This window comes from Acomys russatus, chromosome 2 (assembly GCF_903995435.1).
Source record: "Acomys russatus chromosome 2, mAcoRus1.1, whole genome shotgun sequence".
NCBI lineage: Eukaryota > Metazoa > Chordata > Mammalia > Rodentia > Muridae > Acomys > Acomys russatus.
In genome coordinates this window covers 12,645,568-12,785,536 of record NC_067138.1, presented here as the reverse complement: position 1 = coordinate 12,785,536, position 139,969 = coordinate 12,645,568, and the positions used below count along the sequence as shown (strand labels likewise).

The 139,969-nt window shown below is 37.5% G+C and overlaps 2 protein-coding genes across 3 annotated transcripts; one reads left to right on the top strand and one right to left on the bottom strand.

Annotated features, from left to right (window-relative positions):
* Window positions 1-45,553: 45,553 nt before the first annotated feature.
* Zc2hc1a (zinc finger C2HC-type containing 1A) lies at window positions 45,554-86,366 on the top strand. 2 transcript variants are annotated; one of them, XM_051158462.1, is made up of 10 exons: window positions 45,554-45,643; window positions 60,199-60,275; window positions 62,511-62,627; window positions 68,503-68,644; window positions 70,432-70,580; window positions 72,095-72,194; window positions 72,652-72,751; window positions 79,654-79,770; window positions 82,578-82,685; window positions 85,953-86,366. In XM_051158462.1, exons 1-10 carry the CDS (start codon window positions 45,628-45,630, stop codon window positions 86,116-86,118), a joined length of 1,092 nt encoding a protein of 363 aa, XP_051014419.1. In that variant the 5' UTR covers window positions 45,554-45,627; the 3' UTR covers window positions 86,119-86,366. The 2 variants fall into 2 exon arrangements, with proteins under 2 accessions (XP_051014419.1, XP_051014411.1); XM_051158454.1 differs by lacking the exon at window positions 79,654-79,770.
* Window positions 86,367-95,342: 8,976 nt separating this feature from the next.
* On the bottom strand, window positions 95,343-133,840 carry Il7 (interleukin 7). Its single transcript, XM_051158443.1, has 5 exons — window positions 133,234-133,840; window positions 127,315-127,448; window positions 101,292-101,372; window positions 100,184-100,315; window positions 95,343-96,476 (listed from the first exon to the last, which is right to left on the bottom strand). The coding sequence occupies exons 1-5, from the start codon at window positions 133,241-133,243 to the stop codon at window positions 96,369-96,371; spliced, it is 465 nt and encodes a 154-aa protein (XP_051014400.1). The 5' UTR covers window positions 133,244-133,840; the 3' UTR covers window positions 95,343-96,368.
* Window positions 133,841-139,969: the final 6,129 nt, after the last annotated feature.

Here is a 139,969-nt window from a genome sequence, read left to right as displayed (position 1 = left end):
CTGAGAGCATTTTACCTTGACATGTTCATCCTACGTTCACAGAAATGCTTTCTACTCTGTGTCAGAAATCATGACCTTCATTTTTCAGGAAATACTAACACAATAGCCCACTACTGATGCCCTACCACTGAGTCTTCCTCAAACATGGCAGCAAGGCACCATTTTAGAAAATGAATGACATTTCTATCTCTTCTCAGAGGCATAAAGGGGGAAATACACCTGTTGGTCAGCAAGCTTCTGAATGAATCCTGCAGTAGCAAGGAGGAAATGTATATTCATTAATGAAAAGAAGAAAGGATCCATATTGATGATGTCTTAGAAGCCGGTACTGTTCTTTAGCTGAAGAGTGGCTACCTTGGAAGTCATCTATGAGCTTCTATGACTTTTGTATTTAGCAATGTTGCATGCTCACATAATTGATATTAAAAACAGCACTTGTTTTCTGAAATGGAGTCTATCAAGAGTATTTATTTGCTGTACACTCTATACTTGGTGCCCAGAAAAAGGCTATAAAGAGGATATGAAAGAGAAACTCAAAGCCTGAGGCATGTTGTTCATGTCCCCAAGCCTCTTGGTTTCACTTCCCTGTCCTTTACCCTAGAAAGTTCTGGTCCATTGTACTCTAGGAGCCCAACCCCCACCCCACCCCCCACCCCATGTTGCCTTCTGCCATAAGCAACTCGTGCTCACATCTGAAATGCCAACATCACACCAATGCATCCGACTTGATTATCTGAGATAGAGAAAGAACACTCAGACATGCTAACAGTTTTTAAGGCATTCTCTGAGGGGGGTTTCATTAAACTGTTTTCCCTGAAATTAGCTTCTTACATGACATTTCATAACTTTTTCCCTCCTACCCATGCTCTCATCAAGAATGTCTCAGTTAGAAGCACAAGGCCTGACACATTCACATTGCCCTTTCCATTGCAAAGATTTCGGATGAATCAGCAATGACAGGCATTGTCACAGACACACCTATTTGCACTGTATTGTGGATGACAGTGGCTGTTAGGAGGTATTTGGAGAGACTTCCTTTATCTCTGTGGTACTCTCTCTTAGTTATATTACTTTCCTCACATGCAGGTAGAAAAAAACAAGAAGAAACCAATGTGGGATTCAAGTGAAACTAGCCATCCACCAGTCAGGATCTGAAGTGATTAGGCCAAAGGGCCTTGTAAATATTCAAATTTATCTTCTTCAAGCCACAAAAACAAAACACACCTGTGAAACACTTCCCTGTAGAGTTATGTCTGTCTAATTTAGGATGTTAGGCATGGAAATCCTGACTATTTCCAGATGTAAAATCAAATTAGCACAACCATTTCACTGTAGCTTAGAAACTCTCTCTGCACCCCGACTCTTCCCACAACAAGATGAACTGCTCCTTAGCCACCTCCTTCTAGGCAGGATTGTGTCATTAGATTTTCTCTTCAGCGTCCTTGAGTTTTGGTTTTTGTTTTTTGTCTTTTTTTTTTCTTTCTTTTTTTAATCATCTATCTTCCATGCCCACCCAATTAAGATCAACCAAAACTTCTCCCCTGGTCTTTCTCCATCTTTTAGATGATGCTGAAAATTTCTAGCAGTGTTCATTCATTGTTAGCAGTGGCCACCTTGAGATGACAGAGGCCCACATAGGTCTCTGATTTCTGAAGGAAAGGAGAAACTAAATAATACTGGTTCAGAATACTAAAATATAAAAAGGTTTGTATCATTTTAATTGATGCCTACATTACTGAGTACAACAGAACATCCTGTCACTTTCAAAGTAGACTCTACATATTCCACAAAATTCATTTTCTTTCCAGCACAACACTTTCTGGACATGCACATGTTGCTACTCCATGACCATGCTCTCCTCTTCCCCCACCAATATGATCTGTGGCTGCATCCTCAGACCCTACAACTCCCGTTTCTTCATATATAGTGTTTGGCACATATAGGGAGCACCAGCCTCAAGCCTAGTCATCCAGAGATGACCTAGGTCATCCTATAGAGTGCTGCAAGCAGTTTTCCTCTGGGTTGACTGATAACAGTATACCATCAGTTCTTTTCAGGAGCATTCATGCTTGCTCAAAGGACGGCCTCATTGTTCTCTGAGTTAGGCTTAATTAAAATGCTTTGTTTGCCTTCATAGTGTGTGTGCGTGCGTGCGTGCATGCGTGCATGTGTGTGTGTGTGTGTCCCCTTCCTAATAACTCATTCTTTTTGACTAATTCAATTATCTACTTCCCTATGAGATATAATTCTTCAATAATAGTCTATCTATTGTGAGTGCACGTGTGTGTTTGGGGGATAGGGTAGCTAAATGAATCCTTGGAATTGAAGCCAGGCAGCTAGCATTCTATCAGCCCCTGCCTGTTTTTTTTTTTTTGTTGTTGTTGTTGTTGTTTGTTTGTTTTTTTATTTCCACTCCAAACCATCATCATCCCACTCACATGGTAAGTCTCATATTTCATCTCCAATGCACAAGTCCCTCTATTCATCTGACCTATTGGACAGTTGGGCAAGTATTTCCTAAAACATGTAAACCAAGCAAAACCATTTATTTATTTATTTTAAAGATATCATATCCTTGGTCTGGGAAAGCATTTTCCTATTCTTAAAATTGTCTTCTTGCTTATTGAGACATTCTCACTAGTTTTTTCAGATAGTACATCGTTACACGTTTTCTCAAAAACGTTAGGGTTCAAAATCTTCTTAATTTGTTTCCCCTTTCCAATATCCCACTGTGAGGAGTCAGCTGCCCCCTGTTCACTGTTGTCTAATATTTTTTCCTTCAACTGGATCTCACTCTTCAAATAAAGTGTGAGTAAAAGAGAGCAGCACCTGCATTGTCTCTTTATTGACCTTTGTATCTTCATTATCCTTTAAACACTTTAAGATTTTGTAAGTAAAATCTGAATTCATGTTATAGTTAAGAGACAGACTTTATTCACAGATTAATTAGGAACAACTGCAATTCAGACATAAAATTGATAGTTGAAACTGCTGACTTCTGTCACATACTTTGCTGCAGAAAACACAAACTTATTTTTAAATTTTAAAACACAATATTGTAAAGTCACCTCAAACTCTGTGCTGCATGTATATCTACATATTTGTTATGCTTTACAGAGATGTCAAAGAACATGATGAAACAAATGAAAATGTTAAGATAAAGGCACTTTGATATACAATGATCCCATTAAAGATACTCATGAGGTTCCTGTAGCCTGTACTTTCCCAAGTATGCTGAATTAAATCCAGCCAAAGACAAATGTATCTTACTTCTTGGTCCTACACAAGTCAGTTAGAGAGACCGCCAGGAAAGATGCTGAAAAACTTAAACAAGGACGTCCTGGACTTTATAGGAATATGATTTACCGAAAAGTTGCCTGATAGGATAAAGAAATAAGATTTCTGATGAGAATAAATTTGATGGTGTGAAAAAGGAAAGAAAGTAATTAAAGGGACTAAGGGAATTATGTTTATAAGCTCAAGGAAGGATATAATGTCAATTAAAATACACATTATGTAATCTTGGAGTCTCTTTTTCCTAAAGACTGAATCTTTTATAAAATACTGGTGATTGAATTAGCACTTGATGTCTAATAGAACAAAAGAAATTATTATGTATGTGAGGATTCTTAGACTTGAGTTGGGCTTGAAATACATCATGCTGAATGTTAAGCTAGCCAGAGCTATTACACATAAAAAAAAATAACTTTTAAAAAAGGAAAAGAGGGAGGCAAGAGGACTGGGAGTAAGTCCTGTGGTGAACATAGAAACTCCTAGACATGTGTGTGCACTTTGGCAGCACAAGAGGAAGGTGGCATGACAACCGTCGCTGTCCTGTTGTGTTTCTTTTCCTCCTGTCCAACATACTCTATAGAATTCTAATGCCAAAACATTATAGCATCAAGTGTAATTCTAACTGGGTACAAAATCAGAATTCAACAGGTATTGAAATGTAAGTCTCCATAATGGGTAAAATTAGGTAAAACAACAAACAAAAAACAACAAAAAAACCCTCAAAAATCAGCAGACAACAGAGTTTGATATTACACAATAAAAATACATAAATAAGAACATTGAAATTATACAACTTGGAAGACATGAGGATTGTCATTTATTACCTTATCAACCTTCCCTTATTCTTTCTCTATCCCTATTTAGATCTTTTTTCTCCCATTCTGTTTTTTCTTTTTGGTATTTAATTCTGTGTGCCTCTGATTCCCATTTTAAATACATAACTTGAGAGAATTAATATGTAGAGCATACTAATTGGAGGAAAAGAAAAAAGATCAATGCCATATTTGTTCTCAATCAGATATAAACAAGGTAGCTCTTGATGTTGGCAGCAGCATTCCTTTGCTAAGGTATTTAAGTCAGCATGTATGATTGAAAGTTAATAAAGGGATTACACAAGCAATGAACTGGTTTCTAAATGAGGTTTCAAAAGACTTAAGTAAATAGATTTTTTAAAGGCTAGAAAAGGGGGGAAAGTGCCTCTTTTATATGTTCTGAGCTAAACATTTTTTAGCACTACTAAATGTACATAAGCAACAATTTTCATGGATCCCTGGGTTCCAGATGAAGTTCTTTAATTAGTGTTGTACAGTCAATGCACCATGGAACCCTTAGGTTTATTAAAATAAAAATCACAACAAATGAGAACAAAAGTGCATTACCTTAAATCATAAATGTGTGACTATAGTAAGCAATAATAGACAAATGTAGAATGTGTCAAGTAGATTCCTGAGGAGAAATATCACTCAAAAGAAAGAAAAAAAGTCCCATGTGCTAGAATTATTTCTTAAGACATCAATGTCATTGAAAGAAAATTAGTTATTTCTATTTCAAGATGACAAAAGATCTACATTAGTGGTCACAGGTAAGACAGTTGAGTCCTGCACTTTGTAAATTAATGGCATTAAGTCAATCACAGTATGTAATTGTTAAGAATGGTGAGGGTAACCGGACAAATGGAGAACTGGAAATATAAGACTCTTGTAGGAAAGCCAAGAAGAACCAAAAGCAGTTGAAGGTGGCAGGCTAGTGTCTGATCTGGTGGCTCCAGGAGACAAGTCAGAGTAGAGAGCATAGAAGTCAGGGCACATGGAAACACAGCAACTCTGGGCCACAGAGGAGCCCATGCCAAGCCCACAACAGCAAGGAAAGAGTGAGTTCTGTGTGGGGGTGTTAAATTTTTTAAGGTATGCTAAATGCCAGAGAAGAAAGTTGTCTTAGGAGTTATTCCAAGGTTAAGAATTCAGCAGTAGAAAAGGCCAAAGGCATTTCAGAAGGACCATGGGAAGCAGCAGAGCTCTTTCCCTCCCACCCACGCTCTGGTCCACACTCCCATGTCTGAAGGGACCTACGCCTCTGCGGACATGATTTCACAGGACTTTCTCTCCCCGTAGAAATGACGTAGAAGTCCTGTGCCTTTCATATGGGTAATAGTCATCTATTCTGACTGTGAACCAAAGGCTCAATTTTATAACCTTTATTTCTCAAAGTTACTCTAATATAAGAATATACATATACATGTAAGGATACTTGGTGCCAAGATTCAACACCAAGAACTCACATGAGGGAGAGGGAGAACCCACCTGCAAGCTGCCTTCTGGTTAGCAAGCACACATGGCCGGCATACAAACAAAAAAAAATTAAACAAATGTGCAAAAATACTTATTTCATTATACATGAAATCTGAGCCTCATGCAAGTCTCACAAGGGCCCAAAGAAATGTAGTTGGAGGATTGAAACCAGAAAGAAAGTTTAAGTCGGTGCTCTCAGCTGACAGTAACTGTTTCCAATTAAGCAAGGAGCAATAATACAGGGCAAAGATAACTTCACATTATCTATAGTTTAAATTAAAAATATAAAGCATTCAAATAACCCAATGTATTTTAAGTTCTCATTTATCAAAATGTATTTTCTCAATACTGATTCCTCAATCTCCAGTATGTATTTTACAGACAATATACCTTAAGCCAGACAACCCAAATGTGATCTAGGTGCCACAGTTTACAGTATATGACTGTACATGCTCTGCTTTGTATGAATTCAAAGAGGAAAATGTTCACTTTGAGGGACATGAGCTATGCATGTTCATAGAGTTCTCAGTGACCCTAAAGTCAAAATCATCTGGAAAATATTTAACTTCGGTCAGTACAGATTTTAGTTCAATAGTAGTGTGAATCCCAGGTTTCAGTACTCTTAAACTTGTATTAAAGCATAGTGAATATTTAAAGCTGAACATATGTTTATAATCAATGTATTTTTCTAGAATAAACATAGTCAGGTAAACACCATTCAGATCAAGAATCCAAATATACCAACACCTAGAATTCTCATCACATTTAATTTTAATCACCAACTCTGGGGAAAGCTATATCCCATGTGACTGGTAAAGTGATTCATACCCATCTGTCCTTCCAAAGCTAAATCCATATATCCCATCAAATAACACAGCAGCGTCCATTTCTGGTGGACTTTCTGTAAAGTCTTACAAATATGATTTCAGGTCAACATGATCCCATTCCCAATCACATGCAACTCCCTGTACTCATATGCTCCAGACAATATAGGCCCTTCAAAGTATTCCATCCCCACACCATCCAGACTTAATTTTTATTCTATCCCAGACTATCAGGTGGTTCCTCCCCTGGCCCAATCTTGTTGATCCCTGGGACTCCATTGCCTGTTTCCTATTAATTATCCATTGATCCCATAGGTGAGAATGCTGTGAAACCAGTAACAGACTTTGATGATTTTAAAATTAATTCTTCTTGTATACAGTACAGGCCAACCACAATTTCCCCTCCCAACATGCCTCCCAGCTCCTCCCACTCCTCTGTCTCCCAGATCCACTCAGTCTCTGTTTCCTCTACAGAAAAGAGCAGACCTCCAAGAGATAGTAACCAAACACGGCAAAACAAGATACAATAAGAAAAGACAAAACCCCTTATAATGGGCAAGCTAACCCAATAGGAGGAGAAGCGTCCTAGGAGCAGGCAAAATTCAGAGAATCCCACTCCCAGTGTTACAAGTCTGCCAAGCTAACAGCTGTAACATATGCAGAGACTCTGGTGCAGATCCATGCATGCCCCGTGATTTTTGTGTCAGTCTCTGTGAGCCTGTATGAGCCCTGCTTAGTTCATTTGGTGAGCTGTATTCTCCTGGTGCCTTCCATCCCTTATGACTTCTACAACTTATATTCCCCTTTCTAGCAAGGGGGGTCTCCCCTGTCTCTATGGGGAGGGACCCAATAGAGACCTCCAATTTTGAGCCTCTCTGCATAATGTCTAGATGTGGGTCTATGCACCCACTTCCATCTGCTGCCAGAGGAAGTCTTTCTAATGATGACTGGACAAGACACAGATCCATGAGCATAGCAGACTATCATTAGAAATAATTTCATTTAATTTATTTTTTATTTTATATTTTGCCGGTTGTGCTTGGTTTTACCCTAGGTCTCTGGGCTATTCACTCACTGGTTCCTGGCTATCCAGGCTGAGTAGGCCATGTGCTCCTGTAGGCTCAATTTTCTTAACCAATATATTTTATTAACAATTTAGTGACCGCGCATACGTCACTTATAACCCAACTAACCAAAACAATAGGAAATGAGGATTAATGGACACAATAACAAAACCTTAAAGATGTCAGTTCCAAGGAACAATTCTCCAGGCATGAGCCGCAGGATTTCTTCTGCTAGAACCTGGAGTAACCAGAACCCAGAACCTCAGCAGGAGCTGGAGCCCTGAAGCCTTCCTTTGGGCGGTTCTCTCTAGATGTGTCTTGAAGTGCAGCGATGAACAGCCAAATCTATCCCCAGTCTCCAAAAAGCCCCTGCCTCCAGTTCTGGCTCATTTATATATCTCCTCCCAGAGTCTGTTCACAGGATCTTTTCAGCTGGCAACAATGAAGCTCCCACATGAGGTGGTTGCTCTTCTAGTGAATTAACCTCACCTGTTCCCTCACAAGACCATTCCAATCCCACACGTGGAATCTTAAAAAACAGGTTTATCTCTCCTTCATGCTCCCTCTTATAGTATAGGCCTCAAGTTAAATTAGACATGTCTTGGCCACTCCCATGGGTTCTGGGATACCACTGCTCCAGCACATCTTGAAAGCAGAACAGATTGTAGGTTGAAGGTTTTGTGGATGAGTTTGGGTGCAGATTTCTCTTTTCATAGGCTGTAGAGTACCTTCCCATGCCAAAGAGACTAGAACAGCTGTTCTCAACCTGTGGGTCATGCCCCCTTTGATGTGTAAAGGACCCTTTCACAAAGGTCACATATGAGATATCATGCACAGTATATATTTACATTATGATTTACAACTGTAGCAAAATTACAGCTATGAAGTAGCAATGAAAATATCTTTATGGTTGCAGTCAGCACAACATGAAGAATTGTGTTAAAGGGTCACAGCATCAGGAAGATGAGAACCACTGGACCAGAGAACATGGGGGGTGAAGTCTCCATGCAGGCACCAGCTTGAATTGTACACATTCAATAACCTGTGTAGATGTCATCATAATGAAGCTCCCAGCTTGCCCTTCATTTTTTTTTTTTAACTGTACAAGAATAAACAGAATTCCTAGGTCTACTTGCTTTGCTTATTACTTTTGCTTATTACCATTGGACTTTTTGGTCTCATCAACTGTGTCCTGAAGATATAACATCTGTTTATCTTGTTGGCTATCTGTCTTCTTAGTGTCTTCAATGGGTGTTTTCCCAGGAGCTGTTGGCTCTGTTTCTTAAACAATTAAACTTTATTATACAACCTTACACAAGAGAGAAAAAAGATTAAAGTGAAACAAGAGTGAACCTTCCGGTATCTGTTCCATGGGACGGGTCCCTAGGTGTCTCTGGCCTGCGTGCTGGTCTGGCCTGTTAGCTGATCCTTTTTCCGATCCATGTGTGCTCAAGCTCGGTCCAACCTACTGCCTCCTCTCATCCTTGCTGCCTGTCTGTCTCTCACATACAAGGGCCAGTCTCCTTCTCCCATCTGGGTGGAGTCCCCAGTCCACTTCCTGAATTCCAGGCCCAGGATGGCTCCACCCAGTCTATCTCAAGGTTAATCTCAGGGAGTGTCCTTGGCGTGTCCAAGGGCAAAGCCCGCCAAGACTGCTTTCACCTGTGACAAAGCTTACACTCCTTCCCACAAGGAGCAAATTTAGAACATAATCATCCATTAAGATGTATCTTAACTGCACTCATCAAGAGAAAAAAATGTCTTGAACTCACAAGCCCCTTGCTATAATAAATCCTGAGCAAATAAAGTTTGCTGGCTACACAGAGATCATGTGCCCTGTCATTTGTTGGAGTTGTATTAAAATGGGGTTTCATTGCTCTGCTCTCAGACAGTACTTTGTGTGTTTCCAGCCCATAAGAGAATGTTTTGAATGAATCTGACTTTGCAAAGACAGCACTTACAGTTGAGAAAGGGAAAACATGGCCATCTGTTCCCTCCCTTCTTGGTTCAATCTGACACTGTCCCGTGGCAGCTGTCTTCCTTCTTGATTTGTCTTCCTCCCACCCACCCACCTGCTGCTTGCCACCCGTTTCTCCCTCAGGCTTCCTCACATACTCTGTGTTTCCACACTCCTTTCCTCCTACTCACGTGTTTCCCCTCATTTGATCTCTTCTTTGTCCTTGCAGTCATAAGCACACAGCTGCTTGCTGGACTCCATCTTCCAAGCCCATTTTGCTTCCCATAGTTTTTCTTTTTTTGTTGTTTGTTTGTTTTTTTCTTACCCACAGTTTTTCTTATTGTGTTGTTCACTGTGACTGCATTCTCCTCAACTACCAATCAACTTATGTCTGAGAAAAGAAGAAAACAGAAAAGAGGCACCCAGCTTAATTTGCAAAGATCTGATTCATTATCAAGTTTGTTCCAGGTTCAGAAATAAACCAAGTCACTGGACAGCAAGTGCTGTCTAATGCAGAGTTTAGAGAAGCAGCAAAGCTGGTCAGAGTGTTTCTCACCTCAGTTATTAAAGAATTCCCCCAGCGTCATCCATTAACTATGACAGCACGGTCAGGGTAATCACCACCAACTGCCACCACAGATCCAAACTAGCTAAGTCCCCCAAAGATTAGAGTCATGCACTAGTTCAATGTATTCATGTCAGCCAGAAGCTGGAAACATACTAGATGGTCCTCGACAGAAGAATAAAGAAAGAAAAGGTTGTGCAATACACAGTGGAATATTTCTCAGGTGCTAAATATAAAAATCATGAAATTTGCAGTAAAAAGGATGTAATTAGAAAAAAAATCATCCTGAGTGAGTTAGCACAGACCCAGAAAAATAAATATGGTATGTACTTATGTGGATATTTGTCATTAAATTAGTAATATCCCATAGACCCAAAGAGTTTAGGTGTAGAAGAAGGGACTGGGGGAATACATTGTTCTCCCTGGGGAGCAAATAGAACAGATTTTATGAGTGGGCCAGGGACAGGAGTGCAGGAATGAGAAAATCAAGTAGGGAGGGGAGATGGGGCTGAGCAAGTGATGGGTGGGGGGGGGGGAGAGAGAGAGAGAGATGGAAAAGAAGTTAAGTAACAAGGAATATCCAAGGGAAGGTGCTTGAATCTCACTCAGAAGGGAAAATAAAATAGACAGTGGAAACGGATGGAGGAATGGAGATGGGGCACTGGGTGGGAGAAAAGATGGTGAGAAGAACAGAGGTGGAGGCTAAATGTGAGGAGATCAGGGAGGGAGAGAGAACAGAAATCAGTAGGAAGGTTATCTCTGGGACTAGCCAGAATCCTGGGATGGGAGAGGCTTCCAGGAATCTACAGGGTGACCCTGACTGAGATTCCTAGCAGTGGAAAATATAGAGCCTGAAGTGGCCACCTTCTGCAGCCAAGCTGGACTCCCAGTGGAGGGAGGGGTACACCAATCCATTCACAAAACCTTCAACCTAACGTTTGTCCTACCTACAGACATACAGGGATAAAGATGGAGCAGAGTTTAAGGGAATGACCCACCAAAGATTAGCCCACCTTGAAACTCACCCCATGGGAGAGAGCCAACGCTTGACACTATTAATGATACTCTTATGCTCGCAGACAGGAGCCTAGCATAACTGTTTTTTGAAAGGCTTCATCGAGCAGTTGATGGAAACAGAAGCAGAGATCACAGCCAAACAATATCCAGAGCACAGGGAGTTTTGTGGAAGAGTAGAGGGAAGGATTAAAGGAGACAGAGGGGTCAAAGACATCACAAGATCTACAAAGTAAAGCAACCTGGGCCCATGGGGCAAGGGGGTGCTCACGGAGACTGAATCACTAACCAAAGAGCATGCATTTGCTAGACCTAGGCCCCCTACACAGATGTAGCCAATGTGCAGCTTGGTCATCATGTGGGTCTCCTAACAATTAGAGTAAGGGCCCTCTCTGACTCTGTTGCCTGCCTTTGGATCCATTTTCCCTAGCTGGTCTGTCTTGTCTGGCCTCACTAGGAGAGGCTTTACTTAGTCCTGCTGAGACTTAGTGTGCTAGGGTGGGTTGGTGCCCATGGGGGGCATCCTTTCTTTGAGGAGAGAGGAAGGAAGAAATCAAGTGAAAGGAGTATAAGGGTAGAAGTTGGAGGAGAGGAGGGACAGGGCCTGAGATCAAGATGTAAAGTCAATAAAAATCAATTAATGGCAAAAAAGGAGATTGGAGGGGTGCATAACACTTCAGGACTGTCTGAGAATCAATGAAAGTTCAGCCTGATCTTTTCTTAACAAATCTTGATGTAAGGGTCTGAAAACCATTGAAAGAAAACACAAGACTCGAATAGTATGTTAAAACAAAGAACATTCATTCTGCAGAAACAGCCTTACTCAATCATCCATACAGAATAGTGGTGACCCCGAGACGGATTTCACAGGCACTTTTAAAGGCTTCCAGGGAATCCTATCTATGGCTATGTGACTATAACTAGTATTGGATGGTGCCAGGGGAGGCTATGTGACTCCAGCTGGGATTGGCCAGTGTAGGTGGGCCAGTCCTCATGGCAGCTACATGACTCCAGCCATTGACCTTTTAGCAATGTCTGGTCCTCTCATTTACTCCTTGAGTATTGTTCCATCTCAAATCCTTGAGTGAGGTTTCAGGGCTGACATTGGGATTTTAACACTGCGAGTTGAACAGTAGAGATCTGATTGGGCTCTTTTTACCCCTTCATACCCCCATGTCTTTATGTACCTGAATGAAATCTTTGATGCTATGACTTCTGTCCAGTATACAAGGGATTGCATTGTGCCCTCAAACCCATAAATTTGAAAGAATTAATGTGGTCTTGGACAAACATTAAATAAAGTCTATTATGTACTAGGTACAAAGCATGACCAGGAGAAACAGAACTAAGGGCCTATTTTAGCATTTCAGCCTGTTAAGTAGAACAATGGATAATGTATTACCTTCTGTAACTACTTTGAGCTGACATTAGGGCATTGTTATCAGGACCCAGGAAGGCTGAAAGGCTAGTCAGAAGCTAGGCAATGGAGCACTTAAGAGAAGCATCTGATTAGCTGATTCAGTTGAAGAGACAGCGAGCAACCACATCGGCTGGATTGGTTTACATCAGATCTCAGCAGCTTGCAACAATACCTGGGTGGAGGCCGTGAGCCAGATGAAAATATCCTGAGACAAATATAGACTAGGGACAGAAGTTAAAATTGTGACTATGACTCTGACATGAATTATGGTGCTCCATGTTTGACCACCTCTCCTTGGTGGAGAGGGCTGATGGCACTCAAAGAAATAATAAACAGGCTACCAAGATGAGATTTGATAGCCTGTGACCATATAGTGGGGGAGGAGGTCCCCTTCAGTCTTCGACCTAGGGGAAGGGAATATGGTGCAAGCGGGAGGGTGGGAGGAACAGGAGGATACAGGTGATGGGATAGCAATTGAGTTTTAATCTGAATAAATTCATAAAATTAAATTAAAAAAATAAAATTGTAAAACTGTAGCTTTGGGTTAAAAAGCATGAACATTCTTTTCCCAGCTCAGAAGGCTATATATACAGGTTTTTAGCATGATGAGAGGCACCCTTAAGTCTATACTCAGAAGATAACTGCCAAATAGGAAATCAAAATATTGAGCTTGTGACTGAATAATAATCAGTGTTCCATTAGCTTATCAGAACTCTATTGATCAGTGTTAAAATTCTGACATTTTGAAGTCTTATAAAAATATGACAATAGTATAGAATGGAGAAAGAAACATTTTTTATTCTCCATATGCCTTAAATAATTTTCTTATAGCTTTATAACTTTCATTTATATACCTTAATACCTCCAATCTTCTTAACTTGCACTTACCAACCTTCAAACACCTTCTTAAATCCTCATAACTTAAACTTTCATAGCCTCAGACCTTACACAAACGTTATATATATATATATATACTATCCAGACATTCATCAGGAGACACAGGCAGTTTATTACGGGGAACATTCATTGAAATGAAGGAATAGGAAAAAGTTACACTGAAATCTGTTTACCTTTTAACATGAAGCCTGTAAACAAGGCAAACCTATTTCCATTTATATTTTTTCATTTAATTTTGCTTTTTTTTAATAGATAAAAGTAAGTTCACTTGTGATGCAGTGTCACAGAGTTCAAATTTTATGGCCGCCCTCGACACATTTCTATGAGGTATTGTACCCATACAACTCACCTATTTTCCTTTTTAGCTAGATAATGAATTGATTAATGAACTAACAGTGGATCTAATCATTCTCTTGCTGTCAAGCTACCATTCGCTCAGCCATCAATGTGATCAGAGACCCGAGAAGGATACTCAATCATAGACACAGTTCAGAGAGAGACTGGCAATCCTCCTGATACTATTACAGTGCATTATTACCAACTGAGCAGCAAAAGCTTAAAAGTTAGAAATTGCATTCAGAGTTTAGTAAGGATTTGAATGGGGCAGGCGTCTCTCAGTAAAGATGGCGGCAGAGCTACAATTTTCCTGCAGTGAAGATATCGGCTAGTCATGTGAATGCCCTTAGTCAAAATGGCAGTGAGGCTATGTCTCCACCCTTTTTATAGCCAAACCAGCATGGCAGCTAGCTGTGTGTTGTTAGAGGCTGAGGCACACAATTTTAAAACACACCCATATTCAGAAAACAAGGCCAAACATATTCCTAAGGCAGTGATTTCTAACCTTTTTGAGAGTGAACTGTGGAGCATAATAGCCAAGTTCTAACACTGTATCCCAACTTAAAAATATCTTTAGAACCATCTATTTTCTCTCATTTCTCCCTTGAGTGTTGTTCCTTCTCAAATCCTAGAGTAGAGTTTAAGGGCTGACATTGGGATTTTAACAGCATGAGCTGAACAGTAGAGATCTGACTGGGCTCACTCTGGCCCTTCCTTAACTTTTCAGGCTCACAATGTCAGTAGTTAGCAGAGGGTACCTATTCTCTCCTGACACTGTGGAGTATAGGGCTGTAGGGTGCTGAAAGGAAAAGGAAAATCAGTGGACAGCGTAGTCACTTGATAACGTTTCCTTTCCTATTGAACCTCAGACACTTTTTCCTTAGCCTTCTGATTCGGCAGCAGGTAGATATCCGTACTCCTGGTCATGCTTAGTAAAACTGAGGTCAGGTCGAGTCTTGTAAGACTTGGGACAAAAATTAGAATGTAAATGACTCTCCAACTAATGAAACTTTCTGTTTTGTTCTAGTTCGCTTCAGCCTAGATCTCCAGAATTCCCCCTTGCCTACAGCATTCTCTAGAGGGAAATGAGAAAAATTTCCTTTGTATTCTGTGCACTGCTCTTGAAATCTAGGCTGGCATCTTCTTTACTAATTACAAATGTCATAAAAAGCTATCCTTAAATTCATATCTACTTTAAAATATAATTTTTGATATAATTAATATAACACACAGTCATCATGTACTCTGAGAAAATGTGTTCTTGGGTGATATTAAAAAAGAGAGAGAGAATTCTAAAGTCTGTTTCTCATCCATCCTATACAGCAATTATGGTGTGTGCTGGCTAGTTTTACACCAACTTGACACAATCTAGAATCATCAGAAAGGAGGGAGCCTCAATTGGGAAAATGCTACCATAACACTGGGCTCTGAGAAAGCCTGTAGTGAATTTTCTTAACTATTGATTGATGGTGGAGGGCCCAGTCCATTGTGTATGTTGCCATCTCTGGGATGGTGGTTCTGGGTTATAGAAGCCATTGGGAACAAGCCGATAAGCAGCACTCCTCCATGGCCTCTGCATCAGCTCCTGCCTTGAGGTTCCTGCCCTGTTGGAACTCCTGACTTGGCTTCCTTTAATAGACTGTGGTATGTAAGACATACCTAGGTTGCGTTGATCAGGATGTTTCTTGGTAGCAATAGACAACTATGAAACGATGTTTTTCAAACTGTTTACTCAACTAAAAAAAATCTAACTTTTACATTTATTTATAGCCATAGTAAAACAAAAAGCATTCTCCTTAGCTGTCAACAAACTTTATATTTCAGGTAATCTGGTTCATCAAATGTCAATTGTAATTTCCCTGTAGTACCCTGTAGTAAATATTTATGTGTTCAGAAAAAAACAGCAAGTTACTTAATAATAACGAAGCCAGTGTTCATCGCAAATAAAAATAAGTAATATACCAATATTTTATGTTTCTATTCTTTCACATTTCTATCTTCAAATCTCTATCAGGATAAACAATTGATAGGTGATAAGTAATGGATGTCTGCCTCCTGGTGGCCATATTTTTAAAAAATGAATATACTTATTTGTTAAAACACAGTGAAGGGATTTTATTCTACAAAACTACTCATTTTGAAGGGTAGTTCAAGGTTGACTTTGTGCCAATAAAGGGAAAAGTCAATAGTGTCAGCCCACAAGATTATATTTGAGGTACAACATGAATTTTAACAAACCCCTTTTGATTTATTTAATGTGTAAGTCATAAACATATGCCTATATATGGCAAAGGGTTCTCAGAGAAACCACGGAGGAATTCAAAGTTTGGCTTTTATTACAAATATCTTCCCTTAAAACTCCCAACCTTGGCCAGTAGTACAGCTAGCCCTGGTTTCCTTTAGCTAAATAGAGCAAGAATCCGCTACTCTCTCTTTACATAAGTCAGCATTGTCAGTCAGGACTGGCCAAATAAGTGCAGGCTTTTTTTGCTAAGTGTCTGCTTTTCAATAGAACAAACCTCCTGACAGGTACCCAGCACAATTTCACAGCAGGGGGAGCAACGGTCTTTAGAAAAACTTCACTTTAGAAATGCTGAAGGTTCATTGGAGCCTGCACGGGTATGCCCTAGGCCCTCTGCATTCTCACTTCCATTGTATAGTTTGCAGTTTTTGTGGGACTCCTAACGGTGGGAGTAAGGTATCTCTGACTCTTTTTATGGCTCTTGGAACCCTTTTCCCCCTACTGGATTGCCTCATTTCAGTCTTGATATGAGCGTTTGTTCCGTTGATGTCATTGAAAGGCTTGTTCTTTTCTAGAGAAAAATGGAGGAGGAGTGGTTCCGAGGGAGAAGAAAAACGGGGGAAAGGGAAATGGGAGTGCAGGGACAAGAGGCTGCGGTCAGGATATATTGTATGAAAGGAGAATAAATTTTAAAAAATAAGTAATTTTTAAAAAGAAATGCTGAAGGCTTTGACAAAATAATAATTTCCTAGGGAGGTTATTTGAAAGTGTGAGATGATGCAGTTTTTTAAAGCATAAAGGCAGGTTTGCTGTGGGGCAGCTCTCAGGTTCACAGGTCCCAAGAAAGGGGCGGAGGGGGGCAATGGCTGGGAAGACAACAGAGGGAGACAGGTGGGAGGGGGAAGAGAAAGAAAAAGTGTGTGGAGAGAGAGAGAGAGAGAGAGAGAGAGAGAGAGAGAGAGAGAGAGAGAGAGAGAGAGAGAGAGAGAGAGAGAGAGAGAGAGAAACAAAAGGCTTGGATTAATAGGGAAGAGCCCCTGGAGGAAAGGAAGCCCAGCCCCTAGGCAGAGAGGTACAGGGCAGGTTATGCCAGCCATGCAGTCATATCCTGTAACAGGCAAGGACTGAGGGATGCTGGGAGAACCTGAAGACCGGGTCTACTTTGTTATGCTAAATGGGTACCTCAATATGTATTAGCATATGGTATGGTAAAAACACATTATAATATACAAAATGCTAAAATTAACTTGAAAGCTTTCAACTTTTAGATTAGCTAATTCAAGATTAAATTTTGAGCTTTTACATCAGTTTGACTAGAATATGAGAATTTCATCGGCAGACACAGACGCTGTTTACATTGTATTCTAATATCTAGTAGTGTTGTCGTAAGTGTCAGTCTGCAGGTGGAGGACAATGGGCTAGCTGTACTTGGTACACATGGTGAACAGCAAACAACTTAACTTAATTGAAATCATTCAACACATCAGTATCGCACACTACTTCTATAGACACTGTTGGAAAGGTTTCATTGCCTATTTTACTTCTCATTTGATAAGCCACCACAATTGTGTTTTTGTAGAAGCGTGTCTGTCTTAGCAATGGAAAATTCAATTCACTGGGATATTAATGCGTTTGACTACTAAGGGCACACTTTCATTTACTTATGGAGGTAATCTAAAATAAATTTAAATTTAGAAATGGCATTAGAAAATTTAAACATTTCCCAAGTAAAAAGTAAAATGACCCTCCAAAAAGCAACTTTCTATCACTTGTGTGATTCATCTCCAGTATTTTTATCGGAACTTTCTCATCTACAGCCACACAACTCCTAGCCTCTGGTTGGTTCTCAGGAAAGACAGATGTGATGGCATTGGAATCTCAAATGTAAGGAACTATCACATATGCCCAGTGATAACAGCTTAATCATAGCTAAAGGAACAAAGTAGTTTCTGACTATGAAAAACTTGTTGGCCAAGTTTTTAATTATTTCACAGACGCACAAACTGTAGCTTTTAATAAACACTTGAAACCGCTTTTTATTTATATTGTTGTTAGTGGTGTTTAGATTTTCAGATTGTAATGAAGGTCTGTTTAATATCTGCCTTCTGGTGGCCACAGGTAGGGCTTTGTTTCTTTGGTTGGTTGGTTTGGGGGGGGGGTTGGTTGGTTGGTTTGGTTTGGTTTTAATTAACAGTGAAAAGCAGAAAACTGAGTTTATTCAATGTGGTCACACTGCAAAGATGGATGAAGGGATCCAGTGACTCCTCCTTCTAGTCCATTTCTCGGGTCCTCAGGTGAGATTAACGTTTAAATCAAAGGATGGGGATATGAATCTAAGCAATCCAGGAGAAGGTGCACCACTGCTGCCCCAGCCGTGGCCTGGTTTAAGTCTCCTCCTGGGTTGTCTCACAAGCTGTTAGAGCTGTGTGAAATAGTGCATATGTTTTCTTCTCCAACTACTTCCAGGTCTTTTCCCTTTCTTTCTCCCACCATGAGATCCTGAGGAAAACTGCCATTGCATAGGATCAATTGTTCGAACATCTTGAGATTGAGGAACACATGTGTCTCCAAAAATGCCTTCATTTCTTAAAGGCTACTTCTGGTTTTAATATTTCAAACTTGAAGTGAAATATTTCTAGGTTTGAAACATATAATAAACGGAATGCAAGTGAAAACTAAGGCAAGAACACAGTTAGTGTCAGGTAGCTATGCATAATAATGATTTTTTTTCATAAGTTTGTTTTTAGTTACTTCTGGAATAGCTGGCACCTTCGACACCATGTTGTTGGCTTGAGAATTCCATCGTGAAGCCTAACCTAGCCTCGAACCTACAGCCCTACGTTATCAGCGTCTGTAGGGTTGGGGTTACAATCAAAAGCAACATGCCAGGTATGGTATCATTTCAATTCTGACAACCTGTTCTCTTGCTGCAGGATAACATTCTCAGAAGACATTGCTAATCAACTGCCTTGTGGTCTGCTGCCCATTTTCCATGGTGCCAGGAGAATATCCATCTTGGTTTGTCTGAATTCCCTTCTGTTTGTCGTGTGGCTTCTCAGAATTGTTGAAGTTCCTCTGTCTAGAGCTATACTTCTTTTTATAGAGGGTGGGCCTGGTCTCTGAAGGCCTGTCAGTATCCATTTCAAGCAGGTGGCAGGTGGTCTAAGGAGTTTGCTGACGATGGAAATTTCTCTGTATCCGCCTGACTCTGCTGTGGGTGATAGCATCAGATGGAAGAGCACCTAGCATGTAGACTCTGTCTTAGGGGCTCTACTTTATTTTACTGCTTTAGTTTTGCTCTCTAAAGATAGACTCAAGAGTGATGATCCCAGAGTCTTTTCCTGGGCATTTTCATTGTAGCTGGAATGGGTAGAATCACAGGATGAGGTCCCTCCCAGATGACTTCTTTTTGTTTGTTTGTTGTTCATTACTTGAGGCAAGGTTTCTCTGTTTAGTCTTGGCTGGCGGTGAACTCACAGTGAACTTCCAGCCTCTGCTTCCTCAAGTGCTGGGACCACAGGCATGTGCCACCATCCCAGGCTCCCAGATGACTTCTTACACAACTTAGTCAGATCCTTATTAATCACCTAGGTCTTCCAGCTTTTTCTCTATTTTTTCCACTTTGGAAAACCTGCAGCCATTTTAGTTTAGAGTAAAGTCTCCTTATGCTATGGAGTACCTGAAGAGAAAAACTCTTGAGAAGCCTGAGTAAGTAGAATGGAGTCTTCACCACCAGGAGAGCTGCCTCAAGCAGAATAGCAGGGCCTGCAGTTTGTCTGGGTTTTTAAAGGCAGAAAACTACAATTGTAAGTACACAGAAAGACAGCTCTGCACATCTACAAGAAGGCTGTTGTTTACAAAACCAGAGAGGTAATGGTTAAAAGGTCAGGCAGTTAATCTTTAGGTCACGGTCACACTGCATAGAAATTTAAGGCTGATCCAGTTTACCTAGGGAATTTATAGCTGATCCAGAGAGCAATTTGACCCTAGATAATTTTACCAGTTAAAGTTTTCCTAGGAATACTTTCATGAGGCGGCATAACTGTAGTTCAGTAGCCCTCTACACTTAGTGTGATATAGGAAATTCGTTGAATTTATTATGCTATATATAGAGCCTGTGGTAGACTCTCATCTGAGTTTACCATGTCCATGGTTCCATTAGGCATCCATGACCTTGAAAATCTAAAAGAAAAAAAAAAATGGGATAAGAGGATTAGGACATGTAATTGAAAGCCTAGACCACAGGAAATTCAAGAGGTACAGTGGTCCAGATTTTCTTGTGTGTATGTTTGTTTGTTATGAGACAGGGTTTTTCTGTGTAGAACTGGCTGTCCTGAAACTTCCTCTATAGACAAGGCTGGCCTCAAACTCGGAGATCCATCTGCCTCTGACTCCCAGTGTTTGGATTCAAGTGTGTGCCACAATGCCTGTCTCCTTGTGCTTTTTTTCTTATGGCATCTGTTTGTTTGTTTGCAATCATGGGATACAAAATTTATATATATATATATATGTATATATATATGAGATGTTGTGTCTTTGTAATCTAATTTTGTCTCTGAAAGTTTTTAGACTTCCTTTGCTTGTAAAGACTTCATAGCTTTGATGGATATTAGCGGTATATTTTTACTGACTTTTAATTAAATAATTTAATAACTTTACAGCCTGTTCCCAGCCCCCTCCCTCCTCTTCTCCCAGTCCAACCCTCCCATCTCCTTCACCATTCCCCCTTCTCTTTCTTATTAGAGAAGGAGAGGCTTTCAATGTGTGTACTGATTTTTCTTATGATTATACTGTGTTTCTGGGCTTTGAGCATAAATATACAATTGCAAAGTACCATTTTTTCTGAATCACATCGAGGACACATACTAATGACTAGCACTGGTGATATTGACTTTGATTACCAGGAAGAAGTCATTTTGTCAAGGTATCCTATGACAACTATTTTCTTCCCTCTTCATATATAGTGCCATTTAGAAAGAAGGTACAGCGTGTATTCCACCCTGACTGTGATGAGTTGCCCAGCCACTTACCAATAATTTCTTTTACTATTATTAAGATCTATCAATGTTTCTATACTGCTTTCAACTGTATATATATATATATATATATATATATATATATATAGTGTATAGTATATATTTATGTTACTATTATTCTCCAACTCTAATCACTATTACAGACATCAGTCTAGCCTCATTCATGATTTGTATAAATTCCCATTCCAAAAATGAGAAACTGACTTACACATCACTTTCCTTTACTCAATAATACTATTCGGATGATGATACAGAGCTATATTAGAATTGTACTGTACCTACATACAACATACATGTATCCACTGGAGTCCAACACCTATGCACTGTTCCTTTCTATTTAGTATTAAGGGCAAACTGATTTTCAGAGTTGCTTAGAGCAGCGCCGCCATCATGAGCTTGGAATTGCATCTGCAATTCAGTTAGGTGTTCTTTTCATGGTCTACTTTCTTTCCATCAGCTCCTCCAACTTCTTAAACAATCTCAACCAGCCACTTATCTTCTCTATCATTTTCTTAGTTTGCCTTCCCCACAATAACATACAGGTAAAATCATGCAGCGTGTACAGCCTTTTCAAAGTTGTTTCTTCTACATATCATTAAGTTTCTGTTCATTTCCAATTTATAGAGAAATTCATTAATCCATTCTCTCTATTTTTTTACCTTTTAGTGCTTTAAATTTATTCCTCTGAAATATTTATAATTTATCACATAGAACTTATGAAATTTTATATCTATATGGGTTCAGTGTGTCTCAATACCATTTGTTTAAATACTTGTATTCATACATTGGGCATGTCAGAGTTATCTATTAAACTCCATATGCAGTGGGCTATTTCTGAAAATTGCTTTTTGTTTCATACTTAGCATGTACAGTCAAACAAGGACAGCCTGCTTTTCAACCGCAGAATTCTTTTAATACTCTTTAACATTTACTAAGGCCAGTAGTCTACCACCTGCACCATTGAGATCCTTCCTCAATCATTTTCCTGATTAGTTTATTTGTCCTTTCACATGATCATTATAAAAAAGTGATGGAGCTCCAGAAAGTTCCTGAGAGTATTTGACTGAGCTTATGTCAAATGGTTATCCTAAGAAGGCAGTGAGGACATTCTCATGGAATTTTTTTTCTTTTCAAAAGCACAGTGCACTTTCCATTTTTCTAATTTTTGCTTTTGTAACTTACATAAACAGTTTATATTATCGGTCAAATATATTTAAGGCATCTCTTGTAAATTTATGTAAAGTTTTGGGATTTATTTATCTATCATTATTTGGTTGGCTTTTGTCTTACCTCGGAAAGTAGAATCTTCCTCTCCAAAATTTTCTAACGGGTTTTGTTTAAATGTATCAAAGCTAATAATAGCAGATACTATATATACCATAATATCTACTACAGTAAATAGTAAATGAAGCCTGCTGAGACTCGGTTTATGTGTGTCATGATGGTTAGAGTTGAGGAACCATACTAATGTACTGATTGTAAGTCTATGAATTTTAGTTCTACTATCTAAATTGATAAATTTTAAAATTCTTTCTGGGGGATGAAGAGATGATTCAGCCAAAGAGCAAGGTCGGGCATAGTGGTGTATGTCTTTAATCCCAGCATTTGGGAGGCAAAGGCAGGTAAATCACTGTGACTTTGAGGGCAGCCTGGTCTACAAAGAGCGTTCCAAGACAGAGAAACCCTGTCTCAAAAACTAAAAGTAAAAAAAAAAAAAAAAAAAAAAAAAAAAAAAAAAAAAAAGAAAAGAAGAAGAAGAAGAAGAAGAAGAAGAAGAAGAAGAAGAAGAAGAAGAAGAAGAAGAAGAAGAAGAAGAACATATACATATCTTGCACAGGACCCAGGTTCAGTTCCTGGAGAGCCGTTGCCCTCTTCTGCCCTTCGTGAACAACAGGCTGTGGGGATCAGGAACCGGAGAAGGAGGATGAGTGCTGACACAGCCCGTGCAGAATCCCGGAAATCCCACTCTGGAGACCAGACTCAAGGTGCAGATCTAACTTTACTGTGCAGTGTAAAAGCCTTTATTTGATTGAAGGGCCAATCCGACCATCCCACACTAGCCTCAAGCACCAATAGAAATTAATCAGGTTGGTGCAGCTATAATGAAATGGGGGGGGTGGGGATAAAGTCACCTCAGGAGACTTCTGTAAAGAAGGGAGAAGCAGTCACTGCCCTAGCCTCGGATCCATATTGAGATTTCACTAGTGTTTTAGGAGTCCCTAGTAGATCAGCACTGTGTGCAGCGGATCAGGATCTCTGCAGGAACCTTAGCAGGCACTGATGCCTCACTTGTGCAGACATTATGTAGGTATATACATGCAGGCACAACACTCATACACACGCAAAAAGTATAAGTGTAATCTTTTATAGAAAATGATGTCTACATCTCTCTCTCTCTCTCTCTCTCTCTCTCTCTCTCTCTCTCTCTCTCTCTGTGTGTGTGTGTGTGTGTGTGTGCACGCACGCGTGTTGCATGCATGTCCTTGGATGTCCTGGAGACCAGGCTGGCTTCAACTCACAGAGATCCACCTGCCTTGGCCTCCCTGAGAGTGCAACCCCATACCCGGCTCTGTATCTGTTTTTGAGTCTCCATTTTACTGGCTAATATTTGCAACCTAATGTGAAATGACACTTAAGGGTGATGGAATTCTTTGCCATTTCAATTTACTACATGTTTGGCTACCTTCATAACTGGCCTATGAATGTGAAAACCATAATGTAAGGGAGGTCTTGTCTACTGCTGTGCATTGAAGCTTTTCTAAAGCAAACTGGATCTTCACACTGTGCTCTAAGCATATGTCACTGTCACTTTCCTACTGTGTCATTTTAATTGATAACTTTCCGTTTATGCTTTTCTGATGTTGACCTTCTCATTAGATCTCAGAGGACAGCTCTGACCAACAATACCCCCTGAATCAAACATGAAACAATGTTTTTCTCATCAAATATGATTCTGTGATATTTGTTCTCAGTGACAGCCCCAGATGAGCACACTACTCTGTCACTTCCACAGTGCTCAGAACTTTTTTCATAGTTGCCAATTGTACCTATTCCTCTTGGTTTCTCATAGGGCATTGTTTGTGATCATGGCAACCAATGTAAGTAAACTAGGTAAACTTTTGGCCTAATCCTCCCAACAGAAATTTATAGAAAACTAGAGACAAATAAATAATTTATTGCAAGGCTCACACATTACCTATGTTCTAGAATTTTAGCATGAAAACCAATATTTTTTTTCTTATGTTCCTCTTCCATTTCTGTTCTTCTTTTCACCTGTTATACTATGCTGATGTCACTCTCAAAGGACAGCACACCTCACATTTCCCATATCATTATATGCTGTCTGTTAACTGAAAAAAACACAACAGTGTTCCCCTAGTACCAAAGTTTCTTCTTTTCAAGTGCCAGGGAGCACTCTCTGATTTCAATAAAAGAAACTACATTTTCAAGCATTGCGCATGTCAGCATCAAGAGCAAGTTCAGGCAGAACTGTTTATCATGGACCAAAAATAATCCGTGGGCTTGAGCTGACTTGTCTTTTGTACTTAAGGAAACCCACAAGGAGCACAACATTGCTGAAGACCAGAGTACCTCTTCCTGTTCTTACCAAGACTTAAATATGTCTCCTTGCTGTCCTACAGTTGTCTTTGTCAATTAAATAAGACACCAAGTGGCAGCTTTATGTCCCAGTCAGAGTATAAGGAAGGTCTTTAAAAAAAATAGATAAACAAACAAATAAATAATAGCTAAATTGAAAGAACAACATTGATTTCATACGAAAATAAGATCAACAAAAACCCATGACTGAAAGTAACATGGGATTAATGACAGAACTTTTGTTATAAATCTCTCTCTCTCTCTCTCTCTCTCTCTCTCTCTCTCTCTCTCTCTCTCTCTCTCTCTCTCTCTCTCTCTCTCTCTCATACAGACACACACACACACACACACACACACACACACACACACACGCATACATCTTTCTTTGGGAGCTGGAAGTAGTGTCCATAGTCTCTTAAAAGATTTTTTTATCTTGAGATCAAATAATATTAAGCCCCTAGAAATTATTTCAGTTTGAATTTTGATTCAACGTATCCTGCCAAGCTTCTCTGAAATTGCCATAGTCTAAATATTTTGTGAGTCTTATAAACTACAAACTCTGACTATAAAAAGCATCACTGACTAAGTTTATTTGATACACCATGGCAAATGTTTTACTTTTTAGTTTACCAAATGATACAGATAACATGAGGCTATATGCAAGTACCAGAGGCGATCTTAACATGGTAAGTATATTACAAATAGGTAATGTAGAAAATATGGAGACATCAGTGTCTTGTGTATTAATGTTCTCTACACTTGACTCTGATAACAGCCTTGAATAGTTCATGCTTTTACCCTCTTCCAAGGGACCACGAGTTAGAGGTAATAAGAAATCAGTTCACTTTTTCCCAAAACTACCAAAAGTGTATTGCATATTCAATTTGCTGAATTAGAAATGTTCTATTATGTGACCCATAGAAAGAATTTCAACATCTCCATCGCTATTGCTCTGCCTGTCTCCTGCATGCGGTATGAACAGAGGCAACTGTGGCACTCATTTCCTCTCTTCATGTTTTCATCTCTCCAGTGTGCCTGGCAACAGATTTAGAATCCAAGAAAGAATCTTAAACATGTAGTAATTGAACAATGATTTTGACAAAAAGATAATATGATATACAATTTATTTTGTGTGTTTTAGTTGTGAAAAATCCAGGCATTTGAGATAGAAGTGGCATGCTTTAGCAATCCAAAGCAATGAGTCCTCTTTCTTATTGGTGGTGTTTGCTTGCCCCTCTATGCATCTGTGTATTTCATCAATCTTTCCATTGCTCCTTTGTGGGTAGCTATGGATTTATCTGATTTTAATTCATTCCGCACAAAAGCAACCTCACAACATATGCTTTGGCATACAATGAAAGTAATTTGTAAATGCCTTATTTTCTTATTGTAATTTATAACATTTTTGCTTCTTTTCTATGAGCCTGGCTAATTTTCCTTCACATAATGATTTCTAGCTCAATTCATGCTATTACAGATGGTAGAATTCTATCCCTTTATGTCAAGATATTCCATTGAATATATTACTGAAATCTTTATTCATGTATCAGTTGACAGGCACCAAGGTTGAATTTGTATCCTGACAATTTCAAATTCTAGTAAAACAAATACTGGAATGCAGATGTTTCTTTCATGTTATTTCATATCCTTTATGTGTATCCCAGGCTGTGGGATTTCTAGATCACAAATTAGTATTATTTCTATTTTATAGAGAAATTACTATAATATTTTATGTAGCTGCTGTATTGATTTATAATCCCAACTAAAGTGTATAAGTTATTCCTTTCCTTTATATTATGTGTAAGATTTGGGTTTTGGGTTTTGATTTTGGGTTTTTCTTAAAAAATTTTAAATTAATGCCTCTTCACAAATTTTACAATTAAAATTCTATACTATTATATATATATGACTTGTAAATGTTTTTTATTTATGTATGCATGTCTTTGTGAGTATATACCATTTATGCAGAAGGGCAGGGATTACAGGAGGTTATGAGCTGCTCAACATATATGTTGGGACCTCAACTTGGGTCCTCTAGAAAAGAAATGACCACTCTTAACTACTGAAGCATCTTTCTGCTGCTAGGATTTGTTATCTTCTGTCTTTCATGATAGCCATCTCTGCCTGGAGTCAAGGGATCACTGTAGTTAAGATTTGCACTTCCCTCATGATTATGAGTGATGTGGTTTGTTTCATATATCTTTGGCCTTTTTTGGGGTGTGGGGAGAAATGTCTATATAAATCTGATGATCATTTTTATTGGATTATTTGGGTTTTAACTATTAGGTTACTTGAATTTTTTATACATCCCAGAAGATTGATTGCTTTACCAGCTGTATAATTTGAAAATGCTTTATCCTGTCTTTACTCTTTTCATTGAGTGTACAGAACATTTTAGTTTGGTGCAATGCTACTTGCCAAATTCTGCTTTAGTTGTCTATGGTTTTATGAATATACAATTTTCTCACCCTGTTTATTGAAAAGGCTATTCTTAAAGAAGTGCATACGCTTAGCAGTTTTGTCAACCATATGTGTGGATTTAGTTCCAGACTCTCTGTTGCATTCAAAGGGCTTCTGGGCTATTGAGTAAGAAGAATGCTATGTTTTTGACTGCTATAACTTTTTAGTATGTTTTGGATTCGTAGAAGGATAAAGTTTCCTCTTTTGCTACTTTGGTCAAAATTTCTTTGTTTTCTCTAGTTTATGATTCATTTTCTTAGTTTGTTCCATGCGAATTTTCAGATTCTGCCCCATTTTTATGAAAAAATGTCACTGGGATTGTGAGAGGCATTCCACCGAATCCATGGATTGCTTTGAGTATTATGGTCACTTCAATAAAACTGATCCTTTCAATTCAAGAAGCCTTTCTTTTTTGTAGGTGTCATCTTCTCTGTTTTTATCAATACCTTATAGTTGTCATTATACAGGTCCTTATGTCTAGGTATTATTGTAGCTATAAGAAATGGGATTGATTTCTAATTCTGATCACTCACTGTTGGTGCATTGGATGATTGCTTTTACCTTGAGTTTGTATCCTTTACCTTTGCTGAAGTTGTTCTTTCTCAAACAATTTTCTAGCTGTTGTGGTGTGAATAAGAATAGCCTCCATCAAACTTCGACCCCGAACTAGAATCTAACCAATGGACAGGACAGTCTCCACAGTTGAGTGGAGAGTGGAGAGTGGGGACTGACTTTTATATGAACTCGGGTGTACCATATTTGACCACGTTCTCTTGCTGGGGAGGCCTGGTGGCACTCAGAGGAAGGATATCAGGCTACCAAGAAGAGACTTGATACCCTATGAGCATATACAAAGGGAGGAGGTCCCCTCAGTCACAGTCATAGGGAAGGAGAGTAGGGGGTAAGCGGCAGGGAGGGAGGAATGGGAGGATACAAGGGATGGGATAACTACTGAGATGTAATATGAATAAATTAAAAGAAAAAGAATGGCCTCCGTAGGGTCATATATTTGAAAGCTTAGTCACTGGGGAGTAGAACCTTTTGATTGGACTAAAAGGATAAGGGAGTGTGTCCTTGTTGAAAGAAGTGTGTCACTGAGATTGGGCATTGAAGTTTTAAAAGTCCTGTCAGGCCTACTCTCTCTCTCTCTCTCTCTCTCTCTCTCTCTCTCTCTCTCTCTCTCTCTCTCTCTCTCTCTGTGTGTGTGTGTGTGTGTGTGTGTGTGTGTGTCTGTTTGTCTGTCTGTCTGTCTTCTTGTAGATCAGGATGTAGCTCTCAGCTAGTGTTCCAGAACTGTACTTGTTGCTCCCCACCATAATGATAATGGCTGACCCTCTGACCCAATAACCACTTTATTTTATGAGTTGCCATGATCATGGTGTCTCTTCACAACAGTAGAACATTCTGATGTAGTCTATAGAGTGTGATGTATGTTAAGTTTGCTATTATATAATATGACAACAGTGACACTTGACCTGTTTGTGTGCCTTACTAATTCAAATAAAAAAACAAACTTACTACATTCTTTCTGACTTATACTCAATCTGCTTTCTGATCAAAAGTAACTTAGTCACAAGGAGGAAAAATGAAGCCCTCAGAAGTATAGTAATTACAGACATCAGTTAAGTAAGCTTAAAAAGGAGAGGGTGATCAAAATCTGATTCATTTAAATTTGAGCATATTTTGTTTAGGATTATATAGTATTCAAGGGAAAACATCAGCACAACTATCAGAAATGGGATTTCCAGAACCCTGTTAAGTTAGCAACTGGATAGGCGTTGTGCTCACTCTCTATGTAATAACTGCACATGCCACTGTAGAAACTTCAGAGACAAAATAAATGCCTCCTACGCTGTAAGATGCCAGGAGTAGATTTCTATATTAATAATAATGTCAGTCTATATCATAGTTAGCCTTAAGTTCCAGTGTTCTTTCATCTAAAAAAATAGCGAAGCAATAGTTAAAAGAACGGTGCTGTGTCACAGCATCTGTGTAGCTTGCCCGTCTTTCTTCATTACAAGTGTTAACAAAGGTTATGAATTATTTCCAACCTTTCCTCAGTATTTCTTCTAATCCTCCACTCTTCCTTTTCTCATTCTTATCAACTCTCTTTTTCATAGAACATTCTTGTGTTTCAGAACAGGATATTGTTACTTTGCCTTCAAAAACATAATCGTGACAGTCAGAGCCATGTGTCTTCTTTACAAGCGCCTGGCATGGCAGTTTTGGAACACAATGTAAGCAAGACTGCTTTGAAAATCAAGACAAAAAAAAAAAAAAAAGAAGAAGAAGAAGAAGAAGAAGAAATTCCAAAGAGCAAAATAGATTTTTCTGAAAAACAAAACACAAAACCCCAAAACACTCAATTGACACTAATATGGATACAAAGTCTTTTGAGGAAAATCAATCCCAATAGTATCTTTTATGAAATTTATTTTCAAAGCTTCTGTACAAACATATATTGCATGTTGAACCTATCTCCTTTATACTTCCTCACCTGCTGTTCTCGCCAAATAAAATTTACTTATATTTTTATGTCATAACTTTGCATGATTTTATGCATCCATATGGAATCTAAGAACAACAACAAATAAAAGAAAATATATGGTATTTGGCTTTCAGTGATTGGTTTAATACACTAAGTAGGATTATTTCCAGGTAGACAATTATTTTCTTTGCTTCTCAGAGATTATTTGTGTTTTAGGTAAGATTTACATATGAAGGTACATTAGTGCGTCTATTTAAATTCAAATCATGTTACTAAGTATCGAAATAGAATTCACAATCAGAATTACAATAGCTTACTTAATTTCCAAATTCTAAAATTGTTGAAAATCAAGTATATTTTAAGTATGGTTGTATTTATTTTGAGTATATGAGAAATGTAAGTATATACAAATAAAATGATATAGTAATTTGTTTATAAAAATCATGAAATACAGATTCAGAAAACACACTGTCAGTATTAGGATGAAAATAGGCTATTTTTAAATGTTTTAATTTATTGTAAGAAAAAATTAATGATAATCTTTTAATGTTCATAAAACCAGAGTCAGACTATTATGTGCCTTACTGTGACATTGCATTTCCTTTATATAATGGAAAAGTAAATTAACTTTTAACAAAATTATCTTTTAAAATTCTAATTCCTATTTGTAGAATAATTTCCTTGCATCCTGTAATCTGATAAGGACTGAAATTTAATAATATAACCCCAATAACTTTAACTATTTTGATAAAAGAAAGTTTCCTTGTAAGCTTTCTTTCCTATATTTGTTACAGAACTGAAATTTCTCCTAGTTAATTCCTAACAAAAACACTAGAGGGCTGCCTAGCATCAGTTACACTTCTCTTGTAGCATATGAATAATATATGATAACCATCTGATTTGTTAAAGATTTCCATTTTTATAAAACTAAATTAAATGCAAATAAATTGCAGAGCTATTCCTAAATATCTCATTTTACTTCATAGTTTATGAAGCATTTTTAATACTTTTAAAATTGGAGTAAAGTTCGAATGTAAGTTATGTATTGATTTCTCCAGAAAAACAGAACCAATAAGACATAGATTTTTGAATAAAATTTATTATACAGAATTGACTTTTCCATATAGAATCTGAACTTTTCCTAATCTGTCCTCTGTAAACTGGTGATCTCCCCAGGAGCACTGCTGGTGTAATTCCGATAAAGTACAAAACACCTGTGAACACTGAGAGCCAGACAGTGCAGATATCTCCTGCTCCGCACTGAGAGCCGGACAGTGCAGACATCTCCTGCTCCACAACCAGGCAGGAGGGAAGAATGGTGGATTTGTCTGTTCCCCGCCTCTCCCATTATTGCTGATTTATGCTGTCTTGTTTGAACTCAGTGATGAAAAAGATGATGATAATCACACAGGTTGGCAGGAATCGAACTTTCAGAAATGTACCACCACAGTGTCATAGTGTTTGATCTGGCATTTCTCAACATAGTGACGTTGATTCAAAATTATCCATCATAAGAAAGACTTTTTGTTCCCCCCGGGATTAGATATTATACAAATTAACCACAATTTAAAAGATAAAACATGACTGTGAAAACAGTGAATCTCAGCATTCCTTAGCATTTTAAAAATTGTAAAATACCTCAAAAACAGAGAAATACACTAAGCTACAGGCAATTTTTTAGAAAAGTGGCTGGCATATAGTTAAATGTTTTGTCAATCAATATTTCCCTGATATTTACTTTGTGAAATCTTAATAATATATACAGAGAAGCACAAATTAAAGGTAGCTCAATTTTGTAGCATAGCAATAAGCATGGGCTTTTAACTCTCAGTGGTCTGAATTTTGTTAGGAAATTTTGTAAAATATAAATTAAAGTATCAATTATCACTCCCAAACACTGAAAACAACTCTGTAAAAATGGGATGAATTATTTGTCAATGACAAGGGAAAGAGTAGTTTAAACAAAAACAACAACAACAACCCACTGAATAGCCTGTCAATTCTCCCAGCCTTTGCCCTACCACCCAGGCGTCAGCATCTCAACAAGCCAATGCTTTGCATTTCAGACACTGCATAGTTCTAGTTAATATACTCACGTTTGAATCTTGGCTTTGTCAAGCGATAATTATGGGACCTTGTGAAAACTTACCTCCATGAACATAATTATGTCAACACCCGAAAGGGGAGAATCTGGAGAGTTCCACCTCTCAAGAGAACTCTGAAGCCTGGCCGTGAGGGTGTGTGCCATGTGTCATACAGCACACCTAACGCAGAGCTCTTACTCAACAACTGTCCAGATGTCACTAGCAGAAGAGTGTGACATCATTTGTGTGTGTTTGTGTATCTATGACATCATTTGTGTGTGTTTGTGTATCTATGTCAACGACATGCCTGCTCCTGTCTATGGAGGCCAGAAGAGGGGAGGTGTTGGTGTCAGAGTACAAGCAATTCCACTAGCCTGCCTCTAGGGTGCACCAGCAACCTCTTATGTTATCGTTAACTGCTTGCCACCTTGTTGGCCAGGTGTGTGCCTGATAAAATGACCCCAACAGCTGCCCTAGCTTGCTCTCTCTCTCTGTGTGTCTCTGTCTCTGTGTCTCTGTCTCTCTCTGTCTCTCTGTCTCCCTCTGTCATGACCTCTCTGCTCTCCCTTTGTCCTCTCCCTAGGTCTCTTTCACTCTTTCTTTCTGTCATGGGCAGCCTCCCCTCTTTCTCTCAGTCCTTGCCCTAACACCTCTCCCCTTCCTTCCCCCAAATAAACTTTCTCATACCAGATGTGTTGCTTGGCCTAGCCATTATTATAACAGCGGGATTCTCTGAACTCAACATACAAGCAGTTGTGAGCCACCAAGTGTGGGTGCTGGAAATCAAATCTCAGCCTCTTGTAGAAGCCTGTTATAAGCAAAGCATCTCACCAGCTCATAAGTTATAAACGATGGAACCCCTTCAGAGTACTCCTAATGTTTCGTCACAGGAAGTTCAGTTGCTTCTACATACTGAGTTCCTGTCTTTGGAATTATTCTTCACAGGTTACTCAAATTGCTTCCTTTGAAAAATTTTCAACAAATACCTTACAATCATAAATAATATTGGAATGATTGTAAACCTACGTTGCAGATCTGTTACTGTGCTAGATCCAATGAGGGATTAAGTTCAAACATAAAGACATAATCTTTGTCCTTAAAAGTGACAACTGGATGAGTCTGAATAAGGGAGGAAAGGTAAAGAGAAGAAGACGAGAGAGACGAGAGCAAACAAGAGGATCAGGGAGGTACAAAGAAGGAAGGTAAAAGAGGAAAGAAAGAGAGAATTATGTTTCATTAGTGTAGCAAGACAAGGAGACCTTGTGATTATAAACACATGAACAAATAGTGTGACAGCATGGCACTCTCTGTTGTATCAGAATGTCTTAAGAATAAATTCACAGAGCCAGGCACCGTGGCACATGCCTATAATCCCAGCAATCAAGAAGGCAGAGGCAGATGGATCTCTGTGAGTTCAAGGCCAGCCTGGTCTACAAAGCCAGGCCAAGACCGCCAAGGCTACACAGAGAAATCCTGTCTTGAAAAACAAACAAACAAACAAACAAAGAGAATAAGTTCACAGCTGGCACAGTGGTGTGCACCTGTAACTCCAGTGCTTAGGGAGGCAGAGATAGGCAGGTCACTGTGAGTTCGAGGCCAACCTGGTCTACAAAGCCAGTTCAGAACAGCCAAGGCTACATAAGAGAAACCCTGTCTCAAAAAACAAACAACCAAACAAAAACAAAGCAAAACAAAACCCCAAATCTATGCTATGTAAAATATTAATGTGAGTGCCTCAAAGGAATGGTTTTGGGTACCACCTTAAGAACTTTGTATGACGTGGGAAAGAAACAGAGTACCATATATACAGACACAGTCCATGGAATATAAAAGCTGCAAAGTGGAGACGTTCTCACCAGATCTGAGTGTTCAGTTTAAGTAAGCCCCCTAAGGACAGATCTGCTTCTGAAAGCTGGGATCTGTATTGTACAAAAGCTACGGCAGGGCAGCAATTTCCTATAAACCTTCACAGAACTGCCTGGTGAAGAAGTCATTACTCAGCTGGAAAGTGAAAGTAATTTTGTTATTTCCTTCTGTTGTTGTTTGTAGAGAACCATGAAGCGGTTCAGAACGGCTTCACTCTGTGTAAAGAAAACCGACACACGCTCTAACAGAAGCATAGCATGCTGCTCTCCAATTTGGCCTTTCTTATGTCCACGTCATGTGATACATCCTTTTAATTGGAAAGAAAAATCTAATTCACATTAAATATCTTGCTACAGAAGAAGAAGTGGGCTAATTCAGAAATAAGAGATGAGTGAAGTGCTTGACGTTGCCAGTGTTATGACTTCACGTGTGCTTTCTACATACCCAAACCTAGATCCACACATCCTGGCTTTTTTTTTTTTTTTTTTTTTTTTTTTTTTTTTTTTGGCGATCTGAAAACAGAAAAGGTTAACACTATACTATTTGAACTCTACTTAAAAATACTTTTGCTGCCAGAATCAACAAGCCTTAGCTAGGAATTTAATGACCAATTCGGAAGGAATGACAGACTATTTACATAGATGTTTAGGAAACAAGGGAGTACAGAGGGATAGAGCCTTGAATTAACACTTGTATCTTGCCAAACTGATAAGGAAAAGCTTATTAAATAAATACCAAAACAAAAGACTGAGATTATAATTGTTTTAATCTGAATCTATTGATCATGACTTCTTACATATTTATTTTTGATAGTTCATATCTGTATAGGTAGATAAAGATATGCACTCATTGATGGTGCCCACATTCGCTTCTTACTTCCCACCAAACACTCCCACGAGAGATTAGCCACCCACCTTCTCGTCTTTCTTCTTTTTTTGTTTGTTTTAGTCTTAACTTGGCGAGCCCAATTAGTGCTGCCCCTAGGAGTACTGCGCGGTTTTATTGGATTGATCTATAAAGATTTTTTTAATACTTCCTTAGTTTTGTTTAACCGACCCTGTAACCACCACTTGCCTCATCCTTGTTGAAGCATCACACCCTGAGCTCAAATGCTCATCTAGGGACTGTTTTGATAAGAAAATGAAGTGGTTTTTATCAAAAAGCCAACAAAGCAAGCTACAGCTTAGAGTTCTAACTAGTTTCCATGGTAACTTGGTAGCAGTGAGGATTTATTTTAGACGATTGTTTTTGTCTTGAATACATCTGCTATAAGTTCTATATTGTCAGATGTAATTAAGTTTACCTACCACTTTCATAATATGGGATGCAGTGTCATTATCTTTATTACGTAATTTCTGATACTTAAGGTTTTGTCTTGTAGTTCAGGAAACAAGAAATTCAGTTCTTCAAATCCTGCTACAAAAATATCTTTTAAAACTCTTGCCTTTAAATTTTTACTTATTTTAATGACTTTATTTTATTTTTGAGATTATAATACAATTTCAACATTTCTCACTTCCCTATCCTTTATCTAAATTTTCTTGTTACTCTCTCACAATAAAAATTTTAAAAATCAGCAAAACAAAGAGTTAGTTCTTTAAGGAAATGAATAAGATTGGCAAACCTTCATCTAAACTGACTAAAAGAGAGACCATACCCAAATTAGTGAAACTAGAAATGAAAAGGGGAGTGTAACAACAGACACCAAGGCAATTAAAAGAATCGTAAGGACATACTTTAAAAAACCTGCATGGGAAAATCTAAATGAAATGAATAAATTTCTCAATACATACCACTTACCAAAGTTAAATTAAGATCAGATAAGTAATTTAAACAAACCTATAACCCCTAATTGAGTAGAAGCAGTCATTACCAATCTCCTAGCCCCCACCCAAAGTGCTAGAGCCAGATCATTTTAGTGACGAATTCTACCTGACTTTGCCAAGTACGTTTTATGAGACCACAATTAATCTGATACGAGAACCATATAAAGACCCAACAAAGCAAGAGAAGTACAAATTCATTTTCTTTATGAACATAGATGCAAAAATTCTCAACACTTGCAATCTAATTCCAAGAACATATAAAAAAGATAATCCATAATAATTAAGAAGGCTTCATCCCAGACACGTGGGGATTATTGAACATACATAAATCCATAAATACAATCACATTATAAACAAACTGAAAGAAAAAATGATCATCTCATTAGATACATAAAAGGCCTTTGACAAAATGTTCTATCCCTTCACGATGATGTCCTATAGAGATTAGAGATACACACCTCAACATATTAAAGGCAGTTTACAGCAAGTTTATAGCCAATGCCAACTTAAGTGGAGAGAAAGCATTTCTACTAAAATCAGGAATAAAACAAGATTTTCTGTTCTCGGCATACCTATTCAATACAGCCCTTCAAGTGTTAGCTAGAGCAATAAGACAAGTGAAAAAGATCAAGTGGATACACATTACAGAAAACTTCTACAGCTGACTAACACTTTTAGCAAAGCAGCTGGAATAAAAATTAAGCCACAAAAATGAGTGACCCTCTTATATTCAAACAACAAACATGCTGAAAAATAAATCAAGGAAATACAGGGCGGTAGGGACATATGCCTTTAATTCCAGCACTTGGGAAGGAGATACAGGCAGATCTCTGAGTTTAAGGCAAGCCTGATCTACAGAGTGAGTTCCAGAACAGCCAAGGCTACAGAGAGAAAACTTGTCTGGGAAAAAAGAATCAGGGAAACAACACCTTTCACAATAGCCTTGAATAATACAAAATATCTTGAGGTAACTTGAATCAAGCAAGCAAAAGACTTGTATGACAAAACCATCGAAGCTTTTGGGGGGTCTTTAAAAGAAGAAATTGAAGAAGATAAGCAGGAAATGAAAATCAAAACTACTTTGTGATTTCATTTTACACCAGTCAGAATGGCTAAGGTCAATAAAACAGTTGCAGCTTACGCTGCTGTGGATACAGAGCAAGGGGAACACTCCTCCGTGGCTGGTGGGAATACAAACTTGTACAGCCACTATGGAAATCAGAGTGGCAGTTCCTCAGGAAGATGGGAATTGATCTACCTCCAGATCCAGCTATACTACTTTTGGCTATATACCCAAAAGATATTTCACCCTCTGCAGCAGTCTCCCAGCTCTCTACCCCAAGCTTGGCTGTGTATCTCAGCATCTACTTGGATCCCCTGTTGGGTGGAGTCTTTCAGAGGACCTCTACAGTAGCCTCCCATCCTGCTCATTCTGCATGCTGCTGAAAGAGAAATGTAAATACAAGCCCAATCAAAAACCCTTTGAATTTCTGTGGTGTCTTCCCTGGAAGTTAAGCTAGGGCAATGGTGGTACAAAGCTTGGGGAGTAACCAACCAATATCTGTTTTGACCCAAGACCCACTCTATGAGATAGAACCCATACTGAACACTGCTCAGGTGACCAAGTACCTTGGATAAAACCGGTCTAAAAAAAGTAGCAATAAAATGACTCCTAATGATACTCTTCTATAATCACAGAGCAGTGCCCTTGCTCATCCAGCATCAGAGAAGTTTCTTCCTCCAGCAGACCTACAGCCAAGCATTATTCAGGGAACGAGAGACCTTGGAACTCTCAGCCCTAAATGAAATGTCTTTATCAAATCCCTCCTTTTAGGGCTCAGGAGCACCATAGCCGAGGCAGAAAGAATATAAGAGCCATAGGGGATGGAGGACACCAAGAAAAATGGCTTTGTAAATCAACATGATCAAAGCTCAAATGAATTCACAGAGACTGAAGCAGCATGCACGGGGCCTGCACTGGTCTGCACCAGGCCTCTTTAACTTAGAATGGGACATAGTAACTGATAATAGGTTATAGGAATTGTGTGAAATTGTGTAGGGTATGGCGTAATGATGTTATATACATCTTAGCCATATGTGTTAAATAAAATCTTACTTAAAAACTGTTTCAATCGTGCACTTTACTCATATTTACTCATCATTTCAGCAAATATTTACTGATTGTCATCAACTGAAATCCAAACTAGTCATTTCAAGTCCATAATGGACCTAGGTGAATATGGAGAAGTTCTATCAATGGTCATTGACTGGATGGCTGGTATACTCACCATCAGCCAATGAAAAGCCAAGGAACAAATGTTCTAATGCAAGATATCATTACACATTAGGGCAAATTTTGTCAACTAATACCAAGATTACAGATGCTCATGTGTCAGAATAGCACATGATGCTATCGCTGGGCAACACATCTTCTCCAGGCACTTGGAAAGCTGAGGCAGAAGAGTAGTGAGTCAAAAATAGCCTCAGTGATTTTTAGAATAGCAAGATGTTGTCCAAGAAACAAACAAAAACCAATGGAGCTCATTGCACCATGTGCATGTGTTTGGTCAGAGTTGTTAGACCCCTTCTTGTGAACGTTATTATTAATAAAATGATAATGGTAAAAATCAGTCTGTAGGGAAGAATAAAAATATATGTAAAGTGTAGCCTTTCTTGAGGACTGTGTTAAATCCTGAGTCTAGCAATCTAGTCTGTTAGCTACTGCTCAATAAATTCCTCTTCAATGGCTTGGCTCTTCCCTTTATGAGAAAGACAGTTCTTTAGAGAAGAAAGCAGATATTGATCAGCAGTCAACACTGAGGTCACACCTTTGAGGAAAGGGCATTAGAGGCAATAATAACCTCGGCTATTAAAAGTAATTGATGCAAGTGGGCCTTCAATCTCAGCACTCAGGGAGGCAGAGGCAGGTGGATCTTCATGAGTTTGAGGCCAGCCTGGTTCACAATGTGAGTCCAAGCCAGCCAGGGCTACATAGAGAAACCCTGTATTGAAAAACCAAAAAAAAAAAAAAAAAAAAAAAGTAATCGATGTTCATAATAAAAGAGGCAATAGGGTTAAGAACTTTCTATCAAAGAAATTTCAACTAATTTTCAAAAATTGAAAAATGACTACTCTTATTTTTAAAGTATTCAAATTTTTTTTGAAAATTGCTGTTCAATAAGTTATGGGTAAATAAGTTTCTATTACACTATTTATTATCTAAACTTCTTTCTTGTGTCCTTACTCATGTTTTGTGTTAAAAGCACGTAAGTAGATAAGATTCTCTTTTCTGCTCTGTTTATCTCTTAGCTGCTAAGAAACACAAGCGTACATAGACTCAAGAAATCTCAGGTCTCTTAGAGACAGTGAACAACTTATTCAAGTGACCAAAGAAAGGCAATAGGCCAAATGCTTACTTTCAGAATACTTCTAAATCAGAAGTAAGTAAATAGAACAGTGTATTGTCAAAGTAAAATGCAGCAAACAGGTTTTCTACAGCAAATTGTTTCAGATGGAACATTTATATAACTATTTAATGGAGTATAATTTTATTTGCATATAGAATTTTCACTTTTACTATACTAATCTACAGCAAATCCAACTAACCAATTACACTAGTAGTTAGCATATGTGTTAGGGTGAAGTTTGCACATATTTATTTCTATTAAAATGCAGCTCCTGAGACTATTTTAAGAGTTGTGCTTTTTACAAATGAGCCCAAAGATTTTTTTTTTAAAACACAAAGAAATGTCTGTTTACTTAAATGGTTTAAGTCAATAAAGTTTTCCTTCCTTGGCATCAACAAAAAGCCTTGACATCATCCATCAGCACCAGCGTTATCAACACCATCAGCCAGTGCTTGTGACAAGCAAGCTGCACTGACCATAGAAAGATATTATGATTGATAATAGCCCAAAGGGTGAAAACTATCTAGATTTCCCTTTTTCCCCTGTTTTCTTTTTGTCCTGATAGCAAAAGAGCATTTGAAAGCATTTGGCTTTTCAAAAGACACTGAGCAAAATGAGATTAAGCTAAAGTTCACAGTTTCGTATCAGTATTGGTACCTATTCAAACTGTTAACCACTGACATTAAAAACAAAACAAAACAAAACAAAACAAAACAAAACAAAACAAAAAACCACTAAGGAATGTTCTATTATTTTCTTCTCCCTTCTTTTTCTAAATTATCTCTTTTTGGGGAACTACATTTGCTATGGACATAGGACAAAGCCTTTCATTCTTTCCTGTATTGTAATTTTAATCAAGAACATGGCTGCTTGGGCAGGAGATCACATCCAAAGACCTTCTAGGTCTGTGTGATCTTGCTGGAATAGAGACAGGCCTTGAAACTCAGGAGATGGAGGCAAGCAGATCTCTGAGTAAAAAGCCAGACTCTTATATAGCAAGTTTCAGATAAAGAAAAGCTTAAGTCCATGCACGGTGGTACACACCTTTACTGCCAGCACTCAGGAGACAGAGGCATACAGATCTCTGAGTTCTGCTCAGAGCTGTTCAGGCAGTTCGGTTGAGTCAGGGACTTGAGAGGCAGTGCAGTGGAGTTGAGTTTGCGGCAGTTCAGTGTGTGGAATTCAGAGACAATTTTTACAAGGAGAGTTTTACAGAGACAGGTTGAATGACAGAACAAGCTAGACACAGGTGAAGACAGAACAAGCCAGAGAATGAGAAGGAGCCAGAAGATTAGAACAGATTGCTGAAGTTAGTATGAGGCCAAGCAGAGCAATTCAGTTAGAGGCCGAGAGAAAAGCGAGTTTGAGTCAATCAGCTTGGAGAGGGGTTTGAGCCGGAGCAGCTGAGTCGAACCAGCCAGCCAGAGATTGGAAAGAACTAGAAAGGGTGAGCTTATTCCGTAGTAAGTTTCAGAGGCTGTAAGCATTCTAGGCCTAGATTAAATTGTATAGAGGAGTAGAAGCTGCCAGAACTAGGCCTATGTTAGCAAATAGAGGCAGTAAACCTTCAAGACAATTACCTCAGGAGAATAAAAGTTACTTTTACACTTTCTCTTCTCTATAACATTGCTTGTATCAAAAGCATTTCTGTCAGAGACTGACATCCAGCTCATCAGATATCCAGGTGTCCTGGGTGTTTTCATTTCTCTTGTGACTGGACTTCATGCCTCCACTAAGCAAGTTGTATATTTTAGAGAACAATGTATAAACAGTAGAGATTATTTCCTTCTTCTTAAGATTGTCTGAAAATTTGGCAGAATGTGGTGGTACAATCCTTTACTCTCAGTTATTGGGCGGAAGAACCAGGTGGATCTCTGTGAATTAGAGAACAGGTTGGCTTAATGAGTCAACTTATTGATACTGTAAGAATCTGTATTTTAAAAAGAAAGGAGAAAAAGAAAGAAAGAAAGAAAGAAAGAGAAGAGAGAAAAAGAAAAAGGAAAGAAAGAAAAAAGCATAAAACCAAAGAAACTTTGCTAAAACTCTCATGAACCCTTTTTCATCTGACTGTGAAGCTGAAAAAAAATTATTTGCCACTTCAATTTCTTTAACTGCTTACATTCCATTCATTTAATTTATTCTGCTTCTTAAAAATGGACAAAAAATGAGAGATAAGGCAGCTATGAGATGTAGGAAGGTAAATTCCCCCCATGTGCTGCTGAGTATAGTGTACACAAATTGGTATAGCACCGTAGAGAGTAATCTGGGCATTCTTAGTGGAAATAAATAAAACCTAGTAATCAAATCCAGGGATGCATCCGAGAGGAACTTGAGCCCAGGTTCATAAGGGGACATGCACAAAGATGTTCATTGTAGCAACAAGTTAGAGGCAACTGCTTGTTCTCCACTGCTGGGATGGGAAAGCAAAGTGTGAAGCCTGTGTCAGTAAGAGCACTAACCCAGGGTTACATAATTGCGAATCTCTGGACCTACGTGAAAACCATACTCCAAAATTTAAAATCAAACCCAGGAATACTGATGTGTACTTATAATCCTATCACTTGGGACACCGAGCCAGGAGGACTGGATGTTCAGGGACAGCCTCAGCTACATGTAGCCGGACAGGACTCCACAAGACATTGTTTCAAATGATAACTTAAATATGAAATATTAAGTAAGCAGAACTCCATAGTAAAACGTCGTTTATGTACATTAAAATCAGAAACACATATAAGACAGCAGATTTGTGTTTGAAGGGACCGTTACATCCGCTGGTTTCTATGACAGCAGAGCATTAAGGCAGTAGAGTGGTGTCTGTAATGAGGGAGCTGTTGAACAGTGTTAAAAAGAGAATAAATGACAAGATTGCAAGTTTTTTAGAAGGACACATTAGACTGTAGAATTAATTCGTTCCCTGGCATTGAATATATAAATTCTTTTGTCCGAACTCTGTAAGTTAAACTGGAAAATTTTTATGAGTAATAAAAAGATGTATACAAGTTCTATCTTCATTTTCTTTATTCTTTCTCAGAATGTGCCAGGCAGACATGGTTTTCTTAACAAGGCTTCTCATATTAAGCTGTTAGCTTTTAGAAGTTGTTCCATGACATATTAGCTCTGCATCATGTCTTATGCAGGACTTCCTCTACTTGGTGTGAACTTCCTAGAGATCGGGTGGGGCGGGGGAGAGACAGAGAGAGAGAGAGAGAGAGAGAGAGAGAGAGAGAGAGAGAGAGAGAGAGAGAGAGAGAGAAAGGAGAGAAGGAGAGAGAGACAGAGACAGAGACAGAGACAGAGAGACAGAGAGAGATTTCAAGCTTCCTGCCATGCTTAAAATGCTGATGTGTACCCAGGGAGACCCAATGAACGAACACCTAATAGATTCTCAGCAGCAATTGAAAGTCTGTTTGAAGTTCTGATTGCAAGGGATGGATAGGTGGGGTCCTAGATGGTTGGAAATGGAGTGTTTTCTGTGTAGAAATAAACTAGGAGAGTAGAAGGGAATGGAGGACCCTAAGGGAGAGCAGGGAGGCTTGGGCAGCGCAGCTGCCCCGCAGCAGAAAGATGGAGTCTGCTTTAGGTTGCTCTCTTCAAAGCTTCCTTTCTTGTTTGGTCCCTTGCCTGGGACACCTTTTTCCTTAACACATCTCTACGTCCTGCAGTGTACTCTTATGATTGTGCAAAGCAATAATAAACCATCCATATTTATTTCTCTGAGCATTTAGTGAACTTTGCCTTTTACTTCACCCTTAAAAAAGAGAGGAAGGAAGAAGAAAACTGACCCAGTTAAAAATGTGCAATTTCAGACTACAGCAACCCTTTCTCACTTACAAGGAAAAAAAATTTTTTTTTACTTACTACCAAAAATATATCTTTTCCTAAAGATTGAAACTAATTGTATTAGTTGTTGATTATGAAACTGTGGCAGGTCATTCCTTGCGTAGCCAGAGATGGGAGAAATGCCCCACACAGTAAAGCTTGTTAAACCCAGCAGTGTTTATCACAGAGATTTAGCCTCTCATTCAGCTGTGCTGTGCAAATGATCTGAGTGAGAACCAATGGCTGGCTTTTGAAGAGGAACTGGAGCTTTGCCTGAGAGCCAACACAAAGCTGGAGCTTCTGACCACGGGGACAGGAGCTGACTCAGCCCTGTTGAAGCTGAAGAATCAAGGTGCAACAGCTCGAGGGAATGGTGGCAGAAGGGAATGTAACATGAAATGAACAAATTCTGTGTTTGAGTAGTAAGACAGCTACTTCCTGCTTAAGGAGTCTGGATCAGGTCAGACAAACATTTTCTAACTTAGTTTTCCCTTTTGTACGGTAAGAAGAATGAGGAAATCTCATTATCAAGTAATTACCAACATCATTTGGTAGCTAAAATGGGATACAGATAACAGTTTAGGAGCATAAAAGAAAAAACCGAGGCATTCCCTTTCCTACTGGTCTAGTAGTAAAGTTCCCCTGAGGCCTAAAATGTTAGCAATAAATGTCTGCTAAATAAATTCATGAGGAAAATGGAATGGACTATAGACGTCAGAGATGTGAGCCAAGAAGGACATTCACATAACAGGCTGCGGGGTGGGGGGTGGGGGTGGGGGCGGGAGAAACAGGCAACCAGAGACGAATGCATTTTATTTATATTGGGGCCAATACTGGGGGAGACAGCTGCCAGAGGCAAGAAGGCCCTAACATAAAAGTGCCTGGGATCACCAGGTGTGCTGGTGCATGTCTTTAGTCCCAGCAATCCAGAGGCAGAGGCAGAGGCAGGCAGATCTCTGTGAGTTCAAGGCCAGCCTCGTCTACAAAGTGAGTCCAAGGATAGCCGGGGCTAGGCAGAGAAACCCTGTCACAAACAAAACAAAACAAAACAAAACAAATGGAGTCAGCACTTTAGAGAAGACCATCCAACATGATTTTAGAATTAAGATCCACTATAGAAATATATATCCAAATGTATACTAAGTAACATGTCTGAATGCTTGATTTCTTCTTTGCTACAGGAAGGAGACAAGACAGGGCTGAGAGGAGCATATGGATATCACGGTAGGCTCTAGCGTCAGACCCAGCTGAGTCTAAAATCCAAGCTCTTCTGTTCACTTTTGGCACAGATATTGACAAAACATTAATTGCTGAGTCATGTAGAAGATGAAAGTTTTAATTTTCAAAACAAGATTGTAGACCTGTTTTGTTGATTGGATACATGGCTATATGAGGCATAAGCCATACTTAACATGATGCATGTTTTTTCTTTTTATTACTAAAGTGTTATATGATCATGTGTGTGAATTGACGTGTGTCTGTGCCATGCCCTTCATGTGTGGAGGTCCGAGAACACCCTAGGAGTTGGCTCTCTCTTTCCACTCTGGGTTCTGGAGAGCAGATGCACATGGCCAGGTTTGTACATTAAGTGGACTGGCTTCTTTCTTAGTGTGTTTTTGGTGTTGGTGGTGGAACTTTTTATTATTGTTGTTATTGATGATACTGTAGATTTTATGGACAGTAAGGCTTGTGTCCATCATCTTAATATCTGTCTTAACTTCATGTGTAATACTAGCAATCTGCAAAGTAAATGGCTTCTTTATTTTTATATTTTCTTTTTGCGTATATTTTTTCCTCCTTGGTATTCCTATAAAAGTTATCTCCAACCTCATCTGATTTTGTTTTAGAAACATGGAGGGGGAAAATCTTTCTGTAGACAGTATTGAGTAACTCACTTGCCTGTATGGAGGTCACCCGGGCTGTTGCTGCCTTAGAACCTCGGAAGTGAGGGACAGCCAGAGCAGAACCAGAGAAAGACTCCTGAGGCAATTCCAGAACTGGCCGTTTCTTATATGATTTTGTACAAGAGGTGGACTCTACCACATTCACGCTTTGACAAGACCTCATGGGGTTTACTTGTTTAAACTGAAAGTTACTGGTTTGTTAAATGTATACAGAATTAAGATAGGATAACTGATAACTTTTGAATTAAACAGATCAATAGGAGAATAATGTAAGATTTGTTAAAGACAAAATAACACCGATAACTTACTAAATAATACTTCTGAATCAGCAAACAATATGGCTTACTATTTCTAAGTAAAATCTTCGAAGTGCTTCAGTCTAGGTAAAATGTGTTAAGATTGGGAAGCAACGTCATAAAAATGGCTGGAGTTCATTTTTGATTCTGACATAAATAGGCCTTTTTGTGCCATTGGTAGGCTAGCTTCCCAGTCTAAAGTCCTCAGTATGGCATAGTTTTGATCAGATGTCGACCATCATTAGATCTAAGGAAAGCAAACTGAATGAAAGCATAGTGCTGGGCAGGGAAAGATTGTGTGAGGAGAAAGTTTCATTTCCAAATGTGGGCCCAATTTTTTTTTATACTGAGAAAACTGCTTTGAAAAGTTCATCACAATCTCAGTTCCATAATCCCATACAGGAAATATAACCTATCTAGGAAACAATGTCTTAATCCATGGAGCTGTGTCTGAAGAACAAGTCTAGGGGATGTTGTTTTGACTAAAAAGGTGGCTAACACGGGAAGGTGAGGGTCCTAGGCTCGTTTAGATTGTTGTTAGAGCTCAGAGGAATCCACAAAAAGACAACCTGTGTTGGCTGGAGATGAGGCGCTCCTGAGGTGCGGAGGTACTCTAAGCAGAAAAACAAGAGGGGCCGGGGCAGGCTAAAGGACGCTGGGGTGGAACAAAGGCGTGGCAGGACCTCACTCTGGACGCCAACCAAAGCCTCTGCGGCTTCCAGGGAGGGCGGCTAGAAAAACCCTGGCGGAGGGAGCGGTCCCCCTGGAGACCGCCGGAGGCGCGGCCCCGCCCTCAGTAGCCCCGCCCCCTCCGGCTCGGACCAATGGGAGACCGGGATGTTAGAGTGTGGGAGGCGCGGCTGGGTTGCTACAGCGGGAGCTGGGCGGCGGCGGCGGCTGCGGCGGCGGCGGGTGCTGCGTGCGGTGCCTGAGGCGGCGAGCCATGGAGGGGCTGGAAGGTGAGACGCGGGGGGATGCGGCCGCGAGGCTCGAGCTCCGAGGCCTGGCATCCCGGGGCAAGTGCGGCCGGCAGGCTCTGCGGCGAGGACCCCGCGCTCGCCGACGCCCGAGCGGGAGCCGGACCTCCCTGCACGGGCGCGGCGACCACGGGGCTGCCGGCGGGGCACGGTCCTCGGCTTCCCCGTGGGGTCGGACCTCCGCGGGTTCACGCCTGCAAGACCTTTCTACCATTTCTGGTTCTTCACTGACCCCCGAGTCTCCTTTGGGCAGTCAGTGTCTCTGGTCAGGTTTTATTATCTTTGCAAACTGTATTCTCGGTTGAGGTCCTCGACGTCCGGGTTGCCAGTCCTTGCTGACCCCTCAGGACTCGCCCCACCTCCAGCTAGCTCTGGACACTCACCTTGGCAAGACTTGGGTAGTTTTCTTTCCATTTCTTCCGCACGTTGGTCAGAAAGATGCCTGAGCATCTATCTCCCAGGGAAGTGTCCCTGGCCAGCTTTACAGCAGGGACAATAGCTTCAGCCTTAATGGTTTATTCAGGAGGAATGGCTAGGAAAGAGCTAGCGTTGCTTCCTTAACTTGGCTTTATCTTGGTGCTGTAACCATGGCTTCAGATTGCTTTGTTTCCATTTCTTTCACTTTTTCTTCCTTTTCATCCATTTTAATCCCATGCAAGGACAACATTAGCTTAAAAACAAAGGAAGGGAGAAAAAAAAGAAAACCCACAACAACCTAGCTGTGGTGACAACAGTTTCAAGATTTAAAAAAAAAAAAAAAACAACTGTAAATCATTCTGATAAACAAGCTTTCAGAAATTTTGGATCCTGTTGTCTTAATACAATTTATTTTTTCTTCTTAAAAAATATTTTCACCACTTAATGTACTTGGAATGAACAGGGACTGTGAACCCTTATTTTCTTGTACTATAGATAAATGTTCCATGGCGTGTGAACAGTGAACAGTGGTAACTGATAACTTTTTTTTTCAGTGATTTAAATGCACCAGAAGGAAAACACAATAATATGATTATGGATTTTATTTCATAATTGTATTTTGCAGTAAAGCATTCACTGAACACCTTGAGGGCGAAAAAGAATTCCAGTTGACCATTTACGTGCAGCTGCAGTTTACTGATAATCTGTGAAGGTCTTGCTTGGTGTACCATTCAAGTTACCATGAAATGAGAAATTGTAATGACAGCACACCTTCTTTCAAAAATCTCTTTCTTTGGAGACTCCTGCAGGCAACTTACTTTAATTATTTAAAAACTATACTGGTTTTAAAAAATATCTCTAGACTGTATGGAAAACAGTGGGTTCAAAGATTTTATAATGATATAGTAAAAGAAGAATGTTTCAGAATACTTCGAGTTTTTTTTTTTTTTTACTGACCAACAGTTACAGTAAAAACATTCATCCAATGTTTCACTTACTTATCTATGCATGCAAATAATAAAAATTGTCAAAACTCTACCCATTCTAATAATCTTTATATTTTAGCCCATCTAAGTCAGAAAATTTGGAGATACAATTGACATCTATGATGATATTCAGTTGCTCTGTGTGTGTGCACGGACGTGCGTGTGTGTGTGTGTGTGTGTGTGTGTGTGTGTGTGTGTGTGTGTGTGTAGAGCGTATGGATCCTGCTGTGATACAGAATGAGCATGATTCATTAGTCTGGTTTATGTTAAGCAGTACTGGCCCTTAAACTCTGATTTTTTTTTCCCTAACAGAACAAGATGCCATCATTACATGTATTTAATTGTAATGAATTAATAATAAAATAGTTCTTTCTGTCTGGCAGAACAGCTGAGTACCAGCACTTTCAAGTGGTTCAACATAGTTAAAGCTCAGAGTGTTCTACTGAGTGGAAAACAGTGCCCGTATTTGCTTTGTTTTTGTTTTGGCTTCAACCCCACCCCATTCCCACCTTCCTTGAAAGAAGTCAGTTCCTATTACATCACATTTTGCAGAGCTCAAAACTTTGAGTCTTAAGGATACGATTCCTTAATTTTTTTCACCCATGCTTTCACTTAATAAGCAATAGTTATTGGATAGCTTTTCTCTATATTGGCAGTTACAGGACAGTATGTAGTATAAAATCCTCACGTTTGTTTATTTTCATCATTGAATAAAAATAATCTTTGACATTTGACTTAGATTTCTAGCTGAAAGTAGTTACTAGACTCCTGAAAACCTTTTATTAAAGCCGTTCCTATCCTTTAAAAGTAAAATATAGTTGCTTACATATAAATCATATACTGTTTATGTTGTGTTTGATCTTCTGGTAATTTCATGTCTGGAATTGTCAGAAAATGAATATTAAATTGCACACTGGATTTTAAAACCAAATGTTTTCTTATCATTTTGTATAATAGCAGAACTTTTGCATGGCTGGCATAATTAGAGAAAAAACTGTAATCCCTTTTCATGTGAAAACTACATCCTATATGTATCTGAGGAGCATAGAAGTAGTTTCAGAGTTGGGAAGTTTTAATCTATTAAAATTTTATCACCTGTAAGATTAAGGTGATAAAATTTAAGGTTTTATCCTTATATATGGTATTGCCATTGCTTTCCTGAGGTTTGGTTATAACAATTATGGCAGATATTAGACAGGCCATTCCTCACTCAGTCTGCTCAATTTATTATCTTAATATTGCCTCTGAAATTTGATTAGGGTCTCATTACTCTTCTCTGTTGTTACACAGATCTAGTGGAAGTCTGCCATCATACTTTGTTAATGTTTCTGTTTTGTTTTAACTTAGCATAAATGGTTTATTAAATAACTTCATCTTTGTTAGTAGCATTCACTTATTTGTTATTCAGGTATTTTAATGGCCAGGATTTAAAGAAGCCTTTATCTAAGCTCTTGTTGCTGCATCCTCCTCCTCCTCTTCCTGTTCCTCCTCCTTCTCTTCTTCCTCCTCTTCTTTTTTAAAGCTCTATGAGTTCAAGATGTATATATTTTGAAAATGTATTTTACTTGATGTGTGTGAGTGCTTTGCTTACATGTATGTATATGCACCATGTGTATGCTTGGTGCTGACACAGGTCAAAAGGAAACATCGTATGTGCTGGAACTATAGTTACTGACAGTTGTGAGGCCCCCTGCCCCCCTCCCCCATGTGGATATTGGGACTTGAACCCTGAGTCCTTTACAAAAGCAGCAAGTAACCAGTTGGCCATCTCTATCTAATCCACACTTTGGGCCTACTATTTAAGTTAGAATCTCAGCTAAGAAAGCAAAGCTATTAAAGATTAAACCACACTGACGATATAAGCATAAAACATACACATAAAAAAAGATTAGCAAAATGTCAAGTGCACTGAAGTCCTTACTTAGTCAGTGGTTAATAACTTAAGGAGGCGTGTTAGATGTGCATCTTTTCTGGCCTACCAGCTGAAGCCCAAATAATTATGCCCAAGATAAAAGGGAGAGACTTCACATGCATCTATATGAGGAAGATTAAAACTATGGCAAATGTAAAAGGGAGGATAAATTTCTAAGATGTTTTGCGATTAGAAAATGAGATATGATTGTTTGGTGCAAGAGTGAAAAGATTCCTGACTTAATGACTTTGGCTTTAGAAATACTTGGGAGTATCAGATTTAATATGTACAAACCTCACACTTACGTGGAGATTATTTACCTGGAGGTTTTAGTGGCTGTCACTCTCAAGTGGGAGCCATTGCCTAGACAAATCATTTTCAGTAAAGTGAGAAAATAAACTACTTCTGCATTTCATGTTTCAGGGTTACATGGGATGGGAAACTGGGTGGTTGGAGTTTAAGGAAGTTTTGAAAATTGCTGGAGGAGGAGGAAGAAGAAGAAGCGGAGGAGGATGAAAGAAAGGAATGTGGGGAAGAAACTAATATGTATGGAAAAACAAATAAGCTAAAAGAAGTTTATAGTACTTCCTTGGTGTAGGTAAAAAAATCTAGTACTAACCCATCAAATTTGCTTAGGTGGTGAAACCTGGGATACTCAGGATTTGGAAGAAATACAGAAACTGAAAGAAGAAGAACATTAAAGTCCAAAGAGACTTATGAACAGTACCATGTGCTCTGGAAAAGCCTAGTCAACAGGGTGCAAAAGAGGCGTGTAAATATGGCGGTTAGTGGATGTTGAGTAGTTACCTCGGATTTCTTAATCTTTGTTATCAAAGCTTTGCCTGATCTTGTCCACTTGCCGAAGATAACCTTGGCTATTTTTGTTCTTTCTCCTTATTCTTTTTTTTTTTTTCTTCATGTGGTTAATTACCTGACATTTTAAATATTTGTTTTTACTTAATTTTTTCATCTGATATTTGAAGAGTAGAGTCTCTATAAAATTGGGACCTTTGTTTTAATTCTACTTCATTGCCTTTAGCTTCATATGTCATAACAATTTTTGCTAATGCCAGAAAATATATTAATATTTGTTGAATCAAGTAAGGGACTTATTTTAATATAGGGTATAGGCTTAGAAAGTGTGCCTCTAATCATGTAGGGAGTGAGTGAGAGGGAAGGACTAAGCAGATAATATCAGTGTTTGAAAATAAACTACTCAGGACATTGGTCTTGAGTATTTCTTGGTTGTAAAAAGGATTCCTGATAAGTTTGGGGAAATGTCAGAATTCTTCATCATTTTTCAATTGATGAAATACAAATCGTTGTTTAATATAATGCTTAATAGACGCTTGTGCACGTAACAAGGAATTGGAGAATTGGAGAAGGACTGGTGACAGTGGGATGGTAGGTAGCAGTTCAGGCTGGGTAGGTAGGGAAATACAACTAGGACTGAGATTACAGCAGTACTCTCAGCTCCTCAGCGGATGCCTGCTGTCTGTGCTGTTTTCCCTGTACGTACTTAACAGTGAGAACTTCAGCTTTTATATTAGGCATACTGAGATCGACAGTAAATTGAATAATTATACTCTGATATTAACTATGAAAATGTGACCTTGAGAGAGCAAGATAAATGTTAGTCTCTTGGATTGTGGTTGACTAGGTGAAATTACGGTAAATGAAGCCCTGCATGAGAAGGACAACTATACTGAGGAATGACGTCAGAATCTCTCTAGAGAAGGGCTTGAGGATTTTAAGAAAATTTTAATTTTCTAAATTGTATTTGTTAAGCCCAAGTCAGATAATTAAAGCAGTATGGAGGGTGAGTGTGAGAAATAAAATGTGAAATGTGTATATGGAGAAGTTTAAAAGTGATTTGAAAGGGGAAATTTTAAGATATTTTGAAGATTGTAGATCTGATAACAGATAGTTTGTAAAGGGTCACGGGAAGCAAGTAGTATAACAATTTCAGTTCTGTTTGTTGAAAGTTGGACTCACATGAGCTGTGGATCTTTACAGTTTATGAGACTACCCATTAGTGAATTGGTGTACCATAATGGATGTCAGAACCGTTTTTACTTTTTAATTTTTCTGAAGATATTTTCTGTTAATTGTACATTTCAGAGTGCTACAACTAGTATATTCTTTATTACAACTAGTAAATTAAAACTAGTATATTCTTCATATTCTAGAGTATTATAAATATAAAAAATATTCTTTTAAATCTCTGTATATTACTATTTCATGAAAGTATAATTTCACACCTTATAGAGTTTTTGAAGCCAATAAATATTAGAACTCCTAATAGAATCAAGTTTAATTTATTTATTTTTGGTTTTTTGAGAAAAGGTTTCTCTGTGTAGCCTTGGCTGTCCTGGACTCGCTTTGTAGACAAGGCTGGCCTTGAACTCACAGCGATCCGCCTCCTCTTTTTAATTGGATAAGTTTCATATGGAAAAGATTGAATTTTTTTTTTTTGAGTTTCAGAATACTAAAGTATGTTTACATAAAGCATTTTTCTTATTTTTCTTAAAATTTGGCAGTTTTACGTATATCTGCAATGTATCATGATCCTATCCAGCCCCAATTCCGGCCTACTGCCCAGGCACATCCCCTTGTTCTCATATTTTTTAGCCTATTTTTTAAAAATGCCCACTAAGTCTAGGCATAGTTTTGTGCATATAATGTAACCTCAGTGAGTTCTAAGTGTAGTGGCCATGCCATGTCCAGAGAAAAGCATTTCATAGCAGCGCTTCTCATCTTTCAGTTGTTATGTTCTCTGAACACTCTCCTCTGAGATGTTTCCTGAGTCTTGGCTGAGCACTCAGAATTCACTCAACACTTTGATTGATTATGAGTCTTTACACTAACTGCTGCCCTCTTCAGAAGAAGCTTCTCTAGCTGAAGCTAATTGCAGCACTAATCTATGGGTATAAACGTAAATATTGAAAACACTAGTTGACACTATGTCTGTTTAGTAATAGGCTCCTTCCTTCTGGAGCCTATGGCCCCTTGAGCCAGGGACCTTTGACCAGATTTATAGTACCAGTCATGTATTCCATCCTGTCGAACAGCCGTCAAATTAAATTAAAAAAGTAATTTTTTCCCTCATAATCATCATGCCACTATTGCCAGGCAGGTTGGTATTGTAACACTTAAGTCTAACACTGGGTAAGACTGCATATATTTTTCTCATCTGGCTGCCTCCTATGTTGATTTGAATAAAAATGGCTCCCTTTGGCTCATAAGGACTATAGGAGGTGTGGCCTTGTTGGAGGAAGTGTGTTACTTGGTGGGCAAATGCTCTAGCCAAGCCCAGTGTCACTCTCTCTGCTGCCTGGTGATCCAGATGTAGAAATCCTGGTTCTTTCTTCAGTACTATTTCTGCCTGTGTGCTGCTATGCCACCCAGCATGATGATAATGGACCTCTGAATCTGTAAGCCAGCCCCAATTAAAATGTTTTTCTTTATAAGAGTTGCCATGGTCATGGTGTCTCTTGACAGCAATAGAAACCCTAATGAAGATACTTCCTCCCTAGCTCCTTTTGGCACTATTGAAAGCTAGTAACCAGAGAGGAAGATTTCAAGTCAGTTCTAGCTTGATTTTCCTGTGTCTTGCAACCAACATGTGTGGTGTCTTTAGCTGTAGTGTCTTAACCATTGAGTTATAGTGGGCAACCAAGAGCAATGGGAATAGCGTTGCTAGTTTGGAGTCTGTTGACCTCTATAACCAGTAAATAATAAAGAAATGTCCTGAATGTGATACTGAGATTTTCATATAATATCCCATGTCTTCTGGAATCACTGCCCACTTAATGCAGGGTACCATTGATTGGTATCATAAAGTCCTTTATTAACTTGTTTCCCTCCAATCTGTTTGAGTGCTTTTCCTACAACAGTATTTGGTCTCTGCTACAATTTTCACCCCGTGAATGTCATTTCTTTACTGCATTTTTGTGTGCTTTAAGACTGTCTAGATTTTGTCACTTGAGAGAGCTTTGTGTAGTTTGCATAATTCAAGAAGCATAAGTATTCATGTAAATAATTTTATTATATAACATCTTAATCTCAAGTTTCCAGTAGATTTAATGCATGTTATCCATATGTGACAGGTGCTAAGCTGAACCTATCCATATAATTAGCTACATATTTATTTCTAGTTCAACTGGTGAGAACCTTTAACAAGGAGACAGCACATATTCTTTGGTATAGAACTCTTTACATTCTCAGTTCTCTGTCTAGATACCTGGGGTGTTTGTTTTCCATATGCATTAGCTTATTCATATATCTGAAGAATTTAAAAAGTACAACAGAAGTGTTTTGTTATCCATATGTATTTCTTTCTAACGTAGTTGTCATGTTTTGTTGAAATTTGCTTTTGCTATGCTGTAGATTAGAAAACAAAACAAAACAAAAAGAAGCACTTGTGTCCTATAACCTAACATGTTTGTTTTATACCTTAGCAATTAAATTCCTATTCAGGGACTTAGTTCCCAGTGGTAGAGCTACAATTTAAAATTAGATAATCTATGACAGAGTCCAGTTATTTTTTGACAATACTGTACTATTGTTACTGTTACAACTTTTAAATAATGGCATAGAACAAAATATAGCTTCTGGTTTTGAGACTTAATTTATTTATCATAACCACTTTGTGTACTTTTTTATTAGGTGTTGATATCAACAAGTATGTATATGTTGGTAAATCAAAAGGAAAGTAGAAATTTGTGTTTTTCTTATTTTGAAAGACTTTAAAAATGCTAATGGCCCCCATATGCTCATATGTTTTAATATTTGGTCCCTACTTCATGGAAGTATTTGAGAAGGATTAGAAGGTGTGACTTCATTGTAGGAAGAGATAGTGTTACTGGGAATAGGCTTTGTGGTTTTAAAATCCATGACATTCTCACTTAGAACTCTGTCATAATTGTCCTAGAATAACCCTCTGAAACTGAGCCCCCAATAAACTTTTCAATAAGGTGCCATGGTCATGATATCTTCAGTGCAGTAAAAAAGTAACTAAGACACAAGTTGATGCCAGGAAGGAGCTATTTCTATGACAGGCCTGACCATGATGTTTAGAGAAATGTGGAAAACTTTGAGACTTTGGACCAGGAAAACGATGGAATGCTGCAAGTGGAATCTCCTAAGCTGTCTTAATAGGAGTTTTGGGGACATAGTGATGGGAGCAATGTGGACTATGGTGGGCTCAAGAAGTTTCAGGAAACAATATTAGCAAGGAAGCTAGATAGCATTCTTGTCATATTTTGACAAAGAATGTGTTTTTTCCCCCTTTGTCCTAAGAATCTGCCTGAGTCCAAACAGAAGACTTTTGGACTAATTTCTCTGTAGAGGAGATTCCAAGACAGCCTAGTATTGACTGTGTCACTTGGATATTAGTTATCACACTTAGGCAGATGTACAGTGAAAAAGAATGAGGCAACAGAGATACACAAAATGAACAACTTGAGGAGGTAAAGCATTGGGAAATTTCATATTGGAGTCAAGGTTTGTGCTGAAAGAGATAAGGGAAGGCTCGATGTGTGATAGAGTAAAGGGAGTGGCACCCTCAGGGTAGGAGCTCACTAGAGTTAAGCTTCCTACTTGTAAGACATAACATTTATGCAGCAAAGGCAGCTAATGCAAAACCAAGTATGATGCCAGTTTCTGTCCCAAGCAGGAAGCTGAACTTTATGGCATTTGCCAAGTGGTTCTAGCATTATGGTCAAGAATGATACAGGAATAAAAAAAATATGTTCTTCAGTTAAGGAACGCCCCTGAAGCCAGGTATTTGGAAGGGGAGTCCCAGCATCGAGGCGTAGAGAGGCCATCGCATGAAGCTGTGAAAGCTAGAAGACCCCAAGATGTTGGAGATGCCTAAACCATGGTACATGTGCTAAGGAGAGGTGCAGCAGCGAGTAGAACAAGCCCAGATGGCTGTAGTCAGCAAGTGGGTTGTAGTCAACAGATCTGCTTGGGTGGAGCCACCTAAGAAGCCTTTTGAGTCACACATGGAGCCACAGGATTTAGAGTTTACATTGATGAGTGTTAGTCTTGCTTTGATCCAATATTTTCTTTCAGTGTCCCCTTCCTCCTCGTTGAAATGATAATATATAATTTGTGCCATTGTATCTTGGAAGTTTGTAGTTTTACTTTTGCTTTTATAGGAGTTAACCATTAAACGATTATCTTGAGTCTCAGAAGAGATTCACTTTTAAACTTTGTTGAGACTGAAGGACTGGGGATTTTTGAAGTTGGATTAAATGCATTTTGATATGGCAATACGCCTATGGAGGCTAGAGAATGGAAATGTGTTGTTTCACTGATGTAGAGGAATTTTAATCTAGCAAGATGGCTGTTCTGGCTAAGGATCGAATCCAAAGACCTTCTAAGTTTATATGATTCAACTAGAATGTAGACACACTCTGGATTGCAATATGATCTGGCTGGAATACAGATATGCCCTGAGTACACAGCTTTAATCCCAAACCTTGAAGATAAGGTTAATTTATAGAAGGAAGTAGCCATGCTTGAAAGTGATACCTATTTGAGGAGCTGATCCATTGCCAGTGTGCAGTTCTTTTGTTCTGAAAACATATAATTTCTCGCATTATACAGTCCCAAAATTATAAATGTAGAAGGTGTGTGTGTGTGATGCCCAGAACAATTAAGGCTGGTTCTCTGCTCTTTGTATGCACTGGAAAAAAGACATTTGTAAATCTTCATACCATATGAAGGATGCCATCTAATAATAATTCTCAGGGATTCTGTTGGGCTAGAGACTGCCTAGACATTCATTTCTCAGTTAGTCTCAGAGCTATTCCCATGTAGTGGGATTAGCAATATAAGTTACCTGCTTGTTGGGACAGTTTTATAAAGACAGTTTGCAGAGAGAACAAGCTAGAGACAAATGAAGGCAGAACAAACAATAGAATGAGAAGGAGCCTGGAAATTAAAACATTACCAGAATTAGTTTGAGGTAAGGTAGATGAATTCAGTTGGAAGCTAAGAGAAGCCAGTTTGAGTCAGTCAGCTTGGAGAACAGCTGAGGTGAACCAGACAGTGAAAGTTCATCTCATCCCCTCATCTGAGGAAATAAAAACATTTACAGCTTGAGACTGAGACTTGCTTTTCAGTTGGTGGAACTTTTTGGGAATGATATATAAGCTGTTTGTTGGAGGAGGCATGTCACTGGGGGCTGGCTTTGAGGTTCAAAAACCCATGCCATTTCCAGTTAGCGTGCTCCCCCCCTCTCTCCTTCTCCTCCTCTTCCTCCTCCTCTTCCTCCTCCTCCTCCTCCTCCTCCTTCTTCTTCTTCTTCTTCTTCTTCTTCTTCTTTCTCTCTCTCTCTCTCTCTCTCTCTCTCTCTCTCTCTCTCTCTCTCTCTCCTTCTCAAGATGAACACTCTTAGTTACTGCCCCAGCACCATGTTAGCTCCCTGCCTGCTCCCATGCTCCCTATCATGAAAGTCATGGACCTAACCCACTAAACTATAAACCTCAATAAATTGCCTTGGTTATAGTGTATTTACAGCAATGGAAAATTAAGACACCACCTCTCCCCTGCCCCTTTGATACAGGGTCCTGCTAAGGAGCCCAAACTAGCCTTAAAGCCCCAGTCCACACCTCAGCCTCTAGAGTGCCAGGATTGGAGTGGACCACACATAGCCTGAGATTACTGCTGCAGTATATATTCCTTTTTATGTTTATTTTTGTGACATTGTTTTTTTTTTTTTTTTCCTTTGAAGACGTTTTGAACATGTTTCATGGCTTGTGAGAATTAAATACAAGAATTGGATTTCATTATATGATAAAACTATGGCAGCTATTAAGATTTAAACTTTTTAGATAAACATGAGAGACAATTCCATTCTTGCTGGGTTGAATAGATAAATAAATAAGTGGGTTGTGTTGGCTTCAAAGAATAACGGTTGTGTTGTTCAACCCTTGAGCTCCAGTATGTGCCTGGTAACTAGTAGGTGCCCTAATAGCCTCCAGATTATGTCACTGAATTGAATTCTTTTTCTTTTAAATGGTTAATTAAGAAAGGCGTGTGTGTGTGTGTGTGTGTGTGAGATTAAACCTGGGGCTTTAGGCATGCTAAGTAAGCATCTATCACTGAACTATTCTTGCAGCCTCAAGAATTAATTTTCATAAGGTTTTGCTTTATAATGGACTCAATAAGTAATAACTAAGGAAGTATACTTCTAAGCAAGTGGACTGTGTATATGTGTGTATTAATGCATGCTATGGAATTTTTAATTCATGAAAATATATGAAAACCTAGGAAGCTTTAGTAGATTATTAAACATGTCCTACTATTGCTATTTTGACTCATTCATTTTAAGACATTCTTATCTTAACGAACCTAATGAGGTTCTATATGGGAACTCAGTGAGGCTCCTTTTCTTAAGTAACCTTTTTAATGCCAGTAGTAGAGGAGGAAAACACTAGAGGGTTCTTAAGTTTGCTTTTAACTACTACTATACAGATGTCGCACCTCCATTTGAATTACAAGCAGTCACTGTTCAACAGTGAAATAGGGCAGTGGGGTACTAGGAGAGCGAGAACAAAAGTTCTTCTGTGGCTGCCTTGAGTATCTTCTTACTGGTCTATTTTGGACCACTATATTATTTTTCTGTGTACTCACCTTTATATAAATAAAGACTGGCATGATCAGTGAAATTGCAACAGAAGATATATGGGCAATTTACAGGTTTCCAATTCACTTTTAGAAAATTACAGGTATGAAAGTAAGTTTAATAGAAATCTCCACAGCTGAGTGGAGAGTGGGATATGACTTTCACACAAACTCTGGTGCCTCATATTAGACCATGTCTCCTGGAGGGGGAGACCTGGTGGCACTCAGAGGAAGGGTAGCAGGCTACCAAGAAGAGACTTGATACCCTATGAGCATATACAGGGGGAAGAAATCCCCCCTCAGGAACAGTCATAGGGGAGGGGAATAAGGGGAAAATGGGAGGGAGGGAAGAATGGGAGGATACAAGGGATGGGATAACCATTGAGATGTAAAAGAATAAATTAATAAAAAATTAAAAAAAAGAAAAAGAAAAATTAAGTAGAAAATAAAATGTTTAATCAAATCAGTTGCATAGTGTCCCAAAGAGCAAAGTTTTATATTTTACTTTTGTATCATTTCAGCAATCATATTTCTTGTATCATAGTACATAGTAGATCTGCCTATTGTATACAAATTGTAGCTAACTTTATTATTTAATTAATTCTTCCCAATGAGTTCAGAATACCTCAGAGTAAAAGTCTAATGATAATCTTAATGCAAGTATTACAGGTCGGTATAAAAATGAATAATTTGCAGGATACAGAAATGCACTTTACATAACTAGGTGGTTCTAACTTTGGATATGTATATTTTGTGTTATCTGTTGATAAATAGAACAAGCTTTGTTTTATTCTAGAGTCCCCTCATAAGCTCAGGATGATTAACTATTGAAAAGAGAGAGTTCTTCCTGCCTATAACCAAGACAGATGCAATTCTGAATTCTTATATTTTCAGTATATATAAATAATTAAAAGATAACTATATATTTCTAGCCTTATCAATTTGGTTATCCTTGGATTATCACTGTTTTATGTGTCCTGATAACTCTGAGCCCCAGGCCATTTTAAATGATAATTTTGCTCATTTTGAAATGAAACTTTTAAGTAAAAACTCTCAACTCACCTGTGAGACCTAAGAGAAAACCTTGAAAACTAAAGTTTTATGGCTAATATCTGCTTACATGTGAGTATATTCCATGTGTATCTTTCTGGGTCTGACTTGCTTTACTCAGGATGATCTTTTCTAATTTTATCCATTTACCTGCAAATCTCATGCTTTCCTTGTTTTTGATATCTGAGTAGTATTCCATTATGTAAATGTCCCACAGTTTATTAGTTCTCCAGTTGAGGGACATCTAGGTTGTTTCCAGAGTCTGGCTATTACAAATAAATCTGCTATGAACATAGTTGAGCAAAAGTCCTTGTTGTACGGTGGAGCATCTTTCAGGTATATGCCCAGGAATGGTATAGCTGGGTCTGGAGGTAGCACTGTTCCCAACTTTCTGAGAAAGCGCCAGATTGATTTCCAAAGTGGTTGTACATATTTGCACTCCCACCAGCAATTGAGGAGTGTTCCCCTTTCTCCACATCCTTGCCAGCATGCATTGCCACTTGAGATTTTTATCTTAGCCTTAATTCTGATTCCCTTATGACTAGGGACATTGAACATTTCATTAAGTGTTTATCAGCCATTCACTAATTCCTCTGTTGAGAATTCTCTGTTTAGCTCTGTACTCCATTTTTTAATTTGTTTATTTGGTTTGTTGGTGTTTAATTTTTTGAGTTCATTATATAGTTCAGATATTAGCCCTCTGTCAGATATAGTGCTGTTGATCTTTTTCCAGTCTGTAGCCTCACTTACAAATGGATATTAGCCATATAATACAGGGTAACCATACTACATTCCACAGATCTTTAGAAGCTAAATAACAAAGAGGACCTTGGGAAGGATGCTTAATACTCATTCAGAAGGGCAAATAGAATAGACACCAGAAGCAGTTGAAGAGATGTAACAGTAGTATATCATAAGTGTCCTCTGAAAGACTCTAATCCAGCAAGGGCTCAGTGCAGAAGCTGAAACTCACAGCCAAACATTGGGCAGAGCTCAAGGAGTCTTATGAAAGAGTAGGGGGAGAGAAGGACCCAGAGGGGACAGGAACTCTACAAGAAGGCCAACAGAGCCAACAAATTTGGGTCCAGCGAGGCTGCAGAAACTGATGCACCAACGAAGAACCATCCATGGAGAGGACCTAGGATCCCTGCTCAGATGTAGTTGATATGCAGCTCAGTCTCCATGTCGGTACCCCTAATGTGGGGAGCAGGGACTGTCTTTGACATGGACTCTATTATCTGCTCTTTGATCACTTCCTCCTTGTGGGGTGGCCTTGTCAGGCCACAGAGGAAGAAGATGCAGGCAGTCCTCATGAGACTTGATAGGCTGGGGTCAGATAATAGGGGAGGAGAGTCTCCCTATTTTTGAGGACTAGGAGAAGTGAAGGGGGGGTGAAGAGGGAGGAAGAGTGGGAAAGGGATGAGACTGAACTACAATCAGGATGTAAAGTGAATAAGTTTTTAAAAATTTAAAAAGAAAACTAAAGTTGCATGATGAGTTCTGAAAATTTTTAATTAGATTATTTTATGTTTTAGAAAATGGAAGTGTTGTCCAAGTTGGAGAACTGTTGCCCTGCAAGATTTGTGGAAGAACATTCTTTCCATTAGCACTGGTGAGTCAGCTGATTGTGACCTGTTTGCACTGGGGCCTAGTGTATCTGTGTGTGCTTCACGCTTGAGGACACTTGCTATGGTTGAAAGTTATAGAGAATTTATATAGGATAATCGTTGAAGATTAGTCTTATCTCTGTGACTGGATTTAAACTCTGTAGTTGCATGCTTAATCTTCTAGGCCTGTAGGAATACTAGAGAATTAGGAGATAGACACTAAACATAAATTTAAGGGACAATGCACCCCATAAATGTAAGTACAAATGTTTTAATAAAATGTTAGAATCTCTACAGTTGGCCTTAAAGTCCTGCAGGAGCAGGGCTTCTTTCCTAAAATGTGAGGATTTGGTGAGTGGTATGGTGACTAAATAGGGCCACTCATTCTGTTTTCTTTCTGTGCTTGAAATCATCCAAAGGAAAGAATGGTTTTGTTGTTTGGCCAGTATAGAAGTGCTGCTAAAAATGCATTAACTTGCAGAAATTGAAAAAAGCATGTCTATTTAATGTTGGTAGAGTTACCCAGGTCTATAGAGATTAATAATTATGCTTTTATATCTTTTTCAGTTTCAAAATTAATTGTGCAGTTATTAGTATTTTGATATTAATGCTTGTCTGTTAACTGGAGTTCTGTCACAGTACTGTGTGCCTTGTAGGCTACTTCTGTTAAGGAAAGGGAGGAATTAACGTTTAAATGTCCTGATTACAGAAGCCTTCTAAGTAATGATGGCTGTGTTGTAATCATTTAGAAATATCCTTACATCTTCAGTGATTGTTTTCATCTTATTTTCAAATTATGCATTTTAGTTCTACAGAAAAAAAAAAAAACAAAAAAACCCGCACATTCCTTTTCATTTAAATAAATTATGTCAATTATTAAAACTTCAGCTTATATAGTAAAATTTCTAAGTATGCACCACATGCCTACTTGACACATCCAAGAAACATGTGAGAACAGCAGAAAATTGCTTGCTAGCATTGTTTTCATTTAAGAGAAATAGAGCCTAAAGCTGGGCTAATACCTGTAATCCTTACACTTGGAAGTCTAAGCCAGGAAGATTGCTATGAGTTTTTAGGCCAGCCTGAGATGTAGAGTGAGACCTCTTCTCAAAAAAGACATTTAAACCATTTACTCTAGGGACTGGAGAGATGACTCAGCAGTTACGAGTACTTGTTACTGTTCGAGAGAGGCCAAGCCCCCCATAATTCCATTTTCTGGGATCCTACCCTCTCCTGGCCTCTGGATACCCGGCAGGCACTGGATACACATACATACTTCATGATCCTACACATGAAAGTACATCTTCAAACAGTTAAGGGCTACTTATAGTCCAATGTTAATAAAAATAAAGCTTAAAAAAATTCAGGTAGATAGTGGGTTCCTGATTGGCATCACTACCAAATAAGCCATTTCTTTTCCTTTTTTTTTTTTTTTTATAAAGTTAACAGTGCCATTTTCTTGAGCATTTGCTGAAATGCGCAAGAAACAAAGGTGCATTTGTACACCATCTCAGTAAATAAAGCTTCTATAGTGGAGGGAGAAATTTTTTTTTCTATAGACATGGTTATTTGGATATTAGCTAAGATAATTTTAACTGTGTTTGTCTAAAATAAACAAATGAGTTACCATTTATCAGCAAAACAATCTATAAATATGGACCATTCCACAGTTCAGTGAAGTCGTAGATGAAGAAAGCAAGCTTGTGTTTTGAGTTCTAGGAGTATAGGAAGGAGACAAGTTTGACCTCTCTCTGCTTGTTATTTTGGCTTAGTGTTGTATTAATCTATGCTTATGTTATCTTATGTAATTTTGCTACCAGCTGGGTAACTCTTATAACCCCAAGTCTCATCATTCTTGTCTTTAATGATATTTCTTATATCTATATTTTGTATTTACTAAGGACATTTCACTAAAGTGAGTTTGAGTTGTTTCATTATTGTTTATTCTTAACAACAGTGAAAACTAGAATATTAAGTGACTCCTGATAATATTTTAAGAGAGCGTTCCTTTATAATATCCTGAATGGTAGTTAAGGGTAAGGGTGTGTGTGTGTGTGTGCGTGCGCGTGTGCGTGCGCGTGTGCGTGCGCGTGTGCGTGCGCGCGCGTGCATGTTTTAAGGCTTAATCTAATTACAGAAAAAAATGTATCTTTTTTCTCTCTGTGTTTTTAAAAATATGGTCTTTAGTTTTCTCTTCTGTAGCAAAGAAAATACTATGCTGCATTTCTTCATTTTAACAGAAAAAACATGGACCCATTTGCCAGAAAACTGCCACTAAAAAACGGAAGACTTTTGATTCAAGTAGGCAAAGAGCTGAAGGAACTGATATTCCCACAGTCAAACCTCTTAAACCCAGGGTAACTATAAGCTTTTCAACAGTATAAACTTTTATTACACTTAGTGATAACATTAAAGTGAGTGTTATTCTAGGTACAATAAGCAAAATTCCGTGTTATGTGTTCAAAATAAATATAATCATAATTTATTTTAATTAAAAGCAGGAATAAAAATGTCATTGATAACGAATGTGTAAAAGTATACAGAAAACTCCATGGTTTCAGTTGGCCATTCTAGCAGTGTAGAACTTCTCTGTGAGCTGGTTTGAAAGTGAGCAAGCATTTGAATGGCTTCTTTAAGCTAATTATATGATGCTTTTATTGTGAGTTAACTTGAATAAAGTGATAAAATAAATTTAATAAATGATTTTTAAAAAAATTAAATTGGTCCTGGAGAGATAGCTTGGCAGTTAAGAGTAACTTGCTGCTCTTTTGGAGGAACCAAGTTCAGTCCCAGCCTCTGTGTCTGGTAGCTTACTTTCTTAAAGTTATTTGATTCTGTCTGTTATCTGTGAATATTTACAAGAAAGATGGAGAGGCTTGACTAGGTAACATCAACCAATACTTAAAGTTTTTCATTCTAGGTGCCATTTTTATGATTACATTAGTTAAAGTGGGTAAATTAGCCAAATGTTTGAAACAATATAGTCTCATAGGTACAGAATTTGGCTAAATGAAAGAGAATCCTGGATTTGATCTGGTTATGGAGCATGCTATGCAGGTTAGGCCAGTCAACCTATGCATGTTTACCTTCATAGTGCTAATGGGGTTATTGTGGAGATCACAGAAGACTGTAATATTCAAGTGTTACTCTTTGTTTCAAAAGTTTTATTTAATTGTCTTAAGAATAAAAGCAAAGTAAAAACTATACTGAGTAGTTTATTGTCTCTTCCCTAAAGTGTGATCCATAGTGTGTTAATAGCAGCATTATTTGAGAACTTGTAAGAAATGCAGAATATGGGGTTTCACATATATACATAAACACACTGAGTTAAAATCTGCTGTTATAAGACCTTGAGTGAGTCACATACTTATTAAAGTTTTGAAAGCAATGAGAAGAGTTTAACATTATAGTGTATTTATTAATGTGTTTATTTGTATCAAGGATATCCTACAAGATCAAAAGCTCCTAAATGATAGAACAAACTCTAGTTTGGGTAAAATTTCAAGATACCATGCACAGACTACCAGATGTACATAAGAACTGCCTAAAACAATTGAAATCCAGGCTAAGCCACCCCAAAGAGAATATGTAGGATGTTTATGGGACTCTGTAGCTAAGAATCTGACCCTGCATAATCCACGAGGGTCTTTTCATCTTAAAGGCCATTTCTCTATGGTGAGTTCTTTAAGAATGTATATCTTTTTAACAACTACAGCCATGTTAGACACAAGATAAAGTACACAAACTTGTATTGCCAGGATCTGGAATGAGCAGGGCTAAAGCTGAACAAAAGCTAAAAGGAGAAAGTGGGGAGAGGGCAACTAGAGTTGAGCAAGCCCCCTGTGCTAGAGAAAGTGGGGGGGGGTCCAATTAGAAGGTGGGTGGGTTTGTTTGTTTTTTAAATTTGAATGGGGAGGAAGGATCACAGAAAACATTAATTTTCTCTTTTCCATAGAACTGTAAGAGGCAGGTTCTTACAGTCACACAGAGCTTTATTTAAGTAGTGTGTTCCTCCCCAAAGAAGAAAGTTGCTGTTTCCTGAAGCCTAGCAGTTTCCTTGTACTTTTCTTCCCAGTCTCTTCCAAGTAGCTGCTTGGGTGTTGCCACTCTGGTGGCATGAACTTGGGAGAACAGAGCTAAAAATGAGGTGGGTTAAAGTCTCATGCAATAGCCAACTTAATTCAGGGCATCAGACAATTTATATTCTGAGGGCATTCTGAGGGTTAAGTAAGATCATGCAAGCAAAGTTCATTTTGAGTTCAATTTGTGTACACAAGAGAAAGATCATGTTAGTGTAGGCTGTATAGAGTCAAGAGGGCAACCCATGCTTGGAAACATCATCTAAACAGTACTGGACAAGATGGTGAGTAATCTAAGGTAAAACCCATTACTGCTGTTTCATCTGGGAGGGGCAGGAAAGCACATTACAAGAATAGCCTAAGTTATAGAGGGACAGAGATTACAACACTCACTGTCTTGTTTACTTGGAGTTTTCTTACAAGTTTTCAGAAATCTCACTCATGGACCAAAGCAAACACATTCAGTGATGAATAACAAAATGGCTGTTAGCTCTCCTTGATAGAAAGATCTGTCTGTGAGGAAAACAAGTAGAAAAGACCAGCATACCTTGCAATTAGATGAGCGATACTACAGAAGCAGACAGATGCCACCATTTAGATGTAAACTTCTTAATAAAAGATTTTTCTATTATATATCCATGAGTGAAGTGGGTTTATAATTTTTCTTTACAAATTCTTTTGTTGCTATTATAAATTTGTTTAGACTTCAGGGATGCAGTTTTCCTGTCATGTCTAGGGGGCACTTAACTTCCTAAAGGTGTCCTGTTCCCTTGGCTTTTATAATCTTTCTGTTTCTTCTACTGTGATCTTTCCTGAGTCTTAGGTGTATTGGCTTGCCTTACGGTTGTATACGTTGTAGTTGGGCACTGTACTCACATATTTCTCTGTAGTGGAGAACCTCTGTTAGAGTCTCCAGCTTCATAGAAGTTTCTTGGATGAGGTGTAAGAGCTACACTTAACCAGTCTCGGGCAGCACACATGCTGCATGACCAGAGCTAGGCCTGGGAATTAGGACTTTAATTCCTGTTTAGTTTTGCATTTGTATTTTTAGCTTTTGAGTTTCCTTGCATATTCTAGACTTTAAAAATAAAGACGTAATAAGAATAGTTGGACTAATTAATGTAAGCCAGTATCATGTTTAGTGGGAAGACAGAGGAGGTGATAGACTCACCAGTCAGGAGCTGGATTAAATTACAACCAATACATAAGCTGCCGGGTGATACTGTTAAAGAAATAAACTGAAGCTGTGTGCACATTGGGAATTATTACACACCTAGAAAATTCAAGGGTATTGACTGAAAATTTACTATGGACATTAAAAAGTAAGGTAAAAAGGGGAAATGTACAAAAAGTACTAGGTTTGATATACTTAATAAATAACCTCTTAAATCATGAAAACTTCATATACAATAACAACACGAGGCATAAGATTACTTAGTAATACATTTTACAATAAAAGAGCATACCTTTATGAAAGATGCAAATAAATACTTTCCCAATTGAGATAGATATAAAGTGTTTTATATAGGTTAATTCAACATAATAAAGATTAGGTTCCCTAAATAGTTTATGAATAAAATGTTTTATTTTACTAGTTGAACTAATGATTTTTGAATGACAAGCCAGTTGTCAAAATGGACAAAAATGTATATGGATAATAAGGAAAAGACCAAAAATTGACCATGAGTTAAGATTATTTGTCAAATGTCAAATATGGCATAAATTTTCAGTATCTAAAATCCTAGCTATAATATAAGGATCATCAAAGCAATGGAATGAAAGGGAAAACTCAGGAATAGATTTATACTCATGTGTTTAGTTTATGCTGAATGTTTTATCTCAATATTGGGTTAGGGCTGAGTAGGTAGAGGATACAGAAACAATTGCTTGACCATTTTAATTAATTAATTTACTTATTTGCTTTTACATCCTGGTCATAGCCCCCTCCCTTTTCTCCTCCCAGTACCACCCTCACTCCCCCATACCCCTTCCCTGTTCCTCAGAAAAGGGGAGCCCCTTTTCTGCCCCCAGTATCCCACCCAACACATCAAGTCTTAACAGGACTGAGTTCATCCTCTTCCCCGTGGCCTGGCAAAACAGTCCCATCAGGGGGAAGTGATCAGCCTCCATCTCCTTACTAATGGACCCACATGAAGGTTGAGCTGCCCATCTGCTACATCTATATAGAGGACCTAGGATCAGTCCATACATGACTCCACAGATCCCTCTGGGCCCTGGTTAGTTGGCTCTATTGGTCTTCTTGTGGAGTTCTTGTCACTTTTCTTCCACTTTTTATAAGACTGCTTATGCCTAGGCCAATTTTTGGCTGTGAGTCTCAGCATCTGTTTTGAACTGCTGCTGGATGGAGGCCCTCAGAGGACAACTGTGATAGGCTCCTGTCTGCAAGCGTAGCAGAATGTTGTGAACGTTAGGGGTTGGGTCTCTTACATTGAGTTGCGCCAGGCATTGGTTTGGACACTGCCTCAATTACTGCTCTGTCCGTTCTTTATTCCTACATGTCTTGTTAGCAGGGTAAGTTTTGGATCAGAGTTTTTGTGGGTGGGTTGTTATTTTCCTCCCTCCACTAGGAGTCTTGTCTACCTAAAGAGTGTCCTCTTTAGTCTCTATGACCCTTGCTACTAGGAGTCTCAGCAGAAGTTCCCCTCATATCCTCTCAGAGGCCTATTTTGACTTAGGTTTTCAACTTGTCACAGAGAAGACACTACCCACAGTTTCTCTTTTCTCTGCAGGCCTTCCATCCTTCCACCCTCCACCCCACTCTCCCCAGGTCTGATCTCCACCCTTGTTTCCCTCTGTGTTCCCTCTCCTACCTTGTTCCCTCTCTTCAACCACTACTTCTGTCTATTCTATTTCCCTTTCTGAGTGAGATTTAAGCAACCTTTCCCTAGGGTCTTCCTTGTTACTTACCTTCTTTGGGTCTGTGTATTGTAGTATGTTTATCCTGTACTATGAACTCTTATGTCACACTATATAGCAGAATGAAAGAGATACACAATGATAATTTAAAAAAAAAGACAAAAGCCAACAGAAAATAGTAAGTTAACAGTTTTAAAATAAGTTTTCATATCAAAGTACTTATTGGTCCACAAGAATTGGAGAAAAATGATAATTTCCTCTGTATCTAGCAAGAATTATTCCTAAAAGCCTAAGAAACATGGAAAGAAGTTGACTAGGAATGTGAACTGTTCATAGAGTAAGTACGAAGGACTCAGAGATGGGCAGCTCAGATGCAGGCAGAGTCAACGGCTGTACTCTGCCAAGCTGGTGTAAGCAAGTCTTCAGTAGTTCCTGCCCTGTGAATAGAAACAACGTTTTAGAGAGTGTTGGGGGACTGTTCAGGCAGTAAACCGGCTAAGTCAATTTGTACATTTTGGAAGCTGCTAACCTGCACTGCTGGTTCACTCAGGAATTTAAGTTTTATTCCTTAAGTCTCTGAGGGGCATTGAAGGCCAGTTAGTATAGTTTTACAATCAAGTTTAGTTGGTTAGGGGATAAGGTCTTTTTTAGATCACGATAAAGAAGTTACGTTATTTGAGTTGAGATAGGATAGATACTGAATTTCATTCAGAAATTTAGACCCAACAAAACAGGAAAGATGCTTACTTCAAGCTGGACAAGTACAAATAGCCAAACCACTATGAAGGTAACATTTATAGAGCTCATGATTTTCATGATTGTCACATGGTTCTCCCTGTTGTATGTAGTTTGTTTTATACATATGTAATAAAATAAATGTATTTAAAAAAAAAAGATTCAAGGAGATGATGAAAACATCTTCAATCTCACTCATAAAAGAAACTCCAGTGAAATCCACATAGAACTGTTTTCAACCTTTAAAACCAGTTCAAACCCCTCAGATTTGGTACATTTTACTATTATAAAGGATCAGAAAAGACAATTTTATAGTATAAGCGTAAATATGGTTGAACACCTATAGCGGACACTTTTAACAGTGTCTGCGTTAAGTAGAATTATATTTAAAAATTGCATGCAATGTGACTGCGGTTTTAATTTGGGAAAGATCACTGATGGATTCTTGCTAAGAGAACATTTAAGATAATATGGCTTTACCTGAAATTTTATTTCAGTCTATTAAAAATATATTTTGATGTTGCCTTGTTTTTATCTTTAGCCAGAACCACCAAAGAAGCCATCTAACTGGAGAAGGAAGCACGAGGAATTCATTGCCACCATACGAGCAGCAAAAGGGCTTGATCAGGCACTTAAAGAGGGTGGCAAACTTCCCCCTCCTCCTCCACCTTCTTATGACCCTGGTATGTGGAGCATTGTTGGCAGAAATGTTCATCTAGGCATGATAGAATTTGTCTTTATCTTCATATAAAATAGCCAGGCATGATGGCGCATGCCTTTAATTCCAGCACTCAGCATGCAGAGCATGTGGATTGCTGTGAGCTTGAGGCCAGCCTGGTCTACAAAGCAAGGTCAGGACAGGCAAGGCTACACAAAGAAACCATGTCTCAAAAAACAACAACAATAACAAAAACAAAAAACAAATAAAAAAATGTCAAAACTTAGTGACACATAATCCTTAAATACTTTGGTGTAAAATAACTGTGATAATCCAAGAATATAGGTATAAAGATAAATCCTTACAGAGCATAGAACACCACTTCTCATCACAATGCTGTTATATTTCCTATAACTTTAAAATATTGATATATAGAAAGTCAATTATGCTTGTTACACATTCATTAGGATTTGAATAGTTAGGCTGCCTGGTTCTTGTTTAGTACCTTGCCTGAAAAGAAAGTTATATTTCTAAAATTATAATGAATCCAGAACCTCTGATGTAGACCAGTTACCTAAATTATGTTTTCAGAACAATGTATTATAGTTTCTACTGGAAAACTAGAAGTTGTGCTGTTACTTATTATCAAAGTAAAAAGATCATAGCAAATCCATGGGAGATTTTGAGATAGACACTGTGCTATTGGCTGTTAGAACATTTGTAACAGGTGTTATTTTAATCTAAACAGTCACATTAAAATTGAGTCGGTGCTCTTGATTAGAGTTTACTTCCTAGCAAACAGAATGTTCTTTAGCCAACTTAGATCTGATTTTTAAAAACATTTTATTCTAGAGAAACCACTTGCCAGTTATTTCAGTAAAAGGCCAAGTTAGAAGAATTTGAGGTATTGAATATCAGGAAGGCTACTGATGGGAGTACTTAGCTCTGTTTTGTCATAAGCCTTGGACAGTGTATCAGTGAATGGATAGAGTCATATCTATATAAACAACAACAACAACAACAAACCCTTCATTTTCCATACACAGGCTGGAGTACAGCTCATAGGCTGTAGTTTGCTAACTCCAAAGCACTAATGATGCTGTATGCTTTTGGAATAATCCAACTGGACCAGCTAGAACACTTCTTAGTCTGCACTCTTCATATCCATGTGAGGAAGGAAGGCATGCCTGTTTGGCAGGGCAGTCTGGCCTATAGGAATTCTTTAAGCTTTTGTACTTGCCATATAATTTCTTGTTGGATATTTTAAACTGTTCCACTAATAAGTAGAGATTTTTTTTTCTTCTGAAATTTGTATTATGTCAGTGAAGGTTTGATTTTTAAACTACATCTTCCATTTCTTGGGACCTCACTTTAGAGTATAAATTTCTTGGCAGACTACCTATTTCTTGATTTTATTTTTAAAAAGATAATAATTTAATCTGTATAATATAATCAGTTTATATTTTTAATGTTTTTACTGTTTAGGTATCATATAAAGTTTATGTCCATGATGAAAACAAATAATACATATATTTTTTACTTTTTCTTTCCTACTGATGCTTTATTCTTTTTTTTTTCTTCAATTTTTCTCAGCCTGATTGAAATGTAGGCGATACTGATTTCTTGTACATTTTCTTAAATAGCCTTACTAAGCTTAGGTCAGCCAAGTTGGTTTCTGTCTGGTAATGGGAACCATGGTTATCAGATGCCATTGTAATTTATATCACTCACCTTGAACTCCTGATCATAACAATTCTTCCTGTCCATTCAGGTGTTTTGTTACTGACTTTTTTCTGCTTTCATATATTCTAGATTATATTCAGTGTCCCTATTGCCAGAGGAGATTCAATGAAAATGCAGCGGACAGACATATAAATTTTTGTAAAGAACAGGCAGCACGTATTAGTAATAAGGGCAAATTTTCTACTGATTCCAAAGGAAAACCAGCTTCTCGGCCTCAGGTGAAGTGTACAGTTTATATTATTTCTACAGATTAGTAATAATGTGCCTCTTTGAGACTCTGTTTTATGTTTATGATTCATAACAGTTTTCTCATTGGCTAAAATGGTGTGTTATTACTAAAGACTTTGGTACAAGATTTGAGTGACAAGTTGAGAAAAAATAGTACAAGTTAATTTATTTGAAAGGTATTTCATTTAGTAGGGAGTTAATTTCTTTCCCTAGTATTGTTTTAATTGCATCTTAGAAATCTTTTTTATTTAGTTCAAAATATATTCTAATTTTTAATCTATTTACTTATAGTTCATTTCAAATGAATCATTTACTTTAGAGTATTCTAGATACAGTATTGCTTACTTTTAATTCTGTTGTGGTTCAGGAATGTGTTTGCCAAAGTTTCTATAATTGAAATGTGTTCTGTTGTATTGCATATGGTCTTTGGTGTATACTACATCACATCCGGAACTAAATGTTTGTTTTGCAGTTGTGTGTTGAGATTTATAAATGCCAGATTAAACTGATTCTTACTGGTATTTCTTTTGACTTTCCCACCAATATAGAAGGAAATTTTAAAAAAATCTTTATCTTTAATTATAGTATTTTCTGTTTCTCATGATAATTTTGACTCTTACATATCACATACTTGGAAATTTTCTTAGATTGTAGTAATGTCTGTATTTGTAATCCACAATATAAAATGACTTTTGTTGGTCATTAAAGCATCTTTATTTTAATCATACTTTATTTACTAAGAAAAGTCATTTCAACTTTTGAATCTTAGTTTTGCTCACATGTTTTCTTTCTTTTTTTCAACTTAAATGTGTTTTTCTTGGTCTAGGCACTAGACTACAATTAGTTTCGTTTTTAGAAAAATGCTGTCTGGTAAGCACCCTGGCTTAGTTGTGTGTTTGGCCACACATATAAATATTACTCGTAGGTAGGAAACTGTTTTAGGGTCTTCAGGGATTTCACACACACAAAGACATGCACATTCTTCTTTGTCTTACTGCTGAGTAGAAAGACGGGCATTGTTTTCATTGTCTTTCTAATTCTTTGACACTGTCTGTCTGAAAACATTTCTGTGTGTGCTTGGCAGTTGCTACAGTCTCCGATGGGTGAACACGGCAGTTTCTTCTCACCTACTCTAACATTCAGGCTTTTAAAATGGTTTCCATGCAATTGCAAACATTCAGTGTAGTTTCCTGAGATGTTTATAGTTTTTGTAGAAGAGTTGGTCTGTCTAAACTTTTTTTTGTCAAAAATGAACATGTTTTGACTTCTATACTACAATATTTCATTTTATAAATGTGAACATTTAGCTTACCTGGTTTAAGTGTTTATCAGTATTATTAAATTCATTTGTAATGCTGCATAACTCATCAACATATGTCTCTACAGCCTTTTCTCATAAAACAAACAAAACTTGTCCTTAGGGATTTTGAGCTGTTGAACTGGTTTGTAATTGCCTGATAACAAAATTATGTTGATTTTTAAAATTTTTTTTTCATTATTTTAGTATAAACCATCTCCACTTAAAAAATCAAATTCTCCTGGAACTGCATCATCAGGATCTTCCCGACTGCCCCAGCCAAGTACTGCTAGCAAAGCCATTGTAGGTAATGATACCCGTATGCCAACATGTCAGTTGATAAGAAAATGACAAAAGTGCTCTGTTCTAGATTATTTAAAAAGTTGTAAATAAGTTTAGGCTAGTGGTTATTTCTGGGTAAAATAGAAATAATTTCGAGTAGCTCTTACAACCAAGCTCCTTTCTTGGTTTCTTGAAAAGCCACCATGTTTTCGCTCATTTCTTGGATGTGAGCTTGAAGCTGTCCTGTAAGACAAGTACTGAGGCCTTCAGGAAGACAGCAGTACCGTGGGGTGCCCTTTGTGTGTTGGACGGGAGATAAAGAGGAGAAATGGCCACAGTCCTCATTAATAGTTTTAAATTACTAGTTTGTAACTATAGGCACAAAGAATATTACTAAGGAACTGTTTTCCTTGTTAGAGCCTCTTGCTTTATGTGAATTTTCTTTCAGCCTACTGTTAAAACTGTTGCCTTTTTATTATAAGGTGTGCCTTCGGGTAAAGCATCTTCAGTTAACAATCCTTTGGGGAGCAAACCTCAGACCTTATCTCCTTCTCATAGAGCAATAGCAGCCCCGCAGGCAGGGTAAGTCTATGCTGAACGTGCTGTTAGCGCTGTGTGTTGACGTCATAGCAACGCTTTGTGTTTGTCCTTAGTCTTTCTCCTGATTCTTTTGTTTGTTTTAGCACATTACTGGTGAAGAGACTTGAAAAAAAATCTCAGTGTAACTGCTGCAGAAAAATAGGAGTTGATATTTGTCAAGATCCTTTGTGTGTGTGTGTGTGTGTGTGTGTGTGTGTGTGTGTAGTTTTATTTTGGGCCGTCTAAGGACATGATGTGAACTATTGAAGGTTTAGTAATAACAAATATATTGAGCACTGTGTATGAGACACTGTGCTGACAGTTTGCCTCGGATTTAATTAAGTCTTCCTCGTAGTAATGGAGTAATTCAGAGAATCAGATTCTTTAAAGCTACATAACTTTTAGGAAAAGCCAGTTGGTAATTGAGATCGTTTTTATTAGAACACAGTCAAGTATTTTTATTGTAATATACAAAAATCACTAAGTGTGTAGTTTTGGTGGGATAATATGAATAGAAATGTATATAAAGATATTTGGCAATCTTAAAAATAAATACATTTTATGATTTTGATATGAGAAAAATATAGAGTAAAAATTCTTCATGAAATTTTCTGTAGTATGCCAATATTATCTAAAGTGTAGTATGATAGAAACTAAAAATATGTGCAGAGAAAACTATGGAATATATGGAATTATTAGTAAATTCTTATTTAATAATAATTTTATTCTTCCTAGATTTCTATCATTCTGTATAGATGGCTTTTAGTGAAAAAGCTTCCACTTTGAATGTTCCATTATAATTTTGGAAACCTCGATAAAATTATATATTTTATTATCTAAATACTTATTTTCATAGATTTACTTTCTTTTCTGTTAATAAATCACAAAATTAACAGATTGCCCCCAAACCGTTTTTGTCTTTTTATAGATGTACAGTTGGTTAAGGAAACAACTCACGTTATTTTCAAGTATACTTTATCTCTGACTCATTGTCACTTGTTTTCATGAAAAAAATTTACAGTGGAGTCATTGTCAGTTGTGACTAGCCATCTTTCCCCCAGTCAATTCAGACAACATAGGAAATCCAGGCTCTGTACAGACTGAGAATCTGGGGGATGATTCAGTGGTTAGAGCATTTGCAATGTAAGCATTATAAGACAGTAACTGTATTCTGCTGGGGGTGTATGCAGAACAGGAGTCATGGATGCTCACAGGCCAGCTAGCCTGGTGTACATAGCAGAAAACAAGGGCCCTATGCCAAAAAGGTAGAGCTGAAGACTGAATCCTGACACTGTCCTCTTGCCTTCATATGTACACCATGGCATATATGTGTCTACATTCAGACACACCAGTGTGTAAAGACACACAAACACACACACACACACACACACACACACACACACACACACACACACACACACAGTTTAATGGGATGACCATATAAGTCAGTGGTGAGACAATTGCCTAGCATGTGCAAGGCTTTGGGTTCAGCTCCCAGCATCAACAAAAAGAAAACAGATAAACAAGACAACAGAGTAGAAAGAACAAAAAACAACTAACAAAATACGAAGTATGAAGGTTATGTGTCTTTTTCTTATTTCCTCTTCTGGTGGTTAAAAAAAACAAAACAATACTAATTTATTTTTGTCTTCTCAACTGATCAAGTCATTGCATTGTATACTAATGTATAGATATAGCAGTGAGTTCTACAAAACCTTTTTACCATAGTAAAGAGAGTTGCTTTAGTTGGGCTGTAGCCTTTCTAGTATTTGGTTACAGCTGATTGTAAGTTAGAAGGCAATACTTCTAGTATACTGATGATTCCTTCTTTGGTCATAGTAAGTTGTATGTCAAACTTTTTAAGTAAGCTGTACACATGAAGCCAGCTGGTACAATTTTTCAAAAAGAATTTTGGAGCTGGAGAGATGGTTCAGTTGTTAAATTTTGCTATGCAAGCTTGAGATGTAGAGTGAGTTGATGCCCAGAAGCCATGTGGTATCTAGTGGGTGCAGCAGCCTGCCTGCTTCCAGCCTTGGAAGGTGGTGTCTGAGCCCCCAGATTAAGCTGGCTAACAAGACAGGCTTTACCAGCTGCTTTGGGTTTGATTGAGAGACCTTGCTTAAATGAATAAGGTAGAAGAACAGTCAAGGATGATTCCTGACACCAACCTCAGTCCTGTATGGGCTAGTACACATGTGTACCCACATACATCCCAACAAACAAACAATCCCAAACGAAAGCAAACAAACGGCCCAAAATGCATAGACATACATGTACGCACCACACACACACACACACACACACACACACAGACACACACACACACACACACACGAGAGAGAGAGAGAGAGAGAGAGAGATACTGACAGAGAGACAGAGACAGAGAGACAGAGACAGAGAGACAGAGACAGAGAGACAGAGACAGAGAGAGAGAGAAAAGTGAATGATTGAGCACACTGATCATGGAGTTAGGAAACCTGGCCCCTGGTGGGCCACTAAGTAGGTATGTACTTTGAGTGTATCTCTCTGACGACACTTTGATTGTGTTTAGACTTTGATAGCTGGTTTAAAACTTGATCTAAAAACCTGATTTATATGACTCGTAAAAGAAAATTTGTTTTTGCTGACAGGCAAAGATTTTGAACACATGCTTTTCTAAGTATTGCACTGCTCATAATGCCATGAAAATTGAGCACTTTGGTTGCCCCATACCATATTAAACTGCAGTCATGTTGTGTATATAGAAGATCCTTCTTCTTGAACCAGAGTTATTGTTTGCTCTGGTCAACGTATTTACTGTATTAATTGGAGTATTTCTGTTCCTGTTTCAACAACCATCTACTTAGGTCCAGCTATCATTCCTTTCTTAGAATTTTTGGAGAAGTGATTCATTTTATTGTTTCTTCTGCTAAATTGTAAACACCATGATGATAGAGTCAACAATATGAAGAAGAAAAAAAAATAAGTGTATGGCATTCTTATAAGCTTATTGGCTCATCATAGAAGAGTGATCCTGTAGAAGAATTACTTAAAATTTGCATAGCAGCAGTATTTTTCAGTTGCACATTGGCTCAGGATTGAATACTGGATGAAGACATTGGTGAGGTGTAACATTGAAGGAATTGAACGTGCTCTGAGATTGATAAATGCACTTCAGGATCCTCCAGCTGTTTCCAAGCATTCTGTTTATAGTCTTCAGTATAGTTCATTTTACTCATGTATGCTAGTCTTATGAATTATATATTGGGATCATGACATTTTAATATTTGTACTTGGAAATATTCTTATGTTTGCCAATTAAGTTCTAGATAACTTGTGGTTATTTCTACAGTCTTAAAAAAAAAAAAAACTACTTAATTTTTTTCTCCCTAATTCTAAAAGATAATTCTATTTAGCCCCAGGCAATTTCAAAAATATGCATTTGGGTAAGATAAATCTGACGTAGTTGTGTGTCCTTGTAAACTGTGTTTTCTTTGTGTTTGTCATTTTAAATATATACCAAGCACATTGTTTTTAATAGCTGAGTTACTGTCGTTTAATAGTTTACTTCAGTTACTGTGAAAACCAAAAACTTGTTTAGAGATTGATCATAGTGGATGGGGTAAAAAGTAGAGCTGTAGAATATGTGGAAGGAACCTCTGTGAGGTTGTGTGTACACGCGCATGCGCATATGTATGCGTGTGTGTGCATGTGTGAATGTGTGTGTGTGCATGTGTATATGTGTGAGTGCATGTGTGTGCGTGCGTGTGCGTGCGTGCGTGTGCATGGGTACGTGTGTGTGTGTGTGTGTGTGTGTGTGTGTGTGTGTGTGTGTGTGTGTGTAATCCTGGGGTCAGTAGCGATTGTCTTTATCTCCTTATTCTTTGGAACATACTCTGTCGTTGACACTGTAACTCATAGCATGGTTGATCAGAGCTGGCTTCTCTGGCATCTCCCAGTACAGGTGAAGAGAATGATGCTCAGCTTTTTACATGGTTTCTGGGGCTTCAAACTTATAACCTCCTGCTTGTGCAGCAGGCTTCTGTCATTCAAACTCATAACCTCCTGCTTGTGCCCTGTAGAGCATCTTTTAATAAAAATTTGAATGTAATTTTAATATTTTATTACATTAAATTGGTAAGGAATAAATATGTCTAGTTTTTATATGATAGAAGCATGTTTCCTCAAAAATCCCTTCTTTAATATTCATTTTGCGTGTGCATATGCATGCCAAGGGATACGTGTGAGAGTCATAGGATAACTTGTGGGAAATAGATGTTCTTTTTTTTTCACCATGTGCATCCTGCAGATTGAACTCAGGTCTTCATCATTAGGCTTAGCTGAAAGCACCTTTGCCTGCTGAGCCATCTTCCGAACCTAGAACCATCCTTCTTATATAATGTTCTGCTTTACGAGCCTAGTATACTGATACTGTGTAAATCAAAGTGATTGAAGCTACTCTATTAGGGTGATTTTTTTTTTTATTGTGGAAATGATATACTAAATTATCTGTGATGGATTAGAATTTAGATCAAAATATATATCTGGACAATTGTAGAGCTTTGATACCTCACAGAATATCCACTATGCCACTATGGAGATCCACAAAAAAACAGATGCCACCTGGTAATCTTTTCCAGTATGATTCCAGAAATCAAGTTTTGATTATGGAACAATCTCTGCTGTTTTCTGCTGTTAAAGGCTCTTCATACGTGGGGAGGTTTTTTTCTCAGTGGACTTATTCTTTATATCAGCTGTAAACAAGGAAGTTTTCTTCAGTTGAAATTTACTTCAAGTCAGAAATAAGTTGAGATCATTACCAAATATTTTCTCACGTGGCCATTCAGCTATGAATCCTTTGAAAACTCAAAAAAATGCTGTATAAAACCTTGATAATTAATTGACATTTATGTTTTAGTTTGTATACACAACCTAACAAAGGAGATTATAACAGAACATATGTTTGATTTTAGCCCAATAACATTTACTAAAATTTGGTCTAAGAAGCATTTCAAGTATGTATTTGTCTAAAATACAATCGTTTTTATGGTCTCTATATAAGTTTTGATATAGTGAGTTTATATTTTACATATTATAGGGGTTGGATAAAACTCAGATGTCTGACAGAAGTCACCTCTGGGACCTGCCTTTCAGTCAGTTCTCACAGTGTGAACATACTCTCAGCTCTTCTGTCTGTGTAGCCCAGGCAACGGTCATCGTAGGGTTTATCTGAGTCTCTGTATCTCGTTGTTCTTTATTGGGTCACATGCAGGATTTAAATACCTGCTGCTGTAGTTAAAGAATCGACTTTTATATGAAAAACTTAAAATTGTGTGTGTTGTTGAGAATTAAATCCAGGGCCTTAAGTGTGCTAAGCTGAAGTTTTCCTAAAATCTAATTTCAGTAACTGTTTCTCTGAGGCAGACTTACTTTCTTATTCATAAGCCACAAGCCCCTTTTTAAAGATAGTGTTTGTGACAGTATTGCTTTTATGATTATTTAATATTTAGCAATTCAAAGAAAAACTTGACTAATTGGAATCTGAAATCATTGGATTCTCTAATCTGTTATAAATTAGAGATAACTTTAATTTCCAAGACATGAAATTATGTTGAAGACATTTACTGAAGTCTGTGTGTAGTGTGCCTACCACCACATGCATACTGTGAGTGCCCACTGACTGCATAGACGGAGAACATCAAACAGCCCTGACAGTGCTCCTCAGGGACACTTACATTCTAGAAATGTGAACAGACCCTTTTTGGATGCTAACCTTAAGAAGTCAGCTCTTTTCTTTACTACTGTGTTCTCTCAAATTAGCAGCGTCTGACACATCATGATATGTTTTTTAGAGCCTACTGAGTTACCTACTGAGGGAAAAAAAAACAAAGTGAGTAGACATCCCTTTAAAATAAAGGTATTCTGTACTATGTGTATATGTGTGTGAATGTGTTTATATATATATATGCATATGTATATGCATATACATACATACACATACACACATACATTTGAGACAGGATCTCATTTTGTCGTTTTGGCTGGATGAGAACTCACTATGTAGACTAGGTTGGGCTCGAGCTCATAGTGATCCTTCCGCCTCTGAAATGCTAAGCTCAAAGGCATGCACTACCACACCTAGCTCGATAATATATTTTTAATGTTAAAGATGGCTGTTTTTTACCATTAATTTGAGATAGTTTGTTAATTTTCTTGTTCTCTCTTGTGAATTGGTATTTGTTGGTGGTGTTATATAATTAGATTATATAGCTAGCTATTAACTAGGAAGTGTCCTACAAACCTGCAGTTAGCACTAGTGTCCTCTAGATGGAGATATAGTATACTTTAGGTTTGGTTAATGTTTTACCGATATCTAGATTGACCATGTCTTTCAAAGTATAGATCATGTTTTGCCTTTTCCCTACATATATTTCAGAACAAACTTATTCCTTACTGGAAAGTGAAATAAGATAAACATAAGCATTCCTTATTCAATTATTATATTTTTTAAATGCAAGGGGAATCATAAAGTAAAATAAAAATACATAGTTCTTCTCGTTCAGGGAAAATGAAAATTACGTTGTTTGTGAATAACGGCTTGAAGGTCACATCTAGCTTTATACAAACTGCTGTTTTCCAACTTATTCCCTAGTTGGGATAAGTGTGGCATTAAAACTTCATGGAAACCGGCAAGGTGGCCTGAATGGTCAGAGCGCTCTGGTTTAATGATGGGCACAATGTGAACTCATAGATCTGGGTCATGTGCTTTATGCTGCCAGTCAGAGTACTAAGGGAAGAGGGTGGCTTTCTAGCGAACCACAATGCTTTTTTTCTGAAGAAAAATAATCCTTATGTCTACATAATTCTTTAGAAGCAAACAACAAGTAGCAATCTCCTTATGAGTACACCTTTATATATTTTGATAGTAAGATGGACAAGTTAGGCCCTCCACTTCGAACTGGAAGACATGTGCAAAGGTTGTATGACAGTGATACAAAGTCAAACAGTGCCTTCAAAAGACATGAGTTATTACCCATTTACAAGTAAGTATTTATAATGCAGTTTGGTTGGTCTTTATCAAATATTTTATATGAGCCTTCTGTTATAGAATATTGTACTTTTCTTATTTTCTATGTAAAAGTAATCTTACCTTAATCATTTCCAGCCATTTTAGTGCTAAATGGCCTTCAGAACCATAAACTATTTTTATTATTAGGCATTTCTATTCAAATTAACATTGATCATTTAAATTAATTTTGTTCTGTTTACTGTTAATTTTAGAAGGTATTGTGGCAGTCACCTTCAACAGGTATTTTGGTGAATGCTAAAGAATTTTAGTAGTAGCTGCTTTATACAGAAGTGTGTAGGCCACATTACATAGTCAAACAGTCAAGCTACAGGAAAATGATCCCAGAAATTCAGTCAAGAGACTCAGTCTTTAGATGTCTGTAAGTTCCCCACGACACACAGAAGAGGTCCAGATAAAGAGCTATCTCTTTTGGCCTGTTGACCAAGAAGATGGCGGTTGCATTGCTCTTGAAATTCTTAGTAGCATGAGATTCAGGAGTCACAGATTTGGGGATGCTAATATCTATCCTTTTTAATCCTCATTTTTAAATGATGCAATTAGGATGTAGCAAATGAATAACTTTAAATATAGAAAGTTATTAACAGAGTTAACAGTTTATCCTGCTTATAATTTGTCATGAACTATAATGGTTAAATTTAACTAGGCATACAATGAAATAGTTACAGGGAAGATTTTAACATAGCATGGTTGCTTCTCATTAGTTAGTGGTCATTTCTGGAAGTAAGCCATTGTGTGCTGAGCCTTGAGTTGATGCAGGTATCAGGGGACATTTTCTAGGAAAAAGATGAAGTGTAATTTCATAATTAATCTTCTTTATATGTTTGCACTCTCATATATAAAACTCACATACAGGCTTAGAGTACATACTTACTAGATTGCAACCAGGAACAAAATTGTTTTGAGTATGTTAGCAACATGTTAAGAATTGATCAGCCTAGTTAGTTCTTTCCAATCTTTTCAGAATGACTTATAGTCAGATTTAATCTCTTAGGAGATATTAGAGAAACAATAGGCATAAAATACCATAGATATTTAGGTCGATAATCTTATACTTTCCTTTAAGTTTAATGATTTAATATATGATATATTTATAAATGATATTGAAGGTGTATTTTATCTGTGTATCTTAGACCTTGCATAGAAAGGTGATAATGTGTCTGACAATACTTGTAGAGCTTTTAAAAAAGAAAAGGTGGAAAACTATAGTCCCTATTTGAATGCTACTCTGATAATTTTTTGAATATGGAGATCAACTTAGAAAGGCATAATTCCAGTTCTACTTCACAAAAGTAGAATAGAATAAAGCTCGTAGATAGACTAAGGGGACCATTTGAAGAGTCTTGGGTATCTCATCAGTGCACCAAGGTGCTGCTTTCTTGCTGAAGAGGTAACTACTCAGAGCAGCCACTGTGAACTTCAGCATTTTGTGTTGAATGTGCAATCTGTAGAGTCACTCACTTACATTCAACTACTAATCTGGCCACACAATAGCATTACAGCTTACATATAGGCTGTAAACACAGGCTCTCCAAGCCGGGCATGTAGTTCAGTATGCTTATATGATATCTCAAAAACAAATAAAATGTCAACATGGCAGGGAGTGATATTGTCATATTTAGTATAGTGAGTATTTGAGGAATAGTTACTAGTATACATTTTGAAAGTAGTTACTTAACCTGTTAGGGTGTGTCCAACTTTACCATATAAAATAGTAGAGTAGGAAGAATTACAGCCAAACGTTGAGAACTTCTAAAGAATTGTTAAGGTTTTTTTTTTTTTTTTTCCATTTCTATTCAGAAATTGCTTGTTTGTAACATGAACATTGTCCTTAAAGAAGAGGAGGGGACTGATGCCTTATTAGCTCTCTGAATCTTGACTGTGCAGCACACTAGTGGAGTCATGGGTTAAGTTACTCAAGGGTTTTTTTTTTTTCCCTCCTTTATTTCATCTAACATGAAGTTATTTACTAGAATTAAGTAACGTACGTATTCAATACAGAAGTGTATGTAGTGTGTAGTGGTAACTAAAGGTAACCTGTGGTGGCAGTAACTGTAGTGGTACTATCAGTATACTGCATTTTATATGAATTTGTATCTGAAAACCTTTCTGTAATGTAAATGGTCAGTTTACTGATGAGGAAGCTCAAGTTATCATTACTATTACTATTGTTATTACAAAGCTTATTAGTAAACATGGAATTTTAATCCAAATTTATGTAAACTTAATAGATTTTTTTTTTATTCCTAAAGTTTCAGTATGGGAATTCAGAATAACAAGTCTCCCTCCTATCAGTTATTTCAGTCTATGCAGTTGTTGAGATTAAACCTTTATTTATTTTTAGTCATTCTAAGAACTTTCAAAAAATGAATATTATCGTTTCAACTAGTGAGCAAATTTTCTTATTGTAACCACATCCTGTATTCTTAGGCTAGCAAATATTACTTCTTTTATATTTTCTCAGAAGTTGTCCATCAACAGTTAACACTGTCCCTGTTGTCAGCAGTTATAAATGAGGCTTTTAAACTAGGCTTTTGGAAAGAACTTTCTATAAGGCATGAAATAAACTACGATCTGTTCGGTACTTTATGAAGTTGTTATACAGTTACATTGAAATTCACTAATTCTACTTGTTTTCAGATTAAACATAATCACTTGGAAGTTACTCTTTTGAACTTCTCTATTTTTCTATGGATGTAAAAAGATAAATCAAGAAACATTAATTTAATACTTTTCATCATGCTATCACCTTCTCTCTTCCAGAGCTAATATCAAATCTCGAAATACTACACCTCCTAGTTTGGCAAGAAATTCTGCAGCAGGTGTGCCTACCAACAAAAGAAAAACTTTTACTGATAGCTACATAGCCAGGTATGTTTAGCTCTGCTAACCTAATAATTAGAGTTAAAATTAATATCTGCAGTCTAATTTTATATACATGTTGATAAATGGATTTTTTCTTTATTATAGAACTCAAAATGTGGTTTAATTGACAAATTCTTGAGACTAATATAACGTTTTCTTACACTTTTTAGTTGTAAATACTCAAATACTTTTGTTCATATTTAGTGGATTTATCTTTTTCTTTTCTTATTTTTGCATAGTTAAATATTAAGTATAGTATTAACTGTGCAAATTGACCTTATGCGTAACACTATCGTATTTTTCCACATTTTGACATGTAAGCCTGAAAAAACATTTTATATGTACACACACACACACACACACACACACACACACACACACAGAGAGAGAGAGAGAGAGACAGAGACAGAGACAGAGACAGAGAGATTAACATTATTTTTGAATGAAAGGATAAACAGAAAAATGGAAAAATGAGAATTAAAAGAAAAGTTGAAAGTCAGTAGCAAGATGTGTCACCAGACCCCATCCACAGAGGAGATATGAGTTATAAACTGAATTCTGAAATTGGAGGAATGAGGAAACAATGACTGTGGTTAGAGCCCTTGCTATGCATAATGTCCGTGAGTACACAGACACACACACACACACACACACACACACACACACACCAGTAAATTATTTACTAGTAAACAAATGCCTGAATAGGAAAAGAAAAGCTATTAAGGTTTTGAAAATATGAAATCATTATCTGAGATAGAAAGGGATTTCTTGAATAATTCAGTAAATACTGAAATACAGCAAAGGATATATTTGATCATACTAAGAGTGGAAAAACTAGTGCTGCAAAAGCCTGAGGTAGATTGAGATCACATATTGGGAGAGGAGGTTACTATATACAGCCGAGTGTGTCCAGGCCTTTGATACTGTAACACTGTGTTGTCATCTGCAAAGGTCATTTGTGAACAGGACAGTTAACTTATCAAAACCGGGGGAAAGTGAACTCTTTTAATATTTTAGTAAGCTTGTGATTTGTGTTGGGTCCCATTTATAGCTTCTTTGGCCTCATGAGGCCTCCAGTCAGTGGTTGAACTTCCCTGGCTGATGAGGACATGTGGGGATTTTCTATACATACAAGAGTGAGGGCGATCCATATAGTTAATAGCTCTGTGGTTTGGTGGGAGTAGGGGACAGGAACAGCCGACATATTGCCAGTAGAAGAAATACCAATGCCAGAGGAATGTGAAAAGAGCATTAGCCTCACAAACAGGAACATACACATATAAAATCTAACCATTTTATATTTACTAGGTGAACAAATGAAAATGTCTTCACACAAAACACATTGTTAGGAAGTGTGATAATGAAAACTCTGTCTGCTCCTAGTTAGAGTATACATTGATTAGTACTAATGCACGGAATTTAGTAATGCCTAGTAAAGCTGAAGTTTTAGTCTTTATATGCTGGCTTATTTTTGTCATTCTCCCTTAATTAGTGTTATATATTCCTCCTAATTCATTTAACATTGTGTTTGTGGTTTGCAAGGGGGTATACCAAGCTGTAATTTCCTCTTATCATCTAACAGTGTGTGTGTGTGTGTGTGTGTGTGTGTGTGTGTGTGTGTGTGTGTGTGTGTGTGTGTGTGTCTATCTCTATCCAGATAACTTGTTGATTGTACAAACTCTTGCTCCTGGGACAAAAATTAAGAGAGCATATGGCACATTAAAACACATAGCATGCTTGTATTTGCTTCACTGTCATCTCAGAGTTTTAATTCCATAGCAGCTTTTTGTGGAAAGTCCTGTAGTTTGTTATCAGCTCCAAGTTGTTTTTTTTTTTTTAAGAAGCTACTCAAATTGCGAGTCTCTAGAATTTCACAATCAGTAACTGCTCTAGCAAGGGGGAAAAAAAGGTCAAATTACGGTAGTGTTCTTCACAACAGTGACTCAGGAGTTGCCTTTCTGCTGATTTTTTTTAGCCTTTGCATTTTTTTATTTAATTAATTTATTCAGATTACAACTCAATTATTATCCCATCACTTGTATCCTCCCATTTCTCCCTGCCTCCCTCCCGCTTTTACCCTATTCCCCTCCCCTAGGTCCAAGATCAAGGGGGACCTGCTCCCCCACTATATGCTCAGAGGCTATCAAGTCTCATGTTGGTAGCCTGCTTATTCTTTCTTTGAGTGCCATCAGGCCTCCCCACCAAGGGGAAGTGGTCAAATATGGGGCACCAGAATGAGTTGTCAGAATACCTGCTGGAGGACAGGGAGAGATGTTTTACTTAAATATTCCAGCTAATAATTCATCACCAATAGAGTCTGAATTTCTGTGTAGTATCTGTCATGAAACCTTTATAGGTTCAAGCTTTAATTCTTTTTCATGATGTGTGGCTGGAGAGGTGGCTCATCAGTTAGTAGCACTGGCATCTCTAACAGAACCTGGGTTAAAGTCCTAGCACCTACATGGCAGTTCGCTACTGTCTCTAACTCCATCTCCAGAAGCTCTGATCCCTGATGCCCTCATTTGACCTACACAGGTGCTGGGCGTGCACATGGTGCCCAGGCAAACACTCATAAAATAATAGTAAACCTTTTAAAAAATAGCCATGATGTAACCACCTTCTGGCTTTTAACATGCATTGTGGAGTTTGCTAATGTTCACCATGAGCACATGAATAGTGACTTTTAATGTCTTTATTGCATCATAAGAATTTAATTAAGATAAAATACAAATTGGGAAATACCACCTTTGGCCATAACGTGTGGCCAGGGAAGATCTGGAACCTAAAGGGCTCCATCTGCCCAGGGTTGTGTTCCAGTTTTATGGTTAAAAAAAAAAAATTTTTTTTTAAGAAAGGATATTGTGAATTCCTTTTCCTGTCATTTAGTAAAAGCTGACACATGCAACAGAAGCATGGTTGCTTGTGCTTATTATCAGAGGTTCTCTCAGGGAGAACCACTTGAGATTACGTATTTTTCAGTTTCTTGTTGTTATTGTTTTGTTTTGAGACAAGATCTATATAGCTCAATTGGACAAGAATTCACTTTGTCACAAAGCTGGCTATTTGCTTTTACCATCCCATGCTAGAATTACAGGGGTGTGCCACTGTGCCGGGCCCAAAGGTTGTTTTATCATTTGAACTAGAGGAATGTTAAAATTCACACTAAGGTTTTAGTTCCTGTAAATTAATTACTTCCTGTTCTTTACTGGGTCATGGTAATAGCTGCTGATGTGAGTGAAATTGATTCCTGCACTTCTTTCTCTCCTTCTGTAGGCCAGATGGAGACTATTCATCTTCTACTAATGGTGGAAACATTAAAGGCGTTGAGGGAAATTCATCTGGACACTTACCAAAATTCTGCCATGAGTGTGGGACAAAATACCCTGTTGAGTGGGCAAAGTTCTGCTGTGAATGTGGCATTCGAAGAATGATTCTGTGAACAGAATCTCAAAAGCTTAGGGACCAGTTTTAGAATTTAATGATTACTGCTGCTTTGACACCCAGGGCACTTCTTCTAGTTATGTTGTGCTAAAGCTATTTACAATACCCTTTTCCTTAGTCTTTGGAACATAGTCCTTTGGCTGTATAGTGTGTTTATATATATGTATGTATATATATATTCTGTATATAATAAATCTCATTCCTCCAGCCTGTGCCATTCAAGGAAATACTTAAGTATGTGTTAAAAAAATAAGTTGTTAAGAGATTCTTGTCTTAGGTACTGCCCTTCGGTTGTTTAAATACATTAGTATACTTGCATAAGCTCTCCCCCTCTAATGACGAGCCATGCAAGCTTTAGGATATTTACATCTCTGAACAAGAAATCAGAAGAGATGCTGTTATGTCACCTGTAGCATCACAGGAGAAAGAGATACTGGAGATTCTGTGTTGAAGAGAATGTTGTTTAGTCATTATCAGTTGATGTGAGATCATTTTCACAGCTGAACTCTTCAGCAACTACTGTTTAAATGCCTAAAAAATGACAAAAAGGAAGGCCTGAGATCCATGTTGCCTGCAATTTCATGGATTATTAATTACACAATCTAGTTTAATATACATATAATTCTCATCCTGTGAACATGTAACTATGCAATCTCCTTGTCACAGATGACTGAGCATATAAATGCATCTTACTCTGGTTATAGCTGAATGAATAATTATCTCCATCTTGGACACATTTTCTTTCCACTTTCAATTGTGTTCTGAGATTTTACTTTTCCTTCTTTAAACATAACTTCTTTGAAGAATAGTTTTAGTTTACTACTACAGTCTGCAGTATTAAATATATAATTATTTAAGGCACACAGATTTTTTTGTAATATCTGACATATTAAAAAGTTTTATTTCTGTGTATGTGTTTATAAGAAATTAATGCATTTTAAAACAAATCACCCATGCAATAAATAATAATTGTGGTACTTATTAATTCTGAGCATGCAAATGAAGCTTTTTTTAGTTCCTCATGGTTCATATAGTTTAAAGTACATTAAAAAAATACCTAGTTTTTCCTGTTACATTTTCTTTAGTGCTAAATGTTAAAACACCATACATAATATAGTGAAAATGTACTGAAATGTTTTACATAACTAGCATACATAAGCACAGCTAAAAAGTATATTTTCACTTTCACTTGACTGAAATATGTCACTTTTGGTATAACAGCACTTACTGGTAGGTTGCCTTGGCAGATATGTCCCTCAGTCCTATATAATCACTGTTCAGTTGATTCTGAACTTTACCTTACAAAGGTATCAGGAGCATTTGTGTTGGTATATTTCCTTCTTGGTTTTGTTTATGATTAAGGATGAATGTAGAAATTATTCATTTTTTAGAATTTAATTTCTGAAATTTATTTACTTCGTGTTTTATTTTACTTTGGGAAGGGATTTTAAACTTGAGATAATGAGTTGTTGTTTGTTTACCTTATATATATTTCTTTCTTGTTAGATTTCCCCCCTTTTTTATTCTGTTTGGTCGTATTGATAAACAAATTCAAAACTAGTCAGCTTAAGTAAGCTGAAATGGATTTAGAAGACTAAGAATTTAGTCTTAGATTTAGATTTTCATTTTAGTAACTTTCTTTAATTGGTTAGACATAGCTGAAGAACTCAATTTGTCAATTTGTCTTTATCTAGGAATGAACACAATTTCTTTCAATTGTGTTTTTACTCCGTGTATTCTACTTAAATGTGGGTAGATAAATCGGTTTTAAACAAATAAGCACGTTTGTTGTCGTTGGCTTCTGCAGTAGCAAGTAAGTATTAAAAGCATAGTACCAAGAGGTAAACTGTTCAGAGGTATTCTGTTCCTGAGTCCAGAGATCACTGTAAACAATAACTCTGTGAAATACATATGGAACATGTTACAAGTTTTTTTTGTTACAACGTTTCTGTGGTCCATACTTCACTCTCATATTGATGTGTTGTGCAATAGTTTTCAGCAGTCTTTCTGTGTACCATTCATTCGTATTTATTTGCACAATTATTTGCAAGTGTGATAGAATGAAAAATGATTGTAAGATTAAGTTAAAATATAAAGTTGCTTATGATTATTCTGAAAGTTGTTCAGTTGAAATAATAAGACCATGTGATTGCTGTTGTCTCTTATTCACTTTTTTATTATAAATGATATATTCATTTTAAACCAATAAAGACACAAAACACAAATTATTGCTTGTATATTTATTGATATCTTTTAGAATGATAAGAACAGACTAAACATAAAGTATTAGAATATCTTTTTTTCTACCATAAGATTTTTAAATTGCTGTTTCTGCCTTTAAGAAAATATTTATTACAAGTTTATAGGTATAGAAATACTGTTTTTATACTCCCAAAAATTTAAAATTAAAAGCAGTAATATTCTAGATAAATACTACACAACTTGATAGAAAAAATATTTGTGATGATAAAGGATAAACCATACTTAAACTTTAAGACAAGTGCTATGTCTAATGGCTATTATACACGTTTCATCTGTATTCAGTTTTTTTCCTAGGCTAAAAAGAAATGCTTTCTTACTAGTATTATAAACTCAAGGACTAAAAATCTAATAGGAAAAAACCAACAGAATGACTTCATCAAAGTCCTTGAGTATTTATTTAAGCTGAACTACATGTATTTATACAGTAAAGTACATGTATTTTTAGTGCTGAGGTCAGTTGACTTTGGAAATGGATTACAGTATTGAGTAGATCTTGGAAAATGTTAAAGTTAGAGGTAGAATGCTTGTTCTATTTTTACTTAGAAACATTTTCATTACATATTGAAATGCCCATTATTTACTTTTTCTTATATGTGAATTGCTCTTGTTGCCACTAGAGGGTGCTTTTGTACAATTTATTATTACTAGGTTCCAGTTTAGGTTTCTCAGAATTTTGATTTCTGAACCATGAAATTGCAGAGATTTATAAGTAATTTTTTGTGGCTTGTGTTAGTGGGATTTTAGAGATCCCTACATTGATCTTAGAGAGCTAGCTTGAGCTATTTGGAGCACCTCCATGGGAGTAACTGAAAGGAATACTTACTGTCTATTGCCTGCTAGCTATTGCTTTAGTGTTTCACCTTAGTCATGTATGAACACAGCAGGTAAAGATAGCAAATTTGATTTAATTGCTAGGAAAGTTTATTTTTAAATTGTGCATGAAATACTTTAGTTATCTTTAAACTGTACAAATAAAATGCATGAAATATATTTATTATATTTAGCTTGCTTGTACTAGAATATTTGGTTTCATTTAAATTTCACACATATAGACTCTCAGTGAATATATACAATGTTTTACTCTTTATGAAGCAAGTAAAGAGGATTATAATTTTCAAGATTAGCCATTCAAATGTGAATCTTATCTAAAACTGCTGCTCCTTCCATTGAATCCAAACCTTGTTAGGTGTAAGTGATACCTTTGTGAACTAGTTAATCTACTTTATTTTTGCAGTAGTGTACGGTGAAAAATGTTGTTTAAACCTAAGTAAAATTCTAGTGAAATTAAATAATTTTTATGAATTTTACTTGAGACTTTTGAAAAACATCTGTACTCTTTTTCTTCTAAGTGAGTTTTACTCTACTTGAAATAAAAATGAAACTTAGTTTGCCTAGCCAGTAGGTATTTGTCTTGCTACTGTTGACTTAGGTATTATGCAGCTTTGAAATAATTTCAAAATTTTCTCCAATGTTTTTGTCTCAATTATTTTGGTCAAGAAACATACTTTTAAAAAGCACAATGTCATTTTGTTTCTCATCCTCCTCAAACTTACACTTCTTATAGCGAAATTACATGTAAACCTCACAAGAAATGAGTTTTAATTTTTATTTTAAACATTTAACTTCTCAACTCTTTGTAGAGATGCCAGTTAGCTAGTATTTCAAGATAATAAAACAATTTTGGGAGTATAGTTTACTCTGAGATAAAAATCAAAACATTGTTTAGGCGAGCAATATGTTCAGTGACCTTCTCACACTTTGTTTATCTTGGTCCACTTAGTAAATATTGTCATAATTTTCTGTGTCTCTGAAGTAACTGATGCTCTTTGATGCTGTTACCAGAAGCTCTTTAATATGGATAAGAGACTTGAAGACTCACCCCCACCCAAATGACAGAAGTAGAAGACAGTGAGCAATATAAGAAATTAAACATTGCCCAAGTAAACTTAGAGGTGAAACAGTTGAGATGTGTGGTAGTTTTAAACCTTATTATCATTTATAATGAACATTTTTCGTTCATATGGCTAGTCTCATTTGAAAATTCTCCTGAGATTGGTGAGTTTTCTCGATTAATTCTTGACATCTCTAAATCAGTCAGCTTAGTTTTCCATCCTTTCTTGTTAGAGTGTGACTTTGTCATTAGGGGACATCTGAGCAGATCTGTATGAGGATTTTCCAAAAGAGGAGAACTATAGAAGATGATATTCATTGTGTGTGTGTACACATATAGGTGTGTTGTGCTCTATAGATATGTATGTACTTGTGTAAATAGTCAAGGGACTTATTAAATTTATTTTCCACATCAGAGGCTGAATCTGTATTCCCATCAGAGTTCATGTTGGAGTGGAGTCCTACAGGGCCCTCCATAGGCTGGGGAACTATGGAAGTGAGTCAGTGATGCAGCTCCAGCCCAGTGTTAAAGGCCCAACAGTCCATGGATGCTACTCTTGAAAGTTCACATTTAAAACTGGAGAATCTGGAGTCTGATATCAAAGGATCCATGACACTAGTAAAGCTAAATGATTAAAAAAAAAAAAAAAAAAAAACCACCTCTACTAAAGAATCTAGCATGTGCATGTCTGCACACTATTCTTTTTCTTTTTTTTCACCCAGGGCTTCAAATAGAACCGTAGACAATTGAGTAGTGCTGCATGCCATAAAGGTGGCTTGTTTCCACCCAGCACACTTACTGATCATGTGTCACTAGCTTGGGATCAACCAATATGGTCGTACCTCATGGCTCCCTCCTGTAGTGTGTGGTTCTGCAGATAGTACTTAAATTGATACTGTTTAGTAAGAACCCTGTACAGTATGGTGAACCAAGGTACCTTCCCCTTCTTAAGGATGGTGCTAGAGAATCGCAAACTGAATTTTTAAAAACTATCCTGACTGTATTTCTATTGATACTCAGGACTAATTTATTAGATGATTATTGGTTCTATATGCACAATCTTTGCCAAGATGTATGATGCTAAGCAAGCTCTTAGTATATTATGTACTTAGCTAACATAATATGTAAATTGTTAGGTACAGTGAACGAGAAAGTAAAAAATCATGGCAACTTTGAACCTTTGACATTCTAATAGAGGAAGATTGAAAATAAGATAAGTAGAATTTATAGGAGGTTGTGACAATGCTATGGAGAAAACCCAGGTATGGGGCTGATTTGAAAGAAGATGGGAAACAGAATCAAAATGAGTTACAGTTTGGGTAAGACATGTAGGAACCATTTCATTGAGAAAGTAATATCTGAGTACAAAGCCTTCAACCAGGGTGAGCTAGCTTTTTATGCTCCTGTTTATTTACCTTAGCCTCTACTTGCTTCCATCAAAGACTATTCACTATGCTTGAAGCGTGTGGGAAGCGGGTACTTCCATAATGGGGTGAACATTGAGGGAAAGGGTGGGCAACTGGATGTAGGAGCGTGGCTTAGGCAGTAGAATGCTTGCCCAGCACACACAAAGCCCTGGAGCCAGTCCTTCCAGTGCAGCATGAAATACGTATAAATGGCATGTACTTGTAATCCAGTAGAATCTGGAAAGGAAGTCTTCCTTGGCTGCATAAGGGGTTTGAGTCCAGGGTAGGGTATATAATAAGCCTTTCTAAACACCAAATAAAAGCAAAGGCTGGACTATGAGGTTGACTTGTTCAGAATAAGATGGGGATAAGAAAATGACATGATTTGAACTAGGCATGTGTTCTAAGTGGTATCTAGCTGGTGAGAAGCAAAAATAGTTGTCTTGTTACTTAAGGTAGCTGATTGTATGACTCATAGTGTTTGTTTTTTAAACAAGTGTTATGCTATAAAACTTAAAGATGTAAAATGAAGTTTCATTTCCCCACCCTATAGTACTTCCCTCAGCCCACTAATTTCTCATTCTTAAAGTATTACCATTAAAACACTATTTGTTCCTGACCTGGATATTTTGTCTTATTGTGGAGGCAAAGTTTATTAATTTATTATGCTTTTTTAATGTTGTACTAAATGTTCATAAATGAAGACACCTTTCTTACTTCATTAATTTTAAGATAATTTTAAAGGGACTCTCATAGGTTGGGGACAGAGATCCCTCCAATCTATGTTAACTTGAGGAAAAAAATTGCAACAAATTGCATGTAGAAATATGTTAATTCTCTTAGTTCAGATGGATGTCTGTTCTTCACTCTGGTACTATTTATCCTTCCCCATGCCTTCAACTTACCAATGCCCAAGGTAACTTCACAACTTTATTTCATATTTATTTAGTGCAGGTTGCTCATTAAAAATATAAACTACAAATAGCTGAATCTTACTATGTTGATCAGGATAGCTTCAAAATCCAGGACTCAGCCGGGTGATGGTGGCAGCGCACACCTTTAATCCCAGCACTTGGGAGGCAGAGGCAGGTGGATCGCTGTGAGTTTGACGCCAGCCTGGTCTACAGAGCGAGTCCAGGACAGCCAATGCTACACAGAGAAACCCTGTCTCGAAAACAAACAAACAACAACAACAAAACAAACAACAATCCTGGTCTCAAAGAATCCTCTTGCCTCAACCTCTTAAAATTTACATCTGTTTTCCTCACTACTTTTATATCCAGATATTGAATGGCAATTTTCACTGCATCAGTATGCCTATCTTTTTGTTGTCTTGTGTTATAATAGTTTTATAGATTCTATTATTGGCTCAAAGGTAAACTGAAAATTGTTCACAGAAAGTAATATTTACAACTCAAAAATACCTTAAGGATTTTTAAGAGCAGAAAACTATGGGTCCAGTCACTTTAATCTTAGTTTGTTCTAGAGTTACATAATACTTATGTTTAACAAATAACACTTCATTATAGAATACTTGATCTGAATTACTTAAATGGGTTTTAATAAGATGTTGGCACAATGCATTTCATCTGATTATTCATTAACCATAACTTTTCCTATGAGCTGCTTAATAGCAAAAATGATACATTTTTTCAGAGGACATAAAACATTTTAAGCAAACTAACTATTCATGTAGTGATATTTAAAATAAAGTACTAATATAGATTTTGTTAATTCACAATGTCCTATGAACAACTCAAGGAACAAAGCTAACAGTACCTAGGACTATCATAGAACCAATAATAGCAAATAAGGAGTTCAGTGGTGCTTAACATTTAAACAGAGTCTACATAAAGAATGATAAAGGCCACTGAACTTAAAGACAGACATGTGTTTTGGTGAAATTTTAATAGTAAGACTCATGAAATATCTTGAAACCATGTATAAGTGAAAGCATAGCCTAGGATAAAGACTTCAGGCTCAGGTTTACCATGATTCACCTATAAGGGAATTACCAGGATGAAGAAAGGTAGGCCATTGAGAGATATTAATGTATTGATACAGTTAGGAAAAACAAACCAGTATTGGTGCTTTGTTACCCAGCATGTTGACAACACTGTACATTTCAAATATCTAACAGAATTTTGAATGGTTTTCACCAAAAAAGTAATATTTGAGGAAATAGATATGCCTTCCTGGATTTGAGTACTACACAATATATATATTCATTCAAAACAGTATATGTTAGGAGTATATTACAGTCTTTTTTATCTTTTAACAAATAATTATCTTGTGCCAGGGAGATACATCGTTTGGCCAGTAAAAGAAATTGGTACACAAGCATATCCCTGTAATTGACATAAAAAAGCAGGTGCACACATCTGTAATTTACTGGTCTCTACTGCAGAGATAGGAGGCAGAGACAGGATAGTCCAGAAACTCAGACCAACCACTCTGGACCAACCATAAAACAAGAGAGAACCTCTCTCAGAAGGTGGAAGGTGAGAATTCACTCCCTAGACCATCCTCTGACAGCCATATGCCATTGATGTTGTTTTAATTTTTTTCTGTTGCACTTATACGGATGAAGGTTTCCTGGGAAAAGCTTTAGAAAATGCTCATTAATAGCATTTACATACATATTTGGTTAAAAATATTCAGTTTAAAGAGACAACTGTATAATTGTGGAATTAAAATAAAGATAGACTCACAGATGCTCATTGACCAGACTCCGGCCTCTATCCACTTTTCTAGGGGCTCTTAAACAATGAGGAGACACAGCAAAGAAGTGTGGATAACTTCTAAAACATTTAGCACCCATGTGGAATGAATGGTGGGAACAAAAATTTCTACCTACAATTAAAGTCTTTCATGAATAAATAATAAAAACCAAGGAAGAAATTTTAATAACTTTTAATAAGCATTTAAAAATGATATCCGTGGTTTTGCCACCATCAGAATTTTTTCACTACTGCCAGGGAGCATTGCAGACAGCCTTGCATTGCAGGTATAGAGTTTACCTGTAGACATGAAAATGCCCTCAGTTCCCTAATAGCTTACCCATTTTACTACTTTTTCAAAATAAAGGACTACCACTTAGTAGATCTATTTTATAATGAAAATATAATCTACTTAGCAAAGTCTCTGAACAATTTGAGAGAACTGCCTGGGCAAATGGTGGTGATTATGAAACAAACTAAACATTCATCTCTTTTCTCAAAACTATTAATGGCAGCTATTTGTAGCATTGAGAATGAACTTCCTATGGGTTAGGGAAAAGAGCAAGCAACAAGGCATGGCTACCACACATGGAAGGTGTCAGTGGAGCACTGCACATGTGATCTACAGATCAAATGGAAACATCCAGCATCCAGCTAGATGCTGAAGTGGTTGGAAGGAGCAAGAAGAATGTGAGTGCAGCACTTCATCTGTTTCAGAACTTTGGCCTCTGCAGGGTAGTGTTCCTTTCCCTTACAACCAGATGAAGACTGTAGCCTTCCAAAGAAGGATTTAAACAGGTATGTACATAGGATATACACAGATGTCTTTTAAAAGACATGAATTTAATAAAAAAAAATAGTGATCCTAACTGAGTATGTTAGCTCATGTCTGCAGTCCCATTACGTGGGGGTCTGCGACAGAGGCGTCACACCCAGCCTGAGGTACATATAAGACCCTAATGTAAAACAAAAATTAGTGTTTTCTTCTCTTAACAAAGTTGTAGGGTCCTAGTCTCATGCTGATTCTTGGTATGAGCGTGTCAAAGGATATGTGTTGAGTGAAAGTGGCATCAAAGGGCAGTGCATCAGTGAACACGCTTGAGATTAAGTGAACCTGACAGTGCTAATACATAGATTATTTATTTTAAAAAGAGGCACTATCCAAAGTAGGCAATTGGTAATGAATGAAAATATTTTTATATAGATAATGTCAAAATTAAATATATACATTAATTAAAGTCTAACATATATTATTCTTTTAAAATTATACTTCCCAAATTGAAATTTCAGCTATACAAGCTTTATTATACCTAAATGGCAAAAGTGACTGAATACTAAGGTTCAGTATCTTTGGACTAAGTGCATTTCTGTCTTTAAAAATATCTGCTATGCTCTTTACTGAAGGTATGTGTTATACATTCATGTTTAACTACATTTCTGGATATGTGTCTTAAGTGCCTTTAGCTTTTTTTTTTTTCTTGCTGCTGCTGTTGCTGCTGCTACTGATGCTGCTGCTTTAAGGTAAATGACCCCTGTTTTCATGAGCAATTCCATCACTGTGAGTCCCCCAGCATCTCCAGTCACAGGATGATAGTTCTACTCCTCAGGTGGCTCACCAATGCATAGTGAGCCATATTGTCATTTTACTAATAGAACAATAGTGGCTTTCAATCATTTTAGCCTTGATTTTTGTAGACTTGATGTCTTTTGAAATATTTGGAAAGGTTTAAGAAGTGTTGCTGATGACATGGTTACTTTACAAAATCAGTGCAGTTGACGCATGTCCATATGTTGATGCTGACTGCAGCAATCAGTTGCATTGCTCATGTCCATCTTCTAGTGCCTCGTTGTGGATTTCCCAGCTGCTCTGTTCATTTGACCAGGAGGCATCCAGCAACTTTTGGGAGGATTTTAACCCCTCAAATGTATAAACCAGTAGATTTTTGTAGGTTACTACTGCATGTCATGTTTATATACTGCCATTCAAAATTTTATTCCAACAAGTTTTCATCTCTCTCAGTAGTCTCTTTAGGAAACATGGATCATTCTTTTTCTGTTCCTTTACATTTTTTTCTTCCTAGGAAATAAATTTGTAAGATGTAGTTTAATACTTTAATAAAATGAGTTTCAAAATACTTGCTTTTTATTATTTCCATCACATTAGATTATGGTAACTAGTCATAATATACCAGAATGAAGACCCTTGCATGACATCTTAAAACTGTGACCTATGATGACAACCACAACAGGAAAATCAAGGCTACTGTACTTAATGTTTATATAAAAATTTACCCTGCAACAGTGTACACGATAGTCGAAACTTTGATAAAAGATATATTTTTACATAATTTAATTGAAGTTTTATGTGAAAAATAAATTTTTGAAAAGATTTAACACAAAATTTTAGATTAATAATACTATACCTGATTCAACTAGTACCTTATGATCTTCTAAAAAGGTCTTAATGCTTAAAAACTATGGCTACTATCTGCCTCATAAGTGTTTTTTGTTTTGTTTTGTTTTGTTTTTTTTTTAATGATAGAAAGTCATTTACTTAACAACGATTCTTTTACAGGCATATAACACTAACAAATTTGCATACCAGTGAGCCAGGTGAGCTTATTTGTTTGTTTTTACACAAACAAATCTTAGATGAATATTTAACAATATAGCATGAACAACACATAGCTTAAGTTTTTCGGAATTGATCATCTTTTGATTTTATAGTTTTCACTGCTGAGATCACCTCTTCGTGTGAATACATATGCATAAGTGGTGCAGATGTGTTCAGAACCATTTCAGAAATTGCTGAAAATTCTATCCTAAGCCCAACTCAGACATCAATTTAAAATTCAATCTTTCCACGCCGTTCAAAGATACGTCAATCTGGTACTCACTTGCTCAGGAACAATACTAGGAAAATACTAAAACTCTGTTTTCCATGATTGAACCGTAGTGCTTCTACACGAGCAGGATGCGGTGCACGTGTGCAAAAGCACTGTGATTCCTGAGGTATTGTGGCCTCAAGACTGAGCTGTAGTGCTAGCACAGTACTTGCTGGCACACGGCGGCATGACAACATGTGCACTGTGACGTTCTGTGTGTGTGCTCTGGGAAGCTGTGCAGTGCACCCCAGGGACTCCTTGAACTTACTACACACAAGATTTAAATTATTCTTTGGATGTTGAGCATTTGAGAATCTCCTGCTTCTCAACGGCACATGACTGCCACACTCAGATGTACAGCCCATGGGACCGCAACCCACAAGTTGTTTGAAAGTTGAAGTTTTTTGTGCTTAAGAAGTTCTACTATGCCCAAGATCACCTTCACAGAATTCGCCTTTGTTTTTACATGTAGATATCTGGGGACTGTTGGCAAGAGGCAGGCCAAGGTGAGAATTGGACCTTGTGTTCACATCTGGGCTTCATCTTGTAACCATACTTGGATATTCTTTGAAAGAACTGGAGGGCTGTCCAAGAATGCAAGGAGGATTCTTCAACAATGAAAAAACATTATAGTGGTGACAATGCTTTGTAAAAAATTTTTTAATATTAGTTTATTTTTGTTACATCTCAATGATTATCCCATCCCTTGTATCCTCCCATTTTTCCCTCCTATTTTCCCCTTATTCTTCTCCTCTATGACTGTCACTGAGGGGGACTTCCTCCCCCTGGATATGCTCATAGGGTATCAAGTCTCTTCTTGGTAATACGTTGTTTGTTTCTCATCTAAGTAAGAATTTTTAAATGCTGCCAGTACAGTGTGGAGAGAGATGCCTGTACACAGCAGGTGCTGGAGAGCAATTGTGTTCCTCTGAGCCGTGTGACATGGTTCTTCACTCAGTGGAGAGTCACTTCATGAGTATTTTCTAGATCAGGCATTATTGTCAGTACTTCACATATTTTACTTTATTCTGTCTGCTTGATAAACCTATGGCGTTGATGGTTTTATATCAGTCTATAAATAAGGATAAGAAGCCAAAAAGAGGTGAGAGCCAGTGTGACACAGTCATAGCGGATACATTGTGAACTCATCTCTTTTAAGTTAGTCACAAATTACTGTCTCTAGCAGTTATATAATTGAGTCATGCAATCACGTAACTTTTAAATAACTTCAAAGAGATTATAACAGATTTTGAAGATAATATGGGGAAATTTTCATTAACATTTTCAGTGCAGTTTTAAAGTACTCATGGAATTTCACTTGACTAAGTTGCTGTACTTGAGTAGGGGGAAAACAATTGGTACTTCTATCATATTAGTGTTTGGTGAGTACAATGCCCGTAGGTTCCACATCTTTGGATTTAATCAGTTGTAATCTAGACATACTTGAAGAAAAATGTTCCTGTACTGAACGTATGTGAAGTAATTTTCTTGTCTTTATTTTCAAACTACACATAATGACCAAACATTCATCATTGACGTTGCCGTGGGGATTTTCAGAAGCTTATATGCAATTTAGATTATACGGGAAGATATGTGTAGGTTATATATGGAAACTCCATTGTTTTCTGTAAGTAATGTGAGCATTGACAGAATTGTGTGTAAGATGTCCTGACCGTTAACCATTAATGGTGATGTACAATGATACATGATGTGGAAAATGTAGGTGGAAATAAACCTTGTTTTCAGCTCTGAAATTCTGGAGATGCAAATATTCAAACTTTCTAACTTCTTGGATACAGGCCATTGACTTATTTATGTTGCCCCTAGTTTGCATATTTGTGTAATTTGATTTTTTAAATAAATAAAAACATAAATATTTTGTTTCATTTATTTTCTTTTTTTTTGTTTTTTTTACATATACATTTATATTATTACACATATATGCAATAACCTGCAAGAAGAACCATGAAACAATTGGGAATTATATAAATGTTATATTCATAGTGTTTTGGCAATTTGTATTTGGCAAGCTTAAAGAAAACATCTTTCCTATCTTAGTGTATCTAAAATTCTGAATATAAATCAGTATCTATCATATCTCATCTTTATCAACTTAAAACATCTACCTAGACCTAAACATCTTAAGTCATGCACAACTAAGCTAATCGTAAAACTAAACTATCTGGTCTTCAACTCCATCAGAAACTTGAGAAGGAATAAAATTAATTACCTAAGTATACAGAGAGTGCAGGTTAGCAGCTTCCCAAATGAGATGACAGAGACAGTTTCCTGCCTGAACAGTCACCCAAAACTCTATAACTTTGGAGCATCTTCTTCAGTCTTCTGGCCCAATATATCTGACAGACATATTTGTGAAGCAGGAACTATTGAGGACTTGCTTACCCTGTCTTGCCAGAGTTTGGCTGTCTACTCTGCCTACATCCAAGCTTGCCCTTTTTTATTCAGAATTCTGTCTAGCAGAAACGACATTTTACCCAGTGGCTTGTTTGCCACATGTACTTTGAATTTTATACTTCAAGTTGGAATGCCTGTGGCTTCCTAATACAGTGTATGCAGTCTCACCCTTTCTGTGTTGCTCAAACAACTTAACAATATTGGAAATATATAAAAGAATTCATCATCCACAAAGCAGCATGGCCATTGTTCAGTGTCCCAGACTGGTTAAAGCAGGTTCCAATGGACTTTCTCACTTTGCATCGAAGGCATGAGTAGCTTTCTAAAGGCTGAGGCTTCCTTTTAGCATAAGGAAAATAGATCTCGACTTAAAGTGGTCAGCAGCACGTAGAGATCTGTGACAATAAAGGTGTCCACCAGAGAATGACAGCATCCTAAGCAGGAATAATGTATATTTGGTTCACAGAAAACCAAACACACTTACCTTGCTTGTGCAGTTCACCAGTGTTTGTGTGCCTTGTGAAACTGCTAGTAAGTGGACATTGAATTCTTCACTGATATTCATTTTGAGAAATTGCGTCAACTTGCGAGCAGCACGATTTAGAAAAGCAGCTTCCTGTTTGAAGGAAAAAAACAAAACAAAACAAAAGGGCTATTAACCTAAGGCTAGAGCCCTGTCAGTAATACTCCACCTCCACCCCAGCCTTCTATTCCGGTTAATCACATGACTGACAAGTAACAGGAATGAAACTGTGGCTCCAAGGAGACAGAGAACACAAAGTGCCTAGAATTTGGTTTAATGATTATCTGACTTTCAAAAAGCCGTTTCTTCATTATGTACATGTGGCTTTATAGTTTATGGGTGAGCACATTACAAGACCATATATTTTTAACAGGCTAACCAAAGAAGAAGGCTGCTGGAAACACCAATGAGGAAAGGTATGTGTGGTTTTTCTTGCTACCATTTTTGAACACTCGAGCTCTGGAGGAATAGCTGATATTAAAATAAAAGAAAAAATGAGGAGCTATCTAATCCCAGATATAGGCTTTTTAGAGAAATCAGTTAATAAATAAAAATAATTTATGAATATGTGATAAGGTGAGGTTGACAGCTACGTGAGTTTTAGAAAGACTGTCAAATATCAAAGCTTCTCTATTGTGAGGGGTAACTTACAAACTTATATATATTTTTCTATTGTAATTGAGCAACTAGAGTTGACTTTGGCATAAACTTCAGTAAATACTAAAAAAACTGGAGTTGTCTAAAACCAAATGATGAGTGGTGTGTGTGTGTGCGTGAGATAATTTTAATAAGAACTCCTTCATAATAAGCTCCTGGGAAAAAGACATTTGTGCCTTTATAGTCAGTGTTTTTAGTTTTTCAAGGTGAAAAACAATAAATGACAAAAAATTATCATGTACTTTTTTTCTATTGTGGGCAGGATATCTGTAAAGTTAACATGTAATAGACCACAGTATAATATAATAAACAGGTGATGACCCTGTCATTAGGATAAGAAGATTATGGAATTAATTATTTAACGGAAATGTCTATAATACCAAGCTCATAATACATTCTAAATTATCATTACCTTTGTATCATCACATAGATGTTTTTTAAAAAAGTTTGGTTCATTATTCGGGCAATTGCTACCAGTTCCTGTCATTTTGTCCTGTAATAATATAAAACGTATAGTTAAATGATGCAGCTATATCCAACATATAGTTATAAAATAACATTCTGATATTTGATATTCATAGGAACACTTTAAGGAAAGTAGACTTGCCTGATTCCACTAACTAGGCATCAAGAATAATTTTCTCCATGTGAAAAATAAATAAATCTGTACAATATCACCCCAAATAAGATTCATAATCTCTTAAGATCAGGTTGAAATATCTGTCCAGCAGACTAGTGGTTCCACGCTGCTCAAGCTTCTCAAAGACCTCAGACAGTTTTAGTCTGAATGATATTGTCAAAACAATAGGTCGAACAAGGGCACGATTAGTAAAGAGCTTCTAATCTTCATCTGCCACTCAGGAGAGTGTGCATTGTTCTTATTACTCATACAAAGGATAAGTAATAAAGTATAAAAATATTATTCATGAGTAATAAAATCCAGACTCTAAAATCTATATATTTACAGTTTTACCTATAGGAAGTAGTGCCTGAACACATAATTGTTTAAAGATTCATCACTTAGATGACCACTGTAGAAAGATTTTTTTCAAAACCCTGTATTGAAGTTAATTTAAGGAAACAGTGATCTGGGTTCCTGTGACATCTGGCAGATGAGTCACTGAGTCCTTTAGACATATTTGACCATGTCTCCTGGATGGTGAGGCCTGGTGGCACTCAGAGGAAGGATAGCAGGCTACCAAGAAGAGACTTGATACCCTATGAGCATATACAGGGGGAGGAGGTCCCCTTCAGTCACAGACATAGGGGAGGGGAGCAAGAGGGAAATGGGAGGGAGGGAGGAATGGGGGGATACAAGGAATGGGATAGCAATTGAGATGTAATATGATTAAATTAATAAAATATATAAAAAAACATGATCCCCGTTGGAGAAGCATTCCTTTGGAAAAGTGTGCCAGTTACCCAAGGCATACTGTAAACATCACAAGTACAAGACACATTTTCTAAAATATTATAGCTAAAGGTAATGAAAATTATTTGTCTAATAAGTTATTTTTCTATCAACTTTATTTATTGCAGACGTGGATTCCCTGTATAACAAGAGCCCTGGCTGTTCTGCACATGCTCTGTAGATAAAGCTGGCCTCAAACTCAGAGATCAGCCTACCTCTGCCTCTCAAGTGCTGGGTCTAAAGGCATGTGCCACCATGCCCTGCTTCTATCAACTTTTACTTAATCCCAGAAATGACATAAAATTGTATACACATTTTTTGACTAAACACACAAAGTCATAAGAAATATGTCACCAAGTTAAATTCTTGGAGCATTCTAGCACATTGCATAACAATGTATGAAAATCCTTTTTGCTTAGGCCACTGCTCTGGAAAAAATATCATAACTACATAAGCAAGAGGTCAACTTCTCTGTATGTTTGCCAATTGTTTGATCAAGAATTAAATTTCAGTGTGATGGTAGTAAACCTTTAACATGAGTGTGTCAGGTGTCAGAGTTGCCTTCTGAAGTTAGCATTCAGACTTCTCAAGAGCAGCTCAGGGTCCAAATCCATAGTGAAAGAAAACACTTCCTATCTCTTGATTTAAGAATGGCAAAGTAATAGATTTCTACAAGCACTTTGGTCCATGCAAATATTTGCAGTTTATTATAAATATGCAAAAACCACAACAGAAAAGCCAAATTCATTATGAATTATGGTTTGAATTGCTTTACATCTTGATCCACAGACAGCAGGCAGAGACAGAGACTTGGCCTGGCATGGGCTTTCCTCTATGGCACACCTTTCCAACAAAATCACACCACCTAATCCTTCGCAAATAGTTCCACTATCGGGAAACTAAACATTGCATATGTGAGGCCATGGGGGCCGTTCTCATTCAAACCACTACATTCAGTTTCCTGGGTCCCATAGATTTGTAGCTGCATCAGAATATAGAATGTGTCCAACTTCAAAACTCTCCAAAGTCTTTCTGTTGTAAGACGTTAAAATTCTGAGATGTAGCCAACGGACAGGACACTCTCCACCGTTGAGTGGAGAGTGGGGTCTGACTTTCATACAAACTCTGGTGCCCCATATTTGACCACGTCCCCTGGATGGGGAGGCCTGGTGGCACTCAGAGGAAGGATAACAGGCTACCAAGAAGAGACTTGATACCCTATGAGAATATACAGGGGGAGGTAATCCCCCTCAGGAACAGTCATAAGGGAGGGGAATAAGGGGAAAATGGGAGGGAGGGAAGAATGGAAGGATACAAGGGATGGGATAACCATTGAGATGTAATATGAATAAATTAATAAAAAAAGAAGAAAAAAGAAAGAAAAAAAGTTCTGAGACCTATGGCAAAGCACTACCAGAGCCTTTCTACAGGCCCTCTTGAGTCCTTAAACATCATTGTCTGGCATTACTTCAAGTATTCAACACACAAAAGAAAGAGGTTTTCTGCCTTTTCTGATTCAATTTTCAAAGTCACACACTGCCTTTTCCACTGATTTTAATGGCTCAAATGGAATCATTAATTCCAGTCTACCTTCAAGGGGAAAGAATTGAACTCCAAGACTATTGTAGCTATAGGTAAAAATGACCATATTCTTCCATCTCATGACTTTGAAAGAATCAGTTGGAAATGATGAATCCCAGTATATGTCTATGAATCTGAGAAATGCATGTTATGTGTCTTTGCTGCATAGTAAAATCTACTGATAGACACCAGTTAACTGACCAAAATAGGGGAAGTTAAAGATAAAGGCAGTCCACAGGGCAGCTGTTCTAGCATCCAATTGATGTATTTTCTGCCCAAGAATAGTTCTCTTGACTTTTCTTTATGGAAGAAAATTTCAGTAGTGCTCCCAGTAACTCTCTGTGGTCACATGCAGTCTGAGTAGACTTGTATGCATTTATTGCATAAATGCCTTCTAGTCAGTATCAAGTGCCAATTTGCTGCTTCATTGCATTTATTTTCTGATATTGATCTTTTGGATCCACAATATTTATTCAATATTCAATATTAATTTTGGTTCTAGTTTAAAAAAATTACTTTCTACAAAAATATTCTGATTATCTGATTACCATCATCACAACTCATCCATGGGTACATCTTAGTCCATCAAAGAGTTTCATGGGAGGGAGCTTATAAAATGTTAAGCTTATGTTCTCTATGAAATTTGTAAGTTGTATATTATTTACAGAATCCTGTCTCAATTAGTTACAAAATTTAGAACTTAACAGACCATTTGGAACTGATATTTAGTTGATAATTTAAAAGAAAGGTCACTTAAATTGGATCAAATACTTGTTAAGCATTTAATAGTAGAGATGCCACTATAAAAATTATATATGGTTCTTTCTCATAATAACATGGTGTTATTGTTTGGTGGTTAAAAAAGACATTAATCCAATAGCCACAACTAATTACCAGCTTGGTAATTGTGAAGCTATGATAGATAAATGATATTACTCTGTTTGATATTGTTGTTGTTAATATGACACAAAATAGAGTTATCTGAAAAGAGAAAACTCAGTTGAGAAAATGCCTTTATTATATTGCCTGTAGGGTTGTCTGCAGGGCATTTCATTGATTAATGATTGATATTTGGGGACCCAGCATAATGTGAATGGTTCCAATCCTGGGTCCTGGAGTTTATACAAAAGCAAACTGAGCAAGCCACAGGGAGAAAACCAGAAAGAAGTATTTTTCTATGGTCTCTGCTTCAGTTTCTGCCTTTAGCCTTCTTGAGTTTCTGCCCAGATTTCCCTTCTCTATAGACTACCACTGTGAACTGAAATAAACCTTTCTGCCCCAATGTGCTTTTGGTCATGAAGTTTACCATAGCCATGGCCAAGTACCATGAGGCGCTACAGAGTGTACTCAGGAATTCTCATTACAGCTTTGTTTAGGATCAAGTACCATGACCAAGCTCTGAAACCCAAGTTTCTTAGGGTTAAAGGGAAAGGGGTACTCAAAACATAGAAAACAGAATTTAATATTAGCTTCCTCTGGAGTGAAATGGGCATGTCAGTAGGTGGCTGAATAAAAGAAATCAAAGGAAGGGAACGTGTCTGATAAATAAACAAATACAGCATTCCAATAAAAAGAAAGAGCCTGGAAGAAAAGTTATTTAGTTTTAAGAGCATGGTAATATATGTTTTTAAATCCTAAAAGGAAAAATGAATGAGCAGTTAACTATATTTATAGTGACAAAGACAACAATGGTGTATTTTTGAGGACTGTGTTAATAGCAGTATACTGGCATGGTTTGCAAGGGAATCATGTATCTAGGTAAACATTGAGAAGTTTTTTAATCATCTGTTCATGAGTAATGACTTAACGCTGTGTTAGGGTTTTAATCGCTGTAGTTAAACACCATGACTAAACGCAACTTGAAAAGAAAGGGTTTATTTCAGTGTACAGTTGCATATAATAGTCTATAACTGATTAAACTCAGGACAGGAACTCAAACCAAGCAAGATCTTGGAAAAAGGAGGTGATTCAGAGAACACAGAGAACTGCTGCTTACACTTGCTTCCATTAGCTTTCCCAGCCTGCTATCTCACAGCACCCAGGGTCACCTGCATAGATGCCATAGTGGGCTGGACCCTCCCACATCAAACATCAATATAAAACAGAGCAGAGGCTTTCCCACATGCCTCTTTAAAAAATGACTTTATTGTGTTAATGTGATATAAAGTCAGTCAGCACAACTGGATTTCCTGGTAGGAAAGAATACATACATGGGTGGAAACTTGAAAAATATTTTAAAATCTATTTTATTAATTTATTCAGATTACATCCCAATTGTTATCCCCTCACTTTTATCTTCCTGATCCTCCCTCTCTCCCTTTTTTCACCTTTTTCCCCTCCCCTAGGTCTGTGACAAAAGGGGACCATTTCCCCTACCGTATGGCTAATGAAAATTCTCTTGACTTTTATTAACATGCAAAATAATTTTTATTTATATGAATCCATTAGTAACTAAAAACCTCAGGTTAAGAGGAACTTTTTCATTTTATGTCAGAGATATAAATGTCAATAATTTCTGGTATCTGTAGCTAGCCAAAGCCAACATCCCATGTAAGGGATGACTATATTAGCAAAAGCAAGTAAAATTTGAAATAAAAATATTTATATCATTTTATTTTAACATCTCTAAGGTGAGATATTAAGGCATACATCAAGAAAACCCATGAAGAAAAGTTAAAGTAGATTAATGGGACTCTCGACACCTTTTACGTGCACCTATTTTAAAACAGCAAGCTGACTTATGGCAGAAAAAGCAAAGGTAGTAAATACAATGTCACATTTCAACAAGTGGCTTTGGGGACAAATAGATATATACCCTTCTTATCCCCAAAAGAATGTAGACACAAATATTGCATTTTTCATAAATTTGACTCAAGTGAATTATGATGTAACAGAAAATACCAAACTAAAATCCCCCTAGATTATGATTTAGGGGAAACCCTAGATGACCTAGATGCTGGTGTTTTTAAATACAATAATTTTAAAAGTATGGCCCTTTTAAAGTATGAAAGAAATGATTGATAAGTGAAAACAACTTTATAGCTTTGTTTTGCAAAAAAGTGTCAAGAGAATGAGAAGACATTGCAGACTAAGGAAAAGTTTCACAAGAAACATCAAATGAAGAACATTTTAAAAATTAAAAAAAAAAAAGAAGTCTTAAAACAGCAATAAGAGAAAAAACAAACCATTCAAAAAGAGAAAAAAGTCCCGAGTCCTGAATGTATACGTCAGTAAAGAAGATACATGGGTGACAAAGTATAAGAAAAGATGTTCAGCATCACGTGCCACTGCGGAAAGGAAAAGAAAATAATGAAATACCACATCCCTCTCATGACTTTTGCAATATCTAAAATCTAAAACAGACCACACCACACCATGGACAGGGTATGGAGCAAGAAGAATTCTCAGTTATTGCTTGTGGGAATGCAAAATGGCACTTCCATTTTGGAAGGAAGTTTGCTTGTTTATTTTATAAAATTAAGCAAACTTTTCTTTAAGCAATCTTGATTCTCAAAGGATTTGAAAGCATGCTCATACAAATGCAGCGAATAGACATTTAAAGTGGCTTTGTTATTTTCTCAGTTGTGAAGCAATTAAAATGTCTCTCTGCAGGTAAGTGAATAACCTCTGGCACTTCCACACAATGAAATATGTTTTACTGAAAAAGAATTGTCAAACACAAGACAACCTGAGGGAAATTTTCATGCATTTTGCTAGTGAATGAAGCATTTAAGAAAACTATGTATACAGTAAGGCACCCATGGCTTTCAGAGATGAAGAGGTTGTGAGGGACAAATGGACAGTGAAACTTTTCTATATGGTTCAATATTTTGAATATTTCATATTTGAAAAATCAACTATAGTTTGATTTTTCACTAAGAAAGAGTTGTGATGTAAGATCCGGACACAAGTGATAATGATGTGGCGAGTCCTACAGTGTAGTCCATGTGTCACCATAATAGAACGTCTTGCTCTTGGACCAGTTCTTCTGACGGCCAGTGAGGTGTAGGAACTCTATCCTTTTGAGACAAATTTGTTTTTGTGAAATTAACATTGGTCTTAAAAATAAACTTTATTATTTGAAGATTTCTCTATGAAAGTGAAATGGGCTGGGCCACTCCAAAGCATTTACAAATAGCTGGGCATGATGTCAAATGTCTGTAATCCCAGCACTTGGTTAATGGAGTTAGAAGACTCAAGCATTATGGTCATTTTTAACTACATAGTGCCTTAGAGTCCAGAAGCCCAGCTGGTTAGGCTATATGAAACCTTGTCTCAAAATGTTGACAATATGCAAGGGTGTGATAACTAGAACTTGTAGGAAGGAAACACTCACTCACTCACACACACACACACACACACATATACACACACATACACACACACACACACACACACACACACACACACTCACAAAGTAACAGTGCCTAGAGACCTGCCAAGATTGAATCTAGACTTTATAAAAGATACATTCTGAATACTGATTTTTATAAGAGAACGTAGAAGCAACCCAAATCAGTAAATTCATATTTGAAGAGAAAAATACACCGATTCTTTGTTTGGAAAATACCAAATGGTATTTTATTGCTACGTTCTTTTGGAAGAATAATAGTATTTGCTTTCCCTCCAGGCCTATGGCATATTCAGTCTTAAGCTCTTTGCTACTCTAGCAGTGCCAGTGTAGGTCCCATCTCATGGAGTAAGCCTTAAATCTAACAAGAAAGGAGCTGGTTAATTCCGTAACATGTGTGCCACTATTGTACCATATCATACTGGCACCAGTTCAGGGTTGTAGATTTTTAGCTGGATTGGTGGCTGCCTTTCTCCTCTGGTGGTGTGCAGGGTGCCTTCCAGTACCATGAATGCTAGTCAGTGCAGGTGAAGTTTCTCACTAGACTCCAGCTCAGTTTCTTAGTGTTGATTAGATATGTACCAATTGTCCTCACTAAGAAGGCCATAAAGTTTGTGAAGAGCACCAGTAAATAACCTTGGAAAAAGTCCCTGATGTTTGCAGGTTTCCATGGCCCCCTTGTTCAATGACTCAACAAGACATAACCAATTCCTAACACTGAAGTTTTACTTGGTAGTGTAAGACATTATTAGTCAGGACACTGTCTCTCCTCTTATTTGGTCACTCCATTTAGAGGTCTTTCACATGGGCATATATCTTAGAAAACTTCTACAGTAGTAGGTTCCTATGTGGCTTTTCAAATGGCCTTTAGTGTTAGATGTCCCTCCTCATTATTTATCCTTTACCTTTTTCTTTCATCCCTCCCCCTATTTAATCCTATTCTAGTGGCACTCTGTTTTCTTTATGACAGTATATTCTATTTCCACTTCCTTAGGCAATCCTATCCTGGCCCCTAGTCCCTTATTAAATACCTGACTTCAGTGGTTATTGGGATGGCAGCATGCATAAATATGTCTTAAAAGCTAACATCCTCAATAAGGTAGATTATAAAGCTTATACATTATTCACGATGCATATGTATATTAATGAACTAGAGTCAAAAGTTTTATTTAGTTAAGTTAATAGGATACTTGTAAAGATAAATTCTATCAAAAATACATGTAAATCTTAGTCCTCACTCATGTATTTTTGATGTTTTTATTTATTTGCCAATGAATACATTGACTTAAGTTTTTTACGTACATAGTAAATTACTATTTTACAGCAATGACTGTGTTCATAATACTCAAGATAACCATTGAGATGTAACAAGAATAAAGTAATAATAAAAAAAGATAAAAATGCTTAAAAACAGATTAAATTTTGCATAATATTTTAAAAGAGATTAATCCTAGGTGGTTCCTAAATTTCATATGCGACTGATAGAAAAAGAGAACAGTGGAAGCAGGAATTCCAAGTTAAAAAGCATAACAAAACAAAAATACCAGAGCAAAAGCACTGTGGTCAAAAATAATGCATAGTTTGTTTGAGAAATAGTAGTCAATCCTGTTTAATTGTATTGTTAGGCAGGAGGTAATCCCAGAGATACACCCCCTTGGTTTCTACTCTCTCTCCCAGCTCTTCTGACCCCATGCCTGTTCTCAGCACATCTGATTCCCCACCCTCATTCTCCTCCCCACACTCCCTTCCACCCAGTTCTTTCTCTTCATCCTTCCATTGTCTAGTTTATTTTCCCTTCTGAGTGGGATTCAACGATCCTCCCCTCAGCTCTCCTTGTTACTTAGCTGCTTTGGGTCTCTGGATGGTAGTATGGATATTCTGTACTATATGGCTGACTTCCGCTTTTAAGTGAGTACATGCAAATGGGTGGCTTTCTGGGTCTGGGTTACCTCACTCAGGATGATCTTTTCTAATTCCATCCATTTCCCTGTAGATCGCATGATTTTCTTGTTTTTAATAGACAACTAGTATTTCATTGTGTTAGGGAACCACAGGTTCTCTTTCCATCCATTCTTTGGTAGAGGAACATCTGGGTTGTATCCAGTTTCTGGCTATTATGAATAAAGCTGCTATGAACATAGTTGTGAGAGTGTCCTTATGGTATGGTGGAGAAATTGTTTGGGTATATTCCCAGGAGTGGTATAGATGGGTCTTGAGATTGAACTATTTCAATTTTCTGAGAAAGCACCACATTGCCATAGAGGCTTACAGAGGCTGAAGCACCCACCAAAGAGCATCCATGGACTGGGCCCATGACACACATGTAACTGATGGGCAACTTCATCTTCATGTGGGTCCCTTAGCAAAAAGGTAGGGGCTATCTCTGACATAGCCTGTGTTGCCTGCTTTCGGATCACTTTCCCCTAGGTGGGCTGCCTTGTCTAGCCTCAGTTGAAGAGGATGTGCTTAAACCTGATGCTACTCAATGTGCTTGTGTAGGTCTGCAAGGGGTGGGGGCTCCCCTTTTCTGAGATGGAGAGGGAAGAAAGAAGGAACAAGGTGGAACGGTGGAGCAGGGAGTAGAGGAGGGAAGGGTCTGTGTTTGGGATGCACAATGAATGAATAAATAAATAAATAAATTTAATAACAGAAAAAAGAAAAGTAGTAGTCAATACAAAGTGAAAATCAGGACAAGCCAACTGCAAACAACAGACTGTTTTGTGCAGATAAGGAATTTGCCCTGCCTTCTGGGACAACTAGTGGGAAGCTGTACCAGGAAGTAGCACGGTCTTAGCTCTTTTTTGTTTAAGAAATACTCAGAAATATTTGTAAATGCATTTCTGAAAATTATGCTTACTCACTTTGCCTGAAAAGCAAATTCAATGACGGGTAAACAGGAATCATCGGAGGAATAGAGGAAGAGGAAGAACAAATGCTGGAACAGGAGAAAGATTTCTTGCAATAATCTGTCTTGCTGGAAGTTTCCAAGTGAGACAGTTGTTTGAAAGTTGTCTACAATCTAGCAAAAGCTAATTAAAGAGGCATACTTCAGTTTGCAATAGCCATTGGAAAGTAAATTATATGGTAATTGACTCCTGAATTGTAAGCCATGTTTTATGTTTTCTGCCCAAAGAATATGCAGAGGGGAAAACCCAGACATTTGTGTGCTGTGTTATGTTTAATATATCCAATATTTTGGATATCTTTTTATAAGTTTTCAGTAACCAACTTTGCAAAGGTAACAAATAGCAGACATTGGTAAAAGCTAAAGCAATCTCTATGAAATCCTGTAGCCCAGTTTCTCCTTTAGCTACCCTATGTGTCCAAGTTAATGCAGGCAGCTACTGTGAGTGGAACTACAGTCTTCCTGCTTTGGCATTATTTCATATTATGAAAAATGAATAATATTGTTCCAACATGCAAGTAACAAAATATGTTTAATTAAATACACTGATATATACTGATTAAACAGCCCCAAACTGTATCTTATGAAAGTTTATTACTAAAGTTTATATAGAAATTTTAATGTGTGCCTCATTGAAGTAAATAATTTAAATATATTTCAAATGAACAAAAGTGCCATTTTGTTTATCTTCCATTCCTTATGGTCAAGAGAAGCACAAGAAACATGTAGACACCATTCTGCTCATTTAGTGTATATTCCTAAAGCAACATATGTTACAGTGTGTGTCAATTGCATATAAAACAGTAGCACAAACAGAGAAGTAAATGTTTTCAACAATTAGCATCGATGGGAATTTACTATAGAGAATTCCAGGGGTAAAATGAAAAGACCACCCCTACAAAAAGAACTGTTACAATACTGTATCAAGTTGCCCCACGAAATGATTTATGACGTAAAATAGTTATATAATAAACTTTGAGGTGGTTAGGTTTGCTTATGAAAATATCTCTCTGCAATTTATTTCATGAGATTGAGCATAAAAGTCGCCTGGTAATTTTTAAATGCAAAAGAAAGGAAGATCTCAGGAAGAGGTAATCCTTTAGCCAGCCATTCCTTACTGTAGTCATCACAGTGTATAGAAAACTTTCTTCTTTGTAAATTACAATTCTCCATCATTGCCCTTAATGGCCATGATGACCACTGAGTTAGTAACTTGTGAGAATAACCCTCATAAATAGAAAACCAACTAAAGTACAGATATTATCATGTGATCAAAAATGTTACATAACAATAATAATTAGTTATTATTAATAATAATCAGTTAGGCTGAGATTTAACTTTTTAAGCACATAGAAAACAGATTGAAAGCAGCAAGCAGTATTTAATGTTTACATAGATGTGGGCTTAAAACTAATAAAATCAATACAGCTTTGATAAAATATCTATTAAAGCCTTAGTGAGGGACGCCTTTTCCTAATTCTTTTGCATAAACCTCCTCTATTGTCAAGACGTGTTTGCTTTATACTTGGCCTGTACGTGCCCTACTGCCAGGGCCTTCACCTTTGAGAATTCTGGTATAGCTAATACCTTTGTGCTTTAATAACTATTTTTCTATAAAAATGACAATATTGCCAATCACATACCCCCAAACTTTAAAAGGACCACTACCCTTCATTAGATTTGTACAACTTCATATTAACATGCTACAATTGGTCTAGATTCAAATGTGAATGCTGACATGTCTCTTCTGTATGCTCTACCTAGGAGTGTTCTCTCAAGTGCACATCTACATCTACTACTCTGCAGCTAAATATTATCTGCTCTGTATGACTTAGTCTTACAAAATCCAGTTCCCTTTCTCAGACTGGCACATTGTAGCTTCTACATTTTCTGTACTTGCTGAGATTTCCATCAGTTCTTGCCACAGGGGCGGTTTACTTTTAGGTTTAAGTACTGAGCACCCAGGTCAAATTAGTTGTTACCATCAACATTTTAAGCTGTAATCATTCCATTGTGTTGTAATTATTTCTTTAACAGACTTATCTCTCCTTCAAAGCTGCTAACTTCATAGGCCTCAGACTCAGGATGACAGACCAGTGTTTTGCATAGTTGCATACATTACTTATGAGCTTATGTGCAGTTCATAGGAAGTATTTCATAAAAACATAAAGAAACATTTATTGAAGGTCCAGGATGCTAGATGTGACTGATGAAGTTGTTTCTGATGTGAGACAATTCCCTTTTAGTTTTGCCTCCTCGATATCTACTCATTTGTCAGTATCCTATTAAAAGTGAAATTCTCCCCCATTTTAGTCACTGCGGTTCATAATAAGTAGAACACATAATTTATCTTTCCACTTGTAGATTACAATTAGCAAATGTCATTTTAATAAATGCTTAATTAAATGAACCATAAAGGATCATGAGATTTTCAAGAGGTCTGGAAAAGCTGATTGAGACCCTACTTTTTGCATTTTAGGAGATGATAATCATTCATCAGTCTTTAGGTTACTATGCTGCAATAGATGCACACCGTGTAAACATGGCAACCCAATCAACAATGAAAAATATGCCAGATGTAAACTTGTAATCATTACTGCTTGTACGCTTTACTTTACAACCTACCTGAATTTAATATATTGATTTCAACTATGGTCCAGTGTGTGTGTGTGTGTGTGTGTGTGTGTGTGTGTGTGTGTGTGTATCTGTGTGTTACAAAGTGATAAACCACATACCTTTCATGTCTTAGCACAATGCTGTTCCAGTGAGTTATATACCTGTGATCTTTTAAGTTTTTATTAAGGGCACAAAGTGCAGAGTCAAGATTTAGATAGAATATATTCAAAGATTCTGGAAAGCAGAAATGAAATGGTCACCCGTAGAGCAAATTTCTGAAAAGAGATGACAAGTGAAGCAATACATCAAGTTTGGCAGACCAAGCTATCATGCAGAATGAGAAGGGAGAGCTATATTCCACAGTAAGCAAGCTACTATAGTCGTACTGCAAGCACACAAGCCAACAGTTAAGACAAGCCATTATTATACTCAATTCATGTAAAGAATATGTATCATAAAATGACTGTTATGTTCTAAAGGTTTGTGTGAATCCAGATTCAATTGTTGATATCTTAGTTGTCAATGTCATGAAGTGGGGGATCTGGAAGGCAATTATGTCATGAGGATAGAGCTGTCATGAATGGAGTTAGTGCTGTTATAAAAGAGAGCTCTTTCTACAACATAAGACTATGCTAAGCCCACAGTGGGTAACCAGGAATGACTCTTACCATGCTGCCATCGTGTTCTCTTTCCTATTGTTTATAAATCACCCACCCTTCTTCTTTGCTATGGCCACTAGAGAAGACAGCCACTCACCACTCATGCACTGCAATATCGTTACAGTACAATTCTGAAAAGTTTCTATAGACTTGAATCTAATACAATAAAATGTATTCGGTGATTAAATTATTAAGTCAGTCAATAAATACTAGGCAAGAAGACATCCTTGGTGCTGAGGATATTGTGGCTAAGAGGGCAGAATCTTTACTCACAAATAAATAATTCTGGACAGTAGTAAAATTCATGAGGAAAATTAATTAATTGATATAGTGGAGAGCGAAATTCAGTGTATCTTATGGCAACCCACTGACCTAGCACAGTACTTCAGCATTGCATTTAGCCTTGCTTCCTTGGACTTGGAGCATTCTCTCATGCTCTACCTCACTCTCTCACTTTTTCTCACTCTCCCCCATCTCATACTTTTCATCTTACGGCAAAGTGGAGGGAAGGTGTATCAGCATAGCTTTCCTCATAATTGAGCCTGTGCTCCCAGTATACTGTTTTTTTTTTTCTTTTCCTGTTTTAACCTATCATGAGGTGCAGTGAGCTGACTCCCACGGTGAGGTATATGGCTACTGGGCTGTAAGACCTCTCCCGAATGAAAACGTTCTTAAAGTCATTCTTCCCATCACAATCCTCCTTGAAATTACTTCCTTCCTGAAAATAGCTGTGTCCCAAAACAGGTGAGATGTAGAGAATTCATAAATACTGCTAGGTTATCTTTATTTAATTGTCTGAAATTATATTTATTTTATGCATTTATGGACATTTAGAAAACACTTTTGCTTTCTAGACAAACTAGAGATTCATATATATGTCTCTCCTTCTCTCAGCCTAATTTCCCCAATTTTAATGTCTTACGTTAGACATTTTCACTATAATTCACAAGCCATTGCTGAATCATTGATAACTACTTAACTTCAGGGATGAAATCCTTCACTCATTATTTTGTAAAGTTCTGGGCATTTTTACTCGTGTATAAAAGTGAAATTTAATGAAACCTAATCATACTTTTCTTGAACATCAGGTACTATTTGAAGTTGTATCAAAAAACTTATCAAATCCAATTAAACAGATATTCTAGCCTTGATTATTTTTCGACGTGTTTATGGTGTTTGTGGCATTTGGTATGTGCTCCTTCCTATGCTAACTTTAGGAGGAAATGTACCATCTGTTAAGATGTTGTTTCATTGTTTCAAATGGGGATGATCATTTGTTCAGGATATGCTGTTTTGAGTCCTCTAACCTTATAATGAATGTATATTTATATAATGTCATTTCACTGGTTTTGCTTCAGTACGGTGCTGGTTATCTCAAAACTTTTGTCATTTTATAAATGTTAAATTCAGTTACAGAGGATGGAGGTGAGGCTTAGCAATTGAGTGCTTACTGCTTTTGTAGAATGTTCGGTTGCCAGCACCCATGTCAGTTGTCTCACAATCACCTCCAGCCAGGGGCCCCAACACCCTTTTCTGACCTCCCAGGCCCCAGCAAATGTGTGGCACATACTGTCTGACATATATACACACACACACACTCTCTCTCTCACATACACATACAAATTAAAATATATTTTGTAAAAAAAAATCAGTTTCAGGTGTCACAAAATAAGCTGACTGATTTAACTTGGAGTTGCACTGAGCCTACAGAAGTCAGAAGGGGCAAATCTGTCAGTGATATGGAGGCTAGCAAATATGATGGGTGCTATTTCCTCTTTCCAGCCTTCATTGTGGTTATTAGTATTTCTTTTTTCCAAATACTTTTTATTTCTTTCTAATCATCAAGTTGGAAGCTTGTCTTAGTGATTGTCTATCTTTTCATCTTTCCTAATGCATACATCCAGTTCTCAAAACACTCTCACCATCACTTCAATGTAAATATTCAGTTCATTTGGCTCAAAAATGTTTAATTTTTAGAACTTATGATTGACACATTCTCTGAGGATGTATTATTTAATATCCCTTTCTTTTCCATCTATCTTTCTAATTTTGTTAATTTCTACCTTATGTTTCAATTTTTTACATAATATATTTTACATTATTTTCACTAAAAAATTAAAATGTATTTTATCTCCCCAAATTTGTTGTCCTGATGAATGTCCCAATATGTGAGCTTGTGAAAAAGCAAAGACAAAAACAAAAACAAAAATGCTTTCTGCTCTTATGGGATAAAGCACATTATAAGTGAATTAGATTAGACTGATTCATAGTGCCTTTTAGCCCACTGATAGCTTTTTCATTTTGATTTTTTCTCTCTGTTGAATCTGTCAATAAGCAATAAGAAATACGTGAAACACAGAGTCCAGAGGATTATGAAGTTGCTGCCAACCTTGGTTGTATAGCTAATATCATATCACAAAATGGAAAAGGAAAACAACAAAATGACTGAAGGAAGCTTAGATGTATTGATAGTAACCTTGAGTATAAAAGTACACATGAGACCCTAAGTCCAAAGACACAGATTCACTGAATAAATAAACAACCCCCCCTTAAAAAAAACCAAGGAAAACAACTTCATTGGCAAAGATGAGCACGGGATGAAAGTGTTGGAGAAAGACATACCATGCAAAGAAACAAAAAGTGATGAGGGTTGTAATATGCTACTAGAAGAATCCATCAGCAGAATCTGTATACATTATAAATGCATATAAACTCCTCCTCCCTGATTCATACTCAGCTGCGGGATCCCCTACGGTATGTGCTGGACACATGAAGCAAGGGGAAGCAAGCAGCAGTTAAATACCCAATGTATAAGATGATCCTGGGCTTTGGCACAGATTTTTGGGAGTTAGAAAGTTGTCTTATATTATGGATGGAAAATATGGTAAATAGGAAAATTTCAGTTACACCTAACAATACACCTCAAAGACTACAAACAACAAAATAAGGAACGAAAAATTAGTAGAAACCAAATCAGAGCAAAAATAAATGAAGCCTGAAACAAAAAAAAAAAAAAAAAGAAAAAGAAAAAATCAAGTGAATGAGTTAATATTTTGAAATACAAGCAAAATTGAAAAATGTTTAGTTAGAGAAAAAGGGAGAAGAGCTAAATGAGTAAATTCAGAAATATAAAAAGAGACATTACAGCTGATACCACAGAATTATGCCGAATCAGACACTGCTGTGAACCACTAGATACAAATAACTGGCACAACTAAAGAAAGTGTTCTGAAGGAAGGCATTTAGTGTCGTCATACTAATGAAAAGGAGAACAGTGTACTGTGTACTGTCAGATTTCCCCTTATATAAAATGCCCATGGCAGCTTATTCTATTTAGTCAGAAACAAGATCAATGGCTAGCAGAAGCTACTACTAGTGGACACAGAGTCTCTTTTAGAGTAATGGAGTGTGACTTGGATAGCAGTGGCAGATGATTATACATTTTTGGCTATATCAAATGCAGATGACTTGTGCTTTTTAAAATTACCTTATCTCAAATGACTCTTTAGATTTATATATTATTATTTTCTGTATATTGGCGTTTAGCCTGAGTCTACAACTGTGTTCCATGTCCATGCCTGGTGTCCAGGGGGCAGAGAAGAAGGGGTTGAATCCTAAGGAACTGGAATTACAGATGGATGTAAGCCATGTGAATGCTAAAAATAAAATCAAGAGCCTTCTCGTTCAGTAGCCAGTGCACTTGACCATTGAGCCATCTCTCTACCACATTGCCAATAATTATCTATCTATCTATCTATCTATCTATCTATCTATCTATCTATCTATCTATCATCCTTTTTGGATATCATTGTTTCCTTTTTAGCATTTAAAATTTTTTTATTCACTTTACAACTTGGTCATAGCCCCATACTCCATCCCATCCCAGTCCCACCCTCCAACTCTCTCCCCATGAACCCCTCCCCTGTTCTTAAGAAAAGTGGAGCCCCCATCGTATCCAATCCAGCTCATGTAGTCACATCAGGACTGATCATGTCCTCCTCCCCTACAGCCCGGCAAGGCAGTCCCACCAGGGGAAAGTGATAAAAGTGCTGGCATTAGAGTCCATATCAGTGACAGCTCCAGCTCCCCTTACTAGAAGACCCACATGAAGCCTGAGATGCTCATTGGCTATATCTTTGTAGGCATCCTAAGTCTAGTCCATGCATGGTCCTTGGTTGGTGCTTCAGTCTCACTAGGCCTCCATGGCTCTGACTAGTTGATTCTGATGGTCTTCTTGTGCAACTCCTGTCACTTCCAGGTCCTTTTTTCCGATCGCCCACTTTTCCATAAAACTCCCTATGTATTGCCCAATATTTGGCTGTGAGTCTCAGTATCTGTTTCAAACTGCTGAGTGGAGCCTCTCAGAGGACAACTCCGCTTGACTCCTATGTGCAAGCATAGCAGAGTATTGGTAATAGTGTCAGGGGTTGGCTCTCTTCCATGAGGTGGGTCTTGGGTTGGGACAGGCATTGATTGGTTGGATGTTCCCTCCATCTGTGCTCTTTTTGCTCTACCATTATCCATGCACATCTTATAGACAGGATAAATTGTGGATGAAATTATTTGTGGGTGGCCTGGTATTCCTCTCCTTCTACCAGGAGTCTTGTTTAGTTAGAGGGTGTCCTCTTCAGACATTATGCCTCCTGCTACTAGGAATTTGCCAGAGTCTCAGGAGCTTACCCTGACTTATGTCTGTAGGTTGTCACAGAGATGCCTACACTTATAGTTTCTCTTTTCTTTGCAGGTCTTCTGTCCTCCTGCCTCTGCTCTCCTCAAGTCAGATCTCCACCCTCATCTCTTTCCTACCTTGTTCTATCTCTTAAACTACTGCCTCTGTCTTTTCTATTTCCACCCCTGAGTGATATGTCAGCATCCTCCCTTGGATCCTCCTTGTTACTTATCTTCTTTGGGTCTCTGTGCATTGTGGTAGGGTTATCCTGTACTATTTGGCTAAAGTCTACTTATAAGTGAGTATATACCATGTTTTTCTTGCTGGTATGGGTTACCTCACTCAGGATGATCTTTTCTAGATCTATCCATTTGCATGCACATTTTGTCATTTCTTTGTTTTTAACACCTGAGTAGTATTCGATTATGCAAATGTACCAGTTTCTTTATCCATTCTTCAGTTGAGTGCCATCTAGGTTGTTTCTAGATTCTGGCTATTATGAATAAAGCTGCTATGAACCTAGTTGAGCAAGTGTCCTTGTGGTATGTTGGAGTAGCTTTTGGGTATATACCAAAGAGTGGTATAGCTAGATCTTGAGGCAGAAATAGGTCTTGAGATAGAACTAAGTCTTGAGGTAGAACTATTCCCAATTTTCTGAAAAAACACCAGATTGTTTTCCACAGTGGTTGTGCAAGTTTGCCCTACCACCAGCAATGGAGTGTTTCTCTTTCTACACATCCTCATCAGCATGTGCTGTCACGTGAGTTTTTTTTTATCTTAGCCATTCTGATAGGTGTAAGATGGAATCTCAAAGCCATTTTGATTTGCATTTCCCTCATGACTAAGGACAATGGTGAGCATTTCTTTAAGTGCTTCTTGGCCATGCAAGATTCCTGTGTTGAGAATTCTCTCTTTAGATTTGTGCCCCATTTTTAAATTGAGTTATTGTGTTTGTTGGTGTTTAATGGTTGAGTTCTTTATATATGTTGATATTAGCCCTTTGTTGGATGTAGGATTGGTGAAGATCTTTTCCCAGTCTATAGACTGTCATTTCATTTTATTGACAGAGTCCTTACAGAAGCGTTTCAGTTTCAAGAAATCACATTTATTAATTGTTGATCATAGAGCCTGAGCTGTTGGTATTCTTTTTAGGAAGTTGTCTCCTATGTAAATGAATTCAAGGCTTTCCCACACTTTCTTTTCTAATAGATTTAGTGGATCTGGTGTTATATTGAGAACTTTGATCCACTAGGACTTGAATTTTGTGTAGAGTGATAAATATGGATCTATTTGCAATTTTATACATATAGACATCCACTTAAACCAGCACCATTTGTTGAAGATGCTTTCTTTTTTCCATTGTATGGTTTTTGCTCCTTTGTAAAAAATCAAGCATCTGTAGGTGGATGGGTTTGTTTCTGGGTCTTTAATTCAATTCCATTGACCAATCAGTCTATTTATATGCCAGTACCATGCAGTTTTTATTACTACTGCTCTGTAGTATAGCTTTAAGTCAGATATGGAGATAACTGTAGAAGTTCTTTTATTGTATAGGATTGTTTTAGCTGTTCTGCGTTTTTCTTTTTCTATATCAAGTTTAGAATTATTCTTTCTAGGTCTGTAAAGAATTATGTTGAATTTTAGTGGAGACTGAATTGAATCAGTAGATTCATTGCCATTTTTACTATGTTGATCCTACCGATACATGAGCATAAGACATCTTTCCATCTTCTGATGTCTTTTTCAATTTCTTTCTTCAGAGATTTGATGTTCTCCCATATAGGTCTTTGACTTGCTTGGCTATTGTGAAGAGCGTAGTTTCCCTTATTTCTTTCTCACCCTGTTTGTCATTTGTATACAGGAGGGTTACTGATTTTTAAATTTATTCTTGTATCAAGCCACTTTGCTGATGGTGTTTGTCAGCTGTAGGAGTTCTCTAGGGTCACTTATGTATGCTATCATATCATCTGTGAATAGTGATACTTTGTCTTTTTTCTTTCCAATTTGTATCCCCATTGATCTCCTTTAGTTGTCTTATTGCTCTAGGTAGAACTTCAAGTACTAAAATGAAGAGACATAGAAAGAAAGGGCAGCCTTCTCTTCTCCCTGAATTTAGTGGAATTGCTTTTAGTTCCTCTCCATTTAATTTGATGTTAGCTGTCAGATTGCTGTACATAGCCTTTATTATGTTTAGGTATGAAGGGTGTTAAAATTTTTCAAAGGCTTTCTCTGCATTTAATGAGATGATCATGTGTTTTTCTTTCAGTTTGTTTATATGGTGGATTATATTGATGGATTTTCATATGTTGAACTAACCCAGCCACCTTGGGATGAGGCTTACTTGATCATAGTGGATGATGTACTTGATGTGTTCTTAGATTCGGTTTGCAAGTATTTTGTTGGGTATTTTTACGTCAATGTTCATGAATGAAATTGGTCTAAAATTTTCTCTCTTTCTTAAATGTTTCTGTGGTTTAGATATCTGGGTGACTGTAGCTTTATAGAATGAGTTTGGCAATGTTCCCTTTGTTTCTGTTTTGTTTGGAATAGTTTGAGGAGCATTGGTATTAGCTCTTCTTTTAACATCTGGTAGAATTCTTCTCTAAAATTGTCTGGCCCTGGATTTTTTTTGGTTGGGGGACTTTTTAAATAACTGCTTCTTTTTCCTTCGGGGTTATGGGACTGTTTAAACTGTTTACTTGATCTTGATTTAACTTTTGTAAGTGAAATCAATCAAGAAAATCATCCATTTTCTTTAGATTTTCCAATTTTGTGGAATACAGGCTTTTGAATTGAGACTTAATGATTTTTTTAATATCTTCAGTGTCTGTTGTTATGTCCCCCTTTTATTTCTGATTTTCTTAATTTGGATAGTGTCTCCCTGCCCTTTAATTAGTTTGGCTAAAGGTTTGGTTTTTCTATTTGTTGATTTTTTCAAAGAGCCCACTCTTGGTTTTGTTGATTCTTTGTATTGTTCTCTTTGTTTCTAATTTATTTATTTCAGTCCCGAGTTTGATGATATTCTGTTGTCTACTCCTCTTTGGTGTGTTTGCTTCTTTTTGATCTAGAGCTTTCAGATATACTATTAAGTTCATACTATTGGATATCTCCAATTTCTTAGTGATTGTATTTAATGTTATGAACTTTCCTTTTAGCACCACTTTCCTTATGTCTCATAGGTTTGGGTATGTTGTGCCTTCATTTTCATTGAATTCTACAAGCTCCTTAATTTCTTCCTTTATTTCATTCCTGACCCAGTGGTCATTGAATAGGGAATTGTTCAATTCCATGAGTTTGTAGGCTTTCTGCTGGTTGTTCTTGAGTTCCAGTACTAATCCATGGTGGTCTGCTAACATACAAGGAGTTATTTCAATCTTCTTGTATATGTTGAGGCTTGCTTTGTAACTGAGTATGTGCTCTATTTTGGCAATGGTTCAATGAAGAGCTAAGAAGATCGTTTATTCTTTAGTGTTCAAGTGAAATGTTCTATAGATATCCCTTAGTTCACTTGGTTCATGACATCTGTTAGTTACCTTATTGCTCCATTTAGTTTCTGTCTCCATGATCTGTCCATTGGTGAGAGTCAGGTGTTGAAGTCTCCTACTATTAAGGTGCGGGGTTTTATCTGTAATTTAAGCTTCAGTAATACTGTTTTTATGAATGTGGGTGGCCTTGCATTTGGAGCATAGATGCTCAGAATTCAGATGTCATCTTGGTTCATTTTTTCCTTTGATGAGTACGCAGTGTTTTGTTGAATCTCTTTTGATTAATTTTGGTTGAAAGTATTTTTTTATTAGATACTAGAATGGCTGTGCTAGCTTGCTTCTTGGGCCCATTTGCTCGGAGTACTTTTTTCTAGCCCTTTACTTTGAGGTAATGTCTATTTTTCTTGTGTTTCTTGTATGCAGTAGAATGATGAGTGCTCTATTCTAATCCATTCTGTTAGCCTGTGTCTTTTTATTGGGGAGTTGAGGCCACTGGAGTTAAGAGAATTAATGACCAGTGGTTGTTAATTCCTGTTTTGATGCTGTGTGTGTGTGTGTGTGTGTGTGTGTGTGTGTGTGAGAGAGAGAGAGAGAGAGAGAGAGAGAGCTTCTTTTCTTTTTTTTTGTGGATGTGTGGTTATTATTTTTTTCTGTTTTCCTGGTGTAGTAAGCCACCTTGGGTTAGAGTGTCCCTTCTAGTATCTTCTGCAGGGCTGCATTTGTGGCTAGGTACTGTTTAAACTTGGTTTTGTCATGTAATACCTTGTTTTTTCCATCTATGGTGATTGATAGTTTTCTGGGTATAGTAGTCTGGGCTGATGTTTGTGGTCTCTTAGGGTCTGCGTGACATCTACCTAGTCCCTTCTGGCTTTCAGAGTCTCTGCTGAAAAGTCAGGTGTAATTCTGATAGGTTTGCCTTTATATTTGACTTGGCCTTTTCCTCTTGCATCTCTTAATATTTTTTTCTGTGATTTAGTGTTTTGATTATTATATAGTGGGAGGATTTTCTTTTCTGGTTCAATCTATTTGGTGTTCTGTAAGCTTCTTGTATGCTTATAGGCACTTGGTCTTTTGGTTGGGGAAGTTTTCTTCTATGATTTTGTTGAAAATATTTTTTGAGCCTTCTTCTAGTTCTATTATTTTTAGGTTTAGTCTTTTCAGTGTCAGAGATTTCTTGGATGTGTTGTGTCAGGAAATTTTTAGATTTTTCCATTTTCTTTGACCGATGTATCAATTTTTTAATCGTATCTTCTACACCCAAGATTTTCTCTTCCATCTCTTCTATTCTGTTGATGATGTTTGTGTCTGTAGTTCCTATTCTCTTCCCCACATTTTCCATCAACGGGGTTGTCTCAGATTGTGTTTTCTTTATTGGTCCTATTTTCATTTTTAGGTCTTGAGCAGTTTTATTCATTTCCTTCTCACATTTGGTTGCATTTCTTTGAAGGATTTATTCAATAACTTCATCTGTTTGAATGTATTTTCCTATATTTCTTTGAGGGATTTATTTTCATCATTTAAGACCTCTATCATTTTCATAACCTCAGATTTATGCTTGTTTTCTTGTGCTTCAGGTGTAGTAATACCCTCTGGGCTTGCTGTGGTGGGACAGCTGGTTTCTGGTGGTGTCATATTGCCGTGGGTTTTGTTGCCTTTGTTGCTGAGCTCTAGCAATCTGGTTGCCTATGATGTTAGCAGGCCTGGTGGTGCTTTTGCTTGCTTTTTCCCAAGTGGCTCTGGTGTCTGGCAGATCAGAAGTCAGGAGTGTTGAGGTTTCTAAACTCAATGTTGCTTCTGCCCAACATAGGCCTCCTCCTCGGTATGGGGGATGATGGAGGCTGGGTCCTGCAGACAGCTCAGCTTTGCTAGCTCCTGAGGTCTGTGTCTCAGGTGGGTCAGGCAGAGGGAGTCAGCAGGAGAGAGAACTCTTAAGCTGAATGTTGCTAATAGGGGTTGGGCCCAACAAACAGCTCCCTCTGCTGGCCCTGCTGGATCATTGCTGTCTGCGTATCTTTTTATTTTTTATTTATTTATTTTTTTTGAGACAGCATTTCCCTATGAACTCATTCTGTAGATCAGCAGGCTGGCCTTGAACTCAGAGAGATTCTCCTGCCTTTGATGCCTAAGTGCAGGGATCCTGAGGAACTGGAATTACAGATGGTTGTTAGCCAGTTGGGTGCTGGGAGTGAAACCAGAGGTGTTCTGGAATAACAGCCAATGCAGCTGACCATTTAACTGTTTCTATAGTTATATTCCCCTACAAATAATACATTAAACAAAAGTGATTGAAGAAACATGAATTAAAATAAATAGTGGAGGCTAGAAAGATAACTCAACAGTTAAGGATACTCTCTGATCTTGCAGAAGACTGGGGTTTGGCTCCCACCATCAGTTTATGTATCTTCTAGCCATCTGTAATTCCAGCTCCATGGAACACAATACCCTATTTGATCTCTGAAGGTAGTCAGAGGCACTTTGACAACTTACACAGAGACATATATACATTAATAAAAGAAATGTGATTAGAGCACCTTTTTTTTTTTTTTTTTGAGAATTCTAAGCACCAAGTAAGTTATATAGGAAAGATACAGATCTGTATACACTAGCACTATTGTGGTCTCCCTCAGAAGCAAATCCACTAAGGTCTGTCAAGCTTTCTGTATGCTCTGAGTGACTAAATCTGCAATCCTGTTGGTAGTAGCAGTTCTCTGTGACTTTCTCTTTTCCTTGGATTAACAGGTCCTTATGATCACATTACCATGGTGTTACTCAGTTTGACTGACTGAGCTTTCTCCCATATTTTCTAAGTCCATCTTTGTATGAGTGCCTTGTCACTAGGATAGTGCTGCTGCTGTTTCTCTGGTTTCCTGTTGAGTATGTTGAGATAAGCTACTTTATGTTTTCAGGAAAAGCTGTGCCATGAATTGGTTAAGTAAACTTCTTTTGTTAAATTTTGAACAATTTCTTTCCTCTTGCCTCTCTCCGCCTCACTTGTCTCTTTTTATTTTTTTGTATATGCATCTTTACTCATTAACTTTTATTAAAATAATGCTATTTATATCTGTGCACAGGTAATACAATTAAATCAGTCATATTTTCTTATGAAAAAGATCAATTTATTAACAACAAAATTACTGTTTAGTAGGGACCCTTTTCTCTGTCAGTTGGAAAACAGCATAGAACTTTCAGTTCCAGGTTCAGTAACCACTTTGCATTTTCCACACCTCTTGAAGAGGCAAAATATTTTTCTAAGATATCAGTCCACTTCAATGTAGGTATGTAGAAGAGATAGTAAAGTAGAAGAAAGGCAACTTAAACAGTGTCTTATGTCTTATGAACATTTGTGTGGGACTTTATTTGACACATAAGGCTTCAGTCTGACTAAGGAGGTATTAAAATAGCCTTAGACAATACTTTTATGTGATACTTTATTGTTTATGTGGAAAGCCCAAATATGTGCTGTCAGCAACAAACTCTTGAAACAAAACAGTGATTTTTTAAGAGGATTGCATAATACAAGGTTGACATACAAAACAAAACAATAAAAGCCACTAAATATTTGCATATATCAGCAATGAATAAATGCAATTTGAAATGGAAGCCAACATTGTTTAGAATCCTGCTAAAGTGTGGAATTTTCAGTATATGTCTACCAGTGGTGGGTGGGGTCTATGTGGATAAGTATAAAATTCTGATGGAAGAAATCAAACAAAGGCACGGCCAGGTGGAGAGACATCCCATGTTAATGGCTAAGAGTCTCTGTCTTAAAGATGTGGATTCATAGGCCTAAGCAATGATGGTACTGTGAGATATAGTATATATTAAAAGGACGACTTTGACTCACATATCTAAGTGAAGTACTCAAGCTTAAAAGGTTGATATATGAACTTGATTGCAACTAGTTAACATTTCAGGAAAAACTAGAAAGACAGTAAATAGGTCAACAGTTGCCAAGGATTCAGGAAAAGGAGAGAAGGATGGAGTGGTTGAACAAGGGACAGAGAAGGTGAGCACAGTGAAACTGTGCTGTGTGATACTGTCTTAATATGGCATTTATATGTCAACGAAAACCCAAAGAACTGCATAACACACAAAAAAAAAAAACCCTAAAATGGGTGTATTAGTATTGACTCATCTTTTGTAACACATGGGTCATGGGTGAGGAGATGGCCTTTTTTTTTTTTTTTTTTTTTTTTTTTTTTTTTTTTACTTTTGATCCAATGTTCCATAATCAAAATTGTCAATATATAAAAAACCTATTATTTAAGAAAATAATTTATTCACAGCAAGTGAACATTAACTTAGAGAAAATATATGCTATTCATAGTAAAAACTATATACATGAATATATATATACAAAAATGTACACATTAAGATAAAATAGCTACACATTACTGTTTACCACAATTTTCAGATATTAGATTTTATTAATTGTTTGTCTCCTAATGTAAAGCACATTCCAGGATGAACAGGGTAAACAGGAGGTAAACGAATGTAGGCAGTGATGATGAATTCTGCTTATTTGGTAGAAAATGGAAACAGTGGGGGACTCAGTGTCCAAGAAAGATTAATTCCTAAAGGACAGAGTAATGCCAACCATGAAGGTGCATAGTTTCTAGTTAATTATATTTTATTCCATACTTACCTCCTTTTTTTGTCAGGAAGTACAGCGGATATGCGATTATAGAAGTGCATACCAAAAGTATATTTCAAATGTCTCACTAAGTGAAATGTAAAGAAAACAAAACAAGCACGTACCAATTCATCGATCCTGATCATCAGCACACTCTTATATGCTTTACCTTCTTTGTCTTTAATGTGGCAGTCAGACGACGTGACAGGCAACAGAACAAGGATCAGGGGAGGAATTCCAAAGATACATCTAAAAGAAACTGAATTAAACAATTAGTGAGCACCAGTGAATGGTACAGCATGATGCACGAGGCCGTGTCTTACAGTGGGATTGCGCACCTGGGTCTAAGAATTTAAAAGCACATCTCAATTCTGGCACAGCATAAAACCAGCTCTAGGACGGAATTGATGATAGTTAATGCAGGGCAGCAGCTAGGCTAGGATTAGGGTTTTTATTTGCTATGTAGCTTGTATCCACACTTATGCAGAACAGCTAGAAGGAAATCACAGATTTCTGAGAGATATACAGGGGGGGGGGGGTGAGCGGGGGCAACAACTTTGCAGTTGGATTTATGTCAAATACCCCTGAAACAAGCCATATTTACAAGAAGGGGGTATGCTATGTTTTTCTAAAGTCACATATTACTTACAACATATGAACAATGCCATGTGAATGTTTAATTACAGAGAAACCATAGTCCTCACGAAGGCACAGCCAGTCCTTTTCTGGAGGCAGTGATGTGGGAGGGGTCACCTCTTTGGTGCTTGCTCTATGGTGGTTCATTGTTAGTAATGATGGACCTTAGAGAGTTGTACCTTCCCAAATCTGATAATGTTAAATTGTGTTTGAACACTCTTCCCCTTGTGTCATCATTTTGTGTATTTATTTCCCAAAGACCTATATTCTGTTCTAGCATAGCTGTCTTCAAATTGCTTTCCATGTTAGGAAAGGCTCAAACAATAGACTCATGCCCTCTCAGCTGAGGGTTTATGATTACTTTTGATAAGCTGTGCCAAGCAGAGTCAACTGTCCAGTCAAAGGAATGAAATTTTAAATGGAATCAGCTGGGATAAATAGCTAAGATGGAATCCATTGGTACCTAGAAACATTACACTCAACCAATTTCTTTATTTATACACTTGCCTTGCTTTCATCTTTCCGTGAACTCAGTTATATTAACAATATACTTACCACTTTATGCTCAGCATATTTATGCTCGGCATTTTATAGCCACGTTCTTTATGAATCTAAACAATGTTTCTCTGCACCCAAGGAACTGATACTGGCAACAGCTTAAAAACTGTAAAGGATATTATAAAAATATCATGTTATGCTAATTTCCATGATATTAAAAAGGCAGGAGTATACACCATTAATTGTAACCTAAGTACTTATGTTTTTACAAATAAAGAAGATGGGCTTGGTAGAAGTTATGGAATCTCATAGAGCCTCAAGCACAGACAAAGAATTATAGGCAACTAAATCATGCTAAGCACAGTGAAGAAATCCCAACGGTGAACCAATACCAAGTTGTCTCTCTCTGTCTCTGTGTGTCTCTCTCTTTGCATGTGTGTGAGTGTGTGAACATGCATGTTCATGTGCATGTGCGTGTGTATGTATGAAACAGCAACGTAAAAAAGGCCATAGATTTGAAGGAGAGTAAAGAGGATAACAAGGAGAACTTGGATGGTGGAAAGGGAAGAAGGAAAATGATGTAACCATATTTTGATTTAAAAAATCCATAACTCCTAGCTTCACACTTTCAATATATAACTAATATTTGACACGCTCAGAAATTAATCCAGGAGTGTGCATGAAATCTATTCACAACTCCCCACTGATTAATTCATTTCAGATCAAGGATTATATTCCTAGCCAACTTTAACTGGACTACAGCCATGACCCCAGGATATCATTAGGTAAAGCTATCTCTGTCTGTCTATCTATCTATCTATCTATCTATCTATCTATCTATCTATCTATCATCTACCTTTTTATGAACATATCATTGATTATAGTCTAAATATAGATAGATATAAATATATACTACATATTTTATTATATATGAAAAGAAAGAGAGACCTTCAAGTTTGTAACACATAAACACTTGCTAAGATTAGATGCTAACCTGAATCCTCTATTTCATTAAGGTTTGATTTTTAAATGTCCATAATCGCTTGATAACATATTATCACACTGGTATTTTGTGTGAAAGTCACTTTGTCCTAATACCATTGGCCTAGTCCTTGCCTGCTACTATTCTTTACCTGGAATACACAGTTATTAATTACTAACCAGTCGTATTATACCTATCTAAACTGTTATAGATACATGCTTTTCATTTCATTTTTTGCCCTACAGGCCTCCAAAATTTAGGATGTGGGAGGAGCAGACAAAGGAAAGAGATATGGACTGTAATTTGAACTCAGGATGAATGTAATGAATTCATTGATGAAAACAGCTTAATTTACATCGATGTATGTCATTTCAAAGGTTTCTATGGTTTACTAAGTTAACTTGTTTTAATTTCTAAGACTACCAGTTTTTTTCTTCTTGCCACTTTTCAATAATGTCTGCTCCCCAGATTCATATGAATTTACAACTGTGCTTCATGGTTTTGGTTTGATGGAGTATTCCTTGTATGTGTGTGTTACCTGAAAATTTCATGAAATATAGTTATTCATTTGTGGATTACTTTAACTAAATAAGGTGTTTATCAACAGACCAAGGCAACACAACACATGGAGACTTTAGATTAGAGAGAATTGAGGATTTTGTCTTGATCTCACAATGGGCTGTGTGACTGACTAAATAGCTGAACTTCATTTAGACTCCCTGTACCTGATCTCCACAATGAAAACTTTCAATGCCCTCCTAATGTCCTCTCTTTTCTCTTTCATTTCTCAAACGCTTTAACTTTTAAGATTCTATTTCATCATGCAAATAGAGAAACTCTTCAAATTAAAATTGCCTAAGGCATAATTCTGTAAACATACAGGGTCCCAAGATGCATATCTCATAGGTTCCTGGATCTACCATCAATCCTGTCTACTTTGTTCTTTGATTACAGTTATTTCTTTCACATACATGCACAGTACCAAATTACGATTTTTCTGGCTTGAGGATGTTTCTTTAAACACTGTTGTCCCGTGGGAAAGGAATACAGTATTTACTGTATTTTCCTTCTTTTTGTTTTATAGTACACTCCTCAGCCTCCCTCTGAACTTTTCATTAGGTCACAGATAAGACAAACTCTAGAAACAATAGCAGACAAGTGTTGGCTTGTAGTATTGCCTTTAAATCTCCCGAAGGAATTGCAACTAGAGAATTTGTTTTCAGTCGGGAATTTGGTTAAACCAGAATGATAGCTGTCTAAAATTTCTTGTTGGTTTTTAATGTAAGCCAAATAATACATTCAGTTTTCAGATGCTTAAGTTATGAGGTCAAAGTGGACATAAATAAATTGACTTCTTCAGCTCATCGTATCCAGCCATTTACTGGTTTCTCTTTTATTTATTTATTTATTTATTTATTTATTTATTTATTTTGTGATTACAAAATAATCACTTCATTCTTCCTGTCCATTTCTTTTCCCAGACCTCATATATATCCTTCCTTGTTCTATTTCAAATTCACGACCTATTTTCTCATTAATTGTCGCCGTGTGTGTGTGTGAGTGTGTGTGTGTATTCAATACATAAATACTACTTGCTGAGTCTGTATAATCTTACTTGAATATATGCTTTCAGGGCTGACCCTGAAAGCCAGTTGATATACTCTTCTCTGGGGAAGACTGTTTCTTCCATTTCAGCATTTCTTAGTTACCTGTAATCCTTTGTCTAGGGTTGAGGCCTTGGCAACTGGCCTTTCCCCATCTACTTGGAGTGGTGTTCTTAAATGTCATTTCACAAAGGTATTTCAACAGATAATTCAATTCTACAGCCACTTCATGATGTTCATGCGCACAAGTTATTCACAGTTTACCATGGAGAATCTGGAGCCCAAAGAACAATTCTCCAAAAACAGTGTTTGTAGGAGAAGGCAGGACTCGCATCTGATGCTCAGGTTGTCTAGAGATCCAGCTGTTAGCTACTCAACTACACTTTCTGCAATGTAACTGCATATCCAGATAGTCAGAAGGACAAACATTCCATTGTCTTCTGCATGAACGTCACCGAGAAGCCTCCTGGCCAAGCTCTGAAACTACAGTATATGCTCCCATTTCAAGGGAAAAGAGTACATATTTGGACATATTATAAAGTTATCTGTCAAGAGTCAGGATAAGAACACTTCATACACATGGGTCTTGAGATTGGTTTTATAAAAGTAATTTCTATTTTTGTTTAAGATCTAAACACACTGATATGAAATTAATTTCTAATTCTGTTTTTGAGCTCTTCAGGCTTCCTAGGTATTCTTAATTCTTTTTTTTTAATCATTTCATTTTATTAGCATTTGCATACGATAAAATTCTTAAGTGAGGCAGGAGAACTGAGGGTCAGACAGTGAATCCTTGCTTACTTAGCACTCCAGATCAAAGGGGTGGAAACTAAAGAACAGCTCAGTACACAGTCCTGATGGGCTGAGGCTTCTAGCTGATTTTGGAACAAAAATGAAGAAGGCCGCTCACTTTAACTTTCAAGAATTTAACATTTACATGTTTTATTTACTAGTAGCTTATGGTGCATGACTAATATGGATGTACTTGGGGAAATAAATCCTCCTTATTTAATCAGACACCTTTGCTTTCTTATGTCCTTTTAGCTCCTCAGATTCAAGGATTAAAGTCAAGAGTGAAGAAAAAAAAAAGTAATTTCAGAGACAGGGACACACTGTTTCTAGTTGTATATTAAACTCCTGGAGGGCACCCTTACAAATGGCCTTGTATTATTTTCTTGGGTAGTCTCTCACATCTGCACACCCTTTATTTGGTTTCTGACGAGTGCTGCTTCATTATGTCAGTTCTTGGCTCTCTAGTACCTAAGAGAGAGAAAATAATTGGACCTAAAGGAGTGGGCAGGAAAACATCAACATAGCATTGGACTGGCTCCCTGCTCCTGCACCCCACAGGTCCTGTTGCTTGGGGGGAGTATTCACTGTAAAACATCTCCATTTCCTCAAGTAGATCCTCTCTCACATTCCATTCTGTTCTCATCTCTGTTCTTACAGCATTTGTTTGTTTGTTTATTTATGTATTTATTTTAGTGCTATCTACAAGTGGATTCCAGCCACTGTCAATTCTGTTCTTGTCCATTTAAAGTCATTTATTTCACGCAAACGCAAACCCACTAGATTTAATTAAGGGGCTAAGAAGTTGTACTCATGGTTACTTACAGTCCTGCCTTCCTTATGTAGCAAGTATATAATAGGAAAAAAAAAAAAAAAAAAAAAAAAAAAAAAAAAAAAAAAAACCAGGGTTTTTGCAATCTCAGCCCTAAGACTTGGGTTCCCAGCAAACAAGGCAACATACAGCCTCGTTCGGAAACTCCCAGACTTACTGAGGGGAGAAGAGGGGGTTTTCCAGTGGCCTGTCCTTTAGAGTTTAAAAAGCGCATTCCGGGAGCGGCTCTTTCATTCTCTATGAAGTTCTGCGCGGCGAGAGCCCAGAGACTCCCTGATCCCAGGCAGCTTGTGAGTAACTTCGCACAGCCATGAAGCGGGGAAGGGCTGCTTTGGCGAGGTGCTGGCTAGGGACAGTGTGTGGCTGATAGCCATTGGCTACTGAGACTTGGCTGCAGTGGGCCACTGTGCCGAGGCTCCGGCATTGCAGCTCTGGTTTGGCTCTGGGGATCAAAAGCCCGCGTCGGGAACTGCTCCTCCCCGCCCGTCCGAGTTGTATGCCCAGGTGCGAACAGCTCTGAGATACCAGCTCAGCTAGGGTAGTGGCTGACCAAGGGAGAGGCCATGCCCTAGCCGGTCCAAAGTGCAAGGCCGGGATATTCCCGGACGTGCAGAGGCGTGGGGGCGGGTGGTGTCCCGGGGTGTCCCAGAGTCCCCGGCGCGCTAGGCGCACCTACTAGTGCGCACCAGAGAGCCGCGCTTACCATGGAACATGGTCTGCGGGAGGTGGGTGTAGTCATGATGACTCGGACAGCAGCAGGAGCGAGCTCTCACCACCCATAATCACGCCCAGGACCCCGGTCATCCGCCGAGTGGCCGCGCGCCGGTGCTAGGCAGGGCAGTCCGGGTAGCTGGCTCCTCTCACCCACTCCGCGCCTGGTGCATCCATCCCAGGAGGGGCCGCGTGCATCTCGGGTCAGCCAGGAGCTCTGGTTTTGCCATAACTTCCGTAGGATCTGCCGGCAGAGTAAGCAGGGTACTTTCAGTTTCTACTTTGCGCCGGGTCTTCAGGTTCACTGTTTGGGTTTATATCCTTAGCGTCTTCTCCATGCACCTGGACCAAGATCAGTGGTCGCTGCAAGTTTCTAAAGTACCTCAGGAGAAGCCAGCTGGCTTTCTGGATCAGAAAGATTCGGCTAAAAGGCCTTCCAAATGACTTCTAACCGCTTTGGCAATTCTAGGAGACTGGGAGCTAAAATCACCGGTTACTAATATGTCCACAGAAGCCACAAATGTGCAGCAGAGAAAGCTCGCTATTACCAGTCACTTCCACTGAGGAGGCGTCGCAGCTTCTGCCGCTGATGTGGCTGACGTTGCCAAGTCATCTTAAAAAAAAAAAAAAAAAAAAAAAGGAAGTGAAGAATGATTAAGAGGGTCACGCCCTCTGCCCCTCAAGCTCTCTAACTAGTTTCTTTCCTCTCTGTCTTCTGTGCAATGCACCTGCTCGGTGGGACTTTAAGAAAAAATAATTCTTGTGCGTCCACCTAGCCTAGTAGGCAAGAGGTAGCTTTGGGAAAACCAAACCTCATATTAGTTGAGGGACATAGAAGTTACTCATAGTGCCTAACTCCCACAGGTGTGTCTCCTGGCGTGACTAATAAAATATCCACCTCGATTGTTTCATTGAAGATTGACTTTATTTATTTATTTATTTATTTATTTGTAATAGGCCTGGATTACCAAGGTGATTACTGATTTAGTGTTGCTTCTCAGAATCAGCAGCAACCCTGCTTAGGTAAAAGTAGGTAGTGCAAGCCAGTAACAAGAGAGATCATGAATCCAGGTCATGTCTAGCATTTATTGCTCTATGCCAGTACCGTGGTCAGCATTTTACATGTATTGTGGCATCCGAAGCTTTCTCTGAGGCATATCACTTTCTTATCTGCAGTTGAAAGATAGATGTGAGAACACAGGCGTCCTTAAATAACAGAGCTAAGTTCACAGGGCTGGCTGATTTAGGATAAAAATCTCCTGCCATCGGGATTCAAAAGTCCCTGCTTGGAATCCCTTGTGTAAGAAAAGTCTGCAAAGAATGCAGTGCAGCAGGAGATGGGAAGGGAAGCTGGCTGGAGGTTGTGGGTATGCCTGTAGTCCCCCTCCCCCTGGGGAATCTCAGCAAGGTTTCTGGAGTTTGTGGTTTCTAAATTGACATTTGGATAGGAGCTGGTTCAGAGCTTCAGGTTCTGTTGTGGTATAGCAATTAAAAGAGGCGGAGAGGAAGGAGTGAGGAAGGGACCAGGTTAAAGTGTGAAAGGAAGGAGATCAAACTGGGCACTCGCCTGTGGACTCTGCTCCACAGTTACTTTATATAGCTAGTCTATGAGCCCCTGCTTTCAGCGCACTTCCAAAGTAAGTGCTACCAGGCGACCACAGAGGCTCTTTCAGGACCCTTCCATGGCCTCTCTCGCCTATAGCAGCATCAGGGTATTTGATTGCACTTGCCGCTTTTTTCTGGTTTTGAGTTTACGCACAACCTGGGCCCTGTTCTCTTGGACCCTGATTCACCCTCAGTGTAGCTCCTGGCCTTTCCTCCTGTTCCCTAGACAGCTCCCCTCTACAGAGCAGGGCTTGCCCTCTAGATTACGATTAGAATCCAATATTGCAGTGTGTCGGGATGGAAGAGAACTACGATGGTGGCAAAATGCTCCAAGGAAGGAGTGTGAAAGACTGTCCACGAGAGCAGGAGGGAAAAATCAAGGAAAGAGACAGGGCATGGGGAAGAGCCCAACCGAGTGAGAAAGATCATGAGCTTCCAAAAATGTCACTGAGACTCAAATGTGGAGATGAGAGGTAGGAAGAGACGAGGCTGTAGTGATTGCTAAGGAGTATTCTATGAACATGCCTGTGTTTCTGGGAACACATTCCTCTCCCTGGCCGTAGGGTCCAAGGATAACTAACTGCTCATGTTCTCCGATTCCCCCTCCCATCTGTTGTTGAGCTATTTGGAGGAAAGTCAAAGTATATCCATCAGCAGTGTGCAGAAGGGGAAATCCGTCTTCCTTTCTGCTGCGAACACCATAAAGCCTGACAGAATGAAGCTTGTGCATAGGCAAAACTTGAGGAAAATGAGGGGAAAGTATCTAACATTCCAGAAAAGGAGAAGTGAATTTTTTTTTATAGGACTGTATCCCTAAGTGTTAACAATGTCTTCTAAAAGAACATTTAGAAGACATTTGGAATTTTAATGGTTACGTGAAAATTAACACCTTTGAATTACTTCATATTATGAGAGAATTCTAAGAAAATTAGTATCATTTAAAAAAAAATCAACACAGCTGTTTAAATTGGCTGCTTCCTTTCTAATATAGATTGAAGATAGATATTGATAAGAATGTATCTTATTCATGAACTTTTAGAATGGTGATGATTAGATAAATGAAGTAGTAAATCAGGCCCACTAATATAGGCCTGTAGGCCTAGGTACTCAAGAATCAGTTGCAGGAGAATTAAAAGTTTAATTCCTGTTTTGTCAAATGAGTGAGACCGTGTCTTTAAAAAAATAACAAAGTAAAGAAGAAGACTGAGGATATAGCTCAAAGGTTGGGAGCTTGCTTACTTTGCAAGAACCCTCGGTCCCATCTCCAGTATCACAAAAAAAGAAGAAAGAAGAGGAAGAGGAAAGAATGAAGAAATAAGGCAAAGTTACAAAAATTATTAATACTGTGTAATAGGAGACACTGAAAAAATTTATAGGATGCCGACCTAAAAAAGAAAATTATTGAGGTTAGCCAATGTCTTTTTAACTTTCTACACATTACAATTATTAATCAAAATAGTTAATTATTAATCTCCTTGTTGTCCAGGCCTGTCTTGAACCGGCACTCCTTATTTAAGCCTCTTGAGTCCCAAGGTTCTGTGCATATACCAACATCCATGATGAAAATGTACATCCTTGACTATTTATCTATACTTGTTTTACCTGACTAAATAATGACGTCTGTCTGTCTGTCTATTCACTCTGAGATCTAAATTCTATTGTACAGTGCATGGATATCTGCTGAAGTTCCTTTGATTTAATTTTCTAGACAACTGTATCAAAATAGTAAATATTTCACACACACACACACACACACACACACACACACACACACACAATAGATGTGTGTGCTGCATCACCATCTGGGTCCTATGGTCTGAGAGATCCACCCCTGGTCTACTGTTATGGCCATGAACATTTTAAATCATGTTTAGAGAGATGGACTCTTCAGTTTGCCTTGAGCTTCTTAAGTTCAGTAGCTGACTTCCCTGCACATGCTCGTTATCGATCCTGATGCTTGCTTTTAATGCGGTCTTATATTGGAGGAGAAAAAAGTTAAGGTGTAATTTAAAATGTCAGTGTGTTACAAGAAGGAAAGAACAAGGCACTATTTTAACCAGGGAGTAAAGGGAGTCCAAGCCCATCTTATTGTGACGTAAGTGTACAAGAAGATTAATCCACCCTTCTGGTAAAAATACAACAATAACTTCCTGACCTATAATTCTAATCAGATATGAGCTTTAAGTATTTTCACAGAATGAATGCTGGACATTATAAAGTGGCAGCTGAATATTTACTTATGTGCCACGTATTTTCTTGTTGCATTCCTGAATAAACCATAAATTGATGATGACACTACATTTTTTTTGTTTTGTTTTGTTTTTCGAGACAGGGTTTCTCTGTGTAGCCTTGGCCGTCCTGGACTCACTTTGTAGACCAGGTTGGCCTCGAACTCACAGAGATCTGCCTGCCTCTGCCTCCCGATGACACTACATTTAAATTGCTACTTTTCATCTTAGAATTTATAATTATACCTATAACAAAGACATATTTGTTTTTCATGTCACATGTAAGTGAGATTTAACTAATTTCGTCAGGTTTTGCCAACAAAGAACTGTGTTCTCTAAAACTCTGTAAAATATGTTCCATGAAACTTGATTTTTTTTTTTTTGTTGAAGACATACTGAAGTTCAAGAATAAACCATATTTAGTGGAATGAAGTCCAGTGATAGGGTGCGACTGCTTTGGTCACTATGAAACTGAGAAATAAATGGTCTGTTCTGAAGGTTCAATTAGAAATGAGGAACCCTGACATTGAGAAGTAAATGGAACATATCAGGGATGGTCAAAGCCATGAAAAACAATGAAGTTAATGATCTTCAATGCTAAAAGAATGAAGAGATAGTGCAGGTGGGGGGAGGGGAGACCTTGAGACACCAACCTTGCAGAGTTGTGTCTTCCAATAACTTCAGCATAATGACAGCCATGTAGGAAAGAAAGTCTGCACCCCATAAAGCAAAGGAGAATGCATTGTAAAAATAGCCAATAACCAGTATTTTCAAAATTCACAAAGAGAATGAGCAAGAAGTGACTGAAGCACATGCCCCCTAGGTTTGCTTAGTCCTGAAGACATCCATACAAATGGACTGGTGTAGATGTGTCTCAGGGACATGGAAATGAGAGATAAAGCAGGGATGACTTTTCAGAGATGTTTGATAATGATGAAAAATGTGGCCCCAAGTTCAATTACATGTTAAGTGATGGAATTAGATTCTGAAATAATGGGAAGAATAGAATCAAGAAGCTAAAATTACCTGATACTTTTTCTCATCTTTTCTTTGCCTATTTCAGCCTTTTATAATTCTCAACAATCAGAATCTGTTATATGTTGATAAATTTATGATTGTTTGAAATGTTCCCTGCACACTCACGTGTACAATGCTGCCATAAGTATTGTTTGGTCCAGTATTGCTCATGTTATCTTATAGAAAGAGCAGCTATAGAGCAGGAAGTTTGTTTTACTTGGTTCTTTTGTGTACTAATGGATATGGTAGTCAGGACTCTTTAAATATATACTAGAATTGGGACGTTACTATGCTTTAAATCTCTGCTTTTACAGAAGACTCATCAGAGATCTTGTATATAAAACAGTTTTTTAAGCCGGGCGTGGTGGCACACGCCTTTAATCCCAGCACTCAGGAGGCAGAGGCAGGCGGATTGCTGTGAGTTCGAGGCCAGCCTGGTCTACAAAGTGAGTCCAGGATGGCCAAGGCTACACAGAGAGACCCTGTCTCGAAAAACCAAAACAAAAAATAAATAAATAAATAAAAAATAAAATAGTTTTTTTCATGAAAAGACTTTGAAGAAAATGGGGAACATTTTGCTTAAATCCCTTGGTAGTTTTCCTCTGGGTTATCCAATTACTATTCAAAGATACTGCTTTGTTGCTGTGCACTCTTGGATAACAGTAACTGTTGTCTGGAATTCTGTGTAGTTAATAGATTCTGAGTCACAGACTGGCCAGTTATGTCCTTTGGGGAAATATAGACATCAGCCTAAACAAGTCTTGAATTGCTCTCATCATAGAGAATCAGAACTTGGAGTGAAGCTATGGTAATATCCAGGAATGTTACAATCCCAGCCATTGGCTGGCAATTAAATGTCTAAGAGTCTGGTAACATTGTCTGTTCTTACACTTAGCAGAAGTTTAAATATCACCTAATATGGAAGGCTGTCTTATTTAAATACTTTTATTGTCATATAAGAGGTTAGTTTTATTTTCTTCTCCCAGTAAACCATGTTTATTCCAGCATACTTGTTTTAGAATCTTGGGATAATTTTAAACTCTTATATACTATGTGTAGTGATTATGTGTATTACAATAATGTACTACATTGATAAAGTCGTCTAGAGAGATAATGCACCTCCCTGAGTTCCTAGATATGACCATCGCAGCAAAATATGTACCAATTACCTGGCATCCTAACTGCCATGAAAGTAACAACACACACACACACACACACACACACACAATGGAATTTTCAAGAGACAGAAATACTAAGTGATTGAGATTTTTATAAATAAACTAATAACATTAACCGTTATCTTGAAATTTATGTAGAGCTGTTTTGGTCATGTCTCCCTCTTTTGTGATCTGTGTGTGTGTGTGTGTGTGTGTGTGTGTGTGTGTGTGTGTGACAGAGAGAGAAAGAGAGAGAGAGAGAGACAGAGAGAGAGACAGAGACAGAGAGACAGAGAGACAGAGACAGACAGAAACAGAGACAGAGACAGACAGAGACAGACAGAGACAGAGAGAAACAGATAATTTCACACCTTTTAAAGTGCTGTAAAGCTTTCATTCCTTGAAACAGTTAAACTTCAATTAGGGCCAATTAGGGCTGCAGAGATGGCCTGGCAGCTCAAATGCTTGACATGAAAGTCAGAGGACCTCAGCTACTATTCACAGAACTACTGAGAAAGCTGGTAGCAGTAGCCTGTATCCAGTGCTCCTGTGATGAGAAGGTAGACAGGAGAGTTCCTAGAAGCTTATGGCCTAGGTGGCGTAGGTTATGTACACCAGGACACAACAAGAGATCCTGTGTCAGAAAAAGTGGGAGATAGGCAGTGACCACTAAGGACCTCTGATCTCCACTTGCATTGTCACATGCCATGCCCCGCACATG

What these genes read in the sequence shown, in the direction of transcription:
- Zc2hc1a (XM_051158462.1), top strand. An exon ending in CATTCTTTCCATTAGCACTG is followed by an intron (nt 60,276 to 62,510) that starts GTGAGTCAGCTG and finishes TCATTTTAACAG; the next exon opens with AAAAAACATGGACCCATTTG. An exon ending in TCAAACCTCTTAAACCCAGG is followed by an intron (nt 62,628 to 68,502) that starts GTAACTATAAGC and finishes TTTTATCTTTAG; the next exon opens with CCAGAACCACCAAAGAAGCC.
- Il7 (XM_051158443.1), bottom strand. An exon ending in TGATCAGGATCGATGAATTG is followed by an intron (nt 101,373 to 127,314) that starts GTACGTGCTTGT and finishes ATATTATTACAG; the next exon opens with GACAAAATGACAGGAACTGG. An exon ending in TGGTGAACTGCACAAGCAAG is followed by an intron (nt 96,477 to 100,183) that starts GTAAGTGTGTTT and finishes TTTATTTCCTAG; the next exon opens with GAAGAAAAAAATGTAAAGGA.